At 43.2% G+C, this 144,179-nt stretch overlaps 1 protein-coding gene, 2 long non-coding RNA genes and 2 pseudogenes across 18 annotated transcripts; 3 read left to right on the forward strand and 2 right to left on the reverse strand.

Moving 5' to 3' along the window:
- Positions 1 to 13,628, forward strand: part of LOC125967801 (CUB and zona pellucida-like domain-containing protein 1) — a 17,285-nt pseudogene extending 3,657 nt beyond the window's left edge.
- A 1,034-nt stretch (positions 13,629 to 14,662) lies between these two features.
- ppfia1 (PTPRF interacting protein alpha 1) lies at positions 14,663 to 67,604 on the forward strand. Of its 16 annotated transcripts, none has more exons than XM_049719130.2 (32): positions 14,669 to 15,703; positions 17,747 to 18,016; positions 25,767 to 25,868; positions 27,024 to 27,188; positions 27,294 to 27,368; positions 28,613 to 28,714; positions 30,267 to 30,500; positions 33,825 to 33,971; positions 34,638 to 34,772; positions 38,111 to 38,194; positions 38,282 to 38,413; positions 39,428 to 39,490; positions 39,560 to 39,639; positions 39,765 to 39,915; positions 42,863 to 43,086; positions 43,180 to 43,414; positions 49,959 to 49,988; positions 53,543 to 53,667; positions 53,788 to 53,957; positions 54,576 to 54,669; positions 55,034 to 55,045; positions 55,933 to 56,014; positions 56,106 to 56,306; positions 56,508 to 56,570; positions 56,963 to 56,989; positions 58,783 to 58,958; positions 59,075 to 59,172; positions 60,897 to 61,072; positions 64,669 to 64,737; positions 64,809 to 64,974; positions 65,156 to 65,229; positions 65,427 to 67,604. In XM_049719130.2, the coding sequence occupies exons 2-31, from the start codon at positions 17,747 to 17,749 to the stop codon at positions 65,209 to 65,211; spliced, it is 3,744 nt and encodes a 1,247-aa protein (XP_049575087.1). In that variant the 5' UTR covers positions 14,669 to 15,703; the 3' UTR covers positions 65,212 to 65,229; positions 65,427 to 67,604. The 16 variants fall into 16 exon arrangements, 15 of the variants coding, with proteins under 15 accessions (XP_049575098.1, XP_049575095.1, XP_049575093.1 ...); XM_049719129.2 differs by having other exon boundaries at positions 65,449 to 67,604; XM_049719141.2 differs by lacking the exon at positions 65,156 to 65,229 and having other exon boundaries at positions 14,667 to 15,703; positions 39,867 to 39,915; positions 65,449 to 67,604.
- A 36,928-nt stretch (positions 67,605 to 104,532) lies between these two features.
- On the reverse strand, positions 104,533 to 109,108 carry LOC125967814 (uncharacterized). The gene is made up of 3 exons (XR_007480909.2): positions 108,960 to 109,108; positions 108,640 to 108,885; positions 104,533 to 108,560 (listed from the first exon to the last, which is right to left on the reverse strand). It is a non-coding gene; the product is annotated as an uncharacterized lncRNA (long non-coding RNA).
- Positions 109,109 to 119,144: 10,036 nt separating this feature from the next.
- On the reverse strand, positions 119,145 to 121,061 carry LOC137840249 (uncharacterized). Its single transcript, XR_011086777.1, has 2 exons — positions 120,947 to 121,061; positions 119,145 to 120,407 (listed from the first exon to the last, which is right to left on the reverse strand). It is a non-coding gene; the product is annotated as an uncharacterized lncRNA (long non-coding RNA).
- Positions 121,062 to 125,935: 4,874 nt separating this feature from the next.
- LOC125967802 (ATP-dependent RNA helicase DDX19B-like) lies at positions 125,936 to 133,338 on the forward strand (annotated as a pseudogene).
- The last annotated feature ends 10,841 nt before the right edge of the window (positions 133,339 to 144,179 follow it).

Raw genomic sequence — 144,179 nt, forward strand, 5'->3', positions numbered from 1 at the left:
ACCTGTGCATTAAACAGTTCCTTAAGGGTCATTAAGCTATTCTAGTTATGTCTTCTTTATTGATTTGTTGTGTAGGTATAATTATATGCTTAGAATGTTTCTTTTATTGATTTAATATGTGAATATACTTGTTTGCTTATGTACTTTATTCAATGAGGTTTGAGCATACCTGTTTTTGGAGCTAGGCAGGACTTTTTGTATTTCAACCCCATTTCTTCACTATCACATTGTGCATAATTATTGGGCAGCTTGTATTCCTCGGGCAAAATGGGGCAAAAACGAGATTTAACTGGCTCTGAAAGGTCAAAAATTGTAAATGGATGCAGCACTCTTGAAATTGATATTGGGGCGTGACCATAGATGTTCAGTGTACATCCATCCATCTTCTGTATCACTTGTCCCCCCGGGGATCACGGGCGTGCTGGACCTTATCCCAGCATTCATCGGGCACCAGGCAGTGGATACCCTGAACCGGTCGCCAGTCAATCGCAGGGCACACAGAGACAAGCAACCATCTGCACTCGGACTCATAGGCAATTTGGAGTGCTCAATAAGCCCACCGTGCATGTTTTTAAAGATGTGGGGAAAACTCACACAGGCACGGACAGAACACGCAAACTCCACACAGGTAGTTGGAATCGAACCCACACCCCAACTTTGAGGTGGACGTGCTAACCAGTGTACTACCATGCCACCTCAATAGAATAGAATACCGTATTTGCCGGTGTACAGGTCGACTCGGTGTATAAGTCGACCCCCTAAAAGTCGACGGAAATTTACGATTTTATGATATATCCTTTGTATAAGTCGAGCTCAATTGTTGCATTATATTAAACTTCAAAATTCAATATGCGAAATTTATTGACGAAATGTGTTCAAATTCCGGGAGGCCGTGCGCATGCGGCTGTTTATAAGCACGGCGGAGGAGATCGCGGAGCCTCATTCGACTTCCAGCGGCCAGCGAGCTCGCGCACGCCGCCCGGCACCAACGGGAGGCCGGAAATAGCTCCAAGCCGAGCGGATCGGCACTTTATAAGCACCGCGGAGGAGATCGCGGAGCCTCATTCGACTTCCAGCGGCTGGTGAGCTCGCGCACCCGCCCGGCACATCCGGGAGGCCGTGCGCACGCGCCAAGTGGCCGAAAATAGCCCCCGCCGAGCGGATCGGCTGTTTATAAGCACCGCGGAGGAGATCGCGGAGTCTCATTCGACTTCCAGCGGCCGGCGAGCTCGCGCACCCGCCTGGCACATCCAGGAGGCCGTGCGCACGCGCCAAGTGGCCGAAAATAGCCCCTGCCGAGCGGATCGGCTGTTTATAAGCACCGCGGAGGAGATCGCTGAGCCTCATTCGACTTCCAGCGGGCCGCGCACTCGCGCACGGCGCCCGGCACATCCGGGAGGCCGTGCGCACGCGCCGAGTGGCCGAAAATAGCCCCCGCCGAGCGGATCGGCTGTTTATAAGCACCGCGGAGGAGATCGCTGAGCCTCATTCGACTTCCAGCCGGCCGCGCACTCGCGCACGCCGCCCGGTTCAAATTTTCTAAGTGCAACGCACAATGAGATGCATGAGAAACGGCTTTGGTTACCATCACATTTGAAGCGATGAATACGAAGTTAAATTTTATGACTCGGTGTATAAGTCGAGGTCGATTTTTTTCGGTCGATTTTGGATCGAAAAAGGTCGACCAATACACCGGCAAATACGGTACTTCTTTATTTGTATAGCGCTTTCATAACTTGATGCTTGTTCTATAAAAACAAAGTAAAGCAGACACTTCACTTGTTTGTACTGTATGGGTTGTAGGAGAAACTGTTTTTAAGTGCAGTCTTAATATCTGCGTATTAATACATTAATATGTGTGAAGGATGTATATATACTACATCATAAGTGATGCCTTTATTAATTATGAATATGTATACTACAGTATAGTGTGCAACACGAAAATGAGCTTTCAAAGATCTGTACAACAAATGTACTGAAGCAAAATTCAATTGAAAGGAAGACTCCAGATATGAATTTTAATGCTACAAATCTAGACCTACTTCGAGATGATTACGAGAAAATGCTGAGAACTTCAATTTAGGTGACTCTTTGTTACTCAACACGGTGGAATAATGACAGATTACAGGCGAAGTCCAGTTCAATTTTATATTTAAAACAATAAATAATTTATCAGGCTCCATAACGTTCATACAATACAACTTCACTGATATGCAGCTCTGTTTGTTTAAATGTATTTTCACTGGCCACATTTCCTTGTAGCTGTAAATTGTCCACAAAGGGTAGCACCTAACCTAACAAATGTAACCTTGTATGCTGGTTCGCTGAAACCGGTTTTAGCCCTTTGTTATCAACCATACTGGACATACCTGTGAATTTGTTTTCTTATGGTCTATGGCAGGTCTGGTATCGTGCGTATATGTATAAATAGACCACAATTCTGGGGTAAGCTAGGAGTTTGGAACACCATGATGGCTTCGACATCAGTGCTCTTGCTGCAGCTGCTCTTGGTCTCATTGGTGTCTGCATCACACTACTTTGGAGGACTCAGCACCTACCGAGGCGGAATAAACTCCGATGGAACATTTACAGTGAGTGATTGAATAGAATTATGTGATCATCAAGAATTATGGTATTTTCCCAAGGAATGAGACATATTTGTCATGCACATTTATCATTGTGGTATTGTGTGTGTGTTTTTAATGATTGTATTTTCTCAATCCCACAGACATATCCTTTGTACTCTAAATACTTATATTGGTGAATTTTGTCATATCACTTGAACTTATACTTTATTTCATCTTCAAATGCAACGGCAATGACAAACACTTGATGACCGAGTTGGCTCATGAATAGCGAAAATCTGCGTAGAATTGACGTGCGCTGGAATGCATTGGAAAAAAATGCGAGAAAAAAATGAGAAAAATTAGAGAAAACAACACGCCCCCCCCCCCCCCCCCACACACACACACACAAAACCATTTTAAAAATATTGAAAAATCAATCAATAAAAAATGAAACACGCAAATCTGGAGTATGCGAGGCTCGACTGTATTTTTAAACTGTCATAAAACAGATTTTGTCAAACATGAAAACACTATCCCTTATTAAGACCCTTTTTCACAGGTCAATTTTAGCTTGAAGGGAACCTTTGATGGGTGTTAACCACTCTATAAGAATACATTGTTATTCCAATAACTGTGGATATGAGGTCAGTAGGCACAGAGTCGTACTTGACAACAGCACCAATTTACCGCAATATAACAGACAATGGTGTGAAGCAGAGACATTGATCACAAGGCGTGTCCGGTCAAACAAACCTTTCTCTATGCAGTAAGATTTTTCTTTATTGTGGTTATTTAAAATCTGCAAACATTGTCTAACATACAGTAATTCCAGTGCTCGCTTATATTGCATTATGCCATGCATATTTAGTAGAGTATCAGTATTTCAGGAGTTCTGTTTCCAAATCTCCCAGGTCAGCAAGCTGTTGCTGGATTCCATCAAAGAACCACATCAATAATTGGAGACTACTGACCACTGTGGATTTGGGGACAAGAGGTGACACAGGAAAGCCAAACAATTCACCAGTGACTGGCATGCTACCTTTTGTTCGGTAAAATCAAAGGAACAAAACACTCCAATTATGGAATATAAGGAAGGAAGTACTGTTTTGGTGTAAAATAAATGCCATGATTGCGAGAGTTGCATTACTGTTCCTGATTATCAATGAAAAGCTACATTAATAAAATTGCAATATAGTTTACATTTGCAGACCTGTGAAATGTTCAATGTGGCAAATGATGGATTATTTCATTTGTTTTCTGAAGAGTCCCTCAAAACTGCCCGAGGGCCTACAAGCTAATGGCCTTTGATGCAGATGGTGACACAGTACGATGCAGATATGGAAAAGTTGTGAATGTAGAATGCGGCTCATGCAGTAAACCTGTAGGATTTTCCTTGGATCAGGTTTGTTGAAAGTCTGATTGTAGCATGGAATTAAAATGTCCTTGTTTACTTGAAATTTATAAATTGTTTTCAAAATCCACCAGGACTCTTGCACTTTGTACTACAAGAGCGCCTTAAATGATTCCAGAGTTTATGGATTTGAGTAGGTGGTGGAGGACTTTCCACGACTGCCCATCACATTGTCCTACAGTGATGGCTCCCATTCCTCCAGGTCTCCACTGATGGCCAGGAAAAAGAGGCAAGTCAATCCATATGTCGGGAACTGGCAAACTTGGAGTTCTACAACTGCATGCCCTTGGTCAAGTTGGCCTCCAACAACCATGGTGGCAAAGCCAAACTACGACTACTTCTGCACCTTCTACAAGGTTTTTGGTCACGCCAGCACCACCCACCTGGTCAGGGTGGAAACCTACAACAAGACACCCATCGTGGCGACATCAAACAAGACCTGGTCAACCTCGAACAGTAGCAGTTGCAACACCATGGGTGTGGCATCATAACACACAGAATTTTGGAGCCACCACAAGACAGTAACCCCAACTCCATCTCTCAGCAAACTACCCTCTCAATTCTCATTACTGGGTAAGCATGGTCTTATTGTACTAAGAAAATATATGACCATGGTATAGTGAATCACTTGACTATATGATAATTTTATTGTGTTCCAGCTGTGGCAATGAACAATTTAACAGGCCTATTCTATAGAAAAATAATGCAACACTAACCAGAATGTCAGGTACTCTGCCTCACAACATTAAAATAAATTTCAGATTTTCAGTGGACCCCTCTATTCCTTCCTGTCAAGATGGACATTACATACCAAAGCTTGTATATCCAACACCCCAAAATGGACAACGTATTTATGCAGAGGTCAATAAAGAAGTGGAGATCAGAGTCAAAGCACAAGCTATATATGCACAGTAAGTGAAGAGCAATTGTTATGGTGGAAAAAAGCAACAACAAAAAAGGCAGGCAAGAGAAAAAGAAAGAGAAAATTTAAACCAAAAGTGAACAAAGAAATGCCAGAAACAGACAAAAGGCAACGACACACGACTGGATAACGACCCAGAGTGTACAAAATTGGGAACTAAAAGGGAACAAGAATACTCCAGATTACATGAAACAAAACTAAAGCAATCACACACAAACATAATACAAAAGGTCAACAACAACCCAAATCATGACAGTGTCATTATTCAAGCAGGTTCAGTCAATGACAGACATACAGACACCGTATGAGCCACACCAGTAGGACAAAAGCATTGAGTAGAGACCACCAATGGGAATTTCTCCAGCATTGATTAACAATGCCTTTTTTTAATGATCCAGGATACATGACATCATTATGAGTGGGCCAATGAATATCAATAAGCACAGAACCACACACGGCGAGTTTGTCATAAGGTGGACACCCAAGCCCGGTGATGAGGGTGGACATTTCCCACTCTGCTTTGCTGTTGAATCTGTCCAATCAAGGTCAGTCTTTGTTTGAAAGTTTTGCTTTAGAATTAGCAGCAATATGTTATAGCAACACATAAAAGCTGTGGTATGGTTTTTACCTTCTGGACCCGGATTTGACATTAATGCATTAAAAGTAAATGACTTTTTTTTGTCATTGTTTTGTTTATTATTTTATTCATCATAATACTGATTTCACCAATTCTATGCAGGTCCAGTTTATCTGTCTATCAATCTGAAATGACATGCGTTCTACTTGATGTTCAGAAGGAGACCGGTGAGTCAGGAATTAGTGCCGGTAGTTAGTTTTAAGCCCCTCCGTGAGTCGTCACCTTATCGTGGTGGAGGGGTTTGCGTGCCCTTATGATCCTAGGAGCCATGTTGTCGGGGGCTTCATGCCCCTGGTAGGGTCACCCATGGCAAACTGGTCCTAGGTGAGGGGCCAGACACAGCACGGCTCACAGAAGCCCCTTATGACGATTGAAATAAATGGACTTCGTTTTCCCTCGCCCGGACGCGGGTCACCGGGGCCTCCCTCTGGAGCCAGGCCTGGAGGCGGGGCTCGAAGCCGAGCGTCTGGTGGCCGGGCCTTCGCCCATGGGGCCCGGCCGGGCATAGCCCGAAAAGGAAACGTGGGTCCCCCTTCCCATGGGCTCACCACCTGTGGGAGGGGCCAAAGGGGTCGGGTGCAATGTGTGCTGGGCGGCAGCCAAAGGCAGGGACCTTGGCGGTCTGATCCCCGGCTGCAGAAGCTGGCTCTTGGGACATGGAATGTCACTTCTCTGGCTGGAAAGGAGCCCGAGCTGGTGTGCGAGGCAGAAAAATTCCGACTAGATATAGTCGGACTAGCCTCCACGCACAGTTTGGGTTCCGGTACAAGCCCTCTCGAGAGGGGCTGGACTCTCTTCCACTCTGGAGTTGCCCACGGTGAGAGGCGTCGAGCAGGTGTGGGTATACTTATTGCCCCCCGGCTGGGCGCCTGCACATTGGGGTTCACCCCGGTGAACGAGAGGGTAGCCTCCCTCCGCCTTCGGGTGGGGGGACGGGTCCTGACTGTTGTTTGTGTCTATGCACCAAACAGCAGCTCAGAGTACCCACCCTTCTTGGGGTCCCTGGAGGAAGTGCTGGAGAGCGCTCCTTCTGGGGACTCCATCGTTCTACTGGGTGACTTCAATGCTCACGTGGGCAATGACAGTGAGGCCTGGAAGGGCGTGATTGGGAGGAACGGCCCCCCCGATCTGAACCCGAGCGGTGTTCTATTGTTGGACTTCTGTGCTCGACATGGATTTTCAATAATGAACACCATGTTCAAGCATAAGGGTGTCCATGTGTGCACTTGGCACCAGGACACCCTAGGCCGCAGTTCGATGATCGACTTTGTAGTCGTGTCATCGGATTTGCGGCCGCATGTTTTGGACACTCGGGTGAAGAGAGGGGCGGAGCTGTCAACTGATCACCACCTGGTGGTGGGTTGGCTCCGATGGTGGGGGAAGATGCCGGTCCGACCTGGCAGACCCAAACGCTCTGTGAGGGTCTGCTGGGAACGTCTGGCAGAATCTCCTGTCAGGAAGAGTTTCAACTCCCACCTCCGGCAGAGCTTTTCCCACGTCCCGGGGGAGGCGGGGGACATTGAGTCTGAGTGGACCATGTTCCGCGCCTCCATTGTTGAGGCGGCCGACCGGAGCTGTGGCCGTAAGGTCGTTGGTGCCTGTCGTGGCGGCAATCCCCGAACCCGCTGGTGGACACCGGCGGTAAGGGATGCCGTCAAGCTGAAGAAGGAGTCCTATCGGGCCGTTTTGGCCTGCGGGACTCCGGAGGCAGCTGACAGGTACCGGATGGCCAAGCGGAACGCGGCTTCGGCGGTTGCTGAGGCAAAAACCCGGGCGTGGGAGGAGTTCGGTGAGGCCATGGAGAATGACTTTCGGACGGCTTCGAGGAAATTCTGGTCCACCATCCGGCGTCTCAGGAGGGGGAAGCAGTGCAACGTCAACACTGTTTACAGTGGGGATGGCGTGCTGCTGACCTCGACTCGGGACGTCGTGAGTCGGTGGGGAGAATACTTCGAAGACCTCCTCAATTCCACCTACACGCCTTCCATTGAGGAAGCAGGGCCTGGAGACTCTGAGGCGGATTCTCCAATCTCTGGGGTCGAAGTCACTGAGGTAGTTAAAAAACTCCTCGGTGGCAAGGCCCCGGGGGTGGATGAGATCCGCCCGGAGTTCTTAAAGGCTCTGGATGTTGTGGGGCTGTCATGGCTGACACGCCTCTACAACGTTGCGTGGACATCGGGGACAGTGCCTCTGGATTGGCAGACTGGGGTGGTGGTTCCCCTCTTTAAGAAGGGGGACCGGAGGGTGTGTTCCAATTACAGGGGAATCACACTCCTCAGCCTCCCTGGTAAGGTCTATTCAGGGGTGCTGGAGAGGAGGGTCCGTCGGGAGGTCGAACCTCGGATTCAGGAGGAGCAGTGTGGCTTTCGTCCTGGCCGTGGAACAGTGGACCAGCTCTACACCCTCGGCATGATCCTCGAGGGTGCATGGGAGTTCGCCCAACCAGTCCACATGTGTTTTGTGGACTTGGAGAAGGCGTTCGACCGTGTCCCTCGGGAGGTTCTGTGGAGGGTGCTTCGGGAGTACGGGGTGCCGAGCCAACTGATAAGGGCGGTTCGGTCCCTGTATCACCGATGCCAGAGTCTGGTCCGCATTTCCGGCAGTAAGTCGGATTCGTTCCCAGTGAGGGTTGGACTCCGCCAAGGCTGCCCTTTGTCACCGATTCTGTTCATAATTTTTATGGACAGAATTTCTAGGCGCAGCCGAGGCGTTGAGGGGGTCCGGTTTGGGGACCTCAGCATCGCGTCCCTGCTTTTTGCAGATGACGTGGTGCTGTTGGCTTCTTCAGGCCGTGATCTCCAGCTCTCGCTGGAACGGTTCGCAGCCGAGTGTGAAGCGGTCGGGATGAGGGTCAGCACCTCCAAATCCGAGTCCATGGTCCTCGATCGGAAAAGGGTGGAATGCCCTCTCCGGATCGGGGATGAGATCCTGCCCCAAGTGGAGGAGTTCAAGTATCTTGGAGTCTTGTTCACGAGTGAGGGGAGGATGGAGCGTGAGATCGACAGGCGGATCGGTGCAGCGTCGGCAGTAATGCGGACCCTGTACCGGTCCGTTGTGGTGAAGAGAGAGCTGAGCCAAAAGGCAAAGCTCTCAATTTACCGGTCGATTTACGCTCCTACCCTCACCTATGGTCACGAGCTATGGGTCGTGACCGAAAGAACGAGATCTCGGATACAAGCGGCCGAAATGAGTTTTCTCCGCAGGATGTCAGGGCTCTCCCTTAGAGATAGGGTGAGAAGCTCGGTCATCCGGGAGAGACTCGGAGTAGAGTCGCTACTCCTCCACGTTGAGAGGAGCCAGATGAGGTGGCTCGGGCATCTTATCAGGATGCCTCCTGGACGCCTCCCTGGGGAGGTGTTCCGGGCATGTCCCACCGGTAGGAGACCCCGGGGACGACCCAGGACGCGCTGGAGAGACTATGTCTCTCAGCTGGCCTGGGAACGCCTTGGGATCCCCCGGGATGAGCTGGATGAAGTGGCTGGGGAGAGGGAAGTCTGGGAGTCCCTCCTAAAGCTGCTGCCCCCGCGACCCGACCCCGGATAAGCGGAAGAAGATGGATGGATGGATGGAGTTAGTTTTAAGTAATGCTGTTGTCCAGAATAGATACATGAATTGAGGGGGAAAAAAAAGAAAAAAAAAGTTTCCAGCTTAAATTGTCATTTGGTTCAAAACGTATCTATTCCTTTTCAGTTAAAGCTAAGGTGACCTGCACTGAGTCCAGTATGACCGTAGCAGTTGAAAAATCTTCACTGCACGGGATCCATTTGGATCACGTACGTCTCAACGATCCCAGCAACATTGAGTGTAGTCTGGAAAGACATTCCAACAGCACGCATGTGGTTGCTGTCATCCCCCTTAACTCTTGTGGCACTCAGCTGGAGGTAACCGAGTGAAATCAACTGTATATAATACCCTCTTATGTTCTCCTAGTGAACTTTGTCTTTGATTTAAGAACTGAATCAGCAACATTTTCCTTTCAGGAGGATGATGAAGACCTAATTTTCAAAAATGAAATAACAACTGTGGACAATCTTCAAAATATCATCACCAGGAAACACAGGCTAGAAGTGGACTTCCACTGCCAGTATCGCAAGCGAGGAAATGAGTTTCAATGCACACAGAAAGACTATCACGGTTTGGGAAAAGGGTTTTGGCATGTTCACGTACCAGTTTGAGTTCTACCCAAATGACACATTCCAAACCATGATTAGTCCAACCTCATACCCTCTGGAGTATCAACTAGGAAGCAGGATTTACATGAGGATAAAGGCCTCCTCTTCACTCAATAACACAGAACTTTTTGTGGAGTCCTGCAGAGCTGCTCCATATGACAACCCGAACGTTCAGCCAACGTACTCTATCATTGAAAATGGGTAAACTTACAACTCTTTAGTTGCATGGTTGCCAGTGCAATCCAGGCTTTATTTCGAGTATTGTACTTGAAGGTTACTGAACGGAATTACATACAGTGTCGACAAGAAATAAATCGACAAATTTATGTCCAATGTAATGATGTCAGAATGTATGTCCATTTATGTGCTCTAATTAGATGTACAGAGGATCAAACAGTTCAGATCTACGCTCCTGTTCATGCACATGAATTCAGGTTCAGCATGGAGGCCTTCCATATATTCATTTAGATAATATTTTTAAAAACAAATAGATTTTTATGTTTTGTTATGTCAAAACAAAATTGGACTGCATGATCGTGTGAGTATCTATCTATCTATCTATCTATCTATCTATCTATCTATCTATCTATCTATCTATCTATCTATCTATCTATCTATCTATCTATCCATCCATCCATCCATCCATCCATCCTTCCGTCCGTCCGTCTGGCCCTACCTACCTACCTACCTACCTACCTACCTACCTACCTACCTACCTACCTACCTACCTACCTACCTACCTACCTACCTACCTACCTACCTACCGACCGACCGACCGACCCAACCAACCAACCAACCAACCAACCAACCAACCAACCAACCAACCAACCAACCAACCAACCAACCAACCAACCAACCAACCAACCAAACCAACCACGAATGGCTTGGGGTGATCAGCAACCACGAATGGCTTGGGGTGATCAGCAGAATGGCGCAGTGGCAGTGTGCTGGGCCCATAACCCAGAGGTTGATGGATCGAAACCATACTCTGCTATTTGGAACTTGTGCTTTTAAAAGCTTTGGAGCTTCTTTCAAGTCATGCTTTTGAGAAGAAATCTGTGATAGAGAGAGAGAGAGAGAGAGAGAGAGAGAGAGAGAGAGAGAGAGAAATATAATAACAATCCCACTTGTACTTTATTCAGGTGTACATCAGCTGTTCAGCCTTGATGTGTGAGGCGGGGAATCCGAACACCAGGTGCTCACATGGATACATCAATACTAAACGGACAGATGGTTACCAGCATCATGTAAAGAGAGAGGCTGTCATCCAGAGTGCCAACCATTTTGTTTCTCAAGGGCCATTGCGCCTTAAAAGGTCACCAGAAAGTAATGAAAGCACAGGTAGGATGATGTGAAATATGACTTCTTTTTTTTCAACAGCACATATACATTGTTTTTTTTGTCTAAAAAAATGTGTCTTTTTTTTCTCTCTAGCAATGAATTTGAATATGAACCTCGTATTCATCGTTGGATGTCTTCTAGCAGTTTTTTTCAAAGTCAAAGTCAGCTTTATTGTCAATTTCTCCACATGCCAAAGACACACAAAGAAACCGAAATTTCGTTCCCCCCTATCCCACGGTGACAAGACATGGCGCACAACAGACAAACAGTAAACAAGTATAACAAAAGCGTGCTGAATAAATAATGAATAAATAACACAACAATAAATAAATAAATAAATAGGAGGAGCAGAAAAAAAAAAAGGAGCAAGTGCGCGTACAGCAGACATTCCCGAAAGTAGCGCAACAGTGCCGCACGCTACGCAGAAGGGGGTAGCGAGTTCAGGGCCCTAACAGCCTGGAGAAAGAAGCTGTTGGCGAGTCTGGTGGTGCGGGAGCGCAGGCTCCTGTACCTCTTCCCAGAGGGCAGAAGGTCAAACAAAGAGTGAGCCGGGTGACTCACATCTCTGGCAATCGAGGTTGCCTTGCGGGCGACATGGGAGGTGTAAATGTCCTTCAGGGAGGGTAGCGAAGCACCAATAATCTTACCAGCCGTATTCACTATGCGCTGCAGGGCCTTCAAGTTCTGTTCAGTGCAGTTACCACCCCAGACAGCGATGCAACTGGTGAGGACGCTCTCAATGGTGCCACGGTAAAATGTAGACAGGACTGCCTGAGGAGCACATGCACGCCTGAGCTTCCGCAGGAAGTACAAGCGGCGCTGAGCTTTCTTTGCCAGTGACGAGGTGTTTTCGGACCAGGAGAGGTCCTCACTGATGTGCACCCCCAGGAACTTGGTGCAGCTCACCCTCTCCACCACAGCACCGTCGATGATCAGCGGCAGGTGTGTTGTGTGACCCTTCCGGAAGTCAACAATCATTTCCTTGGTCTTATTGACGTTCAGCAGGAGGTTGTTGTCCCTGCACCACGTGGTCAGAAGGTCAACTTCCGACCTGTACCGAGTCTCGTCGCCCTTCGTGATGAGACCCACCAGAGTCGTGTCGTCAGCAAACTTCACTATGCGGTTGTCGCTGTAGGTCGCAGTGCAGTCATGCGTCAGTAGGGTGAAGAGCAATGGACTGAGCACGCAGCCCTGGGGGGCTCCCGTGCTCAGCGTGATGCTGGCGGAGATTTTGTCGCCAACACGCACCACCTGAGGCCTCTGACAGAGGAAGTCCAGTATCCAGTTGCAGAGGGAGGTACTGAGGCCCAGCTCGTCGAGTTTGCAGATGAGTCGCTGCGGCACAATGGTGTTGAAGGCAGAGCTGAAGTCCACAAACAGCAACCTCACATATGAGTCCTTTCTCTCCAGGTGGGTGAGGGCCGAGTGGAGGGCAGAGCAGATGGCATCCTCAGAGGACCGCTTGGCACGGTACGCAAACTGGAAAGGGTCAATGGTGGGGGGATTGTTGGCATGATCAGCGCTGTTGCGATGTACAAAGGCAAAATGTCAAAGGCTAGGTATGAGCGTTTGCCAACTAATGAAAGCTAAACACCTCCAGACAGTATGTAAAAAAAACTACATTATTGACATACAAAATTGCATTTCGAGGTTGTTTGAACATCTAAATTTGGGTCTGCAAAATAATGGTTGGGGGTGCATATATTCAGACATATTTGTTATTGTTTAGAAAGTAAGTATAGTATCTAGTGGTGTTCTCATCAATCAGTCACCAGTCGCAATCGTCCAATTTCCGTGGACAAGAATGTGACTGGTATATGCCGATCAATGACTTTCATTGACAATCAAAAACAACGATCTCATCAAAAGGCTCCTTAAATGTCTCCCTCATCTTCTATAAATGTTCTCTCCCTTATTACAAAGACTCTTCCACTCCTCTCAACAGTAAAATATTCTCGTCTTTCTGTAAACCTCCATGTTGCATACTGAATATCTTTGTTCAATCCAAATAAGTCATTTTCCCCCTATGTTACAGACCAAATGAGTAAACTGAATTGTGTGTTGTCAAAATGAAATAACGTCCTGTTTGTCTATGTTAATGGATGGAAATTTGAAAGGAATTTTTTTTTTTACCCAATTCATCAATTAATTAAAAAATAATTCATATATTAATTGATTATTGAAATAATCATCAGGGAGTAGCTCTAAAATCAAAGAGCCAATCAATGTGATTAGAATTGATACCGGCCGATCTCACTTATGGACGATTGGCATTGCAATCGGCAGTATGAAAATCCTGATTGGAACACCCTAGTAGTGTAAAATCTTAATGATATTGAATTATGTAATTGAGTGTAACTGTGACAACAACCATAATTGCATGTATACGAGCTAAGTGTTGTGCTTGCTGAAAATATTCAGAGTAACTTACATGTTCTTTTTTTAAATCAATCTACATAGAAAAATACAATCATCCAGTGTTGGTGGTTTTTGTTTGTGATATTAAAAATTAGAGCAATAAATCTGTGGTGTGATTCTATCACAAAGGGAGGGTGAGTCAAGGAGAAATTTTCTGTATTTAAAGGAAGTTCATTGATACCCCTGCTTGACAATCAATTAAAAGACTGTCATACAATATCCAATATGTTCATTTTTGTTCAAATATGTATAAGGTGTGACCTTGAATAAATAAGAAGGAAGATGGAGCATCCACAGAAAATCAACAGAAGCAGGGGGAGGGGCGGGTGTAAATCACACACAGGAAGGCCAGAGCTTGGATACAAACAATTGACCTCATTTCAGTTGTATTTTATTTAATAGTTACAATAGTTACACGAAACTTTAGCGCAATAGCCCTGCTATTAGTTATCGGCAGTTACGTACCTAGTGTGACAAAATAACAAAGATACAAACGTATTTGGCCACTCACTCACTGCTTATGACTTTCAACAAATAATCACACTGGCACAAATGTTGGAATAATTATCAGTGGTAATGACAAACAAGATATTTAAAGTATACTTGGAATATGAAATAATAATCCGATTTCAAACGATAGAACGCAAACCTCAGCTATCAGATACGTACGTGCTCATCAAAGGGTTGAAACCTCCACAAAGATTTACCACAAGATGGCGCAATTGATTTATTGGCCGTTCAACCAAGAATGTAGGTCACGCAAATGATGTTTGAGTACAGTAGTACAGTATTTATACTAATAATAATCCCTCACATGTTTATGTCGGTGAAATCGAATTCGTTGTTTAGAATAAATGCATTTCAATGCTTCTTAATTGCAGCTACGGAAGAGTGGAAAAATTAATTTAAAAAGGGTGGAATAAAAATTGGGTCTGTATAATTTGGATATTGCAGTTGTATAATATTTGTATATACAGTAGGTCACATTGCACTATTAGGTTTAGCCTTACATTGCTGATAACAATTTGCAAATAATTAATTATGCCGACCAAGCTGTTACCGCTACTTGACTAATAAACAACCTGGTGAGGGTTGCTCGCACCGTTGAACAGCGTGCAAATATTTGAAATATTTGTGTTATTCTTATTTTTAATCTATTCTAGTGAGTTGCTGTTATGAAGCAGAGCGTGGCAGCTTTCCCCCTCCCCTGCTGTTGCCAAGCCGGGAAGGGCTCCCCTGCAGCGGACTACCAGGCTCGTGAAAGGAGCTTGCGACTGAAAGCCCACCATTGGCTGTCCCGACTGCCCAAGCTGGCAGGCAGTGCCGTCAGGGAAGGACTGGACTGACAGACGCTAACGTGGAAATACCAGAAACTAAGGATATAACATTGGAAACTCGAACAATGGGATTTTTATGCTAATTGTGGATTCCCCAGGTTGACGATAACTAATGTTCAAGCGTTGTCTGGAAGTTTCAGAGTTGATCCCGATGTGGTGACGCTACAGCTCAGAGTCGACGGGAAGCTAATGTTAGCCGATGCGCGAACGCTGCTTGCGCTATTAATTGTTTTTGTCAAATTTATCGTCTTAACTTGGCGTGTAAAACCGTATCCACACTTGAGACGATGTCAGGCACATAGACTCCAGAGATGTTGGCTTTTGGTCAACTTTTCGACAACTCGCCGTCGTCGTTATCTTGGCGAAGTTAGTCTTTCTAACTAGCGAGCGTTAGCCACCTAGCTGGCTAGTAGCTAACGTTGGCTAATTGTTGACTCTAAACGGATTTAAAGCCAAAGAATTTAGCTTTAAATTAAGCCAAGGCTAGTAAGCGCACAGCTGTTTCCACGTCAGCGTACTTGCTGTACGGTTTGCTGTCTACTTGTTTTAAAGTGATACATCCACCCGGAAGCGCTTTACTTTTTTAAAGTCGTTGTTGGTTTGAAACGCAAAGAAAACACTTCTAGATATGCAAATGACTGAATCAATCACCGGTTTACTTGCCTAATGCTAGTTAGCTCTGACCGAGTTAGCCGGCCGAAGTTGGAATCCTGCCCCCTGCTCAATGGGCTTGCTTTGAGGCCTTGTCTTCTGTGGAAACATATCCAAAGCCTTAATACAGTTTCCCAGCTTCTGAGTGGAGTTAATATTTTAATGTTCGGATTACTCTTCTTCACGAACTGATAAGAGCACCTGGACGTCGTTTACCTGGCAGTGGGAAATATTGTTGATTTTCAAGGTACAGTATTTGGCACTTGAATAATAAAGTCCAGTACAAAACAACTACAAACACTACATACGTTGTCGGGCTCTATCGTAACAATTTACAGTAGGTATGTGTGATAAGTGCGTTGTGTTACACAGGCAGACGTCTAACTTCTATACATGTATTGACGAGTAATTTTTTTTTTATCTATTAAAAGCATGCTAAAATGCAATGTATAAAAATGTGTTAAGTTGCAGAGATAACCAGAAATATTTCTTTAGTCAACTCATTTAAAGCCCATTGAATATCAAAGCTAGTCCTGCAGCTGGGTCTTGTACAGAGATAATGTTGACCAAGAATAAATTTTAAATATTGTTCCATTTATTTCTACTTGGTCTTTTGGTGTACATGCTGTCCATGATGCATTTGCACCGACCATCTGTCACTTCACACTACACAGATGCTTAACCCAAACCACCAACACATGAACTCATGACCAGTTTGACGCAGATATTCTGCAAAAATAGCAACTAGCGTAGGTCTGGCATTTATTTGCCTTTCACACAGAACACGGCATTCCACAACAGCTTCTGGGTGACATTTTTAAAAGTACTTTGAGTGCAGCAGTGTGAGGGAAATGGTTGTCAGCATGTAATGCCCTTGCACACAGGCACCATGCAGCCAGCCACTTTTGTTTTGTTTTTGTTCTCAGCAAAGTTGAAGGCTAGACAGAAGTGAAGGCATTTTGTAAAGGTTTCATTGTAAGTATATTTCATCTTTTAATCACATTTATCAGATTATGCAGTTAAACAACCAGGAGTCCATAAAAGGTAAACGCTTGTTGTTAGCATGTGAGGCCATCGAACTAGTGTTTTCTACTACTTTATTCCTGGTTCAATTTGTTCCTTTGTTGGAATGCAAAATCCAATTCACATGATTTCAGGCAGTTGTCTAGCAATCTGTCTGAGGGATGTGAACTTCCAGGTTTAGAGACTGGTTGTGATTCTTACTAAATTGTCATTGTAACCTTTAAACATGTACTTTAAAAAATGCAGTTTTCTTAGATTCCTATGGTTGAACAGGGGCTACTGTTGATCTTTGAACAGAACAACAGCTTATTGCTGCAACAATTTAACAGTAAGCACTTTCAGCTGATTTGTTTGTTGAATAAGATTTAGCAATATGCTTTGTTGACTCTTGAGTGTGTTGGCTGTCACAGCACATGCATTTTTGATATCATGACCATTGGCTGTCTTGAATCTGTGCAGTGTTTAGTAACATATTTCTTTCAGCCAAGACTTGATATCAAAATGACTTGCCTCCAATTCTAATATTGTCCAATAACTTGGGGAGTCAGATTCTTCTGTTTGCTTACATAGGTGTTTTCTGACATACATTTTGGTTACATATGAGGAAGAATAACTACTGTCTGTAATCTACTGAATCTTTCTAGCTGTGTTTTTCATACGGTGCGCTAAACAGGGCCCGACCGATCAGAATGTTTTGAGGCCGATGCCGATATTTGAAAGGGGGAAAAAAATTTGATTAATCGGGGGATTAATTCTAAGTATATACGTACATACCGAATATATTAACTTAGCATTTTTCATTACGTCCAACAAATATATGAATTAAAGATCAAATGTTTTACAGTACTTTGCCCTTCAGTATTAAATTTTGAAACAGAGAGAAATTTATGAACGAAACATATAAAAGAATCAGTAAATAAGAATATTAAACCTTTGGGAAATTATTTAACTAAAATGCAAATGAAACAATTTATAAATGAGTTAAGAAAAAAACTCTCGATTTGTACTTGTTGCTGCAAACCGGAGGGTAGGTTCTTGTACAGACAGATTCAGCCTACTATTGTAAATAGGCCTGGCTGTATCTGGTAGGTTACTGAAAGAACTCTACAGAACATATATAGCCTATAGTCAAACTAATTGTAGTCAACCATAGCCTCCTTTGCACTGCCTGTAAAAGCCAGCATTGATCTTTTATTGTTATGCTTCAGTATTGTTCTGATTTCTTTCCTGCTCATGTCCTAATGTCTCTTCCAATTCATGATTACAGATGATGTGTGAAGTGATGCCCACCATCAGTGAGACAGAAGGGCCTAATGGAGGAGGTGGCACAGGTCATCGAGGGTCCGGCTCCCCATTACAGTCGGACTCTGAAGGTCATTTTGAATCACTGATGGTGTCCATGTTAGAGGAGAGGGATCGTCTTCTTGAAACTCTGAGGGAGACCCAAGAAAATCTGAGTTTGGCCCAGGGTAAGCTGCATGAGGTCGGTCACGAAAGGGACTCCCTCCAGAGACAACTCAACACTGCTTTGCCACAGGTGAGAGAGAACAAGGACATAGTATGTCTTCTATCTTTTTCTTGCTGGTGATGAATTACCAAGCGTGCTGTACTGTAACTATGACTTATGGACTTTTATGGGGGGCCACATCCAGAATTTGTCTGTCAGAGTAATAGTTAAGTCCTTTTCCAAAAAAGTTCGAGCTTTAAGATATAGAAAAAAATCATTCTACATTTATCAGACCATGAGAAAGTTCACAATTTTGAGGGAATCACTTATTCAGTCAAATCGTTTGATTTTGAACAATTTGCAACTGTGTAGTTGCTGTAAAATGAAAACCATCCATGTCTAAATACAAGCTTAGGGTGGAGACTTATCATGCCGCGTGTGGTGTGCTCTGACTGATCTTGACCGCTCGGGAAGACGTCCCACCTCAAATAGTGGGGTATTCATTTTGGATTGTTTTGGCCCAACTTCACAACGTGTGTGTTGCTCCACAAGAACAAACGAGCATGCAGCCGATTGTCAGTAACATGCAGCCAATCAGAAAACGAGGTGGAGAGGAGGCATGGAAGCGCGGTGGGAAATCCAAAATGAAAACAGCCATGGCGCAACAGAAAGTCGGTGCTCACCCTGTCTCCACTCTTTTTTTTCTTTACACTCTTTTTCTGTTAAAAACGAATCACTACTTGATCCGCCACTTTTGTTTATTCCAGTATCACATTTAATCCTGGGATGTTTTGAGAGATATCCCATCTAAAAGGAATATTGATTGATGAAATCCCTTTGTGTGTGATGTGATTTTGCCGTGTTGCTGCTCACCACACATAGCACGTTAAAACTGTAACCGTTATATCTGTATTTTTCTTTTCCAGTTTCGCTCAGTTTGTATGTATATTATTTCATTTAAATATTTTAAGGATTAATGTGAACCGCCTCTCCCTGCAATTTAAATGCCGTCAATTCACCTGTGGTGTTTCGATAATAACTTCCCCAATTTCCACCTCTACACTGCAGGGGTGTCAAACTCATTTTTGTTGTGGGCCACATTGTTGTCAAAGTTTCCCTCGGAGGGCCATTATGACTGTCAACACCTTCTATATACATACAATATAGGCTACACAACAAACTGATGAATAACTAGTTTTGAAATCAGGGACTAGTAAATACTGTTTAAATAGTTTAAAAAGATGAATGGTGATAAAAATTACTAGCAATATCTTTGTTTTTAAAAAGTGAAGACAATTTTTAATTTACTAATGACACAAAGTTGATACAAAATTGGTCTTTGCGGGCCACATAAAATTATGTATCTGGCCCCCGGGCCTTAAGTTTGACACCCAAACTTTTTCCTGTGAGGGCCACATAACTTTTCCCTTCTCTGATGGCGGTTTGTAACAAAAAAAGTGTGACGATTGTCGTAAAATGTATTGTTTTCCAGAAAGCACAAGCAAATAACCCTTTCTGGATTCTTCACAGAACAAAAGTTGAGAAATAAATAATAACACTATTCATGAAATAAATAATAACCAAATAACCTTCTCTGGGTTCTTCACAGAAAAAAATCCAGGAAACAAACACTGTTTATGAAATAAATCATTACCAAATAACCCTCTCTGGGTTCTTCACAGAAAAAAAGTCCATGGAACATAAACTTTCTGTTGTGCCGTGCACAATCTTAACAGGTCTAAATTCAGTTCAGTTGACAGAGCAGAATCTCTTACTTAAATGAGCAGGTTTTCAAAATTCTTGTTTCCTTCCTTATAATCCTTTTCCAGTAGGCTTGTAGACATCGCTGTCTGCAGCTCTCTCTCTCTCATCAACTTGCCTGTGAAAACCACAAAGCAAGCAGGCTGAGAAAGAAAGTGTCAAAATCATTATTAATTACATTCATCCCAGATTTTAAAAAAGTGCTGCTGAAAAACAAAATAAAGCAATATTTCAACAGACAAAAAAAGGGTTTTCTGTATGCACAAAAAGGTGTACCAAAACTGCACGGATAACTATGGTGCAAAAACTGAAGTACGGACCGTACTGTGGGTTATCTGTATTGTTGCACCCCTAGTAATCATGTATGTTATTGAACATGACCAGAGTAGAACAGTGATAGAAATTTCTATAAATTCCAACCACAGTGGAGGGTGTGTAAATAGATTGGCAAAACGCACTGTAAACTCATGACAATTGTAACATACCCTTAGTGGTTCTCAAAACCCAAAGCTAAAGAATGAATGAGTTTGGAGAGTTGGAATTCCCTGAGTTATCAATATGACGCGCAAGAAGCGCGTTAAGGGAAGTTATTCTTTACAAAATGAATTTGTAGATCTTATTCAAACATTTCACAATTTAAAAAAAATACAGTTCACGCAAATTGTATTTGGTGACAGAAAAATGTGCAATAAGGATAGAATATAAGGAATAAAGTAATCTTTTATTTTTTTTTTAGTTTTGTCCTCTACAGTAATATCTACTAGTAAGTAATAGCCTGGCATCTATAGCACATTGTTAGCTGAGCGTGCAATGATTGGCTTTTGTGAATGCTGTGAAATTATTTTACATGTGTAATGTTGCTCAGAGGGAAAAACAAAACCTGCACTGCAAAATTGAATGCCATGGGCAGTTTTAACATATAATGATGGATGTTTGAAGCCTTGATGTTTCCATGCAGCAGTATCAGATGCCTTTCCATGGAGTAGCGTGACAAGTATGCGTACATGATCTTATTACCTGGCTTGACACTCTGATGCGTTAATGAATTGTTTAGAGCCAATGCAGTTATTCATAAGACAGATCAGTTTTCAGTCATCGCTGAGGAAAATTAACAGATATATTTTGCAATTGTGATTTATGGCTGGGTAACTTTGGTAACCTTACGATAGGATACGTACCCCGATACACAAGTCAAGATATATGTACAAAAGCACTTGGACTTGGAGTCTTTTTAAAGCATTCACCACAAAAAATGGCATAAACATAAATCATGTAAAATTATAATATGTAATATATAATATATAATAATATATGCAATAATGTGCGTTATGGACAGAATTGCATATCTTGATATTTTTGATAATGATGATAATATGGGTTCAGTGAAGTCTAAGCATTTTTTTTTTTAAAGATAAAGCAAAATATTAAGACAAAACGTGGCAAGTGCAGGTAAATGGACTGGCGAAGCACGGACTGCTCGTATATTTTACCCTTCGCATCCATTTTCTATCACTTATCCGGAATTGGGTCACGGGGGCAGCAGTTTCAGTAGGGAAGCCCAGACTATTAATAATTGTGACATTATAAATATGTTCATGTAATGTTCTATACAATACGTGTACTGATACCGTATAGTGTCTCACAACCATTTTCACAACTGGTGCTATCATAGAAACTATAATGATAATAATAATAGTATTAATAGTAATAGTAATAATAATAATAGTGGTAGTAGAAGTAGCAGTTAGTAGTTGTAGTCGATGTTTAGATAATTTGTGTTGTAACGAGTGATTTTTTTGGTTTCTTAATCCACCCCAATTAGAAAAATTTGAAGGATATGTTGAAATAATAACATAAAAAGGTATTTGGAATTACAAAGAACTGCGTACTGTGGTGACCCTCAATAGTTCAGAGACAGAGAAGTTACTTGTCTGCTGTGTTATGTCACACAAACAGAATACCGACTGAGACATTATTTTTACAGAGGATTGAGTCCGCTTGTTTTGTCACATAGAAAAATTTGGAGGATATGTTGAAATAATCACAAAAATATATTTTGAATTACAAATAGCTGTGTACTGTGGTTACCCACAATACTTCAGAGACGGAGAAGTTACTTGGTTGCTGTTATGTCACTTAAACAGAATACCGATTGAGACATTCTTTTTACAGAGGATTGAGTCAGCCTGCCTTGTCACTTAGAACTTTTGAAAATGCAATTTTTTTTCTTGTCAATTTACTGCAGCTTACGTCTTTACATTAATAGGCTTCGTCTAACTTTCAGGGATTTAAAAAAATTACGCCTATTTATCTTGACCAGGAAAATCAGTTGTGAAAACCGGGGCTAAAGGCTGAACGAGAGAGTGAATTTAGAATGTTAAAGGGCGCTGGTACTGGTACTACACAACCTTTGCTTGTGCTCTGGAATGTAGGAAGTGAGCTACACTGTAATTACTCAAAGGCCAGCCTCCTGTGGCGTATCATTGGCTGGCAGAAGGCAGATCTTGATAGGCAATAGCAGTCCCACACTCCTGAAAGAGAATATTGGCCAGTCTGAAGCTCAGGCTGAAGAAAAAAAAAGAATAATTTGGGGGATAAATGAAAAGACGGTTCCATTAGTTTCTAAAACTCTTGAATCTTGAATCTCTTGAATCTATTATCATGTTACCAGCCATCTAACATACAGTAGGGGAAATAAGTAGTTGACCCCTTGCTGATTTTGCAGGTTTTCCCACTTGCAAAGAATGCAACGATCTATAATTTTAATCATATGTACATTCTAACAGTGAAAGACGGAATCCCAAAGAAAATTCCAGAAAATCACATCATATGTATTTATAAAAATTGATAACCGTCTGATGAGGAAAAACAAGTATTTGAACCCCTGGACAAACAGCATTTTAATATTTTCTAGAAAACCCATTATTGGCCAGCACAGATGTCAAACGGTTTTTATAGTTGGTGACAAGCTTTGTGCACATTTCGGCAGGGATGTTGGCCCACTCCTCCCTGCAGACAGCCTCCAAATCATTCAGGTTCCGAGGTTGTCGCCTGGCAACTCGAATTTTAAGCTCCCTCCAAAGATTTTCAATTGGATTCAGGTCTGGAGACTGGCTAGGCCACTCCAGAACCTTGATGTGCTTCTTCTTCAGCCACTCTTTTGTTGCTTTGGCGGTGTGCTTAGGATCGTTGTCGTGCTGAAACACCCATCCTCGACCCATCTTCAGCTCTCTCACTGAGGGAAGGAGATGTTGGTCCAGAATTCTACGATACATGGCCCCGTCCATCCTCCCCTCAATACGATGGAGTTGTCCCGTCCCCTTGGCTGAAAAGCACCCCCAACGCATGATGTTGCCACCACCATGCTTGACGGTGGGGATGGTGTTCTTTGGGTTGTACTCGGTGTTCTTGGCCCTTCAAACACGACGAGTTGAGTTGAGGCCAAAAAGTTCTATTTTGGTCTCATCTGACCACATCACCCTATTCTAGGCCTCTTCTGAGTCGTCCAGGTGCTGAATGGCGAACTTCATGCGGGCCTGTGCATGTTTCTTCTTGAGCAGGGGGGACCTTGCGTGCGCGGCAAGATTTCAATCCATGACGGCGTAGTGTGTTACCAACCGTTTCTTTTGTAACTGTGGTCCCAGCTGCCTTCAGTTGATTCATCAGTTCCCCCCCCCCCCCCCCCCCCTCCCCTTGTGGTTTTGGGATGATTCCTCACCATTCGCATGTTCAGGGAGATCCCAAGAAGTGAGATCTTGTGTGGAGGCCCAGACCGAGGGAGGTTGGCGGTGGTGTGGTGCTTCTTCCATTTCCTGATAACCGCACCGACAGTTGATCTTTTCTCTCCAAGTTGCTTTCCGATTCTCTTGTAGCCCATCCCAGCCTTGTGCAGATCAACAATCTTGTCCCTGATGTCCGTAGAAAGCTCTTTGGTCTTGCCCATGGTGGTGATGTTGGATGCTGGTTGTTTGGGTGTTGACAGGTGTCTTTTATACAGGTAAAGAGGTGAGGCAGGTGTATTTGATGTAGATAATTGGTTGGGATTTGGGCTGTGTCTTAAAGAAAGACTAACTGGCTTGTAGGAGCCAGAATACTTGCTGTTTGTCCAGGGGTTCAAATACTTGTTTTTTCTCATCAGACGGTTATCAATTTTTATAAATTCATATGTGAATTTCTGGAATTTTGTTTGGGATTCTGTCTCTCACTGTTAGAATGTACATATGATTAAAATAGTAGATCGTTGCATTCTTAGTAAGTGGGCAAACCTGCAAAATCAGCAAGGGGTCAAATACTTATTTCCCCCACTGTAACTATTGCTACTATTTTCTTTATAAAGGACGGCTTTATAAAGGATGCTCCCATTCACTGAGGCGCTCACAACCCGCTGCACATTTTGGCAAGAGTGTGCTCTTGCCTATTTTCAGTGCCGCATGTAGAATTAGAAATACTGTTGGATGTGCTACTGTTGGGTCTCGAACCATAAATATGTATCAAGAGGTCACTGGCTTAAAACATGGAAACTGATTTGGTGCATGTGTTACGGGTTGACACTGGTGCCATGTAATGGTGATTGAATATTTGTATCGTCGTTTGTAATACATTCACATTTTGCTGTTGAAACAAATACGGCAGTGGTTCTTAACCTGGGTTCGATCGAACCCTAGGGTTCGGTGAGTCGGTCTCAGGGGTTCGACAGAGCCCCCACTGAGGAGGTTCCCACAAACCTGTTTTATCACTTCTGATTTGCCAGTATGTAATTTGTTGCGAGTTCATGCATTGTGTTGGTTTTGTTCTTTGAACAAGGTGATGTTCATGCACAGCTCATTGTCTGCATTAGTAAAAAACATCTATGTCTTGAATTAAAAAATAAATAAATTGACAAACGAGGAAAATAGTGGGGTTCGGTACCTCCAACAAGGCTAAGAACCACTGAAATAGGGTCAGAATGAGAACATGACATCAAAGTCTAATGGTTGGAATATCAAACGGGAAATATTAAATGAAATTTCATACAATCCAAAGGCTTAAATAATAAACAAATAGAAAATTACAAAGTACCAGTAGTGTAAAGAAATCTTAGAGTAAAAGTTTTTAATGTTCTGTTGTTCTAATATGTTTTTGTTATGTTATTTGAAGCATTCAAATGTGTATATTTGTAGTATTTTGTTGAACTATTGAAAATAAAACATTTTAAGTTGTTTAATGCTCAGCTATCCGCAGCCTCTCACTGAAGTTGTTTTTGCTGCTTGAGACAACTGTACATCAGCAAATCTGTGTGTACCAGTGCAAAACTTAGTAGAGCCCTGTTAACAGTTGCATTTGCACAACACTAGGTTACAGTTGGTGATTTTGGAATGTACAAACCAGCGAATTACACTTCTACATGTCTCAGTGAAGTACCGTAATGGCCACAATATAAGACGGTGTTTTTTGCATTGAAATAAGACTGAAAAAGTGGGGGTCGTCTTACATTCGGGGTCTAGACATTATACCCATTTTCAACACTAGATGGCGCCAGATATCTTTAAAGTGAATGCTGAACTTAACCCCCCAGGCCAAAGCGAACCCCTGTCACGAAGAATAAAAATAAAAATAGCGGTAGCACGAAGAAAAAAAACAAAAAAATAGCGGTAAGAAAGAAAAGAGAAGAAAATAAGAGAAGAGATAACAGAAAATGGAGAAACAGTAGGTTTATTTACATTTCAAAAACCAGAAGCCATTCATTTACAAATGTGATTGCACTTTAGTTTACATATTTAAATGTTCAGATATTAAGATGTGATAGACAGTTTTTGCATGATTTGAATGAGGCAAAATAACATGCTTTTTCTCTCGAATATACTGTTATAATCATTTGTTTAAGATGTACTGTAATTATTTTCTGTATAAAAATTAAATTTGGTGTTCAAAAAGTCTTTTTTCAAACTTGAGTCTTGTAAAAGAGGGGGTTGTCTTATAATCAGGGTTGTCTTATATTCGGGCCAATACAGTAAATGAGAAAACCCTGGCCTATCACGTTTAACGCTCCAAAGTGAGCTTGGTCGGAAGACATAGTAAAATTTTATTTGTTTTGTTGTAGGAGTTTGCAGCACTAACAAAAGAGGTGAATATGTGCCGGGAACAACTGCTGGAAAAGGAGGAAGAGATTGCAGAACTGAAAGCTGAGAGAAACAACACACGGGTTAGTTGAAATGTTATGCTTCAAAACGTGGTGGTTTGAATTCTTAAGAAATTAGAGATTGTCTTTACCATCTTCTACGTTAGACTAGGGCTGTACAACTAATTGAAATTCAATTAGGACGAAGATTATTAGACCTTACAATTTCAGAATTGGCATAATTGTAAAAATTGTTATTAATAAAACACGTAGATATAAAATTGCTATTTCTTTGTAATATGTTCTGTGCAGCTCAACTGGTCAACGCGTAGTGTTCTGATTAATGTTTTGTTTGTGGAACATGACTTAAACAGGCAAAATCCACCTGTTTTTATCTATCACAGGGGCCATTTTGCCACTGGCTATCGACTAAAAATTACATTTGCCATACAGGTGGCAGGTCTCGGGTCACAACCAATCATAGCTCAGCTTCACAAAACTGGTGAGTCACGATTGGTTGTGATCTGGCAACTGTGATGTCGTTTTCAGTCGACAGCGAGTGGCAAAATGGCTGCCCCCTGAGATACTAGATAAAAACGAGGGAATTTTGTTGCTTAATTCACATTCCACAAACAAAACATTAACCAGAACATTTTTGACTAGTTGGGCTGCACATACAACATATTGTATGAAAAATTTGGGGTTGACTTCCCCTTTAATATTTTTACATTAAAACAAGTCTGCACAATAAATGTTCTCCAAATCAGATGAGAGTATTTTTTTAATCAATTTAGCTCTGCCTATACTAAGTTCAAAATTTCTGTTTGAAATTGCCCCACTGAAAATTGTTCTTGACACGAAAATATAGCTTGCCACTTTAAACAATGTGAATTAAGAAATAACAGTTGATTACGTAAAAAACTATTATTAATTCTTAGTAGTCACATTTTTACTCGGGGCCCTGGGTTTAACCTGCACAAAAAATTGCTACTCAAAATTAAAATGTCTCTGCTTAAATGAAGTCAAAACTGCTCCACAAAAAATCTAAAAACAAAAATATGTAGAGCCTTCTGTCATAAAGTCAGCATCACATATGTTTTCAAATCACCTACAATGGAAACAATTGTGTTGTGAATTGTAGGCTACTTGCAATAATCGTGTTGGTAATTATTAGTGAAAATTTTACCTGTGTAATGCCTCGCAGTTTATCTCATTTTCTCATATTGGTTGTTTGTTCAGCTCCTCTTGGAGCATTTGGAGTGCCTGGTTTCTCGTCATGAGCGGAGTCTGAGGATGACAGTCGTGAAACGACAAGCTCAGTCTCCTGCTGGAGTCTCAAGTGAAGTGGAAGTCCTCAAAGCCCTTAAGTCACTTTTTGAACACCATAAAGCCCTTGATGAGAAGGTAGGACTTATTATGCCAAGTTTACTATGAAGTACCATTGTATGCATGTACTTTCAGACCGTTAAAATGTATGATTGCGTCAGAAATTTTTTCACTTTTTTTTAGGTAAGAGAGAGACTGCGAGTCGCCTTGGAAAGATGTAGTGCTTTGGAGGAACAGTTAACTCTGTCACACAAAGAGGTGAGAACATTTCTGTTTGTCAATACGCTTTAAATAATGAACTGCCGTTCTTTCCATCGTTATTTCATCAGTTCACAGAGAGCGAGCTTGCCTACAATTGGCTAGTCATAATATCGAGAAATGAACTGTCCCTACTGTGTGTGAAAAACACGAAGGTTATGTTCTGGGGCAACGTTGCCGCATCTGGCACAGGGTGTCTTGAATCTGTGCAGTCCACAATGTAATCTCAAGACTATCAATGCATACTAGAGAACATACATCTATGAAGAGTCTGCAATAGTCATAATTGTCCTGCTATCTGGAGAAAGCACCCATCAACCCTGAGACAACAGGGCAGTTTGCTCATAAAGAGTGCACCAAAACATCTGCTGAGAGGTGCAAGTCTGATTGAAAATTACAAAAAAGAATTGGTTGCAGTAATTGCCTCAAAAGTTGACATAATTTTTGTCAAGGCCTGAATTTGTTTTTAAAAGTAATTCTCTTCAACCACAATTCAAAAAATTTCTTTGGTTGATTTATTAATGCTTTTTTCCTTTAGTTTTTGTTCGTCTTTCATGAAAAAATGGCCACCAATAATTTTGTCCATGTGTATATATTGTGCAATTGTAATGCTCTTATTTTCATAAGATCAGTACAGTTATAGCCAGTAATCCAGTTGTACTGTGTCAAAAGACGGCAAGTATAAAATAATCATTGAAATTGTGTTTATCGTCCAGTACTGGTTCTGACAGGACCACCACAACTTGGCTCAAAGCTTAATGTCAGACCCTGGCTAAATACATAAAAACCCCAGTCAGCATGCAAACGCCCGATGACACACATTGTTTCGATAATGAAATATTGCTTTTACTGTACTTACTATGTCAGCTGCTCCCGGGACTTTTCTGTTTTAATTCCTTACTTATTATTCTATATCCATTCTGAATCTGAGAAATAGTAAGTGAATCTACCCCTCTGTGTGCACATCCCTTTAAAGACAAGTCTTGAAATCTCCCTGTTGAATGGGATTAAGATTGACAAAAACCCTAGAGGATGGTGAACTGTCCTAGATTTTATCTATGCTTTATGATGAAGCACTTAATGCTACAGTCATCTTTTGTTGCTGAGGCATGCCCTAAAAGCCCGGGGTAATATACTGCATGTATTTTTTTTGCATTACGCATGACAAATAGAAAAAAAGGTTCCCATGTTGTACTGCTTGTAAATCAATGACTTAATTCTGTGTTAACAAACTATCTCTGTAGTTGGCTTACCTCAGGGAGCAGGGCTGCCAGAAAAGGGGATTGGCTGATGGAACCAGTGAGGTCAACCACAACTCTGAAAATACACCAAGCACGAATGGGAAGGTGAGGTTACTTATTAGCTTTTGGTTGGCAAGCCTGTGAGAAAGCCGGTCTGCAACCTGCTTGGTTAATTTAATTAAAACATTGCGAGTTCAATTATTACAGCCAGAGGTGTCAATAGTATTTATGTTCGTTACTCAAGTAGAAATGCAAATATTGGGTTTTGAAAATACTTCATTTATACGATGGAGTTAATACTCATTTTTCACTAAATTAAAAGTTATAACAGTAATGTTTTTAAAACGTATTGTAAAAAGAATGCATACGAGTAAAAAAAATACAATGAAGCAGAAGTCATGGCAAACATTTTCTTTTCAATATGTTCTATGTGCTCTGACAGTCTAAACAGTGAACGTGTATTTCCTGGAAAGTAAGTTAAAAAAAAAATCCAGTGAAAAAAAAATCCAGTGATTTCATAAGACTGACGCTTTATCATCCATCCATTATCTGAACCGCTCATCCTCACAACGATCATAGGCGCGATGGGGCCTATCCCAGCTGACTTCAGGCAATAACAGGAGGACACCCTGAACTGGTTGCCAGCCAATCGCAGGGCACACATACGTTTTTAAAAGACAGATATTCTTTTATTTGAAAATGTATTAAACATACGCATTGCTGCCATTTTGTTCTAACTGAAATTGTTATGGGGTTTTTTTTTGTTCCAAATGGCTTCTCTAAAGTAGAATCTCACATTGCATTGTAGCCAATGGTCAAATCTGGGTCATTTACTGCACCAGATAGTGACAGTTAGTGATAAATGTAAATCAGTGATGATAGTAGTGATAAAGGTCCTTGCAGCAAATGCTGGATTGGTTAGCTCAAGTGCTTCTTGAGAGCCAGTTGCTCCTTTCATTATAAGTCATTGAATTCTCTAGCGATTTTGATGCAGGATGAGTTGTTAGAAACAGCAGGCATGCAGCTATATATGTGTGATGTGTCACTTTATGATTGGGGCTTTAACAATGAGACCATCACAGAAAAGGATGTTGGTATTGATGCCAACTACCGGTGGCTAGTGGTCGCCTGTCTGAATCATATGGGTTGTTTTTAAGTTGAAATAACTTACCTAAAATGTCAATGATCCCTTGGAATATACACTTGCCAACGGCAGATGCCACGACAGTCCTAACCATCAATTAATTTCCTGAACTGTTTATTGTGTTGGTCCAATTTTAAACTAATCTGTGGCATTCCATATGCTGGTTAGCGCAAAGCTAACCGGAGGTTGTGTCCTTGGCTGGCTCTAGCGGCAACAGCTCATCTTCCTCCTCGCTCGTAGAAATCATATCTTAGAAGGAAGCAGGTTTTTACCCCAGCTGTCATTTCCCACACAACAGATGACGAGCCCTCTAATTGGTTAACATGTAAACAAAATAGGCGCTCCGGTGATGTCATACATGCACCAGAGTCTTCAAAATTCTGAATCAAGATCCCATATGCCATGTCCAATCGAACAAGTGAACAAAGCACAACTCATTTGCTTTATGATGGATGGACGGACGGACGGAAAATAGACTTCTAATATTATATTGTATTATTTATATAACCACAGCGGTCATCTGATGGATCACTCAGTCAGGAAGATGAGTCTGGTTCTGGTTTTGGCAAGGTTGGTGAACTCCAGGGTGTTGTGGACCGTCAAACCGCTGATCTGGGCCAGATGAAGGAGCGCATGGCTGCGATGGCATCTCGAATCAGTGAGCTGGAGGAAGATGTGGACACTGCGAGAAAAGACCTCATCAAATCTGAAGACATGAATACACGATTACAGAGAGACCTCAGAGAAGTAAGTGCAATGTTGTAGTGGCAGTTTTAATCCTTAGTTTTCAGTGGGGACGGGACAAGACACAAACCCCACGAGACGAGATGACTCATGAGATTGAGTCCACGAGACAGAGACAAAATGGAATTTTACAAAAATTTCATCTCATATACAGCAGCCTGCTGCTCGACAGCTAGCCATTATGTCCACAATTACTGTATTTTCCGGACTATTAAGTTGCATTTTTATTTTCATAGTTTGGCCGGGGGTGCGTCTTATAATCAGGAGCGACTCATATGTGAAATTATTAACACATTATTACTTGATCATTAACACATTACTGTAATTTTCGGACTAAAAGTCCCTCCGGAATATAGGTCGCATTAGCCATAAAATGCCCAATAACGTGAAAAAAAACATAAGTCGCTCCGGAGTATAAGTCGCATTTTGGGGGGGAAATTTATTTGACAAAATCCAACACCAAGAACAGACATGAACGAGCAACAACAGGCTAAACGATAGGTATGTTAACGTGACATAAACACAAACGAAGACCTGAGAACAGGCCTGACGGAACATTCAGAGTTATTAAAAAAAAAATTACACAAATAACACGTTAATAAAACCATCTGTGTCACTCCAATTCATTAAATTCATCGATCGTCCTTCGTCAACAATGCGTGCGCGCTGCTGACGGCGCTTGCACTTTAACATATTCCACAGGCCCATATAACGATATATAAATTAGATATCAAATAACTATTACATAAGCAATAATGTTATCAAATCATCTGTGTCACTCCAAATCATTAAATCCATCCATCGTCCTTTGTCAACAATGGATGCGCGCGGCTGACGGTGCTGCACTTCAAAATATTCCACTGGCCCATATAACGATATATAAATTAGATATCAAATAAGTATTATATAAGCAATAGTATTATCAAACCATCTGTGCACTCTAAATCATTAAATCCATCGATCAAATTCCTCGTCCTTTATGTCAACAACGCCGCGCGTGAGCAGCTGACGTCAGCCTCGTTGTTATTCCACAGATCTACTATATAACTATATTGTAGTGTTAACAAAGTTCAAGGAATGACGTGGGTTTGGTAAACGGCTCTTTATTTAACAAAACAAACCTCCAGGCATGTGGCGGCGTGGACTTCCAGCCACGGAAGTGGAAGAGAGCTCCATAGAATAGGACTGGGCGTGTGTAAAAGCCATGACCGAGCCCTATCCACCGTCCCCGGACAGCCACCCGGCCGAGTGCCGGCCCCAGACTTCCATCCACGGAGGTGAAAGAGAGCTCCATAGAATAGGACCGGGCGTGCGTAAAAGCCATGACCGAGCCCCATCCACCGTCCCCGGACAGCCACCCGGCCGATCGCCGGCCCCAGACTTCCATCCACGGAGGTGAAAGAGAGCTCCATAGAATAGGACCGGGCGTGCGTAAAAACCATAATAGTTTTTTATACCTTCTGTGTAACTCCAAATCCTTAAATCCTTCAAACTCTTCGTCCTCCGTGTCACTTAGAAACAAAGCCGCTAATGATGCCGGTAGTACGTGGGGCCCTTCGTCATCCCGTGATCAATCTTTGTCCTTTTTGTAAACAACCGCCGCGCTGCTGACGTCACTTGAAATTCAAATTACAGTAATCCCTTGCTACATCGCGGTTCGTTTATCGCGGGTTCCCTTTTTTTTGTTTGGGAAAATTTTTGAAAAAAACCCACATAAATCGCTCCTTATTATAAGTCGCCCCCCACCCAAACTATGAAAAAAAAAAACGCGACTTATAGTTAAAAAATTACGGTACTTACTTACTATAGTATAGTTCATCACTCCACATGTTATTTTCACTTTGAACCGCATGAGGGCGCACTAGGCCTGTGGAATAATTGGAGCCGCAACTCACAATGAGTCTGACCTCAGCGCCAAGTCAGCAGCGGTGTTGTTTATAAGTGACACAGAGGATGAATATTTTGATGGATTTAATGATTTGGAGTGACACGGATGGTTCAATAAAATTGTTATTTATGTTGTAGTTATTTGATATATAGTTTATATATAGTTATGTAGGCCTGTGGAATAACTGGAACCGCAACTGGCGATAAGTCCGACGTTAGCGTTGCATGTACTTCCGGAGTCAGCAGTGGCGTTTTTTTTTTTTTTTTAAGTGACACAGAGGACAAAGATTTTGATGGTTTTAATGATTTGGAGTAACACAGATGGTTCGACAAAATTGTTATTTATGTTATAGTTATTTAATATATAGTTTGTATATAGTTATATAGGCCTGTGGAATAACTAGAACTGCAACTGATGATGAGTCCGACGTCACCGCCGCATGCACATCCGGAGTCAGCAGCAGCGTTGTTTATAAGTGACACAAAGGACGAAGATTTTGAGATTTCAATGTATTTAATGATTTGGAGTGACACGAATGGTTTGATAAACGTGTTATTTATGTCATAGTTATTTGAATAACTGTTAATGTTACGTCAGGTACGTTCTCAGTTCCTCGTTTGTGTTTATGTAATGTTAGCATACCGTATCATTTAGCCTGTTATTGCCTATTCATGTCTGTTCTTTGGGTTGGATTTTGTCAAAAAGTTCCCCCAAAAATGCCACTTGTACTCCGGTGCGACTTGTATGTTTTTTTCTTTCTTCTTTATTATACATTTTATGGCTAGTGCGACTTGTACTCCGGAGCGACCTTTAGTCTGGAGAATACGGTAGTTTGTGTGTTGCCACGTCAAAATGTCAAAATATTGTTGCTGTTAAGTTTAGGTGAAAAATAATACACTAACACGTACAGCAAAACGTGATACATAGGCGCCTTTAAGACCAACCTGACCAGCAAGATAAATTGTGTGCCGCATATGTGGTTCAAAACCAGCCGCTTTTGTATCACCGCATATTGCAACCGTCGTCAGTCACAACAGTGACTCCGTGATTCGGCAGAGAAAGTTCCAAATTGGTGATAGCTCCCTTTCAGACATCTGCTATATTCACCCTGGTGCGCTCATAAAGCGTGTAAGCCAAAAAAAACAGCTAAAAGAAAATAGATCTAGTGCTGCGCAAGGACGTGAAATTTATTGGCGAAACCTTGTTCCATCCTTAGAATATACTGTTCATAGTTGGCAAATATTTTATTATTACCATACCTTTTTGCGATTCAAAAGTTTGTCCTTGGCAGTTTTATCTGTGTTAACATTGCAAATTAGACTTGTTTCATAGGTTTGTCATCACAAGTCCACTGAAAATGACAGAGATCAAGGTTATATTTTCGTTTTATCATTAAAAATACTGGCAATAATGCATGTAATTGTGCATGTTGTGTGTAGTCTATGGCTCAGAAAGATGATATGGAAGAGAGGATCACCACTCTAGAGAAGCGCTACCTGGCAGCTCAGCGGGAGGCTACGTCCGTCCACGACCTCAATGACAAGCTGGAGAATGAAGTCGCTAACAGGGAGTCCCTGTTTAGACAAGTGAGTGAGTCAACCATGTTGGTTTAGTCTGGTGCATTTTAACTGAGCTCTTTTCTCAATGCCAAGAAAGTCTGTGTTTTTTTTGTTAACATCTTCATCATTTTGAAATGAAACAAAAGTATTCGGCACTCGTATCTCTTGGAGACTTGCACAGTTTTTATACATCAATGGTCCAGCAAACCCAGCGAGCCGTTATGCTGATGGTCTGACATGCATGATGTAGTTCGTTACAAGCCTCGAACTGTGTTTTGTTTCCATGGTTTTTTTCTTCGTTTGTCGGTGTCAGGTTGGATCCCGTCGGTGGTTGGATTTAATGTTAACTTTAAAGTCGTGTTATTAGAGTTGATAATTCATTATGTCAGTTAAAGATTGCGCAAGAGAGACCTGATACTCAAGCGCATCAATAACATTCAGAAATTAAACAAACATTTGGTCAGTAAGCTTGATTGGGAATAATCCTTACCGTCATCCTTTCTTTTGAAAACTCTGGTTTTCTGTCACACTAAGAATGAACTCAAAATGTCAACTTTGCACACCAACATTACTGGTTTTCAGTCAAGTTCGTTTTTTGTTGTTTGTTTTTGGTTAGAATATAAAGCCACTAGCTTGGATTTACCGACGAAGCTTCTCAACTTTATCGCTGTGATGTTTTTCCTTCTTACACAGACTGAAGACAGAAACCGGCAGCTTCAAGAGAAACTGGAACTAGCAGAGCAGAAGCTGCTGCAGACTATCCGCAAAGCAGAGACTCTGCCAGAGGTGGAAGCCGAGCTAGCACAACGGGTAGCTGCCCTCACAAAGGTACTGCCATCTGGCCCTGTCGCTTAGAATTTCTCTCTTATTTGCTGAATTTTACATGTATTTAATTATTTGCCGTGCATGTCTACTGCTACACTTTCAAAGGGCCCATTTAATTTTTGACAAAAAATATATGGTAGAACCTTTAGGTAGGAACTTTCTGTGGAATGTGGATGAGCAACCATTGTTTTGTGGTCTAAACATTGGAGACTTGTTTCCAATAAATACTGTTACATTATTTTCTTATGGTTATGATATTTTCTAGGGCCCAATCAATTACTCGTCCCACAGTTTGACTCTTCAAATATCAGCCAAAATAATTGGCCAAATGGCCAATGTTTGCAGAATTATTATTTTTTTTTCTGTACATTAATTCAGCAGTTCCAGCAGTTGTAACTCCAGTCTCAATATTTATTACACATAAATTGAAATCAGAACTTGTATCCTTGAATATATACAGTGAAATTTGTTGATATGGTCATTCTATTAACCAGTCATTCAAAACAAAACCATTTTATTTTCTGCAAGTAAAGTTCAGGTGAGCAACGTAAGTTGTATAATTTTTGTATAATTGTTGCCCATTGAAATGAATTATTGGAGAGATATTTTGTGCGTTACTTTTATTTATTATTTTCTTAATAAGGCGATTCATGTTTTTTTTTCTGCCAAAAATCGGCATCTACCACATGAATTTATATTGGCCTTCATATTTTATTTGTCATGGACAGTAGGTATCCTGAATTTAGAGAGAAAGTAATGTCTAGAATATTGTCATCAGTCTGTGCTAAATTAGCAGCTATTTCATCAAATTGTGCTTAAAATTTCTACATTTTACTCTTGCTGTAACATTTCATTTTTTTGTGGTTTTCATGCCTTTTCCTTCATCACTTCCTTCTTATACCCTTAGTGCGTTCCATGCGGCTTTAAAGGCTCTAAGACTCAAAAGGTAGAACACCTTTTTCAGAAGGGCAAAATCTATTTCTGGATCCATGCACTCAACATTTTTTTTTCTGTTACTGAATTTAACCAGGCAAATTTCTATAGCCATACAATAACTAATCTGTAGAAATACCGTACTGTGAAAAAGTATTTGCCTTTCTCAAATCCTTACTTTTTTTGCATAGTTTCACACTTTGTTTTAAGATCATCAAACAAATGAAAAATCAGACAATGATAATCCAAGTGAACATAAAATGCAATTTCAAATGGTGATTTACTTCGTCAAAAAAATATATTCAAAGCTATCTGGTCCTGTGTGTAAAAAATATCCCTCTCCCCCTATCAAATTATATATTAACTAGGGCTAAGTTTATTTTCATGCTGCACATCCAGCCCTGATTTCCTCCAGACCTGTTCAATCAAGAAATCACTGGAGTAGAACGTGTCTGACAAAATGAAGTCAACTAAAAGATCTCAAAAATCTTCAACAAAATGCCACAATCCCCAAAAATTCAAGAGCAGATGAGAAACAAAGTAATTGACCTCTGTCAGTCTGAAAAAACATTGCAAAGCCATTCCTAAAGTTTCGGACTCAGTGAACCACAGTGAGGGTTCTTATCCACAAATAGAGAAAAGACAAATCAGTGGTGTCCAGCCAGCCTACAAATATTGCACAAGGCACCCAGGACAACATCTAAACAACTGCAGTCTTCCCTTGCCTTAGTTAAGTGAGGTCAGTGTTCATGACTCAACAATAAGGAAAAGACTTCTCCTAAAAGACATTCATGCCAGAGTTCCAAGGCAAAACCCACTGCTGACCAAAAAGAGCAGAGGCTTGTCTTACTTTGGAACAACAATTAAAAAAAAATAAAAATAAAAATATGACTGAAAAAGGTTTGAAAGGAAACGCTATGCACCGGGAAAAAGAAAGTAACTTTTTGTCTTATTTAAATGTAACACCATTTTAGAAAAAGAACATCACACATTATAACGTACCAATGTAACATGGTAATGGTACTTAAGGACCTGGACGACTTGGTGTGATCGGAACCAGAGATTTTGCTGTTTACCATAAAGTCCTCAGGCAGAATGTTCAGCCATTAAGTTCCAACATCAAGCAGAAGTGCACTTGGGTTCTTCACCACGACAATGATCCAAAATGTGTCAGCAAGTCACTTCTGAATGGTTTACAGAAAAAAACAAAAGGTTGTAGTGTGGCCTAGTCAAAGTCCAGTTGAGTCTGACTGGAATGCTTTAGCATGACCTTAAAAAGACATTCATGAACAGAAACCCCCCAGTGTTGTTGAATTAAAGCAATTGTTTATGAAAGCGTGGGTCAACATACCTCCACAGAGATATGAAAGAGTCATTGCCATGCTTCATTTCAGTTGTTACTGCTGATATTAGGATTAGGAGGAAAGCACTTAGTAACAAAATGCCAGTTAGCTTTGAATGTTTTCCCCTTTAATACATACAGTGCATTTACTAACTAAAACTTATTTTTGTAATTTTTACTTTTATTTTGTTAAGTTTTTATTTTGTTTTCATTGTTTACTTGAGGATATATTTGTCTTAACGCCTCATTTGTTTGATACTAAACATGAAAGTGGCTAAATTATGCAAATATATATACCTATGTATATAATTTGCAATGAAGGCAAATACTTTTTTATGGCACTGTACAAACAGTATTACTATAGAGCCCAAAAACTAAAGGACTAACAAAAAGGCATTGAATTTTCGAAAAAGTGCTTGGTTAGGTGACGTATCAGACTAGATTTAAAATGTTCTTATGTAGCTGAAGTTCAAGCCCTAATTTGCCCTTCTTGTCTGTAGTGCTGTTCTATGTACTTGAGTGCACTGCGGCTGGTACCGCCATGCTTTTTCTCAAACACACAACACTGCTAACACAAACAGGAAGTGCCAGTTGGATTGCTTATAGACCAAAGATGCTTCCCAAAGACATGGCAAAAGAAACCGAAAGGGCCTGCCACATATGAAAGCGAGATTTGAAAGCATTTGAAACGTCACTACAGATGCTTTGATAGCGCCAATGTATATCATTTCTATACATATAGATGTCGTCTTAATACGTGATGAAATGAGCAGTATTTCTACTTTTTGTGTTTTTTGTTAGCTTTGCCTTGTTGTGCATCGTCACTGCTGGTAGCTCTTGTTTATGTAGAAACACACCGGATGCTAGATCTTTTTTGTCTGTGGAAGTAGATGGCTTCATCCCTTTGAAGGATTTCCGCTTTGTTCCTTAACCTTCTCAAGGATGACTGCAAGAGAAACGGATGCCTCTAGCTGTAGAGCCATTACTTCGGAGAAAATTGAATATGGAGAGCCACTGAGCAAGCAAAGTATTAAGAGTACTTTTGTTGTTGTGTTGTCTTGCTCAGGCAGAGGAACGACACGGTAATGTGGAAGAGAGATTGAGGCAGCTGGAGTCCCAGTTGGAGGAGAAGCACCAGGAACTGCTCAGGGTAAGAAAGGAGCAAACTGAAAGTTATTAAATTGGACCAATCTCCAGTTGAATTTATAAACATTTGCATTTTTTCCTTCTCTTTCAGGCAAGGCAAAGAGAGAAGATGAATGAGGAGCACAACAAGCGCCTCTCTGAGACAGTGGACAAGCTCCTGTCTGAGTCCAACGAGAGACTCCAGCTTCACCTTAAAGAGAGGATGTCTGCTCTAGAGGACAAGGTACTTGTCCATTTGTATTGTCAATTCTCATTTAGTCATAGCCTAATTCCAGTGCACCAGTTTATGTCCTAGCCTAACTCCAGTGCACCAATTTATGTACTGAAGAAGAATCATCTTCATTTGTTATACACACACGCAAACACATACACACACCGCACGCAAGGTGGGGCCCGTTTACGACACACATCATTTTAAATATTTACTGCACATGTTAACAGCCATCTAACTTAACTAGAGCTATTTGCTTTATAAAGGATGGCTTCCCATTGAAGTATGCTGGCCAGGAGTGCAACTACCACAATGTGACTCGTTCATGGTTCTTGGGCAAATTCTGCAGCGAGGACCAGCTGCTGCTGCCCAAGTGAATGAACACCCTTTTAAAAAAAAAAAAAAAACTTTGCGTTGTTTTGCACAAAACAAAGGAAGTTGAGTGATATTAAATTTACCCCAACCTCCTTTATTGGTCCAGTTTATAACTCCATCCATCCATCCATTATGTGTACCGCTTGTCCCCACGGGGGTCGTGGGTGTTCTGGAGCCGTCATCGGGCTGTAAGCAGGGACACCCGGTTGCCAGCCAACTGCAGGGCACACAGAAACGAACAATCATCCACACTCACACCTAGGGGCATTTTGGACTGCTCAATCGGCCTGCCAAGCATGTTTTTGGGATGGGGGAAGAAACCGGTGTTCTCGGGGAAACCTCACTCAGGCACAGGGAGAACATGCAAACTCCACACAAGGAGGGCCCGGAGGTGGAATCGAACACGCACTCTTTGAACTGTGAGGCAGAACTGTGAGGCAGACCAGTGCTCCACCGTGCCGCCACTTTATAACTCCAAATGGGTTAACTGAATGAATAATTTTAACGAATGGATTCTAGAGACTCACAGGAGTGAAAATCATTGCTGTTCCTATTGCAGTTGCGCTGTGCAGCCCACATTACTTTTTGGTACGTAGCTACAAGTCATGAAACACATCAGTCATTCTGTGTCCTAATTTTCTGTCTCTTCAGAACGCGCTCATAAGGGAACTTGAGCACACTAAGAAACTGATTGAGGAGTCTCACCATGAAAAGGTAAAATACTATCCCTTTAAAGTTAAAAGGTTTCGGTCTCTTAAGAGTTCATCATGTCCTGTATTATAGGAGCAGCTTTTGATTCAGATTGAAACGTTGAGGGCCGAAAATGAGCAGGGCAGGAGCAGAAGCAACTCGTTATTACATGGGTAAGTGTGTTTGTGTTCAACCTCTCTCTGTGATCTCTGATTTTTGTGAGTAAAAGTGACCATTGAACATTGATAAACACAATAATATTAATATAATCTTACACTGTTCTGGTGTGTTATGCTAGTCGATCGCAGCTGGGAAGCACCCCAGACTTCAGGTATCCGGTGTCTGCTTCCTCAATGATGGACAGTAACTCAGACCATTATGGTGGTGCTCTTGTGTTAAGGCGGCCCCAAAAAGGAAGAGTAGCAGCCCTTAGAGATGAACCATCCAAGGTGAGCTGTCCTATTTGATGAACATTTTGAATAATTTGATATATGATGAAACACTTTGATTGATTGATTGCTTGATCGCTCCATCGATTGAACATATAAACACATTACAAGATGAAACATGATGAAGAATGTTACACTCACTCTTTGTTAAATGATGTGTACCGCTTTTAAAGTTCCTGTGAATTGATGTAAATGTATTCATTGGACACAGCAAATTGAAGAATGTGTTAACAAGCCCTATAATATGCCAATTACTACTGAACATGTAATCAGGCTTCGAAATGTTGAGGGAAATATGTACTAAGATACATGTGTTTGCATTTAGGGAATTATTGTTCTGGGTGAAAATTAATACGATATAATACACTATGTAATTTTTGTTGTGTGGTTACTCTGCCTCTGCTTACTGCCAGTGGGTTCGTTCCATTGTGCTAATTACATACAACCCGGAAGGAGAAAAATAATCAACAACACGCCGTTGTGTAGTCAAAAGTAAAAAAACTGCCTCTTGTTTTTTCTCATTGTAATTTCTACAATATCATCCATTTAAAATACAACAAAAAAATAATTGGGGTCCATGACCAAACGACGTTAGACAGAAAATCACGTAGAATCAAAGCGTGTAAAATCGAAGCTTAGGTGTAATTTCTCGAGGGCTTCTTTTCTATTTCCAACTGAATGCATCTAAACAAAACAATATGAAAGCGCACTGTAGCACTTAGGCTGTCAAATCAGCGCCGGTAGAACGTTTCGCACAGGTCGGACATTTTAGCAGGACACCGGTACCTATACCAAAATGTTGGTATCATGACAGCCCTTCAAATAACACTTTTTTTTTTTTTTTTTTTTTTCAATCATAGCTAACTAGCAAAGTAGTGTGTTTAGTGCAGTGGTTCGCAAATATTTTTTGCAGTGCCCCACTTTTGGAGGTAAAATGATTTTGAGCTCCCCCTCTGTCACATACAATTATTATTTTTTTTAAACTACACGTCTGTGTGCGTGGATGACAACATACTGTGAGTTGCTTCTAGCGGACTCCTCCAACAGGGAGTCACAAGTTCACAGGTCTACAGGCAATTTGGTGACCAACGGTGGTTGTGTTGGCTGCTAAATGCCATGTTGGGTGAGAGTTAAACAATTGTAAATAATTAACCACAAAACCCACAACCTTCTTGCTTTCATGTCTCCGAGCCTATTGCTCCTTTTATGTCTCAGTCCTGCAAGGAAGGTAGTTGTGGTTTATGTCTCTCTGTCCCAAACACCACAATGATATTGTTGTCCCACATTGGTTTTATTTTGGCCCGCCTCACAGTTTGAAAACCACTGCTGTAATGGAAGAAATGGGCCAATTATTTATTACTGAGTAACTGAGTTACATCATGGGGATGTCCGACTAATCTCAGGGTCTCTCTGTGTGTGACTGGGCCCCATCTATCCAACTATCCAGACAATTTAGCAAGTGAAAAACGAGTTTAAGGCTTATTTCAACCATTCAGTTCTAAATTGTTCCGTCTTTCCACATGTTTTCAGTGCTTAATTTCAAATTTATTTGATATATTGATCATCAAATTAATTAAATGACTTTGTGGGGTCTTGATGAACAAAGGTTTTTTTTTCTGAAATACAGTGGAGCCTCGGTTTTCGACCACAATCCGTTCCAAAAGGCTGTTCGAGAAGTGAATCGTTGGAATTCTGATTCATGTTTTCCCATTACAAATAATGGAAAATAATTTAATCCGTTCTAAGCAAAACAAAAAACACCTTTTCTAAGCATTTTTTCATTTACGCATTTTTGTTCGATCGCGCAACTGCAGCGCACCGCCGAACGTGCATCCGTAGCGCGTCGGCGACCGCACAACTGCACCGCGCTGGTCGCACTATTGTGACAGAGCCGTCGCTGAAATTTAGAAAATATTTTTAAAGTCCTGATTTGCTTTCCAAAATTTAAGTGGACCTCAGTGCGCAGAGAGCTTAATTTGGTCCGATCGCGCAACCGCAGCACGCCGGGCGCTCACTGTTGCATTGCTTTAGGAGCGTCTTTGTGTTTTAGGATGGCTTTACTGCTCCCACTTGCTTCCTTTGGACTCATGATTAGAGTTGATGCAATCCTCAGAGTAACGAGAATGTATAACGAACGGAGTCGGTTGGCGTGCGGGTCCTCTCGGCTCATCTCGCGAGGTTCGACAACCGAATTTCGTCTGACATCCAAAGCAATAAAATCTCGAATTTTTTGTTCGAATACCGATTTGTTCGAGAACCAAGACGTTGGAAAACCGAGGCTCCACTGTATTAACATTTACTGAGGATGTTTTGATTTCCATCCATCCATCCATCCATTTTCTGAACCGCTTAGTCCCCACGGGGGTCGCGGGCGTGCTGGAGCCTATCCCAGCCGTCATCGGGCAGTAGGCGGGGGACACCCTGAACTGGTGCACACAGAGACAGACAACCAATCGCACTCACACTCACACCTAGGGACAATTTGGAGTCTTCAATCGGCCTACCAAGCATGTTTTTGGAATGTGGGAGGAAACCGGAGTGCCCGGAGAAAACCCACGCGGGCCCGGGAGAACATTGAAACTCCACACAGGGAGGGCCTGTGGTGGAATCGAACCCGCACCCTCCTAACTGTGAGGCGGACGTGCTACCCAGTGCGTCACCGAGCCGCCTATGTTTTGATTTGTTTATTTGAATTATTTTGGGGTACTACGCACTGTATCCTACTTAATGTCCTTTCTATTGTGTGGTTGAAGTTGGTTTTAAAAATCTGCTTTGTCTTTTTGTTTGCTTGCCTTTGGACTTCAGCGTCAAGTAAGTCACCATAAAGGAGCAAAAAATATATACTGACGTCCACTTGTCTATTGTTTATTAACAACTAATTAAGTATCCAGGTGGCTTCTAAATCTCTTCTGTCATTCTTGTTTACAATATTTGTTTTTCAATTCAGGTGCAGACTCTTAATGAACAGGAGTGGGAGCGTGTCCAACAGGCCAATGTACTTGCTAATGTGGCCCAGGCTTTCGAGAGTGATATGGATGCCTCGGACCTGGAGGAGGATCGAGAGACTATCTTCAGCTCTGTCGATCTTTTGTCCCCTGGTGGTCAGGCAGATGCACAGACTCTGGCCTTAATGCTGCAGGAGCAACTTGATGCGATCAACAATGAAATCAGGTACTCCAGCCAAGGCAGAAACAACCACCACAAATTTGATTATTGTGTTGCCGTGTAATTTACAAACATTTCACTGCTTTTTTATTCTTTTAGAATGATTCAAGAAGAGAAGGAAAACACAGCCATCCGAGCTGAGGAAATTGAGTACAGGGTGGGCAGTGGTGACAGCCTTGGAGGACGTTTCCGTTCAATAAGCTCCTTACAGCCTTCACTATCTGCCGGCTCTCCTATGGGCAGCAACTCTCCTCCAGGCTCTGGCCACTCCACACCAAGACGTATTCCTCACAGCCCCCATAGAGAATTAGACCGGATGGGTGTCATGACCCTGGTAAGACTTCTCTTGATTTTTTTTTCTTTTTTTTAACATGTAATTCTAAAGATTTAACAGCTGTGGGGTTTAACCAAAATATTAATTACAGCAATTATAATTCATTTGGAGCCCCCCATTATCATATGTATCAATTTTTAATTTATATTGTTAGCGCCCTTGGCTTTACTCAATGCTGGGCATCTGGCATATATACATGTACTGTACTTTGATTGATTAATCACAGCATTTGAACCCCTGAAATTATATTTTTGAAATGTGTATTTTTGCATCGATGAGGAAGTAACAACATGAAAATGGTTGACTGACTTGTGATGCGACATGGTGTGCTGAACTAACAGGCTTTTTCAGTTTATTAGAAATCTGCCGATGCACCAGTATTTCTTCAATTAATGGCCTCGAGTAGACTCCTTGTCTCAATTCATGGCTGGGTGCATCCACTTGATCAAATAAACATTCATCGTTTATCTGATCCTCACGAGAGACTCGTGTTGTCGTGATACCAACATTTTTACTTTGATACTGTAGGCGCATAAAATTCTTCTATTTTTTTACTGAAATAATATACCTCAGAAAACACTTGAAACGCTAAAATAGCAGTAAAATAATTGTTGACAGCAAAACAACTTAGAATTGTTTTAATTTTTATTAATTAAAGCAATTACTGTAAGGATAATCATTAGACTATGTTTTACACAATAAAACATATTACAAACATTTCAACATTTTGGAACAATTGAAGAAAAAACTTTCAACATAAAACTGCCAATAATATCATATATACCCAGGACAGTACAAAAGTTGTACAGAGCTGGAATGCTGAAAATTCTATCAATGTTCAAATCGTTGTGAACCTGACTTTACATACTGTGTTTTCAGTTTCTAACAATACAGTATTTACGTATAATTCCTCATTGGATATTGTTAGGTTAGGGATTTTAGTTATTGATCTGACTCCAAATTGCGATCAACACTTAACACATAAATTGCTATGTCCTAATCCACACACTGGTGCACCTAACAATTTTGCGAGTTTGTTCTGCCAAAGAGAAGACCAGTAGATCAATCAGACCAAATTTACCAATTGTTTATTCCTGACAAAGCGCACTAATACAGGCCTGGGTCCCGGGTCCCTCACACTAAAACTCGTGCGTTTTTGTGACTACCAAAAGACGACACATTCTTCCGGGTTGCCCAGTTTTAAAGAAACACAATATGAATATTAAAGCATGCAAAATATTGTGAGATGATTGGTCGATGGCCATCTCCTCCCCATGTCGGTGTTATCGCTGAGGTCAGGTGGTTGGATTTCCCCGCAAAGCCCGACCACATATACGTGCTGTTGTTCTCGTTTCTCACCGACCTTGAGGTGTTCTCGTCCGGTACTCCCTGTCTGGGCCTATTCCACAACACTTCAAAGAAAACAAGTTCATGCAGTTTCCCTGCACATTCTTCGCCACCCACCAATCCACACGAGCACTCCAATACTACATATTATATTAATATAATTATAAGTTAAACACTTAAAAATATGTTTGCAAACTGCCGAAAGCACATTTCCCTTTAATATGGATAGATAAGCGCGTAGTCTCCGTTGCCAAAACGCACAGAGAGTCTTGACGCGAGTGAATGAGAGCGAGCAAGGATGGCTGGCTCAAAGTGCACGCACCCTCCTAAGTCCATAAAAAAAAAATAATAATAATGCAGGTTAAGTTAGACGGCCATTATCGTGGCAGAGAACGGATAGGTATTTTACATGGGAAGAATTTCACCTGACACCAGGCTTCCGACTTGTGCGTAATGACCGAATCGCTGCATGCCAGCCCTATCTTAACAGAGAGAAACAGAGTTGGAGCACCTAGTCTCTATTTTTTTAACCACGTACTAGTACTACAGTAGGGCAAAAAAGTATTTAGCCACCAGATCAGAGATGGCTGTAATTTTCATCATAGGTACACTTCAACTATAAGAGACAGAAAGGGGGGAATGAATCCAGGAAATCACATTGTAGGATTTTTAATGAAATAATTGGTAAATTCTTCGGGAAAATAAGTACCGTAATTTTCGGATTAAAAGTCGCTCCGGAATATAGGTCGCATTAGCCATAAAATGCACAATAACGTGAAAAAAAACATATATAAGTCGCTCCGGAGCACAAGTCGCATTTTGGGGGGAAATTTATTTGACAAAATCCAACACCAAGAACAGACATGAACCAGCAACAACAGGCTAAACAATAGGTATGCTAACGTAACATAAACACAAACAAAGAGCTGAGAACGGGCCTGACGTAACATTCAGAGTGATTAAAAAAAAACTATTACATAAATAACACGTTTATAAAACCATCTGTGTCACTCCAATTCATCAAATCCATCGATCGTCCTTTGTCAACAATGGGTGCGCGCTGCTGACGGCGCTTGCACTTCAAAATATTCCACAGGCCCATATAATGATATATAAATTAGATATCAAATAACTTATATAAGCAATAATATTATCAAATCATCAGTGCACTCTAAATCATTAAATCCATCGATCAAATTCCTCGTCCTTTGTCAATAACACCGCGCGTGCACCCTGACGTCAGCCTTGTCGTTATTCCACAGATCTAGTATATAACTATATTGTAGCGTTAACAAAGTACAAGGAAAGACGTGGGTTTGGTAAACGGCTCTTTATTTAACAAAACAAACTTCCAGGCCTGTGGCGGCATGGACTTCCAGCCACAGAGGTGGAAGAGAGATCCATAGAATAGGACCGGGCGTGCGTAAAAGCCATGACCGAGCGCCATCCACCGTTCCCGATCAGCCACCCGGCCGAGCGCCGGCCCCAGACTTCTATCCACGGAGGTGAAAAAGAGCTCAGTAGAGTAGGACCGGAGTGCGTAAAAGCCATAATAGTTTTTCAAACCTTCTGTGTAACTCCAAATCCTTCAAACACTTTGTCCTCCGTGTCACTTACAAACAAAGCCGCTAATGATGCCGGTAGTACGTGGGGCCCTTCGTCATCTTGATGAATCTCTGTCCTTTTTGTAAACAACCGGCGCGTCGCACTGCTGACGTCACTTGAAATTACAGTAATCCCTCGCTACATCGCAGTTCGTTTATCGCGATTTTACTTTTTTTTTTTTTGAAAAAAAAACACATAAGTCGCTCCTTATTATGAGTTGCGCCCCCCTCCCCCCCCCCAAACTATGAAAAAAAACGCGACTTATAGTCCGAAGATTACGGTATTTGGTCACCTACAAACAACCCTGATTTCAGGTGCTCACTGTCCTCCAATCGTTACCTACATTAGTGGCACCTGTTTGAACTCATCAGTATAAAAGACACCAAACTCTGCAATGGCCAAGACCAGAGAGCTGTCAAAGGACACCAGAAAAAAAATTGTAGACCTGCACCAGCCAGGGAAGACTAAATCTGCAATAGGCAAGCAGCTCGGTGCGAAAAAATCTACTGTGGGTGCAATTATTAGAAAATGGAAGACATACAAGACCACTGATAATCTCCCTCAATCTGGGGCTCCACACAAGATATCACCCTGTGGGGTCAAAATGATCACAAGAACGGTGCAAAAAAATCCCAGATACACACGGGGGAACCTAGTGAATAACCTGCAGAGAGCTGGGACCAAAGACTACCTTCAGTAACACACTATGTCACCAGGGACTCAAATCCTGCAGTGCCAGACGTGTCCCCCTGCTTAAGCCTTTACATGTCCAGACCTGTCTGAAGTTTCCTAGAGAGCATTTGATCCAGAAGAGGATTGGGAGAATGTGATATGGTCTGATGAAACTAAAATAGAACTCTCTGGTAACAACAACTCAACTCGTCGTGTTTGGAGGAGAAAAATGCAGAGTTGCATTCAAAGAACACCATTCCTACTGTGAAGCATGGGGGTGGAAACATCATGCTTTGGGGCTGTTTTTCTGCAAGGGGACCAGGACGACTGATCCATGTAAAGGAAAGAATGAATGGGGTCATGTGTCGTGAGATTTTGAGTGAAAACCTCCTTCATCATCAAGGGCATTGAAGATGAAGAGTGGCTGAGTCTTTCAGCATGACAATGATCCCAAACACACCGCCCGGGCAACTAAGGAGTGGCTTCGTAAGAAGCATTTCAAGGTCTTGGAGTGGCCTCGCCAGTCTCCAGATCTCAACCCCATAGAAAATCTTTGGAGGGAGGTGAAAGTCCGTGTTGCCCAGCGACAACCCCAAAACGTCACTGCTCAAGAGGAGATCTGCATGGAGGAATAGTCCAAAATACCAGCAACAGTGTGTGAAAACCTTGTGAAGACTTACATTAAACGTTTGACCTCTGTCATTTCCAACAAATGGTATATAACAAAGTATTGATATTAACTTTTGTTATTGACCAAATACTTATTTTCCGCCATAGTTTGCAAATAAATTCTTTAAAAATAAGACAATGTGATTTTCTGTATTTTTTTTAATTTTGTCTCATAGTTGAAGTGTATTTAGGATGAAAATTACAGGCAGCTCATCTTTTAAGTTGGAGGACTTGCACTATTGGTGGCTTTACTTTTTTGCCCCACTGTATATTTGAAAATGGCGTCATACTACATCATAGATTTCTATTTGTGTTTATTGTTCGCTTTTTTGTTTTGCTTATCCAAAGTGTCCCTTCATTTCTCCTATGAGTGTATACTAACATGCCGTGTGTATGCAAGTGTATAACATGTGACTGCCCCCTCCCCAAACTGTAGCATTATTGCGTTGATCCCTACATCATCCAGAGCTCCCTCTCCCAGCAGACAGTAACTTGCCTACCTTTTGGAGCAACTGGCTTCATTGCTCATCCTCAAGTCTATAGCTATGTACCATATTCTCAGGTATCCCGCAAATCTCTTTGTTTCCCTTCTATTCTATGACAGGTGCAGTCTAGCTATAATTTGAAACAACTTTTTATTTTTTTGGGCTCATGTATCCTCATTTCAAGCATCGTAACACCTCTGACATTACTGCCCAAATTGGAAAATCCCCAGCTGGATTTCAACCATGTTTCAGTGCTGTTTGTAATGAACAGCAATCGGGCAATAAGGCATAAAAAATACTGGCCTTTATGAGCAGTGTTAAAATTAGGAATATGGCAACACCAAAGAACTGACACTTACCCAGTATATGAATCATATCAACCTTTAGGCAAGCTTACCTTGGTGTATTTACTTTAAGTTTTTAATTAATTAATTAATTAATTAATTAATTTAATTAATTAATACAATAAAATCTACTTAATATTTTAAATTTGACATTTTCCAGGCTTTATACTGTGTGTTCTGTTCAAGCCATGCCTTCTGGAAGGATTTAACTTGACTCATAAAAAAACGTGCACAGTTCCGCAAAAAGATCAATGATGATCACTCAATTTAAGTGGCTAAAACTCAAAATATTGACTATTAGATATTAAAGTACATGCAAGGACATGTTGCTTTCATTGTATTTATTGATGAAAATTTGTACTGTCCCAATTGAGTTAATCAGTGAACTATAGGTGATCCTAAACAGTGAAATACGGCCAGTATTTGCACCATCAAGCCGCTGCTCATGTAGAACTCCGTGACCCTTACTCAGTTTTGCAGTTCCTTCGTTTTTGTAACATTCCGAGTCAATCCTTTATTTAGTGTGAAGGGAGAAGTCATGTATAGAGAAAAAAGACTTGAGGTCTGGTCTTTGTGCTTTAGTGGCTTTTGATAACTCTTAAGGAATATTTTCCAGCAATGTATACTGAGTGCTTGTGCAGTTTTGAATGCGCTGTATTTAAACCAAGAGCTATCAGAGCAACATTATAACTGATCAGATTTACTTTTCTGTTCACCCCACAATTTCTGCTTCCTGTTTCCCATTTATAGCTCACTAATTTCTTCCATGCCCTGACCTCACAATGTCCGTAGAGAAAAGGAAATGAATGATTCGGTATTTTGCTCTTGGGGCAAAACAAACTTCCATAGAAATGTGGCAGGCTGATGGTTTATTTGCTCTGCTAATGCCAGGCCTCTGTGGAATGCAGAGGGGAGGGAGTGCTGCCCCCATTCAAGGCAAACAATGGAAAGAGTTGACTTCTCAGGCATGTACATCTGTAAGAAGCTTTTGGCCATGTGTAATATCACGTATAGTAGCCTTCTAGCCATCCATTTCTTAAATGTATTTTATCTTATTAGTTTTTAAGTATGTGAAAGTTTAATCCACCAAAAATTGTTTGCCTGATAGGCATTTGAGCTTGGCTGCACCTATCCAATTGGTTTGACTCTCTGCAACTCCCAGCTTGGTTGTTTGCTGGGTTGCTATTCTTTACTCACTTGTGTTGTGTGCTTGACCGCTCCAAGAACTTGTGACTTTACAATTTATAATATCAGTCATTGACTGTCCACTTTACATGTGTTTGGTTTGTCAACAAAAACAGTTACTGCTACCAATATGTTCCTCTTGGTTTGTTTGTGCATGGCTTGATTCCACTGGTGTTCGGTCTTACTTCTTACTAACTGCTTTTCTCCTGTCTCTCTCTTTTTTTTACCATGCTTCAGCCTAGTGACCTGCGCAAGCACCGCAGGAAGGTAAACTAGAGGCCTGCTTCACTGAATGTGTCAGCTTTCAGTACCTTCACTCACCTCTTGTCCCAAATGTGTTTAGCTTTTGTTTCTCCCATTCTTCTGCAGTGATGTACAGTGGACCCCACATATTTGTTTTGGGGCATTTTCTTTTCAAGCGGATCTAAAGCAATCATCGTCATTTTTACTTACTTTCCAACATATTACGAACCAAAACAGTAACTTTACTGAATCGTAATTATTTCTAATTGTTAGTGCAGAAAGTATAACTTACCGTATTTTCCGGACTATAAGTCGCTCCTGAGTACAAGTCGCACCAGCCATAAAATGCATAATAAAGAAGAAAAAAACATAAGTCGCACCGGAGTACAAGTCGTATTTGGGGGGGTCTTTATTTGACAAAATCCAACACCAATAACGGACATGAATAGGCAACAACAGGCTAAACGATACGGTATGCTAACGATACATAAACAAACAAGGAACTGAGAACGTGCCTGACGTAACATATTAACAGTTATTCAAATAACTATAACAGAAATAACACGTTTATCAAACCATCCATGTCACTCCAAATCATTAAATCCATCGAAGTCTTCATCCTCTGTGTAAACAACGCCGCTGCTGACTCCGGAAGTGCATGCGGCGCTGATGTCAGACTCATCGTCGGTTGCGGTTCCAAATATTCCACAGGCCTATATAACGATATATAAACTATATATCAAATAACTACAACATAATTAACAATTTTATCGAACTATCCGTGTCACTCCAAATCATTAAATCCATTGAAATATTTGTCCTCCATGTCACTTATAAACAACGCCGCTGCTGACTTTGGAAGTACATGCGGCGCTGAGGTTTGACTCATTGTCAGTTGCGGTTCTAATAATTCCACAGGCCTAGTGCGCCCTCGTGGTTTAAAGTGAAAATAACACGTGACTCAGAACAGCACTTGCCCTCTGAAGACCACTCCCCCCCCCACACGAGCAGCCCCTGCGCCTCTCTGCCGACGGTGTGAGGAGGGCGCTTGCCGCTATTGACACCCGTAAGGCGGCGGGCCCTGACAACATCCCGGGTCGAGCGCTGAAGGACTGCGCTGGGGAGCTGTCGGGTGTCTTCACGGACATCTTTAACGTTTCCCTGCAGCAGGCCATCGTCCCCTCGTGTTTCAAGGCTGCCACCATCGTTCCTGTGCCGAAGAAACCTGCACCGTCCTGCTTCAATGACTACCGCCCTGTGGCACTGACGCCCATCATCATGAAGTGCTTTGAGCGGCTGGTCATGGAGCACATCAAGTCCGTTCTCCCCCCCACCATTGACCCTTTCCAGTTTGCGTACCGTGCCAAGCGGTCCTCTGAGGATGCCATCTGCTCTGCCCTCCACTCGGCCCTCACCCATCTGGAGAGAAAGGACTCGTATGTGAGGTTGCTGTTTGTGGACTTCAGCTCTGCCTTCAACACCATTGTGCCGCAGCGACTCATCTGCAAACTCGACAAGCTGGGCCTCAGTACCTCCCTCTGCAACTGGATACTGGACTTCCTCTGTCAGAGGCCTCAGGTGGTGCGTGTTGGCGACAAAATCTCCGCCAGCATCACGCTGAGCACGGGGGCCCCCCAGGGCTGCGTGCTCAGTCCATTACTCTTCACCCTGCTGACGCATGACTGCACTGCGACCTACAGCGACAACCGCATAGTGAAGTTTGCTGACGACACGACTCTGGTGGGTCTCATCACGAAGGGCGACGAGACTCGGTACAGGTCGGAAGTTGACCTTCTGACCACGTGGTGCAGGGACAACAACCTCCTGCTGAACGTTAATAAGACCAAGGAAATCATTGTTGACTTCCGGAAGGGTCACACAACACACCTGCCGCTGATCATCGACGGTGCTGTGGTGGAGAGGGTGAGCTGCACCAAGTTCCTGGGGGTGCACATCAGTGAGGACCTCTCCTGGTCCGCAAACACCTCGTCACTGGCAAAGAAAGCTCAGCGCCGCCTGTACTTCCTGCGGAAGCTCAGGCGTGCATGTGCTCCTCAGGCAGTCCTGTCTACATTCTACCGTGGCACTATTGAGAGCGTCATCACCAGTTGCATCGCTGTCTGGGGTGATAACTGCACTGAACAGAACTTGAAGGCCCTGCAGCGCATAGTGAATACGGCTGGTAAGATTATTGGTGCTTCGCTCCCCTCCCTGAAGGACATTTACACCTCCCATCTCGCCCGCAAGGCAACCTCGATTGCCAGAGATGTGAGTCACCCGGCTCACTCTTTGTTTGACCTTCTGCCCTCTGGGAAGAGGTACAGGAGCCTGCGCTCCCGCACCACCAGACTTGCCAACAGCTTCTTTCCCCAGGCTGTTAGGGCCCTGAACTCGCTACCCCCTTCTGCGTAGCGTGTGGCACTGTTGCGCTATTTTCGGGAATGTCTGCTGTACGCGCACTTGCTCCTTTTTTTTCTGCTCCTCTTATTTATTTATTTATTGTTGTGTTATTTATTCATTATTTATTCAGCACGCTTTTGTTATACTTGTTACTTGTTTGTCTGTTGTGAGCCATGTCTTGTCACCGTGGGATAGGGGGGAACGAAATTTCGGTTTCTTTGTGTGTCTTTGGCATGTGGAGAAATTGACAATAAAGCTGACTTTGACTTTGACTTTGACTTTGAAGTGATCATCATAGTAAGTGTGTGTATGTGTTAATGATCAAATAATAATGTGTTAATAATTTCACATATAAGTCGCTCCTGATTATAAGTCGCATCTTCGGCCAAACTATCAAAAAAAACTCCGACTTATAGTCCGGAAAATACAGTAATGTCCTGCTTTGGAATGAAGACATGGAAATTTAATATTTTTCAAAATTCTGATTCGTCGATTAATGGACAAAATAATGGACTGATTAATCGATTATTCCAATTATTGTCAATTGCAACCCTAGTGCATTATGTATCTGCGTGCTTAGCTTTAAGATATTTACTATGCTGTATTTTGAAGCATACAGCAATATTTGAACATGGTTGAGAGTGTTCAATAGGATTTGAAATGGTTTGGGGACTATATGATAGTTTGTTTATTTATTTTTACTAATGTAGGCTATTCAATCACTTTTAGGCGAGGGTCAGTTATTCAAACCTATTAATGATCAGGCTCGTTTCTTATTTCCTACAAATAGTGGTGGTCTACTAGATATATTTGTCATCTAATATGTCATCCAGACGCATTTGTCAAAAGAAAATAATCAACATGTCTGTTTGCATTCAGTAGTGTATTTTTTTTCTACCATGAGTCATTTTTGTCAACGCATGGATTGGTCAAAGGAAACAAATAGCACCTTATTAACTTATCTTTCAAAAAGATGTATGAGTGATTTGATCTAAAATTATATTTTTTCATTTGTAGTAAACAGTACATTTTAGGAAAATGCAACTTATGCACATATTTATATAAAATTTTTAGGTGACTAAGTTTCCTTATTTTTTTGTACGATGTTCTGTTTAATGGCCTTGATACGGCGAAATCTGAGTGCTGGATGTCATCCATTGTTTTTCTACTGTGTGCAGTCAGCTCAGGATGACAAAACCACTATTCAGTGTGAGACATCACCCCCCACCACTCCTCGCTCTATGCGCCTAAACAGGGAAGCAGGTTATGCTGCCAGCCACGAGGACATAAGAGACATTCGAGGGTAAGCCTTCTCCTTGTCACTTAAAACAAATGTTATATCCATGGCTTGACATAAAATAAGGAAATCAAGTGGTATTTATCCCCAAATGCTTGGTAAAAGTTTTTTTTATTTGGTTTACAGTCTTGGCATACAAGATGGGCAGGGTAGCAACCCCAGCAGCAGTAACAGCAGCCAGGACTCTCTGAACAAGGCAGCCAAGAAAAAAAGCATTAAGTCTTCCATTGGACGCCTTTTTGGGAAGAAGGAGAAAGGCCGGCCGAGTCTTCCTGGAAAGGACTCTCCCAGTCAAGGTGAGGTACTACTGTGGGTAACTGATGAAATTCTTGCTTTTGGTTATATCACTGCAGTTTAGCACACACACGCACACGCACACACACACACTCCAATAAAATAATGGCTGTAAACATGAAGTCTCCATGTACTGAGTAGCACATGATGTGCTACAGCATCAGAAGCACTCAACATGTATTCTCAAAAATTCTCAGGAGGAAATTGTGCTGCACACTGTATGTCTACTTTATCTTCATAGATATAAAAAATGACCAAAAAAAGTACCAGGATAACCCTTTTAGTAGTGACTGGAGACATTGCACGTCCACATTTGACTCCATAGTGATAATACAGGATTGGGATGCATTTTAAATACGTATGTAGTTCGTTTTAAATGTCACAAACACCTTGGTTTTGAATAGGGGTATATTTAGGTTATTAAATCGACTGTACATAGATCAATTGTCCATCAAGCCGCTGGTAAACTAGAGCCTATTCCAGATGATTTTAGGCTAAAGGCAGGGCACATCCTAGACTGGTTCTCATAAATAATTTCCATCACATTAAACTGGACAGGGTAGATTTAAACAATGTTTAAAGGTTCTGACCAGCATTTAACATTTTGTTATTGTTCTTAGGTGGCACTCCTGAAGCAGAGAACTCACCTAAGGACGGCTTGGGAATGGGCACCCTGGGAGGCCCTGCAGAAAAAAACAGAAAACTGCAGAAGAAGTAGGTGTCACTCAATAAAGAACTACATGTAATAGTGTTCATTGTAGCCTTGTGCAACTAGGCTTGCACTCATGCTACATTTCCATGCTGGTTCACATATGCACGCACACACTGCTTGCTCACCTGGCTCCCTCCTGCTCACTCACGTCATCAGTTTATTATTATTATATGCAATACTTTCCATTCCACACAGGCTTTTCTGTAGCAGTCATCTCCCACCCCGTGTTGTCTTTCTTTTATTATTTCTTTAGCTTGATCTCCAAACAGCCATGACTAAGTAGCTTTTAAGTATCACTTCATGTTTTTTTGTTATTTTGCCAATCTGCCTCTTTTTTTTATCCTCCTCTTCTCATTCTCTATGTAGTCCAAAGACAGGGTAAGTTGATTCATAATTGCTTTTTCTTCACATAGTATTTGGGTCCTCATTGCTGCTGTCCTTCTGAATGTTTGATCTCTTTTCCGTACTGCTCTTTTACCTGTCGTGAATGTGTATGCTGATTTTGACTTCAGTATTTTGCTCCAAAGCATGAAGTTGTGCGCAAGAGGAAAATGGTTTCTAAATACTTTTCTTTATAAACATGCAGCAGAATGCATAATCTGCCAGGTGCTGAAAATGCCTTTTGTAGGAAACTCTCCTAAGAACATATTTTTACTTATTTTGTTTGGCCGTGTGCATGTTTAACAATGAACTGCGCCATCTGGTGGCCGACTCTAAATTCAGCAATAATGACGACGCCTTTCCACACAGTTTGAATGAATTCCCGCTCAGAACCCTCCAATATGCCTTCTAGTTTTCTCAATACTTGACAACGGTATTGCTATTGATAGTAAACCAAGGCTGTGCATGATTGTAAAGGTATTACTCTCCTTAATACCTCTCTGAATGCATGCTGTGCCACTTTTCTATTTAAGAGGAAGTGTCTTAGAACTGTTATTTTAATTATAGTAGTATAAGTACGTACCCAAAGTAAACAGTCGCTGACTACCAATTGTCTTTCAGATACTTAACTAAAGACCAATCTGATTGAACCTGCATAGTCAGGACATTGAAAGGGCTTAAGAGGTTTTGACACACTTCTGGTTTTCAAAGACATCAGTGGTTTTTCATGTTTTTCCAGATGAGAATGTCCTGTTTTCTTGCACTGCTTTTGTCTTTGTTTTTGCTTGCTATGATACTGAATGTGCATGGGTGGGACGCGGTTGTGTGCTTAAATTGGGTTTAATTCAATTGACTGTATTGTTTTAAATAATATTTTGTGTCAGGCATGAACTGTTAGATGAGGCGCGCAGGCAGGGCCTGCCTTTTGCCCAATGGGATGGACCAACTGTTGTCGTTTGGCTTGAGGTACAGCATTGATCTGGAAAATTATTAGAACACCTGTATTGGGTTTTTTTTGTGCGATGAGTTTCTGACCTATCTTTTGTCCTTTGGCCAGCTGTGGGTGGGCATGCCTGCTTGGTATGTAGCTGCCTGTCGTGCAAACGTAAAGAGTGGAGCCATTATGTCAGCACTTTCCGACACTGAAATCCAGAGGGAGATTGGCATCAGCAACCCTTTGCATCGTCTGAAACTTCGTCTTGCCATCCAGGAAATCATGTCGCTCACCAGTCCTTCTGCCCCTCCCACCTCAAGAACGGTATTTGTCTCATACATAATTGACACACTGTTTCGCACACATTTCTTTATCTGACTTAGAATAGTACTCTCACGGGTTAACATTTTAAGCATTTTTTTTTTGTAACAACCAACGCTTCCTGGTCTTTTCTCTTCCGTCCTGCACCACTGTCCTTTCTCTGCACACTTCACTCACTTGTGATGGGGGGTGTCAAATGATCAGACGACAGGAAACGTTTGGGTCACACATGAAGAAATGGAAAGTTTGGCAGCCACACCTCCTACGGTTAGTCTTTTCAGATTGGCTGAACACTGGTTTGTTTTTCATAGCATTGGCTGACTATTGGGCCTGTTCCAAGTTGGTCGAATATCACTATCTGCAAATTGATGAGAATCTTCCAGCTTCATTGGAATTAAAAATGAAAAATAATCATTATTAACCACTTGGAACACTGTCTTATTCAAGTAGTCTTTCCCAAGTTTTCCTGGAATGCATTTTTGGTGGCATATAGTAGTGTGGCGTGACGTGTATGTCTGCTCAGAATGAGTTTTGTCATTTTCCTTCACTTTGATTTTTACAATAAATTTTACTTTCAACTCTTCTAACCCAGCACTGCAGACTCACTAACGCAGCCTTTCTTTTCTCGTCACCATGCTCACTAACCATGCTAACACCAGGAGGACGACGAAAGTAGCTGGGCCCAGGTTTGAACGTATACATGTCACCCTTTCAATTTCTCCTCGCTCAAGAACTTTAGCCTGTCACAATCAGAACCAAAATTGCGATCCTCTTAATACACTAAACTGTCTCTCTTTATCCCTTCCAATACCCAACAAAATGTGTGCCTCCAATCCAGACAGCCATCCAACAGCCATATGAGCTCACAGTGATATAAAACCTAATAATAATATTATTTTAAGGTCATTTAGAACATTAGTCTAGGTTGAGGATGATTTTCTTCAGTGAGCCTTCTCCAACTGTGTGTCATGTGACTACTTTTTCCAGTGACCAAAGTGAGCAAAACTTAAGCAACCACTAATATTATGTAGTTCTGTCCAGTTGCCGCAACTGAAAGAGCGCAAGAAACGCAACTATTATGACTAATAACCCTGAAATTGCAAACCCTCCAAGATCGTTGATTTCAGCAGTTTGGGAGCGTTTTGGCTACCTCGCTGGTGGTCGCAACATTGTGGTGGAATAATTATGAATAAGGGATGTTTTTCAGCAGACCTCAAAATCCTGGGACAACTCATCTTTTAGCAAGGCAACGACACTAAATCCAAGCTAAGATATCAAATGAGTGGCCCGCACTTGAATCTAATTTGACATCATAGATCAGTAATGGGTGTGTGCTGACTCATTCCAGCCAAATCAAGGAAGTTTGTGAAGAATGGGTAAAATTGCCAAGAGCTTGTAGTACTTTCTCATATTCAAAAAGACTTGCAGTCATGCTGCCAAGGTACATCAACAATATCAACATTATTGAGCAAAAACAGTGAACGGAGTTATTTTAGTTATTTGTTAGTTTATTTTTCACATGTATTTATTTGTCTATGAATTTATTTGTGTATGTATTTATTTATTTATTGTTGCAACGAGTTCCTAAACATTTTCATTGTTATTGGGGGTTGTTTTGATTGTTTTTTTTGTTTTTTTGTTTTTTCGTGGGAATGGGTGGGGAGGCTTTTGTATTGTTTGGGAATGAGGTGAAACATTTAATAATGTGGAAAAGTGGATTGTTGCAAATACTTTTCGACAATGACTTTACAATATTACATGCCATTTAAAACTAACATTACAGTGATTGTGTTTGTACATGCACATAACATACACACAAGTAGCTGTCTACTTGAGTATTTTTACACCACCTCCCCCGGCCCTCTTTTTTCATGAAAAACACTTTTTGACAGTATATCCCAGAGGAGTTTCAGGCGGTCAAACTAATGTTTTTTTTTTTAATAATTGATCTTAACTATTTGGGTGGGGGTCCACTGTACAATGATTACTGGCAATAACAAATATAGATCTAAACTGCAAATATTAAAACATAGGAGAAAAAAAGTTAATTCTGATACCTATACTCCTGTATTGATTAGCCCTAATAATGCTGCTGATATTATTAACTATAACAATAATTATGATAATATTAATCAAGGGCTCTTTTTTGTACAAAATTTAATAGGCTTCTGAACTTGCATTAAGGGACAATCCTTGTGGCAGATCATGAAAAAGAATTAGCTTAAACATTTCCTCTTGTATTTCATACAAATTTTCATTTTATGTATGCTACGTTTTCAGTGTTTTGTATTTTAATTTACAAAGTTAGTGTTGCCCCCATATTTAAAAATGTTTCTTTGTCTAATTCTATCTGTTTCTCTCTCTCTCTCTCTCTCTCTCTCTCTCTCTCTCTCTCTCTCTCTCTCTCTCTCTCTCTCTCTCTCTCTCTCTCTCTCTCTCTCTCTCTCTCTGTCTCACTCTCTCTCATATTTTATTATAGACATTGGCATATGGAGACATGAATCATGAATGGATTGGTAATGAGTGGTTACCCAGCTTGGGTCTACCACAGTACCGCTCATATTTCATGGAGTCCCTGGTGGACGCCCGCATGCTCGATCACCTGACCAAGAAAGACCTCCGGGGACAGCTGAAGATGGTTGACAGTTTCCACAGGTAATGAATGCACATATGGCGAGCAATTGTCTAGTTTTAATCCAGCCTTCTATACACATTGGTATAGAAAATGGCTGCCAATAACTGATCAACAATGGTCAATTTCTTGTCAATAGGAACAGTTTTCAGTGCGGAGTAATGTGCTTAAGGAGGCTCAACTATGACCGGAAAGAGCTGGAGAGGAGAAGGGAAGAGTGTCAGCTGGAGTTCAATGGTAACAAAAGCAGTATTAAATACAGTGCCTTGCGAAAGTATTCGCCCCCCTTGAACCTTTCAACATTTCGCCACATTTCAGGCTTCAAACATAAAGATATAAAATTTTAATTTTTTGTCAAGAATCAACAACAAGTGGGACACAATCGTGAAGTGGAACGAAATTTATTGGATAATTTAAACTTTTTTAACAAATAAAAAACTGAAAAGTGGGGCGTGCAATATTATTCGGCCCCTTTACTTTCAGTGCAGCAAACTCACTCCAGAAGTTCAGTGAGGATCTTTGAATGATCCAATGTTGTCCTAAATGACTGATGATGATAAATAGAATGCTCCTGTGTGTAATCAAGTCTCCGTATAAATGCACCTGCTCTTTGATAGTCTCAGGGTTCTGTTTAAAGCGCAGAGAGAACCATGAAGACAAAGGAACACACCAGGCAGGTCCGAGATACTGTTGTGGAGAAGTTTAAAGCCGGATTTGGATACAAAAAAGATTTCCCAAGCTTTAAACATCTCAAGGAGCACTGTGCAAGCAATTATATTGAAATGGAAGGAATATCAGACCACTGCAAATCTACCAAGACCCGGCCGTCCCTCCAAACTTTCATCTCAAACAAGGAGAAGACTGATCAGAGATGCAGCCAAGAGGCCCATGATCACTCTGGATGAACTGCAGATAACTACAGCTGAGGTGGGAGAGTCTGTCCATAGGACAACAATCAGTCGTGCACTGCACAAATCTGGCCTTTATGGAAGAGTGGCAAGAAGAAAGCCATTTCTCAAAGATATCCATAAAAAGTCATTTAAAGTTTGCCATAAGCCACCTGGGAGACGCACCAAACGTGGAAGAAGGTGCTCTGGTCAGGTGAATCCAAAATCAAACTTTTTGGCCACAATGCAAAACGATATGTTTGGCGTAAAAGCAACACAGCTCATCACCCTGAACACACCATCCCCACTGTCAAACATGGTGGTGGCAGCATCATGGTTTGGGCCTGCTTTTCTTCAGCAGGGACAGGGAAGATGGCTAAAATTGATGGGAAGATGGATGGAGCCAAATACAGGACCATTCTGGAAGAAAACCTGTTGGAGTCTTCAAAAGACCTGAGACTGGGACGGAGATTTATCTTCCAACAGGACAATGATCCAAAACATAAAGCCAAATCTACAATGGAATGGTTCACAAATAGACGTATCCAGGTGTTACAATGGCTAAGTCAAAGTCCAGACCTGAATCCAATCGAGAATCTGTGGAAAGAGCTGAAGACTGCTGTTCACAAACGCTCTCCATCCAACCTCACTGAGCTCAAGCTGTTTTGCAAGGAAGAACGGGCAAGAATTCCAGTCTCTCGATGTGCAAAACTGATAAGAGACATACCCCAAGCGACTTGCAGCTGTAATTGCAGCAAAAGGTGGCGCTACAAAGTATTAGCGCAAGGGGGCCGAATAATATTGCACGCCCCACTTTTCAGTTTTTTATTTGTTAAAAAAGTTTAAATTCTCCAATAAATTTCGTTCCACTTCACGATTGTGTCCCACTTGTTGTTGATTCTTGACAAAAAATTAAAATTTTATATCTTTATGTTTGAAGCCTGGAATGTGGCGAAATGTTGAAAGGTTCAAGGGGGCCGAATACTTTCGCAAGGCACTGTTCGTGTGCATTCAATACTTGACAGAATTATGCAAAAAGAGAGTACATAGAAAGTTGCCTATTCCTGTTTCCAGATGTGCTGGTGTGGAGTAATGAGCGTTTGATAAATTGGATTCAGGCTATTGGGCTGAAAGAGTACAGTGCCAATCTTTATGAAAGTGGTGTTCATGGGGCTCTGCTTTCTCTGGATGAAACCTTTGATCACAACACCCTGGCACTCTTGCTGCAGATTCCCACACAAAACACTCAGGTACAGTAGCATACCACCACTGTACTACCCAGATCTTGAAACCAGCAAAAGAATAGCCATATAAATCATTATTATTATTACTATTAATATTATTATTACGCATCTGACCAGTGCTGTATACGTTGCTCAAGGCCACTACTTCAAAACATGCAAGTCCACCTACAGCTAAGCCTCGATTTTATGTAGACTTTGGGGTACAGAATTTGAGAATCGCGTTAACCCCAAAAGCATGTTATTTAGAAAGTCTTGCAAGTGTAATAAAATTAGAGCCATGCATACAAGTGTAGCGGGAAATTGTAGTAGGGAAATACCTACTGATACACATGGTTGCATTTGAGGGATAACATAATTGTGCTGGGTGAAAATGATTACGATATAATTATTAAAAACTTATTATATTACCAATTGGGGTAGTGATCATGTAGGACGTCCTATCCTATTACCATAAGCAGTCATAAAAATCAAATGGCCTTTACCGATCAGCGTCTCTGTGGTCGCACAATGGAGTGCCGGAGCCTCGGCGACTCGCTAGCATTCGCCCGCCCGCCGCGACAGCATCTTTTGTCACATCTCAAGGCAAAATTAGTTAAGCTGTGAGTACGGAAATCTGCTTGCCTCTACACTGGCAGCAGTGATGACATCTTATTTTTGGCAGCATTTTGGCGCTACTTTCGTCACATCATTTCCACTTGTTAACTTAACTCACGCGGAGTACTAAGTGTTTTTACACCGCCACAATGTGAATTTGCGATTGGGCTTTCATCACTTGTAGATGAGTTATTTAGATAGATACTAGATCTAAGGCAGTGGTTCTTAACCTGGGTTCGATCGAACCCTAGGGGTTCGGTGAGTCAGTCTCAGGGGTTCGACAGAGGAGGTCCGAACAAACCTGTTTTATCGTGTAGCTCCTGATTTGCCAGTATGTAATTTGTTGCGAGTTCATGCATTGTGTTGGCTTTGTTCTTTGAACAAGGTGATGTTCATGCACAGCTCATTTTGTGCATTAGTAAAGAACGTCTATGTCTTGAATTTAAAGAAAGAAATGTTTCACTAACGAGGGGTTCGGTGAATGCGCATATGAAACTAGTGGGGTTCGGTACCTCCAACAAGGTTAGGAACCACTGATCTAGGGCATGGGTGTCAAACTCATTTTTTTCGCGGGCCGCATTGTAGTCATAACTTCTTTCGGAGTGCCATTATGACTGTCAACCCAAATAAATCTATGAGCACCTCATATTATATACAGTAAAAGCTGCAAAACAAACTGACAAATAACTTGTTTTCATATCAGACGAGTATAAACTAGTCCAATATTTTAAAAAATAAGATATTAAAAGTGAAGACAATTTGCTATTCTAGTAATGACACACGCATTTGATGCACTATTTGTCTTCGCGGGCCACATAAAATGATGTGGCGGGCTGTATCTGGCCCCCGGGCCTTGCATTTGACACCTGTGATCTAGGGCCTCCTCAGCAAATGTTTTCGCCAGCATGGCTAAAGTTTTGGGCGAAAAAGACGAGGATCGTGCTAGGGAAATAGACAAGTCGAACGGGATCAAGAACTGCTTCAGATGGGCATGGCCCAAGAGCAGCGCCATCTTACAACTCGGAACACAGTCCGTAACCACATGTCTGATGGAACATATCCGTAAAGTAGATGTCCCGGGGAAGGTTTTGTGTATTCTCTGTCAAGATATGATCAGCTATGGAGGTAGCAGCGCTCGGAACATTAAGGAGCACATCGAAACAAAAACACACAAAGGTACTTTTTTTTTTTTTTTTTTTACAAGGATGTGGGTTTAGAAAGTAACATGTTCTTACATGTAAGCTAATGTTAGGCTATTGTCATATTGTTAAAGAATAAATCTTCCATGATGGATGGATGGATGGATGGATGGATGGATGGATGGATGGATGGATGGATGGATGGATGGATGGATGGATGGATGGATGGATGGATGGATGGATGGATGGATGGATGGATGGATGGATGGATGGATGGATGGATGGATGGATGGATGGATGGATGGATGGATGGATGGATGGATGGATGGATGGATGGATGGATGGATGGATGGATATCATCGGCCCCCCCCAGACACCTGGCTACTTTTCAGTATTTGTTCACATTTGCCATTCTCATCCCTGTTAAATACAATATTCATGTCGTTGGAGCGAATACTGTACCATTTTAAACTGATAGTAAAGTTGGATATCAGTAAAACGTTGGGAGCTAAACTGGGCCGCCCTGAGCCCTGAAATTCTAGGACTAAAAATGAATACCACTGTGGTCCTGCATCTCACTTATTGAATTAAAAATGCTTAGTTCATCTGCAGTCCTGCAGGTGGCGGCAATGTATTGTAATGAGTGCCTACTGCCGCTGCTGTTTTTTGTGGGTCTTGTGAATCCAGACAACCCTGTTGGGATACAAAAATTTAAAACTACAATCCTTTTTCAGGAACTGATTCTAAATTAAATATTTCCTAATCCTCTATGTATTTTATACAAGATCTGACGGAACAAGCCCACCTTGTGTCATTTGCACTTTCTAGTGGTAATCTCGCTCTGTGTACACCAATACATTTGCAGGCGGTCCAGCACATTCCCAATCAGCAGAGATGAACCAACTCTGTTTAAAAATAAACTCTTAATATAAAAGAACCCGTGACTTTCAGGAAACACATTATAATGTCCTCTGCAAGTTTATTATTGTTAACAAAGCTAAAGTAACTCAACATAAACGTTAACTAATCTTTTAATTCATGAATTGAGATTAAATGCGGGTCAAAATTATAATTAAAACAACAATTTATGTTTATAACATTGAATAATAACATTAAATTATAGTGAGAATCCTTTTTAATTTCATATATGCACTTCTGGGTAGAATTTAAATGTACCTATACGTTTCTGTATCTATGTATGGGCTGCACAGATGAAGCCAGCGTAACAGTCGTATAGGAATTGTATCTTTCTTTAATAGTCTTAAAAATACTCCATATAAAAAAACGCTAAAGTAAAACAAAGCAATTTTGAAAAAATAAAAACTATCAAACCCACTTTTAAACTTAATTTAAAAAAAGTCAGAATGAAATGAAAAAACAAACTTTTTAAAACTACCTTAATTAAAAAAAAAAGGCAAAATGAAATAAAAAAACTAACTTAAAATATATATAGTGTTGAGCTATATATTGTCATATTTATGAATTACAGGTGAAGTTCAGAAACAGGTGGAATGTTTTTCTGCAACTTCGTTATGAATTACAACGCATTGTAAAATCTGTATGTCGTAAGCTTTTATCTGTCAATCTAAAAATTAACAAACGAAAAGCTCTCAAAAACCCTGATCTGCTGTGACATTTAGGCACACATAGAACCATCCCTGATTAAAATTGTCTGTTGGCCAGTGCAATGTAATTGCTACATTACTATGTAAATAATGTGGCTATTCAAACATGTCAGGTGAACATTTGAGCTGTGACTCTGAGTTGATATTGTGCAGCATGGTGATGGGTGAATGTCTGGTATTTACTATGTTTGAAAGAAAAAAAGATACTGCCACTAATTTCTCTTCTCTCCCAATGCTCTTATAGGCACGAGCAACTCTTGAGCGGGAGTACAACCGTTTGCTGGCCATTGGTACCGACAGAAGGATGGAAGAGGTGATGAACATATGTTTGCTGCATGATGAAAGAAGCCAACTTTTCCCCTCTTGAAATCTTCTATGTTCTAGGATGAGGACAAGAACTTCCGGCGAGCTCCCTCATGGCGAAAGAAGTTCAGGCCCAAAGACATGAGGGGGATGCCTTTGGGTGCATCAGACACTCTGCCTGCCAACTTCAGAGTGACCAGCAACGCATCATCTGCCTCCACCCAGCCAAAAAGGAGCCCAATGGACGGTACGTTAAAGTTGTCAATGCATGCGTTTGAGCTTGAAATGCCTTGTTAGTGTGCCATGATAAGCTTTGAGAATGTCTTACTTTGAATTCTTCTTGAATGGCTTGTCTGCTGTGCGCAGTATGTGATGCTGTGATTAACGGCATGTCTTTGCATGTGATTTTTGCCAATATGCACACACAGGAAGTCAGTCTATACAGAGGCTGGACACTGCTACTGTCAGGACCTACTCTTGTTAACATAAACCTCACACAACGGTAAGATCTCAAAATGCAGGCATCTCAAGAAGCAGACCTCTTTGCAAGCAGAGCGTAGCTTTGTTGAACTTTTCAGCTTTAGTGATGCACTTTCACACCTTTTCTTCTTTTTCTTTCTCTCCCATCCAACCCTGTCCTCTGTCCTGCTTCCTTCCACCTATGTGTCTGCTCATCTCCCTTTTTCCCCCACATCTCAGTTTATCCTCATTATTTCTATAGGTAACCGCTGGTCAGAAGATGAAGGGGAATTCCCTGCTTTCAAGACCAGGATGATGAACTAACAGATTTTTACTAAACATATGACACAGTATCACAGGGAAAGATCTCTCACCAATCTCAGTGTCCCTAGAGGAAACTGTGTAGATGTCCACATTTTTCATATTTATGTAAACCAATGGGACATTTATATGATTTTAGAACATAATGTAATCGTTTTGCCTCAATCCCTTTCAACTTTTTACATTTCTTTACTGTGCTCATCAGCTCTCAGATGTAGGTAACTGAATGTTTCAAATGTCTGGAGTTTGTATATTTCTACCAACAGAAGTTTTATCTAATCTTTTTATAATCTTCATTTGACCAGATGTATGTTTTTTCCTTGTTGATTTGAAATATAATCAATGGTTAAGTGACTTGTGATATAATTTAATTCTATATCGTTACCCACTCTTTTAACTGTTAAAAGGTTTCTTGCCTATTATGTTTGACAATGTAAATGCAGCTGTTATGTAGGTTAATGTATGTGTGTGTGTGTGTGTGTGTGTGTGTGTGTGTGTGTGTGTGTGTGTGTGTGGGGTGTGTGTGTGTGTGTGTGTGTGTGTGTGTGTGTGTGTGTGTGTGTGTGTGTGTGTGTGTGTGTGTGTGTGTGTGTGTGTGTGTGTGTGTGTGTGTGTGTGTGTGTGTGTGTGTGTGTGTGTGTGTGTGTGTGTGTGTGTGTGTGTGTGTGTGTGTGTGTGTGAGAATATCAAACTGCTGGAGACCATTTTGCAAACTGCTCAACACTGTGACCATCACCATTCAAATAACTGCTGCTGGTAAGCCAGGTGATGAGAACACTTATCACGTGTAACCCAGGACCTCTCAACGCACGCACACTCACACACACACACACCAAATGTTTTAAATTCAAGAAACTAAAGCCATACATCAGTTACAGGAAAATAAAGCGAGGGCCACTTTAAATGCGAGTGAAAGTTAAATGCAATGTTCTTTGTGTTTCGCCTTGCATGCAAGGACACTCCCTTTCCCGTCCCTGACAACTTTGCCTGTCCTTTAACCCCTCAACTATGGAGAGACCTATCTGCACAGGAGGGGGTTTAACATACAGAAGAACTGAAAAGACTATATGGCTGAGCGGACCAATTTCACTGAAGCCTCTGTTAATCCCTACTGCAAGTAGACAGGCTCAAACTAGTAATGGGAAAATGAAGCATAAAATTTGCTTCTTAAACCAGTTGTATTATTTGTAACTGCTCTAGTAAGCACTGTTGATGTGAAGAAACGGGGTCAGTGTACTTTCAGCACAGTGTCGAACAGAAAGTGTCATCTCTGGGGCTTAACACAACTGGTTCACAAACGGTCTTGAAGCGTCGTTTTCCCATCACTAGTTTGAATCTTAAAAAAACACTTTTTACAAAGACGTTATATGAAGCCTTATTGTTTATTGATTAGACCGTCTTCTGCGTTCTTATTTATTATTATTCATTTTTGTTCTCTTCACTATCATAGCTTAAGCTGTAGTTTTTTTCTCCTATAGGTCTTGTCTGCTTTCACAACAATGGTTTCACATTAATCTCCATGACAAATTGAAAGAAACCAGCTTTCTTTAACACTTAGTGTAGTCTCTCAATTCCAAATTCTGTTTTCATTTTTGTAATTTCTCTCATGCCCTGTGGAAATCATGTTGCTATTATTAGTCCTGTTGAATTGTCTGATAATGTAACAATGTACAGTCTGAGTACTTATAAACTATTTTTATCACAGTATTATTTATTGCTTACTTTCAATAAAATACTGAAACAGATTTTCTTTTTCAGATAGACAAAAACCTTAACTTGAAACATGTATTTCAGCTTGGCATTGACATGAGCAAAAACGTAAGGGTTTATCTGTAAGACCTTAGCCCCAACCCCCTCTCATGTTCTCAAGAAAACAGTGGGGGTTACATTTTGTTTATCGAGTAGAACACCATAGTATTTTAAGTCTCACAACCAAGTTTCATTCTTCCTTGGTCCACGCAATGCTCTGTAACAAATGGCCCTTCTATTGAACGAACTGCAATCAACACAAACCTTTTCATACTATATACTACAATAAACATGGCTATACGACACAAAGCAATGTACACCTCTTTTAATAAAATGTGCTTTTAATAACTATGTCACTCATTTAAAACTTGGGGGGAGACAACAAGTCATGTGTTAAAATGTAATTGTCCGGGGCATTTTTGGAGGACTTGCAACGGGAAATAGCAACCAGGTTCCTGTAACTGATTGTTGATCAATTGCTGAACATGATCAGTGTAGATTAAAATGTCAAGAAGACACCAACAGTTATGTTGGTAGTGTTGAGATGAAACAAATGAGCTATAAAGAGCAGTTGATGTAAATCATTTCTTCAGTAAAAAAAAAATCATTTTGGTTGCCGATTGATAATTATCAATCGGCAACCAAAATGAATTTTTTTTTACGGAACACATAAAAGACAGCAAATACCTGACTGCATATATTTTAGCTGAGTTAAAAAAAAAGACAATATCTAAACTTAGTTATATGACCCCACAGATAGATTAAAGCTAGATTAGCTTGTTAGCTGCTACAATCAAAATTTTGAAAATTAGAAGCAATATATGCATTACATCTGTCGTTGCCAAGATATGTTTCAGCTCCAATCAGAACCACTTTGTTTTCTTTCTGCACCATACAATCAGGGCTGGCACTTAGCATAGGCAAATCTGGCGTCGCCTGGGGCATCAACTGCTGGAGAGGGCGCCAAATTGTTGTTTAAAAAAAAAAACGCTTGTTATTGAGACACACATTTTTAATTAGATGCATCACGATTCAAACATGGATGAATCAGAATCGATCCATAAATGTCCAGTTTTATGATTTAAATAATATCCAATATTTGCGTAGGCTTGATTGTGTGAACATGACCTCACAAACCAAGCAAACGCTTCATGTTAGCAACTGAGAACTCCTCACATGGTTGACGTGAATAGTGGTATTAAAAAAAAAAAGGAAAAGCACACTGAAACAAAATTGTTTTAGTGTATCATTGTCAGTTTTAATCTGTATGCAGTCAAGATGATTTAGTTTATGTTCACATGCAGCTTTGTTTAGTGCTTCATCTTTTACACACAAAAATAATCAATTTTCTGAACCGATTAATACTCGGATCGCAGGTCTACTGGAGCCTATCCCAGTGGCTTTTGGACGGTAGGCGGGGTACACCCTGAACTAGTCGCCAGCCAATCACAGGGAACACAGACAAAACAATCCTCACTCACACCTACGGGCAATTTGGAGTGGTCAATCAGCCTATGCATGTTTTTGGAATGTGGGAGGTAACCAGAGCACCCGAAGAAAACCCACGTAGGCATGGGGATAACATGCAAACTCCACAATGGAAAGCCGGAATCAAACCCGCACCTCTGAACTGTGAGACGGACGTGCTAACCAGTGCCCCCACCATCTGTTCGACATTAATACTGCATTAGGCTCCACCTTTTGCCATGCCTAATTCTTACATGGTGTGTCCAGAATTTACGTCTGCTTTTTTTTTTTAATGCATACACCTGACGTTTGACTTCTACAACGTATTTGGCAGCAGTAAGCAAGCAGAATTAAGTTGCTGATGTATGACGTTTGACATTTTTCTTTTCCTCACAGAAATAATCAAATGAACTCTTTAAATCCTTTCACTGTGTTCTATATTTACATTTTATTCATTTGGCTTTTTTTTATATTTTTAAATACAAAGCAGGCATAAAGTTAAGCAAAAGCATCTATTAAAAATAGAGGTATATGATTTGAGTTATAGCCCACTTATAAAGATTTGTATCAATTTAAAAGGTTGGTTAGTTAGTACATTAAGAAACCAAAAGAAGCTTCTGGTCCTCTCTATTGCGCTTTTCTATGTAATAGGCAACCACCACAGCCGACACTACCACAGACAAGTATGCACTACCAAGTACCAGAGTGCTGATGTTGGTGCTCTCCTTGATTTCCATCCATACTCTGCATAATTTGGTCCCGCCAGAAACTGGTAGAAGACATGAATGCAGATGTTGGATCATTCTGTAATAAGCTAGGAACAAAAGTGGGTTCTACAATATATGTTGGCACCGGGCATAGGAGCATCACTCTTTTTCATATTATCTACATAGTCCATGTTGTCATTCTTTCTCACATCCACTTGAATAATCTCAGCTTTCTTCATCTCACTGTTATTGTGGTGTACAGTTCCACTGGGAACTGCCTTACTGACAAACTGAAAAGGACACTGAGTCAGGGTCTGGGTGGAGGTCTGCATGCCCACTGCTCGTCTGCGCCTGCGAAACTGCTCGTTCAGACAACCCATGGCACATCTGGAGAGGGGATCGTTCACGTCGCACATGAGGACCTTGCAGGTGATGTAGACCTGTAAGAAGGTGGGGGGGTTGAGCATATTTGGGCATAAGAAGTTTCCGCTGGACAGTGACAATATGACACAGATCTCTTTAATGCAGTACAGTTATGTTCTATGCTAGGGTTGACAAAGTATGTCCCACAGGTCGTATACAGTCTGCTCAAATTTTCAATCCAACACACTGAGCTTTTACATTGTCAAAAGTCCTGGAATGTGTGTTGCATTAAATCAGTTTTCCCTAAAACTGGTTGTTACTATGTGTTTTTATCCAGTTCTCAGTTATATTAGCTGATTGATATATCATAAATATTGTTATAAAAACAATCTATGAAACATACACATTTATCATTTTAAATGTATTTTTTAACAACTACCGTATTGCCCCGAATATAAGGCGAACCTGATTATAAGCCGACACCTTCTTTTTCAAGACTCAAGTTTGAAAAAATACTTTTTGAACACCAAATTTAATTTTTATACAGAAAATAATTACAGTACATCTTAAATGATTATAACAATGTTTGAGAGAAAAAGCATGTTATTTTGCCTCATTCAAATCATGCAAAAACTGTCCATCACATCTTAATATCTGAACATTTAAATATGTAAAATAAAGTGCAATCACATTTGTAAATGAATGGCTTCTGGTTTTTGAAATGTAAATAAACCAATTGTAAACGAATGGCTTCTGGTTTTGAAATGTAAATAAACCAATCTACTGTGATAAAACAACAAAATTGCAATAAATGCATTAACCATAAACGTGAAGTCTAACTAACTGTAGTCTTGAAACAAATCTGAATAAGGAAAAACATTGCAATAAAATAATGCAAACTGGTTTAAACTTGAGAGTAGCTGAGATCTCTTCAGTGATCTTCAAGGAGTGTTGCTGTGATCGTGTGCGTATTTGCCAAAAAGTGAGTATAGACATTTAAGTGTTACTTCTGTTTACTGTTGTGCTGTTTGTCTGATCCCAGATTGTTTTGTGTGTGCGCCGTTTGGTTGGTAGCTTCGGCGCGCTCCTTTAATTTTTCTTCGCATCATACGAGTAGCCGTTACGTAGCTCCACGGTGGCTAACGGTTGCCACCAAGTGTGTTTTCTTGTCTCGATGATTTATGTTTGGTGTGTTGTCTCGAGCAGTGTTTCCCAACCTTTTTTGAACGAATCGTTCACTCACGAGCCAACACTAACAGCAACACACACATAAATTGAGTATGTGCCGATGCCACAACATGAAATCTCAAAATTCTCCGATTTGCCACGCATGCACGATTAGCCTTGCGGAAACTGACCTGTGGTTTGGTAATCCTGTTACAATTCGCTCGGTATTTAATGTTGGACAATTTCCCACGGAACATCTCTCACGTGACACCGGTGTGCCGCGGCACACTGGTTGGGAAACACTGGTCTCGAGTACTTCATTTATGTTTATTTAGTATGGCGGAACCGTTACGTGCAATTATGTGATGTGTGCCGTCTATTAGTGTTGTGTGACTTCAGAAGTCGCGCGTTGACTTGCTGTATTTCTGTCTGTTGCAGAACCACACACACTCACCCACACAAACACACATAACCCCACCACACATAAAACACATCCCACACACATTTTACACACTTCATACCATAATCACACACAAGAATCACATTCACACACCCAAAGACTCACCCATGAAAACTACATACACCTGCTCTCATATCCTTATGACAAAACGTGTGCCTTTGCCAATTTGCCTGTATGCCCTTATGATCCAGTAAAGCAGTCAAAACCAAACCACGTTTTCCCTCCTGTGTTCTGATCGACACCTGGGGGTGAAAAGAGCATAGACATCCCAGCCCCCAGACCACCCCATACAGTCCTCAGACTCCCCAACATAGCCAATGGCTTATTATTCTGTCTTGTTTCAATATTTTATTTTTATTGCTAAAGTTAACATAGTATTTGTAACTACAATGTATTTGTTCACAGCATTGTACAAATGTCAATCACTCTTTGGCACACTCTGTACTGGGAATCCCAAGTACACTTTCCACTCGCTCAGGGACATTGGATACCAAGCACGGATACCTATTTCAAGTGACTTTCACCGCAAGCACAACATCCCAGACGAGATTGCGAGACCGCCGAGGTCTCCGTGGATTGTTGTCGGGTCTGGGAGGCGACGCAGGCGAAGAAGAGAGAGGAAGCAAAAGCGAGGCCGTCGGTCTGGCCTAATGCTAAGGCTACGTAAACAACCGCACAAGCCGCCTCTCCCGAGCCTGTTTCTCTCCAACGCCAGATCCCTGCTGTATAAAATGGATGACCTGGATCTACAGCTCACGGGAAACCACTACGTCCGGGACTGTTGTGTGATTATTATAACCGAAACCTGGCTGGGCCCGGATATCCCCGATGCTAGCATGCAGCTAGCAAGCCGCTCCCTGCTACGCGCGGACAGAACATTGGACTCCGGTAAACGCAGAGGTGGGGGGCTTTGTATGTATGTGCACGATGCAACAATGCGACCATTGTAGGCAGCCACTGCTGTCCGGACTTCGAGTACATGGCAGTCAGGTGCCGGCCTTTTTTTCCTGCCGAGGGAGCTAGCTGTTGTTATTGTCATTGCTGTTTACATTCCACCCGACGCTGACGTAAGCACGGCACTCTCTCTCCTGCTGAGAGCTGTGAGTGAACAACAACGGGCTCACCCTGATGGCTTCCACATTGTAGCGGGGGATTTTAACAAGGCCAACTTAAAGACTGTACTGCCGAATTTCCACCAGCACGTAAAGTGTGCTTCACGGGGTGAGAACACCCTGGACCATGTCTACACCAACATCAAACATGCATACAGAGTAAAGGGAAATGTGCTTTCGGCAGTTTGCAAACATATTTTTAAGGTTGTGTTAAACTTATAATCATATTAATATAATATCAAGTATTGGAGTGCTCGTGTGGATTGGTGGGTGGCGAAGAATGTGCAGGCAAACTGTGCTTCATCTTTTACACACAAAAATAATCAATTTTCTGAACCGATTAATACTCGGATCGCAGGTCTACTGGAGCCTATCCCAGTGGCTTTTGGACGGTAGGCGGGGTACACCCTGAACTAGTCGCCAGCCAATCACAGGGAACACAGACAAAACAATCCTCACTCACACCTACGGGCAATTTGGAGTGGTCAATCAGCCTATGCATGTTTTTGGAATGTGGGAGGTAACCAGAGCACCCGAAGAAAACCCACGTAGGCATGGGGATAACATGCAAACTCCACAATGGAAAGCCGGAATCAAACCCGCACCTCTGAACTGTGAGACGGACGTGCTAACCAGTGCCCCCACCATCTGTTCGACATTAATACTGCATTAGGCTCCACCTTTTGCCATGCCTAATTCTTACATGGTGTGTCCAGAATTTACGTCTGCTTTTTTTTTTTAATGCATACACCTGACGTTTGACTTCTACAACGTATTTGGCAGCAGTAAGCAAGCAGAATTAAGTTGCTGATGTATGACGTTTGACATTTTTCTTTTCCTCACAGAAATAATCAAATGAACTCTTTAAATCCTTTCACTGTGTTCTATATTTACATTTTATTCATTTGGCTTTTTTTTATATTTTTAAATACAAAGCAGGCATAAAGTTAAGCAAAAGCATCTATTAAAAATAGAGGTATATGATTTGAGTTATAGCCCACTTATAAAGATTTGTATCAATTTAAAAGGTTGGTTAGTTAGTACATTAAGAAACCAAAAGAAGCTTCTGGTCCTCTCTATTGCGCTTTTCTATGTAATAGGCAACCACCACAGCCGACACTACCACAGACAAGTATGCACTACCAAGTACCAGAGTGCTGATGTTGGTGCTCTCCTTGATTTCCATCCATACTCTGCATAATTTGGTCCCGCCAGAAACTGGTAGAAGACATGAATGCAGATGTTGGATCATTCTGTAATAAGCTAGGAACAAAAGTGGGTTCTACAATATATGTTGGCACCGGGCATAGGAGCATCACTCTTTTTCATATTATCTACATAGTCCATGTTGTCATTCTTTCTCACATCCACTTGAATAATCTCAGCTTTCTTCATCTCACTGTTATTGTGGTGTACAGTTCCACTGGGAACTGCCTTACTGACAAACTGAAAAGGACACTGAGTCAGGGTCTGGGTGGAGGTCTGCATGCCCACTGCTCGTCTGCGCCTGCGAAACTGCTCGTTCAGACAACCCATGGCACATCTGGAGAGGGGATCGTTCACGTCGCACATGAGGACCTTGCAGGTGATGTAGACCTGTAAGAAGGTGGGGGGGTTGAGCATATTTGGGCATAAGAAGTTTCCGCTGGACAGTGACAATATGACACAGATCTCTTTAATGCAGTACAGTTATGTTCTATGCTAGGGTTGACAAAGTATGTCCCACAGGTCGTATACAGTCTGCTCAAATTTTCAATCCAACACACTGAGCTTTTACATTGTCAAAAGTCCTGGAATGTGTGTTGCATTAAATCAGTTTTCCCTAAAACTGGTTGTTACTATGTGTTTTTATCCAGTTCTCAGTTATATTAGCTGATTGATATATCATAAATATTGTTATAAAAACAATCTATGAAACATACACATTTATCATTTTAAATGTATTTTTTAACAACTACCGTATTGCCCCGAATATAAGGCGAACCTGATTATAAGCCGACACCTTCTTTTTCAAGACTCAAGTTTGAAAAAATACTTTTTGAACACCAAATTTAATTTTTATACAGAAAATAATTACAGTACATCTTAAATGATTATAACAATGTTTGAGAGAAAAAGCATGTTATTTTGCCTCATTCAAATCATGCAAAAACTGTCCATCACATCTTAATATCTGAACATTTAAATATGTAAAATAAAGTGCAATCACATTTGTAAATGAATGGCTTCTGGTTTTTGAAATGTAAATAAACCAATTGTAAACGAATGGCTTCTGGTTTTGAAATGTAAATAAACCAATCTACTGTGATAAAACAACAAAATTGCAATAAATGCATTAACCATAAACGTGAAGTCTAACTAACTGTAGTCTTGAAACAAATCTGAATAAGGAAAAACATTGCAATAAAATAATGCAAACTGGTTTAAACTTGAGAGTAGCTGAGATCTCTTCAGTGATCTTCAAGGAGTGTTGCTGTGATCGTGTGCGTATTTGCCAAAAAGTGAGTATAGACATTTAAGTGTTACTTCTGTTTACTGTTGTGCTGTTTGTCTGATCCCAGATTGTTTTGTGTGTGCGCCGTTTGGTTGGTAGCTTCGGCGCGCTCCTTTAATTTTTCTTCGCATCATACGAGTAGCCGTTACGTAGCTCCACGGTGGCTAACGGTTGCCACCAAGTGTGTTTTCTTGTCTCGATGATTTATGTTTGGTGTGTTGTCTCGAGCAGTGTTTCCCAACCTTTTTTGAACGAATCGTTCACTCACGAGCCAACACTAACAGCAACACACACATAAATTGAGTATGTGCCGATGCCACAACATGAAATCTCAAAATTCTCCGATTTGCCACGCATGCACGATTAGCCTTGCGGAAACTGACCTGTGGTTTGGTAATCCTGTTACAATTCGCTCGGTATTTAATGTTGGACAATTTCCCACGGAACATCTCTCACGTGACACCGGTGTGCCGCGGCACACTGGTTGGGAAACACTGGTCTCGAGTACTTCATTTATGTTTATTTAGTATGGCGGAACCGTTACGTGCAATTATGTGATGTGTGCCGTCTATTAGTGTTGTGTGACTTCAGAAGTCGCGCGTTGACTTGCTGTATTTCTGTCTGTTGCAGAACCACACACACTCACCCACACAAACACACATAACCCCACCACACATAAAACACATCCCACACACATTTTACACACTTCATACCATAATCACACACAAGAATCACATTCACACACCCAAAGACTCACCCATGAAAACTACATACACCTGCTCTCATATCCTTATGACAAAACGTGTGCCTTTGCCAATTTGCCTGTATGCCCTTATGATCCAGTAAAGCAGTCAAAACCAAACCACGTTTTCCCTCCTGTGTTCTGATCGACACCTGGGGGTGAAAAGAGCATAGACATCCCAGCCCCCAGACCACCCCATACAGTCCTCAGACTCCCCAACATAGCCAATGGCTTATTATTCTGTCTTGTTTCAATATTTTATTTTTATTGCTAAAGTTAACATAGTATTTGTAACTACAATGTATTTGTTCACAGCATTGTACAAATGTCAATCACTCTTTGGCACACTCTGTACTGGGAATCCCAAGTACACTTTCCACTCGCTCAGGGACATTGGATACCAAGCACGGATACCTATTTCAAGTGACTTTCACCGCAAGCACAACATCCCAGACGAGATTGCGAGACCGCCGAGGTCTCCGTGGATTGTTGTCGGGTCTGGGAGGCGACGCAGGCGAAGAAGAGAGAGGAAGCAAAAGCGAGGCCGTCGGTCTGGCCTAATGCTAAGGCTACGTAAACAACCGCACAAGCCGCCTCTCCCGAGCCTGTTTCTCTCCAACGCCAGATCCCTGCTGTATAAAATGGATGACCTGGATCTACAGCTCACGGGAAACCACTACGTCCGGGACTGTTGTGTGATTATTATAACCGAAACCTGGCTGGGCCCGGATATCCCCGATGCTAGCATGCAGCTAGCAAGCCGCTCCCTGCTACGCGCGGACAGAACATTGGACTCCGGTAAACGCAGAGGTGGGGGGCTTTGTATGTATGTGCACGATGCAACAATGCGACCATTGTAGGCAGCCACTGCTGTCCGGACTTCGAGTACATGGCAGTCAGGTGCCGGCCTTTTTTTCCTGCCGAGGGAGCTAGCTGTTGTTATTGTCATTGCTGTTTACATTCCACCCGACGCTGACGTAAGCACGGCACTCTCTCTCCTGCTGAGAGCTGTGAGTGAACAACAACGGGCTCACCCTGATGGCTTCCACATTGTAGCGGGGGATTTTAACAAGGCCAACTTAAAGACTGTACTGCCGAATTTCCACCAGCACGTAAAGTGTGCTTCACGGGGTGAGAACACCCTGGACCATGTCTACACCAACATCAAACATGCATACAGAGTAAAGGGAAATGTGCTTTCGGCAGTTTGCAAACATATTTTTAAGGTTGTGTTAAACTTATAATCATATTAATATAATATCAAGTATTGGAGTGCTCGTGTGGATTGGTGGGTGGCGAAGAATGTGCAGGCAAACTGCATGAACTTGTTTTCGTTGAAGTGTTGTGCATAGGCCCAGACAGGGAGTACCGGATGAGATCACCTCAAGGTCGTTGAAGAATGAGAACAACAGCACGTCTATGTTGCCCAGCTTCGCGGGGAAATCCAACCACCTGACCTCAGCGATAACGCCGACACGGGGAGGAGATGGCCATCGACCAATCATCTCACAATATTTTGCATGCTTTAATATTCATATTGTGTTTCTTTAAAACTGGGCAACCCGGAAGAATGTGTCGTCTTTTGGTGGTCACAAAAACGCACGAGTTTTAGTGTGAGGGACCCGGGACCCAGGCCTGTATTAGTGCGCTTTGTCAGGAATAAACAATTGGTAAATTTGGTCTGATTGATCTACTGTTCTTCTCTTTGACAGAACGAACTCGCAAAATTGTTAGGTGCGCCAGTGTGTGGATTAGGACATAGCAATTTTTGTGTTAATATTTGATCGCAATTTGGAGTCAGATCAATAACTAGAATCCGTAACCTAACAATTTCTTGGTGACCGCGGACGTGATGTCAAGAGAAGGGTAATTGACAACTCGTGGTCTTTAGCCAAGACACCGGACAGTGTCAGGGACACTGTCTCCCGGTCGGCGAACCGTTTGGAATAAGCGCACAACGTTGAGCTGGTACGACGTCTCCTCAAACCCTGAGCTCATCACCGATAAGGTAAGCAGAATACCTGTTACTATAAGTCGAAATGCTGCAAATTGAAAGAGGAAATTTAAGAGGAGACTGTCGTTCAGATCAAATAAGGTGTGCATGAAGTTAAGATACATACGGTGAATAAGTTTGGAACTTACGTGTGTAACGTGTACGGTAAAGTCAGGGACTTACGCGTACTAAGGATAGGTCAGGGACCTAGTGCTTCGTTGTGGCGGACAAGGGTGCGGTGACGATCGTATTCAAATAGCTGGGGTTAATAAAGAGATCCCCGAGGGGAAGTGAGGCCTCCTCAAAAAATATCCGGTGGTAACAGTTCCTCCTGTGAGAGATCAGACCGCTAAAACATCCAAAATGAACCAAATTGGGGGGAGAGAGTGTGTGCGCGCAGAGGATCCTCATGAGTGGGTGTGTACATGAGTGTGTGTGAAGATGTGTGTTCTATGGAAGAATGGTGTGTTTAAGTTAAGTTGGTTAGAGAAACTAAGATGAGCAAGGTGTGGCAGTAGAGAAAATAAGGTGTGTGACAGAAAGTTACTAGAACGGTGGCTTGATAGGATGAGAATAAGAGACAACAAATGTTGTGTAGAAGACATTGAAAGATGTCGAATGTGAACATGATGAAGGGCACAACAGCAAAGTTGGCCTGCCCTTTGAGAGGTTGAGACTGATGGGCGAGAATGCACTCGCGCGTAGTCGCGGGTCTGGGCTGTACGCGTGGGCCTGTGCTATGCTCGTGTGGGCGGTGGGCCGGCATCATGATTGTTGCAGGAAATGGCCAGCCTGTAACCAGTCAACATTGATGCCGTGACCCCCCTCGCACGGGGGGTGCTATAGCCCGGGCGGGGCAGGGACAGTGTGAGTTTCTCAGTGAATGTTTGAAGCAGTGAGATTGAGCGGTTGTGTGCGCGCTCGGTGTGTGCGTTTATGTGCACATCCTGTGTGGGTGCAGGCATGTGAGGAGGAAGACGGCATGGATCAGAGAATGTTCAAGAAAGGGGGGCTAACTCGTAAATAATGAGGAGCTATTGGGAGTAACCTGTTTGTCCTTTCTTTAAGGTTAGGTTAGGTTAGCAACACGAGCGATTTAGAGGTTCAAAAGAAAGACAGTTAAAAGAAAATAACATTTTTAATTTGGACAATTGCAGGCTAACAAGAGCATGAGAAAGAAGGGTAGAGAAAGCGGTGAAAATAGACAAGGAAAGAAATTAATACAAGGGCATTTATCCATCTTTGCATGATGTGACACACCCGAGTGCCCCGACACTCGGAGTGAGCTATGTTGGACCGCCGCCGTACGGCGACCCCGGAGTAATGGCTCCGGTGGTGACGCTGGGTGGCAGGATGGTAGTGGATGTCGAGGGCGAAGGCGAAAGGGCGGATCAGAGTATTGTACAGTTGATTGAACAAGCAGTAAATAAAGAGAGGCGACGAGCCCTCAACCGTCCAATGTGACGAAAGGAGAAAGCTGGCATAGACTTACTGCCGAGAATGAGGAGCTAAAAAAGAAAATTGATCAAGCCGATGAGCAGCGTAGACAGGAAGCGCAGATGTTAAAATGGGCAACAGAGAGAGAGAGAGACACGGAGAAAATATAATTTGCGGAGTGGTCAGGGACAGATGACACAGGCCGAGGTGCAGAAAAATGAATTGATGTGTCCGCTGGTGACCACATCGGGCGGTCAGCACTACGAGCCCATGGTGCTCCGTGATGTGACCGCGATGATGGAAAATATGCCCCCACTTCACAGAGGAGGCAAGGTGTGGCTAAACAAATTTTTGGCTCTGATGAGTGGCCAGAGCTGTACACTCGGTGACATGCGCCAGATGTTGGCAGGAGCATGCTCCCTGGTGCAACTGCAGGCGATTGAGGAAGCAGCAGGCACAGCGAGACTGGGGAGGGAGGTGCCCTTGCCACAAGTAGCAGCGCCCCTGTTTGAAAACATTCAATTGACTTTCCCACAACCCACCGATCTGGCCCCCACTATGTTTCCTTATGATGTGAAAATGTCACCTGCACAACATTATGTAACGTGTGGAGAGTTGGATTGAAACTACAGGTCGCCATCCGGCTCTCACGCACGAGGCAGAGGTGCTCTTCCGAACGGCGCTGCTGGATGGACTTCCGCCAGATGTGAAGAAGCAGCTAATGTCAGATCCTGACATTCTGGTTTGTGCCGAAGAACGATTTAAACGTCATCTTTTGCATCACTGCAGAATGTTCACTGAGTCACAAGCTAAAGTTGAAAACGAGACAGACGCATTATCTAAACAGTTGTTGAAATTACAGTTGGCAAAATGCATGGTGAAGCTAAACAGTCTAAATCACAGAAAAAGGAAATGCAAATGTCACAGGCTCATCAGGTGGTGGGGCGCGGAAGTGGCCAGTTCCGGGGCGGATACAGAGGCCGGGGAGGGAGTGCACCTGCTTACCCGGGGAGGGCAGCATACAAGCCCCATTCGCCCAACGCATGTTTCATCTGCGGCGAAACCGACCACTGGGCAAAAGAATGCCCACAGTATCGACCGCGCGGAGCCACCCACCCACAAACGCACAGAGGTCAGTACTACCAACATGATGATCTCTGGTGTGGACAATTTGAATAGGGCTGCCCGGGGAGCCAGGAAAGCAGTAGCCCGGCGGAGCCAATGCTTCATGTGACAGTGGAAGGAAAAACCTGTGAAGATGCTGGTGGACACAGGAGCAACTTATTCATCAATAAACACTGCCCTTCCTGTATCCTCACTGTCAAAGAAAACAACAACTTTAGTCGGCTTCTCGGGACAACCACGTACTCTGCCTTTTACCAAACCACTTGAAACTGTGATCACCCGGACAGGGTGTAGACTGTGGTACAAATACATCCATTCCACAGACACTCCGATCAATTTGATGGGAAGGGACTTGCTGTCAGCCGTTCAAGCCAGAATTCTGTGTGGGCCAGAGGGAGTGATTATTCAATTTCCAGATGGCATCAGCATCCAGTGCTCACAGCAGCTACAACAACATGGTCAGTGGCTGATGGCGCCCCTACCGGCAGAAGCAGAAACTGCAACCATCTACTGGGCCAGGCTGGACCCAGAGACCCCTGCTGGTGGCGGTGTGTTCTCGACCTACCTACTGTGGAAGCCCTGGATCTGCTCACTGGCGCCACACCACCCACCTGTTGATCCTTTGCATTGCACTCTATATTATGACCGAAAAAGTGATGATGTATATCGGGATTTGTTTGAAGAAATTGAAGGGCACATGTGGGATTTAACTTCATCGTGCATTTTGATTGGTAAAGAGGGAGTCGCAGCGGCAACTGAATTGACATATGAAGAAATGCAGTGGTTCAAAATGACAGAGAAAGGGGTGCCACACATTTCGCTGGCTCTTGCCCCAGGACACGAGGCCAGACAATTGGGCTCAATGGTCAAGCAGTTGTTGCAACAGACCGATTGGCGGAAAACTCACATTCCTAATTTGTACTGGTCTGAGTCTCAGAATGCATACCAAATTAAACAACCCATGGCAGACACACGATTGCTGGAGATGATGTTGGTGTCCCGCACACACGGTAGGGAGTTAACTGATCATGAGGACGCTGAAGTAATGCTGGCGGCCTTGCCCGACACACTGTGGTCCCAGGGTTCATTTGATGTCGGGTTTTGTCATTCGGTGGCCCCTATTGATCTCCAAATGGATGAGATGCAGCCTATCAAAGGGCCTCAATATCGTTGGCCGAAAGAGGCGGACCAAGGCATGGAAGACACTCTGTGTGGCCTCTGGGACGCAGGGGTGTTGGAAGTGTCCGACGGCCAAATCGCACGCCTTGCTGTGGCGTTACCAAACTGGGTGGAGCTTGGGTCAAGGTGGACAGGAGCTGCATTGTGCACTGAGTTTGACAGAACTGAGGAGATTTGATAAAAATTGAATAATGCGTAGAGCTACAGAGAAAAGCATCATAGTCAGAGATTGAACAGATTTGGATAAAACAAATAGGCTAAAACGGTAAGAAACAAGAGCGAGATCTGATATTTTGGCTCGTCAGGCTTAAGAAGTAGAAGTCGAGTTAGATACATTTTAGAATAGGACATTTGGACTAAATTGGATTCGGTCAAGAAGAACAGGGGCATTTTGGCATTTTAACAGGGATTGACAGCAAGGGAGATTGAGGATAGAAGATCTGGACAGCAATGACGTAAATTATATTAAAAACTGCCCATTCTAGGGAGAGGGCTTGGCGCTCCCTGTGTGGAGCTGCAGCTTTGCAGAGGGGGGCAGACCGCGCGAGGGAGTGGAAATAGGTGACGATTTAAGGAAGCAGGGAGAGGTGCTGGATGGTGTGACAGGCAGGATTTTTAGGAAGAGAAAAAGGGGGGAGTTAGACTCGCCAAGAGGGGCAATAAAGAGAAGCAGACTGACAAACATATTTGAGCTAGACAACAGGAAAAAGGGGGAGAGCCAAATGATGATGTAAAAATCCAGAGGGAATAGTCGGACCCATCTTTATTGAATTTAATTAGGATAATTAATAGAGATCGAGTTTGTAGGAGCAATCTGAGGTTATGGAGGCTCCCCTGACACGCGGGTCCCACAGTCGTCTCCCCCCAGATAGACATATATGACAATTTGCGATGAATCTGATGGGCGAGTTTATGGAAAATTGAATTGGAGATTTTACAATAGGTCATGTTGACAAGTATGTCCAAATGTGAAGAGTTACTATTAGGAGTCAATGTTTGCCTGCACACTAACATACTAACTTTGCTTAGTGTGGGAGGAGTGCTGAGTGATAGAGACGGATGTGTGTGTCTGCGAGTGTGTGGATGGGTGCGTGCGCATGTGATCATCTATGACTGTGTGTGCGCAGTATGATTGGCCAGAGAGGTCTGAAGTTGGGGTGATGTGTTTGCAATTGAGGATAAAATTCCTCTCACCTGAAGGGGTGGTACAGACTGGAGGGTCTGGAACTGGTAAGTGATGAGTTCTGACCGGAACCATGGCTCAATGATCAATCAGGGGCACCATCGACAACAAAACGGTGTGATGGAGAAGGCCCATTTCAGTGATATGGTCAGACAAGACAGAACTAGTATCGAACAGCAAGACTTCGGACGATTTGACGTGTGACGACTTTGAGCTCACCCGACGGGGTGACGGACTAGGTGGACAGTGACCAATTGTTTGACGCTTGAACGTGTTTGCGACAATAGCACGCTCTGCTTTGTTTTTCTGTGTGACTTGATTTTTTTTTTTTTTTGCAGCATCAGCCACCAGCCAAGGAGCGGATTGCACGTTGCTTGCGTAACTTGTTTTCATTCTTGCAGGTTGTCGATTGCATTCGTGGAAAGTTTGTGTTGGATTTACAAGAATATGTTAACCCTTGCCCTTTTGGTTTTTATGATGAACTTGTTGATGACGTGGTTTTCAGGACATGATCCACGGGCGCCAGGATTCATTTTATGACTGTTTTTATTTTGATACTTGATGTCTGTTTTTGTGTGTACAAATGTCCGCTGTCAGCCGGGCTATAAGCTCACTGACAGCAGTGCGATGATTTTTGTTTGTGTTGCTGAGTGTGTGTGGTTGGATAGTCAAGTTTCAAGGACTTGGGGTGATGGTCCCGGGGCCCAGATGGTAACTAGAGGTTCCGCAGGCCTGGCTACAATGAGTGTGGTGATGAGAGTGCACACATGGACACCCTTATGTTTGAACATGGTGTTCATTATTGAAAATCCGTGTCGAGCACAGAAGTCCAACAATAGAACACCGCTCGGGTTCAGATCAGGGGGGCCGTTCCTCCCAATCACGCCCTTCCAGGTCTCACTGTCATTGCCCACGTGAGCATTGAAGTCACCCAGTAGAACGATGGAGTCCCCAGAAGGAGCGCTCTCCAGCACTTCCTCCAGGGACCCCAAGAAGGGTGGGTACTCTGAGCTGCCGTTTGGTGCATAGACACAAACAACAGTCAGGACCCGTCCCCCCACCCGAAGGCGGAGGGAGGCTACCCTCTTGTTCACCGGGGTGAACCCCAATGTGCAGGCGCCCAGCCGCGGGGCAATAAGTATACCCACACCTGCTCGACGCCTCTCACCGTGGGCAACTCCAGAGTGGAAGAGAGTCCAGCCCCTCTCGAGAGGGCTTGTACCGGAACCCAAACTGTGCGTGGAGGCTAGTCCGACTATATCTAGTCGGAATCTTTCTGCCTCGCACACCAGCTCGGGCTCCTTTCCAGCCAGAGAGGTGACATTCCATGTCCCAAGAGCCAGCTTCTGCAGCCGGGGATCAGACCGCCAAGGTCCCTGCCTTTGGCTGCCGCCCAGCTCACATTGCACCCGACCCCTTCTCCTTCGTCCTCTCCACATTCAGGATCAGGCTGTTGTCTCTGCACCAGCCCACCAGCTGCTCCACCTCCTTTCTGTAGTCCAGGTCGTTGTTGTCTCTGATGAGGCCCACCACCGTTGTGTCGTCTGTAAACTTCACGATGTGACTGGTGTAGAACCTGGGGACGCAGTCGTGTGTCATTAGTGTGAACAGCAGGGGGCTCAGGACGCAGCCCTGAGGGGAGCCTGTCCTGAGGGTGATGACACGGGAGGTGTTCAGTCCGACCCGGACTGACTGAGGTCTGTTGGTGAGGAAGTCTAGCAGCCAGTTGCGAAGGGGGGTGCTGAAGCCCAGGTGTTCCAGTTTTCCTACCAGATGCTGTGGGATGATGGTGTTAAACGCTGAACTGAAGTCCAGGAACAGCATCCGCACATGGGTGTTCTTCTCCTCCAGGTGAGCCAGGCTCAGGTGAAGAGTGGAGGAGATGGCATTGTCAGTGGAGCGGTTCTGCCGGTAGGCAAACTGGAACGGGTCGAATGTTGGGGGGAGTCTGGAGACGATGTGTTCTTCAAGCAGCCTTTCGAAGCACTTCATCATGATGGGAGTCAGTGCAACAGGCCGGTAGTCATTAAATGAGGTGATTTGAGGTTTCTTCGGCACCGGAATGATGGAGGCAGTCTTGAAGCATGCTGGCACTGTGGCTTGGCCCAGCGAGGTGTTAAAAATGTCTGTGATGACACCAGCCAGCTGACCTGCACATTCCCTGAACACCCGCCCGGGTATGTTGTCGGGGCCTGGGGCCTTACGTGGGTTGACTCTCCTCAGAGTCTTCAACACGTCGGCTGAGTCAAGGCAGAGTGCCTCCTCTTCCTGATGGGGAATAGTTTTAACTGCTGGAGTGCTGTTTAGTGCCTCAAACCTCCCAAAGAAGTTATTTAGTCCATTTAGGAAGTCAGTATTAACTTCACCCACCGGTAGTCTGTAGTCTGTAATCGCCCATATGCCTTGCCACATACTCCTGGTGTTGTTGGCGTCATGGAAAAGATCCAGAATTTTCCGACTGTGGCTCCGCTTCGCTAACCTGATGGCACGGTTCAAGTTGGCTCTCGCTGTCCTCAGTACCTCCTTGTCGTCAGACTTGAAGGCTGAGTTCCGTGCTCGTAGCGTTTGACGTACCTCCTCAGTCATCCAGGTCATTTTCAAGATGTGCTATACCACCCACAAATGCATTTGTACCACATTCTTCTCACTAATAAGCCTCTTGTATATAAGTTAAAATTACAGTTAAAACAGTTATGCATCTGATTTTTCCAATGTTCATGTAATGTCTTCTTTTAATAAATAATCAACTATAATGTAATTTAGCTTTGAGTTAGTTGTAAATTGAAAGCGTGACTAATTACGTTGTAGATTATTGATATTTGTTTTTTTTTCCTGCAGAGCTCCGTGACCTGTGGTTCTGCGACGCCCCGTGGACCTGTAGTTCTGCGACGCTCCGTGGACCTGTAGTTCTGCGACGCTCCGGGGACCTGTGGCTGACCCCCTGTACCCTCTCTTGTGGCTGCTCTAACTTTTGTCATCTGTCTTCCTTCTATCTCACATCCTTGAGAACTTGACATGCTGAGGAAAGGAAGGCGATCCCAGGAGAGAATATTTCAATGCACCAGGCTTTGATGTCTATTCATATGCAAATGAGTTAGGGGTCATAAAATTTTATGACCTTTTTATGACTTATGGTATCATAAATCACCCTCTTTTGAATTGTGGCGGGGTTGGGGGCATCAAGATGGCGCCAGTCGTGACGGCGCCATCTTTGACTGTCGCCATTTTGGTTTGCTGGCGCCATTTTTAAGATGTGGATATGTATGGGCATGTATTTTTATGAATCAAGACAGGTGCATCACCTGAGCTAGCTTTGCTAACAGCCCTCTGAGCTACCTTTGCTTCCGGCCCGTACGTGTGAGATTGAAGGGAGCCTTTTTGTTGAGAAGCCGAAGGGGAGGGGGTGTTTGTGTCAGAGTGGGGGGTCACGAGAGGGAGGGGGTGTTTGTGACAGAGGCGGCATTACAGGTGCCAAAAGTTATCTGAAAGAGAAAAAATCAAGGTGTTGTCGCATATAATTTGAGAAACAATAGCTCAGCCAAAGTTATCTGAAAGCGAGAGACGCATGTAATTTGGCAAACATTACTTTAGAGGATCAAGGGTTTTTTTTGTTGAAAAAATCATTGAAGTGTCGTTAGCATGCTGCCACAGGTATCTGAAAGATAAAAAAAAGCAAGGTGTTGATGCATAATTTGACAAACAATAGTGGAGTCGGCATTACTGGGGCCAAGTGGAACCGTTTAACTTTGGAGGGAGACAGATGAAGGCCTCTGTTTTTATGAAGGTTGTCTAAGTTTAAAACATATCCTGATTTAAAAAAAAAACACGTGATACACAGAGGTGTGGTTTGAGGAGGGGGCTGGACCTGTTGTCCATATATTACGCCAGAGTATTGTGCTGCTAGTTCATAGAAAAGAGCTAAGCTAAAGCTGTGGTGTTAAACTGCAAACCTGAAGCTCAAATCATGATAGCAGAAACGGCGGTCAGTATCCATCTTTGCCGTAAAGGCCCTGATGGTTTGCTCGATGCCCCACACGAGCAGCCCCTGCGCCTCTCTGCCGACGGTGTGAGGAGGGCGCTTGCCGCTATTGACACCCGTAAGGCGGCGGGCCCTGACAACATCCCGGGTCGAGCGCTGAAGGACTGCGCTGGGGAGCTGTCGGGTGTCTTCACGGACATCTTTAACGTTTCCCTGCAGCAGGCCATCGTCCCCTCGTGTTTCAAGGCTGCCACCATCGTTCCTGTGCCGAAGAAACCTGCACCGTCCTGCTTCAATGACTACCGCCCTGTGGCACTGACGCCCATCATCATGAAGTGCTTTGAGCGGCTGGTCATGGAGCACATCAAGTCCGTTCTCCCCCCCACCATTGACCCTTTCCAGTTTGCGTACCGTGCCAAGCGGTCCTCTGAGGATGCCATCTGCTCTGCCCTCCACTCGGCCCTCACCCATCTGGAGAGAAAGGACTCATATGTGAGGTTGCTGTTTGTGGACTTCAGCTCTGCCTTCAACACCATTGTGCCGCAGCGACTCATCTGCAAACTCGACGAGCTGGGCCTCAGTACCTCCCTCTGCAACTGGATACTGGACTTCCTCTGTCAGAGGCCTCAGGTGGTGCGTGTTGGCGACAAAATCTCCGCCAGCATCACGCTGAGCACGGGGGCCCCCGAGGGCTGCGTGCTCAGTCCATTACTCTTCACCCTGCTGACGCATGACTGCACTGCGACCTACAGCGACAACCGCATAGTGAAGTTTGCTGACGACACGACTCTGGTGGGTCTCATCACAAAGGGCGACGAGACTCGGTACAGGTCGGAGGTTGACCTTCTGACCACGTGGTGCAGGGACAACAACCTCCTGCTGAACGTTAATAAGACTAAGGAAATCATTGTTGACTTCCGGAAGGGTCACACAACACACCTGCCGCTGATCATCGATGGTGCTGTGGTGGAGAGGGTGAGCTGCACCAAGTTCCTGGGGGTGCACATCAGTGAGGACCTCTCCTGGTCCGCAAACACCTCGTTACTGGCAAAGAAAGCTCAGCGCCGCCTGTACTTCCTGCGGAAGTTCAGGCGTGCATGTGCTCCTCAGGCAGTCCTGTCTACATTCTACCGTGGCACTATTGAGAGCGTCATCACCAGTTGCATCGCTGTCTGGGGTGGTAACTGCACTGAACAGAACTTGAAGGCCCTGCAGCGCATAGTGAATACGGCTGGTAAGATTATTGGTGCTTCGCTCCCCTCCCTGAAGGACATTTACTCCTCCCATCTCGCCCGCAAGGCAACCTCGATTGCCAGAGATGTGAGTCACCCGGCTCACTCTTTGTTTGACCTTCTGCCCTCTGGGAAGAGGTACAGGAGCCTGCGCTCCCGCACCACCAGACTTGCCAACAGCTTCTTTCCCCAGGCTGTTAGGGCCCTGAACTCGCTACCCCCTTCTGCGTAGCGTGTGGCACTGTTGCGCTATTTTCGGGAATGTCTGCTGTACGCGCACTTGCTCCTTTTTTTTCTGCTCCTCTTATTTATTTATTTATTGTTGTGTTATTTATTCATTATTTATTCAGCACGCTTTTGTTATACTTATTTGTTTGTCTGTTGTGAGCCATGTCTTGTCACCGTGGGATAGGGGGGAATGAAATTTCGGTTTCTTTGTGTGTCTTTGGCAGGTGGAGAAATTGACAATAAAGCTGACTTTGACTTTGACTAGGAAGAAACAAATGTATCTAAGGCGTATGCAACAAAGGCCTACAGAAAAACTTGAGCGGAGCTGGCATCTAACACCAGAGACTCTATGGGGATTTAATTTTTTTTACGAGACTGGTGAGTTGTCTTTCTTTATGAGAAACCAAGAGAGCTCTGGATCAAACAACAGCAACTATGAGCAGGCCGGTGCGTATGGTACGTTGAACTCAAATGACTGGGGTGTTTTAAATCAACTCCTGCCAAAGGTCTTGTCTGAATTTCTCAATGAATACAACTTGGATTTCAAAAATCACAGCCGGCGGGAGATGTTTTTTCCGGCTTAAAGTTTCTCCTCAAACTGTTGATGGGACAGAAGATGGAGAGCTAATCGATCTAATGTATCTAAAACTAGAAGTGTTTAACAGCGAATGTGGAGTTTTCCAGACAATTTTGAATATACCATTAACAGTGTGGTATGAAAAGATGCAAGCATATGGGGAGAGTATTACGGGGCTTTTTCTATCAAGACGTGTCTGGACAAACGTCGTCGGAGTGAAACGTAAACTGACTTTAGATTAACCCTTACTAAAAATTAAGTTTAAACTACCCCCTTCTCAACACACTAGACTGTTCCTCCTTGCCCCCCTATTTTTCTCACCTGCAGTCACAGAAAGGTGGGGTTATAGTCATTAGCATAACTATCTAAATTGTATAAGAGTGGGCTTGCAGACGTCTCTTTCACACACGCACGCACAAGAGAAAGAAGATGGCCCAAAAAATGCTTGCCAGAAGACTTTTACCACGTTTTGTACCTATGGGCAATGAGCCGGGCATCACGTTCTGGTCCACCCCTGACAACTCTGATGCAGAGTCAGATGGTGCTGACAATGGGAACACAGCTTTCGTAGCGTCGCCACGACCGACCGCGGCTGCTGAACAACTGGAACCAACACCAGCGGGGCCTGAGACATGGGCGGAAAGGTTTGAGATTCTTCCACTACCTACACCCGACCCGAGCGAATGCATGTCGCCGATCTGCCTCGACGATCTGCAACCCGATTCTCTCTATGGAGCTTTGCCATCAACGTTTGACGTGTTTGAAACCCCTGAAACCTCGGGGCAGCAACAGCAGGAGGAGCAGCATGAACCGTGGTCCTCGTCACGAGCCATTGAATTGTTTGATGACGCCTGCGCACGCTATCCTGAAAATGGCATGGATTTGCCATGCTTGTCTGCTGCCGACATTAGAGTCTTACTCAGAGAGACAAAAGCGGAGGTACCCGGTGATTTTGAGGAGGCTGACGACACGATCGTTGACAATGACACTCCGATGGTCCTTGAGTTTGGGGCCGTTCCTCCGATGACCTCGACGCCTGTGAGAATCAACACACAGCAGGACGCAGAGTATAATATAATATAACGATAGAGCCTCTTAAATGGTTGGTGATTGAAGACTACACACGCCTGAAGCTGATGGTGGTTCATCTTTTGTATGATGCCTTAATGAAGCATGCTAAATCTAAGTGTGACGGATGTGCTCTTGATGATCTTAGCCAGATGCACCATACGTGCCTGTATGTTGAGGATCGAAACTTTTATTTCTACGCGAATTACGAAGCAGTGACGGCTGAGCTGTGCAATGCTGACTTCCTCCACACGTTGTCGACAATGTTTTTCTATTTTAAAACCTCTGCATCGCTTATAAACATTCGCAATTCTGTTTCTGCCATTCTACATGACCTAGCTCATGAGAGCAAGATCTTCACACGGCTCCGTGCGATAAAAACAGAAGCGCGTGACACTGTTCTGAGTAGCAACGAAGTCGCTCTATTATTTAGAACGTTTGGAAAAACACAATGGGAGGTTTTGTGAAAAAAATGTGGAGCCAATTGATGACTTTCCTAACAGCACTTTTAGATTTAACAGGGGGGCAGCTAAAGAAGTTTAAAACTCTAATAGGGTCCAAAGTAACACCATCTATGTTATCTTCATTCATGCGTTATGTTAAACCTTAGAATTTATAGAAAAACATTTTTTTTACCATGTTTTATACTTGTTTCTGTTTATTAGTAATGTTTTTTAAGAACTAGTTTGATTTTTTTCTGTAATAAACTATTGTGACCGGAAAAGTGACTGTTTCTCTGTGTTTATTCATGTCACGGTCGGGTGTGGAGCATGGAGCAGGACGACCAAGTGCAGCTTGGACCAGGGTTTATTGAAGCAACTCAAAATACAGACTCGGTAAACTGACATGACTTAAACAATAACTTGACTGACTGACCGGGACGTGGAACAAGAAGACAGCAGGACATGACGGCACCAAGACAGGACGACAACACCGAACGACAGCAACCAAAACCAAAACCAACCAATACCAATGATCCGACAGGGAGAGAGGGGCAGACAGGACTTTTATACACGACAGGTAACGAGAGACAGGTGGGAACAATCACACTGATCATGGGCACACAGGAGGGGAGGGGCGAGCACACAGACAGAAACCAAGACAGACACATAGTGGAGCAGTTGGGGGCGAGACGTGACAGAACCCCCCCACAAGGGACGTCTCCCGACGTCCCAAAAAAAAAAAAAAAACTAGGGGAACCGAACCGCGCCGCACTCGGGCGGCGACTTGGGGAACCGAACCGCGCCGCACTCGGGCGGCGACTTGGGGAACCGAACCGCGCCGCACTCGGGCGGCGACTTGGGGAACCGAACCGCGCCGCACTCGGGCGGCGACTTGGGGAACCGAACCGCACCGCACTCGGGCGGCGACTTGGGGAACCGAACCGCACCGCACTCGGGCGGCGACTTGGGGAACCGAACCGCACCGCACTCGGGCGGCGACTTGGGGGAACCGAACCGCACTCTGGCGGCGACTTTGGGGGACAGATCCGCACTCTGGCGGCGACTGCGGGGACAGATCTGCACTCTGGCGGCGACTGCGGGGACAGATCCGCACTCTGGCGGCGACTGCGGGGACAGATCCGCACTCTGGCGGCGACTGCGGGGACAGATCCGCACTCTGGCGGCGACTGCGGGGACAGATCCGCACTCTGGCGGTGACTTCGGGGACAGATCCGCACTCGGGCGGTGACTGCGGGGACAGAGCCGCACTCGGGCGGTGACCTAGGGGACAGAGCCGCACTCTGGCGGTGACCTAGGGGACAGAGCCGCACTCTGGCGGTGACTTCGGGAACAGAACCGCGCGCGGGCAGCGACTTGGAAACACAACCGCACACGGGCGGCGACTTGGGGAAACAGAACCGCACTCCGCGGAAACTCGGGGAAACACAACCGCACTGGGGCGGCGACTTGGGAAGTTTGTACCGCGATCGGCGGCCACTCACAAAGTCCGTACAGTGATCGGCGACATTCGGAAGGCGGGGCTCTGCGCGGCGGCAAGAGCCATCACGCGCCGCAGCAGTGGGAGTGGAGCCAGGGACGATCGCGGGTCCGACGCAGCTGGCTTGGATGTCTGGCGACGTTCGCGGGTCCTGCGACGCTGGGGTGGAGCCCGATGGCGGCCGTGAGTCTGATGACGCCGGGAGGCACTCCAACGGCGGCCGTGGGTCCGGCGTCGCGGCACCAGAGTCCAATCGCGGCCGCAAAGCCGCTGGCGCCAGAAGCACTCTGATGGCGGCCGCGGGTCCGGCGTCGCGGCAGCGAAGTCCGACGACGGTCGCAGAGGCGATGGTGCCGGGAGGAACTCCGATGGCGGCCGTGAGTCCGGCGTCGCTGGAGCAAGATCCGACGGCAGCTGCAAGCCCATGGCGCTGGAACAAGCTCGGACGACGATCGGGCGTCGCAGCGGGAGCTGGTGGTGGAGGGGGGTCCAAGCGCTGGTCGTTGTGATGGTCGGATCATTCTGTCACGGTCGGGTGTGGAGCATGGAGCAGGACGACCAAGTGCAGCTTGGACCAGGGTTTATTGAAGCAACTCAAAATACAGACTCGGTAAACTGACATGACTTAAACAATAACTTGACTGACTGACCAGGACGTGGAACAAGAAGACAGCAGGACATGACGGCACCAAGACAGGACGACAACACCGAACGACAGCAACCAAAACCAAAACCAACCAATACCAATGATCCGACAGGGAGAGAGGGGCAGACAGGACTTTTATACACGACAGGTAACGAGAGGCAGGTGGGAACAATCACACTGAGGGGCGAGCACACAGACAGAAACCAAGACAGACACATAGTGGAGCAGTTGGGGGCGAGACGTGACAATTCAATGGTGAGAGATGTCTTCAGAGACTCTATTATTGTGCTAAGAATCCAGCTAGTTTTGGGGGAGAGACACGCCTACACAGAGGAAAAAAGCCAAATCGAAAGCGAAAGTCTGCCCAAAGCAGCAGTGCGTTCGGACCTCTCATCTCGCGCGTTTACTAACTTCTCGACTTAATTCCCCGCTAAAAATTTGAAATAATGCCCACTAAAAAGGGGCTCGTGATGGACGCGCTGGAAGACCTGTCCAAGGAAAACTTCAAAAGGTTTGTTAAGGCTCTGGTGAACCGCCGCGGTAACATAAAGGTGGCGAAAAACAAGGTGCAAGATAAGAACTTTATGGACGTAACCGAGGTGCTGGTGTGCACTTTCACCGAGGACAAAGCTCCAGCCGTGGTCTCCGAATTGCTCATCTCCATTAAGTGCGCCGACGAGGCCGAAAAGCGCGGTAAATAATCGGTGTGAGTCAGTGTGCGTGTGTGAGGACAAAGGGGGCAGCTAAAGAAGTTTAAAACTCTAATAGGGTCCAAAGTAACACCATCTATGTTATCTTCATTCATGCGTTATGTCAAACCTTAGGATTTATAGAAAAACATTTTTTTTACCATGTGTTTACTTTTACCATGTTTTATACTTGTTTCTGTTTATTAGTAATGTTTTTTTAAGAAGTAGTTTGATTTTTTCTGTAATACACTATTCTGACCGGAAAAGTGACTGTTTCTCTGTGTTTATTCAATTCAAAATCGCAAGATATCATACCTGTTTGTTTTATTAACAGTGTCACAATCTGATATCCATCAGAACTTACCTAACAATGGGTGGCGATAGGTGTCTTCAGAGACTCTATTATTGTGCTAAGAATCCAGCTAGTTTTGGGGGAGAGAGACGTCTACACAAAGCAGCGGTTATTACCTGTAAAAACACTAACATTAGAAAAGTGAAAGCTTTTTTATCCGATCAGGACGCGTACACTTTACACAAACCAGCCAGAATAACTTTTCCTAGAAATAAAGTTTTTGTTCGAGGTCCTATGAGACAATTCCAAGCAGATTTATGCGATATGCAATCACTAGCACGCTATAACGATGGATATAAATATTTACTAACCGTAATCGATATCTTCTCAAAACGTGCATATGTACGCGTTTTGAAAGCTAAAACAGGTACACAGGTCACCAAAGCATTTGAAGATATCCTATCAGTTAGCGGTTCACCATTACGCCTTCAAACAGATAAAGGGGCGGAGTTTTTTAACAAACATTTCCAGAAATTAATGAGAAAGTACAATATTACACATTTTTCCACCTTCTCAGACACTAAAGCGCAAACAATCGAAAGGTTCAACAAAACGTTGAAAACACGAATGTGGAGGTATTTCACAGCTAAGAACACACAACGATACGTGGATGTAATTCAGGATTTTATTGTCAGTTATAACGACAGTTTTCACAGCAGTATAAAAATGACACCGAACGCTGTAAACGAAGGGAATAAGGATACCGTTTTCACCAACCTGTACGCCAAAAATCCTTTCCGACGGGGGTACAAGTTCCGGTTCGCATCGGGTGAAACTGTGAGAATTTCCAAAATAAAAGGCAATTTTGAAAAAGGTTATTTACAAAGTTACACGGATGAAATTTTCAGAATAAGACAACGTCTCCACCGTGTTCCTCCCGTCTATAAAATATCGGACTTGGATGGTATGCCTGTAGAAGGTAGCTTTTACGAAGCGGAATTACAAAAAGTAAAAATAAAAAAAAATAAAAAAAATTCGCATACAGAAAATTCTTAAATCACGTACTGTGTCAGGTAAACGCGAGTCCCTCGTCCACTGGGTGGGCTGGCCAGCCAAATTCGACAGTTGGGTACCCACAAAGAGTATTAAAAACATCTGACGATCTCTAAAACGGCCATTCTGTGGAAATTACAAGATGGGTGAACACCAGAGAGAATTCTACGTCACATTAGCGTCAAATGCTAGTATACATTTATTTAGCCCAAACACCCTCACATAATTTAAAACCGAACTGGCTCAACATATCGATTTAAAAGGTTCGTGGGAGGTCGGTTTATGTGAGATTTCATACATCAACTCAATACCCACCATTCCTGAGAAAAAACGGAATTTATATCTAAAACAACCTAAAAATCCGCCCCCTAGAGGTGATACGTTTCAAGATGACTCAGAAACTCGACATATGCTTAAAACAAAAGGAGGTGTTTATCAGAATCATGACTCGTTAGCTTTGGACATTCAAACTCTATTAACTAAAGCGAGTAACAAAAAGATTGACGTCCGATTTGATCAGCACAAACAGAGGTTCATGTTTTCGGGCGAAGAAGGATTGAGAATTATGTTCAAGAGCCCCCTGGCGTACATTGTCGGAATGAATCCCGAGCATTGGCTGTCACTCAAACCAGAAGGCGTAAACGCACAACATCCTGCCGACAGACGGGCTGGATCATATTTTATGTTCATCTACACAGACGTCATACATCATCAGACAGTTGGTGACGCGTACGCTCCGATGCTTAGAACTTTGCCTCTTGAAGGTAGTAACTATGGTGACATTGAAAACAAAACTTTTAACCCGGTATACTATTTAGATGTGTGCAGAAGCCACATTGAAACCATTTCAGTTTACCTGCGAACAGACCAGAACAACCCGATAGATTTCGAATACGGGAAGGTCATTCTCACTCTGCATTTTAGATCCAAATAATAATAAATTTAAAAAATAATAATAATAAAATAAAATAAAATGACGTCATCGTCAATGCATCCTGATTTGTATCGTTTTGTTGATTATTATGAAACACAAGTGGGGGGGCTCGTTTCAAGCTGGTTTTGCAGGGTCGCCAGTTCAATACGGGCGTGGCCTAGGGTCTATTTTTGCAAAATTATTCCGTTTTGTGATGCCTATGTTCAAAAACGGGTTTAACTTGGCGAAGCCGCATCTTCAAGCCGCCGCTAAAAACATAGCAACGGATGTAGCGGGGCGCGTCATTCAAAGAATCCACCAGAAACAAGGCCCCGAGCAAGAAGGTTCCGGACTAGCTGTATTGTCACGTGGGGGGCTGCAACCTGGTGGGCGGAGAAAAAGGAGCGTTAAAAGAAAAAGGCGCTCGACCGGTCTCAGGCCAGTTGTCAGGAAAAAGCGGAGAAGACGCAAGACAGATATTTTCTCTTAAAAAATGGCCCTTCTACATTTTAAAAGTCAAGAGGCGACGCTATCAAGTCTTGACCTCTTTAGTGCGCCCCTGACGCAATTCTCCATAGAAGATAGCTCATATGTCGAATTTCAACCGTTATCAGCAATCGTGGACCAAGGACCAATAGAATTTTTTATACCGGGGGACGGCTCAAAATATTTAGATTTATCCGACACTTTACTACATCTCCGTGCAAAGGTGACGCGTAGAGATGGGACAAATATTCCACCGCAGGAGCAAGTCGGCATCGTGAATTTCCCTATAAACACAATTTTTAATCAATTAGATATTTCGTTGGGTGGACGGTTAATGCGTGCCACACACGCCTACAGATCCATCATCGAGCTGCTGTTAAACTTTTTAAACGATTCTTTGGAGTCACAATTCACAGCAGGAATGTTCGCAAAAGACACTAGGGGGCGTATGGACTCCGTTGCTTTCGAAGAGGGCGTGGCTAACGCCGGTTTTGTGCGCGCACAACAGATTGCCGGCTCACGTGAATTTCATCTCATGGGACCGCTTCATGGAGATATTTTCTTTTCCGAACGCCATCTATTGAATAATGTGGATCTGCGTCTCAAGTTAACTAGAGCTTCTGATGATTTCTGTCTCATGAGCGCTCCAGACAGCGATTCGTGTCTCAAAATACTCGGAGCGTCCTTATTTGTGAAAAAAGTATCAATCTCACCGGCTGTAGCAATAGGTCACGCCGCCGCATTACAGAAAGGTAACGCACTTTATCCGCTGACTCGCGTGAACATGAAGACCTTCAGCATACCACAAAACTCAAGAATTTGTCATCAGGATAATCTATTCCTCGGACATATCCCCAAGCAAATTGTAATAGCGCTCGTAGACCACAACAGTTTCATGGGACGGAGAGATTTAAACCCGTTTAATTTTTTGCATTATAACAGAGTATTTAGCTCTCAGCCACGAAGGTCGACAAATACCTGCCAAAGCTTTTCAGCCCAATTTCGAAGCTGGGATATGTACACGTGAATTTCATAATTTATACACAGCAACGGGGCGTTTTCTGAAAGATCTACCTCTCTGTATAGATCAACAGGATTTTAGTCAGGGCTACTCGCTTTTTGTTTTCAATTTAAGTCAGGTAGATGATTGCGGCGCGTTAACACCGATCAATAGCGGGGTGCTGAGACTCGATTTGCGTTTCAGAACACCGTTACCACACACAGCGACCCTCATTGTATACGTGGCTTATGATTCGCTTATAGAGATTAATGCTAAGAGGGAAGTATTGATGGACTATTATTACGCTATGAACGGTCGTGAATTGGACATGATTATGACCCGGATGCAGAGAACCTTATTTGGAGGCGTTTTCGCATCGGATGAGTTAGCTGACGTCAGAGACACGCCTCCAAAATATTACATCGTCAACACGCATCCAAGACATTTACCCGTAGAGCACCGGCTCGCTTTGACTTTAGAAGCGAACGGTTCGGCCACATTCTTTGATCCTTTTGGTCTGCCACCAGACAGCCCGTACTACCCGGCGAGTATATACAGATTTTTGAAGAAGCATTCTAAACGGGTCGAATATCAGAACGGGCAGTTGCAACACGAGCTCACAGACACCTGTGGTCAACATTGTGTGTATTATTTAAGCCAACGCGGATGGGGGCTCACCTATCGTGAAGTGCTGACTCATTACAATTCCGATCCTCTCCATAACGACGCCATGGTTAGTGAGTTTGTCAAAAAATGTCGAAGACCAGACCGGATGTGCGGCGGGCAAACATCATGTTCAATTGCATACATTTAAAAAATGTCATTGTCTGAAACCATGTTAATGTTTTATACAATCTCTTTTATTCAATAAACATTGTTAAAGAGAGTTACAGAGTCATGCGTTTTTTTTCTCACTAACAACAATAGAGTATCATCTAATAACTAACCCATTTTACTACCTGCGATGTCCTCTTTCTTTTTGTTTTATTCATCATGCTTACATCTTCTACATAAGAAACATCCCCATCTTCACCTGTAGCGTATTTTAAACGTTTAAAATCTGCGCGAGCCAAGGGGTTGGAGATGCTTGTTTCCGGTAAGTTTAACCGGGCTAGCGTCCGAAGAAATTCACTCCATCCTACCGGTTTCTCGTTGATTTTTTTCCCACTCGCACACAAATGTCTCAACAGATCGCTCATATGGGAGCCTTTGATAGTTTTTCCTCTAAAAACAAATTCACTTAACGGCGTCCAACTTACATCTTCTGCCGACAGTCTTTTCAGCATATAGTTGGCATTGCGTCGGAAACGTGGACCTATGGCGTCCAGAATATACTCATAGCGTCTACCTGTCACATCAATTGTGGTCTCATCAGCGGTCTTTATTTCACCCCTCTCATTGGCTTCGTTGCGAATCGTAATAGGAATTTGCTCGGAGTCTTTTTGTTTGACCAACCCCAAGTAACGCTGCATTAAGGTCTGATAAATTTTGATCTTTTCATATTGATTTAAATTTTTATTATCCAAAACCTGTTTCATCTCTTCATCCAAAGAATGCTCTGCTGTATCACGGATGGTCGGAGCGGGTCGATTCAGCCTCTCGAGCTGATAAGGTGAAATCAGGAACATTTTCTGAGCCGTTTTCAAACTCATTTTATGCTTTGTTCATAAAGCCACTAATGACACTTCCGAGAACAGGTGCAAAAGCGGCCAGTAACGGCAATATAAAACCACCTTTCTGAACTAACACAGCTCTTTTCTTCTTCAAAGTATTTTTCTTATCAGCCAAAAAGCGGATATTTTTCTTTTGCTTTTTAAGTCTCTTGTAAAGTTTTGATTTTAAGGGTACATGTCCTTTAAGAAGATTTAGAGCAATCTCACATAATGCTTTCACCAAACTACTGGGGCCTCTGAGTAGCAAATGCTTACGTTTGGCCGGTTTGGATGTAAACAGAGATTTGAGTAACGGTGCGTTTGTTTTTAAAAGCTTCGTCATCGTTTTATTGTTTGGGTATATAAACGACAGGCCACTGGTTATGTAGTACACCTGTACGTAGTCTATATTGTTCTGGGCATGAAGGTGTCAAATCTACCAGTAAATACCCATGCGGCTCTCTTGTAGCATCTTCAAAGCATTCCAGGAAAAACTTCCGGTTGCTGGGAGAAATTTGATTCGCCAGGACACTCACCTGCAGTTTATCGCGGGGGTTTTTGAACAAAATCAAATAATTACTGTTTAAACTAATAGTACGGCTAAATTTGCCCTGATGGAATACATTCTGCGTTAGCATTATAACGCTTAAATTTTTATGATGTCTATATTGGGTGAATATTCGGACCACTTCAGGGTTATCCGAAGCTTGGAAGATGACGTCATCCAAAATCAGTAGATGGTGCTGCTGTGGCGGGAACAGCTTCTCGTCATCAAAAGATTCAGGCAGCCCCTTGATAAAAACAATGTCTTTATTCAGGTTTTTGAGCTCATCGTACATTGGCTGATATGAAGTATAAACCCAGACAATATTATCAGGTTTTTTTCTCAGAACATGTTCAGGATTTTGCAATACATTTTTTACAAAGAAAGTCTTGTCACAACCTGAAGGCCCTGCTACTAGAGATGAAAAAGGAAGTTCTAATCTGGGGTCGAATTCAATCTGATTAAAAGCCATTTCCACACACAGACACACATCTGGATATCAGTAGCCAAACGGTTCAGTGGTGCCTCGCTCTAGCAGCCTTCTTTTATCGTACACCACACGAAGCCGCTTGGAAAATGACATGTTTCTGAGATGAAACCCTCTCTTATCGCGAACGATATTATGTTGGGGAGCGTATAGCACATCTGAGGTTGCACCTGCTGTATCGATTACCTTCGATTACCCTTGAACCAAACTGAGCATGCTATCGAGATTGATGCTCTGACCGCTTTCGTGACTTTGTGTGATACCCTTTACCTTCATGACCGTCTGAGATGACCCTCGTGTTTTATAAGCGTATGTTTTGGGGCCGGCTGAGACAAATTCTAAAATGCTGTCGTTCGAAAGCTCATCTGTCAAATCACCCAGATAATCCCCTAGAGGGAGAACACTTTCACCTGGCTTCACAGTGTACACGAGGCTGTCTGTATCGGTGTAAAGGACAAGCGCGACAACCAGTACGGGACAAGCGCTGTGCATCTACAGGCTTGTAAAGCAACTGCTTTGCTGCTTCCGGCGGCTTCCGGGTTGTTCTGACAGATCGTCGCTCTTCGGACACAAAGTATGGCAGCGGACCAAGAGGTATGTACGGCTTCGTGCACCAACTGCACCCTTCTCTTAGAGAGGTTGTCTCTGCTAGAGGGACGTGTCCGCCAGTTAGAGCAGAATAGTGCGATAACAGTAGTTGCGGCGGACACAGACGCGGGCTGTAGTCAGCCCGCTAGCCCGGTTAGCATTAGCCCCAAGCGGCTTGCTAATCGCGATGAGCCAGGTAAGACGCATAGCCGTCCAAAGTCATCTCGGTCTGCTGGCCCTCGCACTTTGGTCATAGGCGACTCCATTACCCGCAACATTACGCTTAAAAATCCAGCCACGGTAATGTATTCCTGGGGGCAGAGCACCCGACATAGAAGCTAATCTTAGGGAGCTGACTCGCAATAGGCCTAGTCAACAGCGTAGTTCCAACAACACTAGCTACTCGGACATAGTGATACACGTCGGCTCCAATGATGTTAGGATGAGACAGTCAGAGATCACAAAGAAAAACATAGCGAGGACTTGTGATCTTGCCAGAAAGATGAGTCGGCATCGAGTATTTGTCTCTGGCCCCCTGCCTGGGAGAGGCACTGATGAGAGGTTTAGTAGATTAGTCTCCCTTAATCGATGGATGACTGGGTTCTGTAAAAAGCAGGGACTGTATTTTATAGATAACTGGTCCTCCTTCTGGGGCCGCCCCGACCTGCTGAGGAAGGACGGCCTTCACCCTAACCGTGAAGGCGCCTTCACTCTTTCTAGGAATATAGATTACTGTTTGAGCCACTCATGACAGGTCACTTTAGAGCAGGTCAGGGCACAGGTGATTAGACCTCCTGTGAGGATGGGTTTGGAGTCTGTTAAGTTAAAGTTAACTAGCGCTAGGCTAGACTTTCAGCATACACATAGCTCCTCGTGTAGACTAGAGTGCGACAGTTTAAATAGTGCTGCAGTACACATAAACACACTTTCTACTGGGGTAGTAGACAAATCCAATCACTCCGTCCCGACCGGTCTTGCTGATGAAACGGTGCCTGTTTTAGATAACTTCACATGTGTAACAAATACTCATCATCAAATTCCCACGGTCGTTTCATCCCACCGCCCTAATAAACTTTTGAGAGGTGATATTAGGCCTAGAGAACACAATTTTACTCGCATCCCGTTTAAAAATCCTTCGATAGATACGCACCCTGATCAACCAATTACACTTAAATTCGGTTTTATGAATATTAGATCACTTCATACGAAAGCAGTTCTCGTTAATGACCTTATCACGGAACATAATCTAAACGTTTTTGGTCTTTGCGAGACCTGGTTAAAACCTAATGAACTGCTGCCACTTAACGAGGCCTCGCCTCCAAATTTTGTGAGCTCGCATGTGGCTCGTCCTCGAAAAAAGGGTGGGGGTGTCGCCCTCATCTCAAATTCTGAGCTTAGATTTAGGCCTCGCTCAATTCACGTATTTAAAACATTTGAAGTTCTCATTGTGCGATCCACTGCGTTACCGTCATTCTATCTTGTTGTTATTTACCGCCCACCCGGGGCTTACTCTGGCTTCCTGGATGAATTTTCAGAAGTTGTGGCTGATCTAGTGACAAATGCAGATAATATAGTTATCATGGGTGATTTCAACATCCACATGAATTCACCGTCGGAACCACTGACTTCGGCATTTCAAACTTTAATCGATACGTTTGGTTTTACGCAAGCTGTACAGGCAGCAACGCATAAGAATGGAAATACCTTAGATCTGGTATTATCCCGAGGACTAGCAACCTCAAATATAACAGTACTGCCATACACTACTGTTCTGTCTGATCATTTTTTAATAAAATTTGAAATTTTAGTTCCTTGTCAAAGACAAGAGAGCAATCAGAATTATAGCAGCCGTAATTTAAACTCCATGACTGCAACTGCGCTATCTGAGTTACTGTCGCCGGCAACCGCCATGTTTCCCGCGTACAGTGGCTCTATCGATAATCTTACAAATGAATTCAATGCGACATTATTAAAAGCCATCGACTCTGTGGCACCGCTACGTCTGAAAACTCGCCGTAGATGGCCAACTCCGTGGTTCACAGATGAAACACGTACGTTTAAACAATTATGTAGAAAGCATGAGCGCAGATGGCGTTTAACCAAACTTGAGGTTTTCCATCAGGCATGGAAGGACAGCCTCCTGAAATATAAAGATGCGCTTATTTTAGCAAAAACTCGTTATTTTTCGCAAGTCATTAATCTTAATAAAAATAATCCTAAATACTTATTTGATACAGTGGCAAAGCTAACTCTGCGCCAGCCGACCCCCGATAGCTCCTTCCACTCAGCTGACGAGTTTATGAAATTTTTTGCTCAAAAGATTGAGTCCATTAGGGACGAGATCAAGAATACCATGCCAATCGCTCCGCCGGTTACTAGCGCTGGGGATCATGCAATAACCCTCTCAAATTTTAAAAGCGTGTCCCTTGAAATGCTTACAAAATTGGTTAGTACGGCTAAACAAACAACATGTTTACTCGACCCGCTTCCAGCCAAACTACTTAAAGAATTATTTCCAATTTTAGGACCGTCCATCTTAAATATAATCAATCTGTCTGTTTCCTCTGGGATAGTGCCAATGGCCTTTAAAACCGCTATTATTAAACCACTACTTAAGCGAGCAAATCTTGACCCGGACTGTCTCAGTAATTATAGGCCAGTTTCAAACCTCCCATTCATAGCAAAACTTCTCGAAAAAGTAGTAGCACAGCAGCTTATTGATTACATGGTCGATAATAATCGATATGACTCTTTTCAGTCTGGTTTTAGAGCCAATCATTCTACAGAGACAGCACTTGCTAAAGTGACTAATGATCTCCTCATAGCTATGGATTCAAATACGGCGTCTGTATTGTTACTACTTGATCTTAGTGCTGCCTTTGACACTGTAGACTTCGATATTTTATTAGGGCGTCTTAAAAGTTGTGTTGGTATCTCAGGGTCAGCACTAAGCTGGTTCAATTCCTATCTATCAGGCAGGACGCACCGAGTGGTCCATGGTAATACGTCCTCTGAGCTTTATAATGTTACTTGTGGTGTCCCACAGGGATCGGTACTCGGACCGATTTTATTTAATATTTATATGATTCCGCTTGGGGGCATAATACGTAAATATAATATTAGTTTTCAATGCTACGCGGATGACACCCAATTATATATGCCGTTATCGATGACAGATCCACAGGACTGCTGTAATCTCGAGGCGTGCCTTGCGGAGATTAAGCAATGGATGTCTCTCAATTTCCTTCGTCTTAACCCGGATAAAACTGAGATGTTGATAATTGGTCCTACTCGTTATCAACATTTATTTAAGCAAACCACTATAACTATAGATAACCGTACTATCACTCAGAGTGATACAGCAACTAATCTCGGGGTAATATTTGACCAAACGCTCTCCTTTCAAAAACACATTAAGAATATAACCAGGATTGCGTTTTTTCACCTTCGTAATATTGCTAAGATTCGTCCTATCCTCTCGACTGGGGATGCGGAAACTATTATACATGCGTTCGTCACGTCGCGCCTGGACTACTGTAATGTATTGTTCTCTGGTCTTCCTAAATCCAGTATTAAAAGTCTACAGTTAGTCCAAAATGCCGCTGCGAGGCTGCTCTCACGGTCAAGAAAATTTGATCACATTACCCCAATATTAGCCGAATTACATTGGCTCCCGGTCCATTTAAGATGTGACTTCAAGGTTCTTCTACTAACCTATAAAGCACTGCATGGCTTAGCGCCTTCATATCTCGTCGACCTAGTCGTTCCTTATGTTCCGTCTCGTAACCTTCGTTCGCAAAACGCTAGTCTTTTAGTTATACCGAGGGCCAAGAAAATGTCTGCAGGGTCTAGAGCATTCTCTATTCGGGCTCCAGAGCTTTGGAATGCCCTACCAATGGATATTAGAACTACTACCTCAGTAGAAACATTTAAGACACGTTTAAAGACACATTTCTATGAGATGGCCTTTAACTAACTTGTGATGGCCGATTTGGCCGGAGTTTGTTCTGTTCTCTCTGCCCACCTCCTCCCCGGCTGGGGAGGGGGTTAGGTGGCTCGAAAGCGGTTAGCGGCTGGCTGGATTCTCGGGGACCAGTTCGGGATGGGGGAGCTGCGGCTCGGCCCCCTTGAGGACACTGCCAGGACAATCGAGGACACCTCCGACATCCATTTTTTTTTTCATTGATTTTCATATCATGTATTACTTGTGTACTCTCTGCATCCATTATAACCTGGTGATCCTGAAAGGGGGATCCTTCCATCTGTGGTCCCTTCTCAAGGTTTCTCATTTTCCCCTGGTAGGGGTTTTTTGAGTTTTTCCTTGCCCTTTTGGGAGCTTATGATCAGGGGATGCGTTGAGAATAATTGTCAATTTTGGCTATGTGAAGCCCTTTGAGACTGTTTGTGATTTAGGGCTATACAAATAAACTTGACTTGACTTGACTTGACTTGACTTGACTTAAAGGACACGCCTCTGTAAAATTTCTAAAAAGCTGTACATTTTTAGGCGTGCATAGGCTGTTGTGAAACACGCTGCAGCCACGTTTGATGTTTTTGAGGCGGGGATCTCATTGTTTATGTTGATACAATACTGCACAATTGAGAGCTTCTCATTGATAAAATGGAAGAATTTCACATTGTACAGACCTGAAAACAAAAGTTCAAAAAAATCCTCTGATTTTGTCACAATTTTTGTGTTTGTCATGTTGTCACGTTGCGCGAGTTTTCCCCACAGATTGTTAAGACAGAGTTTTGACACTTGCCTTTTGCCAGGGTTTACAGCAATTTTGGAAGGGTCGAGTTGGATACCCTGATGAATGGCATACCCTTCTATGTATCTTTCTCTGTCAGCCTGGTTGACCACGTGAGCCGGATAACCTGAAGATTCTTGTTTACCTTTTAAAAATGTTCGCATGTAATCACGGAAAATTGTGTCGCTCGTTCTTGTGTAATGCCACACTTCTGTAATTTCTGCAACCGTGTACCCGAGATCAAGTGCCTTAACAAATTCAGGGGTTGTCCAAACACCTGTTAACGATCTTTGCTCATCACTATGTGTACAAGCCGTCTGCTGGTTGTTACACTCGGCGCATGTGCGGCACAGTGTGAAGACGAGTTTACCTTTAGCTGTTTTGAACGGTAGAACAGGAAAATACAAACCACGGGGTGGGTTGACTGTGGCGCTGATGAAACCGAAATACGACCTAGGGTCTTTAAAATCACTGTGGATAATCGTTGGATGACCGATGGGGTAGGTACCTGTACTGTTGATAAAAGGATATAATGATGTCACATCAACATACAACACACGCTCGTTCGGCCCTGCCGTGTATCTTAAAACGAATGCGTTTGTTCGGCCCCCAAAAAGAGCCTGCCTCGGTTTGAGCGGTGTAGGAAATTTGTTTTTTTTTAAGGAATTCCTTCACCTCTATGTCCATCTTTTTCATTTGCAACCAATCATGCTCCCACATAATTACAAGGTACACATCCTGTCTAAGCTGTAGATCCTGAATTTTCTTTTGTGTTTTATCAAACCTCTCCTGAAAAGGGCGTTTGGTTGTCGGGCATATTTTAGAGAGGTCGAAGCATTCTGCGCAGCCGTGGTGATAACAACCAAAATACTCAAACACTATTTTTACGCCCCCGATTTCACAATAACCATCTACAAAGCAGTTGTCTATCCTAACTTCACCACCGTTCAATGCATGTCTAATTTGGATATTTTGGCTGTGCATGATCCATTGCATGTACTGAATAGAATCGTGCGAGAAAGCTTTGTGCTGACGCATATAGTTGTCTGATGGTGTAATGGCTACTGTTTGAGGGGTTAGAAAATTAGCTCGAAAAACTTTCATGCACGCCGACGCAATTGTTACCGCATTGAATGGATCTGTTCCGGTGGCCTCAAAAAACTCACTCCTGAATTTTTCACACCCTTGCATTAGGAGATCAACATCATTCTCGCAGTAGGCTATTGCCTGTTTAGCAAAATCAAACACATTGCTAGCTTCTTTGGCATACCACTCGTCAAACTTTGATCGTTGGGAGGGTGACATTCGCTCGGTGCCGTAGTACGTGGGGTCAGGGTGAGACCCTACATAGTTTAGATGCTCTAAAGAGCTGAATTTGTGTGGGAAGTAACCCTTTGATTTGTCTTCAAACCCCAGGGCCTTAGGCATTGCGCTCATGAGAGAGAGTCTATGAATCGAGATTTTGTGTCTAAATCGACAAATGATAGAACTTTACTCCCTTGCATCAGAATGTCAAGTTTGAGACCTAATTCAAGCATTCTCCTTATCAGTATGTATGAATCAAAACCTCTCGCATTATGTGCAACAAACATAGTTTGTTTAAACCGTGGCCTTCGGAAAAATCTAAGAAATTCATCAACACAATCTGTGCCATACCAATGCTTCGCCAGTCTATTTGATTTGCAACAGATGAGAAAAGGTTTGTGTAAACCGTCTGAATCTACATAAGTTTCGAAATCGTAGTAGACTACATTTTTGCACGGTGGTTGAGGTTTGATGGGCTGAATGTAGCACATGTGGGGGTTCAACAAGGCGTCATCTTGATTTAAGATCTCATCACACACTGTGCATTTTTTAACGGGGCAACGATGTTTAGCACCGGTACCATCAGCTTTCACATAATAGTGAAGACCACACTCCAAGCATTTTTTGTATGAAGTGCAGTTGCTCACACGATTCATTGATCGAGACTCTTTATGTTTGGTAAAGCATTCCTCATTACGACAAGATTTGTTACAGTCGGGGCAGATGACAGGTTTAAACCGTCGCTGTTTACAACATGGATCAAGACAAACGCCACAGTGTCCTTCACACTGGTGCTGTTGCCAATTCTCATGGCCTTTGTAACAAAGCCTGCAAAAGAATGCATGGCCAACAAATGCCTCAATCGCTTTCACGCCGTAATAATGACCCTCAAGGTTTAAGAAAAATAAGGTATCGTTATCTGTTTTGGGGTAACGCGTGTCGAAAAAGGTCATGGGCCGGCAGTCCTCTTTTCGATACATTACAGTTATTTTCCGTTTGAGGACTTTCTCAAATTTATGGACATCGCCCAGATTCACAGGTGTTTGACAATGCAATCCTACACTCTCATGTAAGAGCCGTGCTTGTCTTGTGGCCTGTTTTGTTGTAAGTGTGTCATTTAGCAGATAGGTTAGTGAGAGAGCAAAACACAAATTATTGTCTTTATTACGAGGTATGTGTAGGTGTCGTTTTTTCAACCTCAAAATCTCTCTGTTGGTAGTGTTCAACAGCCTGCGACGCATTCCACCACGCAATGGAGTGACTATTTGTACAATGAGCTCTAAGCCCTCATCAGCCAGAAGCTCTGTATTTGATTGGGCTAAACGTTCAAGCATGTTTGATAGATTATCTCTGATAGAGTTTATATCACTAGTTTGCTGGTAGATGTGAGCTCTATCGTTACCACCCACTAGCTCTATCTGAATTACATCACCTGTTTGCGCCCTGCTAGCTACCTCTTGCATGACATCATCTATTTTATCTTCAATCTGGAGGTAGAAGGTTGCAAAATCATTAATGTTCTGTTGCGATGGTATATTTAGCTCTCGCCTTACCTCTACATTATTGAAATGCGGCCTATTGATTACAACAGAACCGCCGCGTTGATCAGCTAATACAAAACCGCTGTTAGATTGCTGGGGCGTGTGTTGAAATGTTGGTGTGTTGTCATCAATAACGTCTATTTTGTGATCAATTATAACAGAGCAGTTGTTAGGCTGAAATATCGGCGGAACGTCGTCAGTAGCAACCGGTGATGAATCGACAGTGTTAGCGGTCGACGGGTCAACCAGAGGCTGCGTATTTAGATTTTGGATAATGTTTAGCAACTGGACAGGAATGTCAGGACTGATACGCCCGTTGTTGCCATTAGCTTGGTTGTTTAATTCTGCTATCATGTTTAGCAATTGTGACGGGATTTGTGTCGGACTCTGTCCACCTTCATTCATACTTTGATTGTTCAATTCATCCATGACAGCTTGTAAATGGGTGAGAATAGCAGGACTGTCTGGTCTCTCCCCCTCTGACAAAGCCGTGCTCACATTGTTGAGCAAATCTGTTATTTGACTCGTACACATATTGTTAACGTTTGATAAATCTAGCTCTGGTGTGTCACTTCTTTGGCTTGTCCCGCTAAATGACGGCAAATCTATTTCACCAATGTTTGCTAAGAAATCTGACTCCGTTGACGTAAGGTTTGGATGATCCATTATATTTTCTTTTACAAAACACAACAGAAACAACACAAACCTATTTTGATTCGGCTAAATCTGTAAGAGCATGTATAATCTTAAAACATTCTTGTAACCGTCTTTTGTAGATACAGTTACCACGGCAGTTTACAGGCCCCCTGCTGGTTGAGTGGCGCGTGTTGTAGAAGGGCTGCCCCCTCCTCCTCCTCCTCGTCCTCTCTCTCTCTCTCTGAGCCCCCGTGTCACGACGCTCACCTGTAAGTTAATCCTTTATAATACCGAAAATAGCATGTCGGACTATAGCATACAAAGAGGGAAAAAATATAAGGAATACCTCCAACTTTGTTTGTCGCCTCTTGATGATGATGGTTTAAACCCTTGTAAGTAGACAGAGCTTCAACTAGTTCTGAGTCCGTCGCTGATTCCGGCTGAGCGGTGCGGGTTGAGAGTGGATTGGTTTCAACAGTAACACGTGACTCTGATGTTGCTGGTCGCGCTGACGTTTCGACTGCTCCAATATGGTGGTCGAAGGCGGCTTGTGTCGGCCGAACGCTTTTCCTAGTGGCCGCGGCCACGAGATCTGTTGCATACATAAAATAAAATCAGCAACTAATACCCTCTATATTAACTATCTTAGATGCGCGATTGACTCACCGTAGTCTGATTGTGTTAGGTAAACGTCGCTAAAATCGTCGTCAAAAGATGCGTGGACATCGGCAAAAACGATGTTGTCTGCAAATATTATATAAACATTACATTTTGTTTTATAAAATAACCTCAGTGTATTATTATTATTATCGCGAGAAAGGTATTAAAATGACTTACCTTTAACCATTCTCGAAACAGCTTTTTGACGCGCTTCGACTCCGTTGGTCAGAGCTATGGCTTGTCTTGTCTTCTCCAAAATGATGCTCGTCCACACCAAACTTTAAATTCGGCGGGGATAAGACCATGCCTATGGGCTCACGTGTCGCGGGGAATCAGATAACTCTGGCCGTATCAAAGGGTCTACCACATATCCTTGACCCCAGTAATGCCGACTCCACTATTGTTTGTCAAATTATGCATCAACACCTTGCTTTTTTTTATCTTTCAGATACCTGTGGCAGCATGCTAACGACACTTCAATGATTTTCTCAACAAAAACCCCCCTTGATCCTCTAAAGTAATGTTTGCCAAATTACATGCGTCTCTCGCTTTCAGATAACTTTGGCTGAGCTATTGTTTCTCAAATTATATGCGACAACACCTTGATTTTTTCTCTTTCAGATAACTTTTGGCACCTGTAATGCCGCCTCTGTCACAAACACCCCCTCCCTCTCGTGACCCCCCACTCTGACACAAACACCCCCTCTCCTTCGGCTTCTCAACAAAAAGGCTACCTTCAATCTCACACGTACGGGCCGGAAGCAAAGGTAGCTCAGAGGGCTGTTAGCAAAGCTAGCTCAGGTGCTGCACCTGTCTTGATTCATAAAAATACATGCCCATACATATCCACATCTTAAAAATGGCGCCAGCAAACCAAAATGGCGACAGTCAAAGATGGCGCCGTCACAACTGGCGCCATCTTGATGCCCCCAACCCCGCCACAATTCAAAAGAGGGTGATTTATGATACCATAAGTCATAAAAAGGTCATAAAATTTTATGACCCCCAACTCATTTGCATATGAATAGACATCAAAGCCTGGTGCATTGAAATATTCTCTCCCAGGCTGTAAAGTTGAGCTGGGAGCGACGTGCCAAACGTCGATGCTCCCCTTCACCAGTTACATGCAGTGATCCAACCTTACCTATCCGGCATAATGACAACGAATGTGCAACTACTGCACTTTTTGAAACTCCTGACACATGTGCCAATACTGCACTTTTTGAAACTGAACGTGGCCTTGAGCCTCATTTTGAAACTGAACGTGGTCATGATCCACACTTTGAAACTGATGAACGTGGCCATAATCTACTTTGTCAAACTGCTGAACCTGCCCTTGATGCACATTTTGAGATTGATCACCACTGTGCCAATATTGCACAATTTGAGACTGATTCCTGTGAAACTGGGCCTGACGTTCCCGCTGCAGCCATGGCTTCTGTGCAACCTCATTTCGTAACGTATGTGTTGGCATCTCACAGTCAAGCTCATCCGACATATGGAGAATTCAGAAACAGTCAATGTGTGGCTAACTCTGTTACATTTCTGGCTTTCTTGCAGGAGCTCAATCACCTGACCAGCTCTGACCTTGATGCTGTTCTTAATGTTGGCAATGAACTGTATACATGTACTGTTGCAGCATTGAAAGCCCAAGGACGCTTCTTCGACAGATTTCTGACGGCTGATGAACTTCCAGGGATTGTACGTGGTTTTTCAAAGCAGCATGTCTTAATAAAGAGTCAATCAATGGGTGGTTTGTTCACCTCTTTCTACGGAGATGAGCTGTTTCTGAACCTTCGTGACAGACTCCAGTGCTTGACCTCAGAGGTCAATTATGCTCTTCTGATTATGCGGCTAACGTGCATTGCTGTTTTCCGAGACCACCAAGGCGGGTATGGATTTTTTGATCCCCACTCTAGAGGACGAGATGACCTCCATGCTGACAATGGCACAGCGGTCATGATGCTCTTCACATGTGTGTCCGACCTGATCGATAAGTTGACGAAGGTTTATACAAGCTTGAGATGCTTTGGTAATGAGCCGTATGAGCTTGTACCGGTCTGCTTTGAACCTGTTGAAGTTCCCTTAAGTAACCATGAGAAAGCGCCATGTACACAGTTACCTCCCGTGATGAACATCGATGACGCTGCGGCAGGCAGACCTGTTGCTGAGATTGTCTCATGTGTTGAAACGGGCGAGACTACAGCGTGTGCTGGTGAATGTCACTACCAAGAATTTCTCGATAACGACAGTGAAGTGTTTTTACCAACAACAGGTAAACAGCTGTGAAATGTGTCAAAAAATCCGAAATCTAGTAGGAGAAAGTTCCAACGACAAATGAAAGCACAGGAAAAGTTAAAAGAAAAATCTGAAGTGAGACGTAAAAAACAGGAACTAAAGAGAATTAAAAAGAACTCCAAACAGAAGGAAAAGTACAGTCAAAATGCAGAAATAAGACAAATAAAACATTGTTATATTACAACCCGTTATGAACAAGACAAGGGTTTTTGTTCCACACAAAAATCCTATTTTACACAACGTTGTCAGACGGATCATGAGTTTAAGAAGAAAAACCGTTCCTGTTTCTCACGTCGTTATAGGACAGATGAGTGTTTTACGATGAGACGATGCGCTTACATTACAAAACGTTACCGTGACGATGTTGGGTTTAAGAACAGACAGCGTTTTTACGTCACAGAACGTTACTGTGACGATGTTGGGTTTAAGAACAGACGGCGTTCTTACGTCACAGAACGTTACCGTGACGATGTTGGGTTTAAGAACAGACAGCGTTCTTATGTCACAGAACGTTACCATGACGATGTTGGGTTTCGAAACAGGCAGCGCTATTACATTACACGCCGTTATTTAAACAACCCTGAATTCTGATTCAAACATCAGGAAATCATGAGGCGCATAATGAAAACAAAATCTGATTCACTGAGGACTAAAACAATACGCAGAGTAAGTATGATTTTACAAAAATACAAAATCATAAACCCCTCCGTGAGTCGTCACCTTACCGTGTTGGAGGGGTTTGCGTGCCCCTATGATCCTAGGAGCCATGTTGTCGGGGGCTTCATGCCCCTGGTAGGGTCACCCATGGCAAACAGGTCCTAGGTGAAGGGCCAGACAAAGCACAGCTCACAGAAGCCCCTTATGACGAGTAAAATAAATGGACTTCGTTTTCCCTCGCCCGGACGCGGATCACCGGGGCCCCCCTCTGGAGCCAGGCCTGGAGGCGGGGCTCGAAGGCGAGCGTCTGGTGGCAGGGCCTTCGTCCATGGGGCCCGGCCGGGCACAGCCCGAAAAGGAAACGTGGTTCCCCCTTCCCATGGGCTCACCACCTGTGGGAGGGGCCAAAGAGGTCGGGTGCAGTGTGAGCTGGGCGGCGGCCAAAGGCAGGGACCTTGGCGGTCTGATCCCCGGCTGCAGAAGCTGGCTCTTGGGACATGGAATGTCACCTCTCTGGCTGGAAAGGAGCCTGAGCTGGTGTGCGAGGCAGAAAAATTCCAACTAGATATAGTCGGACTAGCCTCCACGCACAGTTTGGCTTCCGGTACAAGCCCTCTCGAGAGGGGCTGGACTCTCTTCCACTCTGGAGTTGCCCACGGTGAGAGGCGTCGAGCAGGTGTGGGTATACTTATTGCCCCCCGGCTGGGCGCCTGCACATTGGGGTTCACCCCGGTGAACGAGAGGGTAGCCTCCCTTCACCTTCGGGTGGGGGGACGGGTCCTGACTGTTGTTTGTGTCTATGCACCAAACGGCAGCTCAGAGTACCCACCCTTCTTGGAGTCCCTGGAGGAAGTGCTGGAGAGCGCTCCTTCTGGGGACTCCATCGTTCTACTGGGTGACTTCAATGCTCACGTGGGCAATGACAGTGAGACCTGCAAGGGCGTGATTGGGAGGAACGGCCCCCCTGATCTGAACCCGAGCGGTGTTCTATTATTGGACTTCTGTGCTCGACACGGATTTTCAATAATGAACACCATGTTCAAACATAAGGGTGTCCATGTGTGCACTTGGCACCAGGACGCCCTAGGCCGCAGCTCGATGATCGACTTTGTAGTCATGTCATCGGATTTGCGGCCGCATGTTTTGGACACTCGGGTAAAGAGAGGGGCGGAGCTGTTAACTGATCACCACCTGGTGGTGGGTTGGCTCCGATGGTGGGGGAAGATGCCGGTCGGACCTGGCAGACCCAAACGCTCTGTGAGGGTCTGCTGGGAACGTCTGGCAGAAGCTCCTGTCAGGAAGAGCTTCAACTCCCACCTCCGGCAGGGCTTTTCCCACGTCCCAGGGGAGGCGGGGGACATTGAGTCTGAGTAGACCATGTTCCGCGCCTCCATTGTTGAGGCGGCTGACCGAAGCTGTGGCCGTAAGGTCGTTGGTGCCTGTCGTGGCGGCAATCCCCAAACCCGCTGGTGGACACCGGCGGTAAAGGATGCCGTCAAGCTGAAGAAGGAGTCCTATCGGGCCGTTTTGGCCTGCGGGACTCCGGAGGCAGCTGACAGGTACCGGATGGCCAAGCGGAACGCGGCTTCGACGGTTGCTGAGGCAAAAACCCGGGCGTGGGAGGAGTTTGGTGAGGCCATGGAAAATGACTTCCGGACAGCTTCGAGGAAATTCTGGTCCACCATCCGGCGTCTCAGGAGGAGGAAGCAGTGCAACGTCAACACTGTTTACAGTGGGGATGGCGTGCTGCTGACCTCGACTCGGGACGTCGTGAGTCGGTGGGGAGAATACTTCGAAGACCTCCTCAATTCCACCAACACGCCTTCTATTGAGGAAGCAGGGCCTGGAGACTCTGAGGCGGATTCTCCAATCTCTGGGGTCAAAGTCACCGAGGTAGTTAAAAAACTCCTCGGTGGCAAGGCCCCAGGGGTGGATGAGATCCGCCCGGAGTTCTTAAAGGCTCTGGATGTTGTGGAGCTGTCATGGCTGACACGCCTCTACAACATTGCGTGGACATCGGGGACAGTGCCTCTGAATTGGCAGACTGGGGTGGTGGTTCCCCCTCTTTAAGAAGGGGGACCGGAGGGTGTGTTCCAATTACAGGGGAATCACACTCCTCAGCCTCCCGGGTAAGGTCTATTCAGGGGTGCTGGAGAGGAGGGTCCGTTGGGAGGTCGAACCTCGGATTCAGGAGGAGCAGTGTGGCTTTCGTCCTGGCCGTGGAACAGTGGACCAGCTCTACACCCTCGGCAGGATCCTCGAGGGTGCATGGGAGTTCGCCCAACCAGTCCACATGTGTTTTGTGGACTTGGAGAAGGCGTTCGACCGTGTCCCTCGAGAGGTTCTGTGGAGGGTGCTTCGGGAGTACGGGGTGCTGAGCCAACTGATAAGGGCGGTTCGGTCCCTGTATCACCGATGCCAGAGTCTGGTCCGCATTTCCGGCAGTAAGTCGGATTCGTTCCCAGTGAGGGTTGGACTCCGCCAAGGCTGCCCTTTGTCATCGATTCTGTTCATAATTTTTATGGACAGAATTTCTAGGCGCAGCCGAGGCGTTGAGGGGGTCCGGTTTGGGGACCTCAGCATCGCGTCTCTGCTTTTTGCAGATGACGTGGTGCTGTTGGCTTCTTTAGGCCGTGATCTCCAGCTCTCGCTGGAACGGTTCGCAGCCGAGTGTGAAGCGGTCGGGATGAGGGTCAGCACCTCCAAATCCGAGTCCATGGTCCTCGAACGGAAAAGGGTGGAATGCCCTCTCCGGATCAGGGATGAGATCCTGCCCCAAGTGGAGGAGTTCAAGTATCTTGGAGTCTTGTTCACGAGTGAGGGGAGGATGGAGCGCGAGATCGACAGGCGGATCGGTGCAGCGTCGGCAGTAATGCGGACCCTGTACCGGTCCGTTGTGGTAAAGAGAGAGCTAAGCCAAAAGGCAAAGCTCTCAATTTACCGGTTGATTTACGCTCCTACCCTCACCTATGGTCACGAGCTATGGGTCGTGACCGAAAGAACGAGATCCCGGATACAAGCGGCCGAAATGAGAACGCAGGATGTCCAGGCTCTCCCTTAGAGATAGGGTGAGAAGCTCGGTCATCCGGGAGAGACTCGGAGTAGAGTCGCTACTCCTCCACGTTGAGAGGAGCCAGATGAGGTGGCTCGGGCATCTTATCAGGATGCCTCCTGGACGCCTCCCTGGGGAGGTGTTCCGGGCATGTCCCACCGGTAGGAGACCCCGGGGACGACCCAGGACGCGCTGGAGAGACTATGTCTCTCAGCTGGCCTGGGAACGCCTTGGGATCCCCCGGGATGAGCTGGATGAAGTGGTTGGGGAGAGGGAAGTCTGGGAGTCCCTCCTAAAGCTGCTTCCCCCGCGACACGACCCCGGATAAGCGGAAGAAGATGGATGGATGGATGGACAAAGTCAGAAATGACTGTGTGATTATGAAAGCTGTTGAGCTATTCAAAGCCCAAATTAAGAATGGCCCCACATTTGTCTGCACTGTTTGCCACAGAGCATTGTTTCCGAACCAAGTACGCCCTTGTCAACGTAGCTTTTATAAGAAAAACAGACATGTTGTAGCAAGTTGTCTCATGGGACAATTTGTCCATATTTGTGATGATGGGCCTCGTGCAGCGTACCAGCTGAAAGAAAACTGGAGTGGATATGTCACACTTGCTTTAGTCACCTCAAAGATGGTAAAATGTCTCAATCTCACACTCTCTGATATTCCAAAGGAACTGTGTGGATTGAACATACTGGAGAGACACCTCATTTCAAAATGCATATCATTTGCCAAAATCGTACCTCTTCCCAAAGGTCAACAACGAGCCATTCGTGGAAATGTGGTGTGCGTGCCATTGGAAGTACAAGAGACGGTCAATGTCTTGCAGAGACTAAGAAGTAAGTCACAGATGTTGAGAGTGAAACTGAAGAGACAGCTTTGCTACAAAGGCCATCAGTTTTTTCAAACTGTTACTTGGTCCAAGCTAATGAGTGCTCTGATGAAACCACAGTACAGAAACATAACTATTCGCGACGATGCGGACCTTTGCGAACCAACCCTCACTGATGAGAGCAGCTCCGATGAAGCGGAAATGAGCGACAGTGAGTAGAATGAGGAAGCTCTGGAGGAGATATACAGATTTGAGAGTGATGCTCTGTGTGGGATGAACAGTGACTCACAAGATAACAACAGTGATAACAAACAGCAGCAATAAAATGCGGAAGACCAAATGGTGGAGTGATACTTGAATCGTGTCTCCAACCAAATGATGTGTCAGAGGAAATTATGAGTTTTACAGAGGGCATTTACTGTGTTGCTCCTGCGGAAAGAAACAACCCAGTAAGCTTTTTCAAGACTCCCAAACTTGAGGCCATGGCTTTTCCAGTGCAGTTTCCCACTGGTCAAAACACCCTTGATGAAGAGAGAGCAATAAAACTCACACCAAGTAAATACTTCAAAATGTGTCTGTGTTGTGTGGATGAACGTTTTGCTCGAGATACAAACTAATTGTTCTTTGCCGTGACTGAAATTTACCAGGCAACATCGAGCGTGACAATACAGCTACGCAAAGGTAAGCCTTTTACCAGGGATGGTCGAAGGATAAACAACGCCATGCTTCAGGACAAACGTGAAGTTGAGAAATTGGTGCGCAGCAAAGATGCTGTCCGATTCATGAGACCACTGAGAGGTACGCCAGCCTATTGGGAGAGAACCACCAAAGATCTTTTTGCTATGATCCGACAGCTGGGCACACCCACGTTCTTTTGCACATTTTCTGCTGCCGAAATGCGTTGGGAAGAGGTCATTACTGCCATCAAAGCGCAACAAGGTGAAGTAGTGAATTTCGCCCAACTTGACTGGGCAACCAAGTGAAAAATTCTACGCAGCAATCCTGAGACGACGATGCGCATGTTTGGCAAACGTGTGGAAGCTCTGTTCAGAGATTTGATCCTCTCTCCGGCGCAACCGATTTGTGAGGTCGTCGACTACTTTTACCAATTAGAGTTTCAACACAGAGGAAGTCCTCACATTCATTGCCTCATATGGGTTCAAGGTGCCCCTGTATTTGAGGAAGCCTCAGATGGAGCCATCTGTCATTTTGTGTCTCGCTACATCTCTGCTGAGCTGCCGGACCCACAGAATTAACCGAAATTGTACAAAAAGGTCACAGAGGTTCAGATGCACGGCAAAGGTCACTCCAAAACGTGTGTCAAACACCAAGGGGCAAATTGCCGCTTTGGATTCCCCAAACAACCGTGCGATGAAACAATGATTGTCAGACCTGCGCTCGTCGACGACGACAATCGAGATCAACACAAGGAGAATCGGTTGGCGGCAAATGCCAAGCTTGTTCCCGTGCTAAGTCTGCTGAATGAGCCTGAAACGTCATCCTTGACTTTGCCTCAGCTACTGGCTAAATGTAAGCCCACCGGTGACGAGTACATGAACTGTTTGCACATGACGGCCTCGCCGAGTTCTGTCGTGCTTAAGCGAGAACCAAAAGACTGCTGGATCAACAACTACAACCGCCAATGGCTTCTTGCCTGGGATGGAAACCTGGACATTCAATACATCCTGAATGCCTACTCTTGCATCGCATACATCTGCAGCTACATCAGCAAAGCTGAACACGGTTTGAGCCAATATCTGAAATCGGTTATTGAAAACTCCCGCAGCGAAAATGTCAACGAGAGCGATGAAATGAAGCAGATTAGCAAACGTACTCCAAGAAAAGAGGAGTGCTCAGGAATGTGTCGCACGCGCATGCGGCTTGCATATGAAACAGTTCTCCCGCAGTGTGGTATTTGTACAAACGAGTGACAATGCGCTGAAAATGAGTTATCCTCTCTCACTCCTTGAGGGCAAAACGCAGGAATCTCATGAAGTGTGGATGACTGGCCTGCCAGACAAATACAAATGCAGACCTCAGAGAAATTTGAAGTAATGTGCTTGGCTGATTTTGCATCAACGTGCAGAATTGTTTATAGCAACCAAGTCAAAGGTAAGAATGTTTTGCCTCTGCTGAACGACATGGGGTTTGTCCAGAAAAGAACAGAAAAACATGCAGTCATCAAATACTGCAAATACTCAGAACAAAAGAATCCGGAGGAATATTACTGCGCCTTGCTCAAGCTGTACCTGCCTCATCGTGCTGATTGCCAGTTAAAATCTGAACGCTGTCCCACATATCAGTTGTTTCATGATCATGCCTGTGTACAGTTACCATATAACAACTCTGTGGAGCGTGTGTGCGAAATTGTCAAAAGGAACAGAGAAAGGTATGAGAAACACACTCGAGACATTGACAATGCCACCCAAGAGGTGGAGGACAGTGGGCTCGTCATAAACGAATGGTGCCACCTGGCTCCCGAGAGTGAGTTGCAAAGACTCGAATGCGTTGAGGAAATTAACACAAGAGAGGACCCAAACGACAACGTAGAGGAAAATGTCCCGGACTATAATGTCAGGAAGTATAATGCGAGGAAGATTCACAGAGAGATTAGCAGATAAGAGAGGCATGGAGGGAAGAAGGGAAGAGAAAGAGAGAGCGAGTTCTCAATGATGAAATGAATGCCAGGGAGAAACCGTTCAGACCCACCAGATTGTTTCTATAGCAACCACATCCCCAGTCTCTCACTCTCTCCATTTCTCTCTCTACCTAGTTGCTCAGTTGCCACTTCACGTCCATGCTGAGGAATCAATGGCTGAGATCGAGCTTCATTTTGGTGCAGTGTTGTTTTCATGCACAAAGAAAGAGCTTCATCTCATTGCATTTCCACTTTTGTGCTTTCAGTTTACACTTTACACTCACCTGTGCTGCATCATACCGAATGTTGTTTAATATGAATATATTGTCCTCTCCATAAGGTGACCAAGTATTAAAAACATCCTTCTGTGTGATAAGATGTACTTTTATACCTGCTGCTGTAAACCACAGCAAGAATAACATTGACAGTGACATTACCAATGACAGGAACAGGAACCAAAAAGACATCATGACATGAACACACAACATAAATCTAACACCGAACAACCACAACCAATGATCCGACAGGGAGTGAGGGGCAGACAGGACTTATATACACGACAGGTAACGAGAGGCAGGTGGGAATAATCACACTGATCATGGGCACACAGGAGGGGAGGGGCAAGCACACAGACAGAAACCAAGACAACAGACACAGTGGAGCAGTTGGGGACGAGACGTGACAGTTCATCAATTAAAGAGACTTGCAACCGCTGAAATCAATGTTTTTTATTCTCTCTCTCTCTTGGACCCTGCATCACTTTAATAGAAACAAAGTCATTTATAATACAACAACAATACAATACAAATTATTATTGCTGCAGACAGACTGCAATATAAGCTCTGGGTATCACGTGTTTTTATATTAATGCACATCGATAAAGCACCATGAATCTGCGAATAGCAAGCTGACATCTTCCGAACAAACACACACAGGCGCACACACGCGCGCGCGCACTAGTCTTGAATATCCAAAGTGGGATGGTCAACAAAAGGGAAACGCTTGAGGGCCCCCCAGCTAATTTATTACTTGGAGATTATTTTCAAAACAGAACAAAATGATGGACCATCTCGCTTTGGCAGAGTGGGTCTCCACAGGGCCCTCGGGGGCAGGATGACATGTAACTGAGCACGGCGCATTAATAAAAGATGCTGACCCAGATGGAAATCGGCCATTGGTTCATTAATTTGTCCTACATGTGTGACTGGCCCGCACCCAAAATCAGAGTGTGACTGTTCAATAAGCCTGAGAGTAGAGCGCTCATCACGATACTATCAGGTCATGGTGACATTTGTAAGCTTTCTTTCTCCAAATTGACTTGATGCTTTCAAAATAGGAAATACAGTACAGGCTGATTTCATTTACACTTAAATGAGTGACATGTAAAATCATTTCTGCTTTTCTCTTTGCAAAATGGTGTTTTTTGTTGTCGTTGTTTCTTTAACTCCACCTGCAGTGTGACCACTCAGATGAAAACTTTCAGCAAGGCACGAGTTCCCACAGGTATGATATATAACATTATAAAGCTGACTTATGCGCTCTGGTTCACTGCTTGAGGCCACCACTGGATCACGTGGGAGCAAACATAGTACATATATCGGCAATTCTTTGAGCATGAATGAGCTGAGGGTGTTTTGTATCAACATCGCACTGAGCTCCTCTACATTATGGATATGCAATTTGACTGCCCGGCATCAATAAATTATTAAGGAATTGAAAATTGTTCAGCCGGGGCTCGAGAGCCTTGGAGCTCTTTGGCCCTGATAAAATGAATGAGCATGGACGATTGATGATCATCAATAGAAGTGAACTCCAAACTACACTGAGTCAACGGAAAGTCCATCTAATCTCGTTTCACGTTTTACAAAAGGGCTCCGGGCTGTTTTGTCCCTATTGTGCTTTACGTAACAATCCAGCTGTTTCCTCAACGAGTTGGTGGAACGAAGTCTCCCTTGAAGCAAACAGGAACACTGATCCTAGGAAAAAAAATTCAACATTGAAATAAAGTCACTCAAACATTTAACAATAAAGGGCATATACAAAGAACTGCAGTGGAAAACTTCAATTGTAAAATGCTGAGCATTAATATTCATTTTCATCTCAACAGGATCAGTCTGCAAGGTGGCTTTGTTCTTTTCCTGTCAGTCACCAAGATCAAGTAAAAAATATCCAGCATGATTTTGGATGGGGCGGTCTGTGTGGGCTGAAACAAACATGTGAATTGACATGTTTTGTTTTCATTTTGATATTTTTTGTCATGGATTCTTGTCCTTTCTAAACATCCTGTTCTGATCACTATTTTATTTTCTTATTCATTTCATTGCTATTTTGATCGAGATGGTAGACCAACATGTACACAAAAGCTAAATCTCACAGGCCAAAGCAGTAAAGCTGTTACGTCTCGTCCCCAACTGCTCCACTATGTGTCTGTTGTCTTGGTTTCTGTCTGAGTGCTCGCCCCTCCCCTCTTGTGTGCCCATAATCAGTGTGATTATTCCCACATGCCTCTCGTTACCTGTTGTGTATATAAGTCCTGTCTGCCCCTCACTCCCTGTAGGATCATTGGTTGTGGTTGTTCGGTGTTGGAGTTACGTTGTGTGTTCTTGTCATGAGGTCTTTTTTGGTTCCTGTTGTCGTCCGGTCTTACTGTCGTCATGTCCTGATGTTGTCTGGTCTCACGTCCCCGTCATTCATTCATGTTATTGTGGTTACGTCGTGTCAGTTTGCCTTTTTTGAGTTCACCAATAAACCCTGGTCCAAGCTGCACTTGGTCGTCCTGCTCCATGCCCCACCCCTGACCGTGACAAAAGCTGCTTCATCCCGATTGAAATTCCATTGTGATGTCCACTCTGCACCATCAGCCTCTGTGGCTCTAAGCCTGAGGAATACCAACCAGTAGTCAGGCCCCTCCTTGCATTTTCTCATGCATTCTCATTCCACGACTCTGTCCAAACGCTGTATTTTCGCACCCATTGATGCATCCATGCCATGTTTATCGGCAACCTGTGAAATAATGCATTGAAAAATGATATGCACAATAACATAATTCACAAATCATCTAACTCATTACAAATATTTTGTAATGTGCAATTATTCAGTTCTGATGTTTAAATAGTCACACCCAACACCTGCCGCTGACCATCGACGGTGCTGTGGTGGAGAGGGTGAGCAGCACCAAATTCCTGGGGGTGCACATCAATGAGGACCTCTCCTGGTCCGCCAACACCGCGTCACTGGCGAAGAAAGCTCAGCGCCGCCTGTACTTCCTGCGGAAATTCAGGTGAGCAAGTGCTCCTCCGGCCTTCTTGACTACATTCTACCGTGGCACCATTGAGAGCGTCCTCACCAGTTGTATCGCTGTCTGGGGTGGTAGCTGCACTGAATACAACATAAAGGCCCTGCAGCGCATTGTGAACACGGCTGGTAAGATTATTGGTGCTTCACTCCCCTCCCTGAAGGGCATTTACACCTCCCGTCTCGCCCGCAAGGCGACCACGATTGTGAGTGATGTGAGTCACCCCGCTCACTCTTTGTTTTATCTTCTGCCCTCTGGGAAGAGGTACAGGAGCCTGCGGTCCCGCACCGCCAGACTCACCCACAGCTTCATTCTCCAGGCTGTTAGGATCCTGAACTCTCTTCCCCCTTCTGCGTCGCGTCCTGTACTTATTTGTTGTGTTATTTGTTTATTTATTATTTATTCATCACTCTTATTTATTCATTGTTTGTGCCTTGTTTTATTTTTTTATGTTGTTTACTTGTATGTACATTGTGAACTATGTCTTGTCACCGTGGGATAGTGGGAACGTAATTTCGATCTCTTTGTGTGTCTTGGCATGTGATGAAATTGACAATATAGCAGACTTTGACTTTGACTTAATTATTATTATGTGGGGACAAGCAGTACAGAAAATGGATGGATGGATGATTATGATATAAGTATTAGCATATATAGTAAAGTTACATTGGTACTGCCTTGACAGTGTCCATGAAAACATTATCAAACAATAACATTTAATTAGTAATTAGTGTAAATGGAAAATACTATCGTCTTAAAATTTTATATTAGCTCTAACAGGGTAATCTTTGAACCTAGACATAATTTTGAATTTTGACACTTTTGTTTTGTAAAATCATAGCAATCATTTTCACAGTATTCCTTTTTATGTTTGAGGGAAATCCTGCTAGGAACCTTTAATGCGGAGGAACTGTTTCCATGCACTTCATTTCCACTCAGTAGACGTTGCTGTTGTACAAGGCTCTCAGTCGGTATCGGCACGCCATTGTGACTGTGAAGTACTGGATTCTACTTTTCTCTCACACACAGTCTGAGACATTTCCACAGTTTTAGTTTTTAAAATAACGACAGAGGGAAAACAACGATGGCTTCTAACTCTTGGGCCCAGGCTGTTGACGAACAGGAAGCGGGCGCCGAATCAGTAAATGTAAATGTGCTAGTTCACGTTGAGTTAGCCTTGAAGATGTTTTAGTCATAGGCCTAGCGCTGTAAAATATGAATGAATGCTTTATTTGTTTAACGCCAGACATTGTTTCAACACAAATCTGCGTGTATTGCCGTGCCTTCGGATAGTTGCTTAGTTTAAATGCAAGCGCTAAAACAGGGGTCACCAACCTTTTTGAAACCAAGAGCTACTTCTTGGGCACTGATTAATGTGAAGGGCTACCAGTTTGATACACACTTAAATAATTTGCCAGAAATAGCCAATTTGCTCAATTTACCTTTAACTCTGTTATTATTAATAATTAATGATATTTATCTTTGTGAAAACACTGATCATGTTAATGATTTCTCACAACAAATATATAGAAACAGATAAATATCAATATGCAACACTTTATTTTTATATTTTTCAAACATTTGAAAATGATCACTTCTACAACAGTATTATGAAATCACAATATCCCATTTTAACTAGCTAGCCACTAACATTTTTTAACAATTACTTTGCACCATGTTTGTACAAATAATAACTCATGTAAAATACAAAAATCAACTCTCAAATTTTTAAATAAATCATGTCACACTTTGAACTGGACAGCAAATCTGTTATCTGTTTCTATGTCAATTAGTGGGAAGCCTGGCATTGCATGCTGTTAACCAGTGTGTTGTACTCTGGTGTGTAACTTGACACTGCAACTCTGAGTGAGTCTTGCAGATGTGCATCAGTGAGGCGTGTTCTGTGTTTGTTTTTGATGAAGTTCATGTCAGAAAAGGCTGATTCACAAAGATAAGTTGAACCAAACAGGCTTGCAACCTTCATAGCTGCTGCGCATACACCACTGTACTTTTCTGTGTCAAGAAGGCACCAAAAGTTTGGTGCAGCCTGATGGGCTTTGAGGTGGAGGTCATTTTGCAGTGTTACAATTTCAATCTCCACCTGTTCAGCATCCAGGCTGAATGTTGCACTTAACTGCTCAGCAATACATGATATGTCCACGTTCATGAAAGGGTTAGAAATGAACGACACACATGGCTCAAGCTGATCCAGGTCACAAAACCTGTTCTCAAACTCTTGACCAACTCTGTTTATGACCTGAGAGTACTTTTCTGCAACTTTGTCAAAAGCCTCAGATGCAGAAGCATTGTCTTTCAGCACCATCTGCACAGAGGGAAAGTGCAGCACTTTTTTTCTCTGTAAATGCACAGAGAAAAGGCTCATCTTAGCTTTAAATGCATTTAAAGCACTTATCATATCGGCGACAGTCTTACCTTTGCCTTGCAGCTCACAGTTCAAACTGTTCAGTTTCCCAGTAATGTCCGTTAAAAATGCAAGGTCAAGTATCCACTCAGTGTCCTCCAGCAGCACGGTGTCCTCACCCCTGGACTGCATGAACTCTTTGATTTCACCCAAAAGTGACAAAAAACGTTGCAAAATTCGTCCCCTGCTGAGCCATCGGATTTCTGTGTGCAGTAACAGGTCACCATATTCAGCTGACAGGTCCTCCAAAAGTACCTTGAATGTTCTGTGCTGTTTAGCTCTGGAGCGGATGCTGTTTATGATCTTCACGACGGGAGTCATTACGTGCTCAAAGCAGATCACTTTTGCACATAAGGCCCGCTGGTGTATGATGCAGTGGTACTGCAGAAAGTTTGGGAACTCTGGGTCAGCTTTACAGTGAGCAACGAATCCTGTGTGTCGGCCAATCATAGCAGGAGCTCCATCCGTAGTCACTGATACCAGCTTTTCCAGCGGCACCTTTTCTTCCACCAAAAACTCCTTTACTGCGTCATAAATGTCAACTCCTCTCGTAGTTGTCTTCAGGGGCAGTAGTGTCAGAAGTTCTTCTTTTGTGGAGAAATCATCAAACACCATCCGGATAAAGACCATCAGCTGAGCCGTACTGCTGCCGTCCACCGACTCGTCACACTGGATGCTGAACCACCGGCACCTCACCAGATCACGGTCCAGCTGGTCGGCCAAGTTCCCAGACATCATCGACACTCTTCTTACGATTGTAGTTGCCCCGAGTTGAACATTGGAGAGACTGGAGAGTACATCGGTTCCATACTTCTCGTCTTCAAGCACAGTTTTAGCAATTATCATCATTACTTCTTTGACAACATCCCCGTCTGTAAATGCCTTCTTTTTCTTAATCAAGAATTGCGTAGCTCTAAACGAGGCTTCGGTTGCTTTTTGGGAGTTTTTAACCGGTCTAGTGAAAAAAGACTGCCGTTTGCACAAAGCAGCCTTTAACTCACGGGCTTTCTCTGCTCGCAGTGCGCTGCCCGGTGGGTAGTTAGTGTGGTAACTTGTGTGACATGTAGTGAAATGTCTCTCCACATTGTGCCGCTTTGCTACCGCCACAGTTGCCCCGCAAATGAGACACACGCAGGATCCTTTCACAGTGGTAAAAAAAAACTCTCCCTCCCATTCGTCGTGAAAATGATATGTTTTCTTTCTTTTTTCTGCCATTTTTTGGGGTAACTCTTCTCCTCAGTTTCGTTGCGTCTGCTAGCTTGTTTGTATGAGCGCAACAAACGCTATGAACTATACTAGGTCAGAGTTCATTTATATTAAACACAAAAAACATTTTAAATTTTAAGTGTTTTTATATATATGTTGTCATTTGTAAGTTACATGCAAGTCTGATTTAAACAACAATAGCAAAAAAAATAAATAAATAAAAAATAGAGGCAGCTCACTGGTAAGTGCTGCTATTTGATCTATTTTTAGAACAGGCCTGCGGGCGACCTGGTGCCCGCGGGCACCGCGTTGGTGACCCCTGCGCTAAAATGCCCCAAATTAGCCGGTAAATAATTGCTGCGTGCCTTGTGCATTGCTGGCTTTGGCAGAAGCTACCATCCATTGAGACAGCTTTAACTGGCTGGCAATGAATGATGCAAGAGGTTCCTAAATAGCTTAATCTGATTAAGTAGAAGCATTGGCTTCTAGATTTGTGCTTTCCAAGTTACTGCCGTTAACATGTTTTTCTAGTCAACTGTGGTAAACTGTTTTTCTACAGATTGGAAACCTTCAACTAAAGGATGCACCTGGAGAAAACGGTATGTTTGCAAAGTGATGAGACTAATTTCAAGCATGAAAAGGCTATGAAGTAATTTTGCTAAGGAACATCTGTATCATCAGCAGGCAGTACTGTTGTAAAGTCAGAAGCGGGAGATAAGACTCCAGGAAAGACGACAGATGAAGATGAACGAGGTGAGCTGATGTGATTATGTATTCCCATACAGTAATTGAATTGTTTTGTCACCCCAAACGCTCCTCACAACAATTGTGCTGACAAAATTATGGACCGAATAGACATGATAGAGCAAAAGGGTAGAACATCAAAGTAAAAAGCTGTGATCCAATAGAGCAAAGGTTGGATCAAAGTGAAAAGCTTTGATCGAATGATGCTGTTTGTATTCTAAACCAAAAATAAAAATATGTGGTATGTTATAATTTTCAACACTTGCTAGAAATACCCCAGAGAAGACATAGAAAAAATAAGTCATGCCAAGAAATTATTGTATGCTTCCACATACATACTCCTTGCAACGTGTTCACATACTTGTCATTACTTTTTGGTGCAATTAATGAATTTACGTCGGTTCGAAAATTGGTTCATAAGTAGATGCAAAGCAAATTGCGCGGGTCCGGATTGTATCTCAAAAAGGGGGGCTGCTGGTGCGTCGGTTCAGAAGTCGAAAATTGGCACGTAAGTAGATGCAAAAAATCCGCGCAGCTTCCGTTCGTATCTCAAAATGTCTAAGTATAGGCGTTTGTAAGTAGAGGTACTGCTGTATATGCAAGTTTATCATGGTTGCTTTTACTCGTATGCTTTGCATGGTCCTTCAGATCACTAACAATTCCTCCCATCTTAAAAACGCAATTTCTACTCTTTTTTTCCACGGATGACAAAGCGGCCCAGTCATTGTTGAACAAGTTAATCAGAAGTAATCTTGTCAACACCACAAATCAAGTTGAAGTTCTTCAGAAGGATCCCAACTCTCCACTGTACTCTGTAAAGTCCTTTGAGGAGTTGCGACTGTAAATGTATCATTCTTTCACTTATTCATAATCCCTCTTGTGTGTTCTGACAGTGATTTGGTGCATCTTGTCATAAATGAAGAATGAGCTCATGTCTGTGGATGTTATCCAATAAAAGACACAGAATTGTATTCCTGCCAAACTTGATCAGTAGACCAAAAATATTTTTTCTCATATGTGCAGTAAACCACAGCTCCTTCAGGGTGTCTATGGCATAGGTTTTAACCGGCCCTCCAAAATCCAGGAGACCGCCTTACCTATGATGCTCGCTGAACCGTGAGTATGCTGTACATTGACTGTGATGTGCTACTTTTCTGAACTAAATATATTATGCGACTGAAGTCAGTTTGTTTTGATTTTTCTGTTTAGTCCACAGAATCTCATCGCCCAGTCTGTCAGGAACAGGAAAAACCGCTGCCTTTGTGCTTGCCATGTTCAGCCACTTCAATCCAGACAACAAAGATCCCCAGGTTATTTTTTTTAATTTTTATCAGTGATCCAAATGACTGCAGATGGGTTTATCCTTAGTCCTTCTGTGACCTGCGAGTTAGATTTCTAAATCTCTTTTTCCTTTTCCATCAGTGCCTGTGTTTGTCACCCACCTATGAACTGCCAAAGTCATTGAGCAGATGGACAAAAACTATCCTGAAGTCAAACTAGTTTACGCCATACGAGGAAATAGGCGTAAGTTCACATCGAGTGCCATGTTGACGTTCTCGTCTGGTACTCGGCGTGTTTTTGTGTTGACAAAGTTTCTTTGAAAATTTTTCAGTGCAGCGAGGCGTGAAGCTTCAGGAACAGATAGTCATCGGCACGCCCGGCACCATGCTGGACTGGTGCAGCAAATTGAAGTTCATTGATCCCGAGAAGATTCGGGTGTTTGTGCTGGATGAGGCTGATGCAGGTATGGGCAAACTACGGCCCGCGGGCCACATCCGGCCCACGGGACCGTTTAATCTGGCCCGCCAACCCTAAATAAATTGTATTATTAAACGGTTTTTTTTTTTCCGGTCATTTTGCCTGCAACGACTGAACCACTCGCCTGCGCATTTACTTCCGGAAGCCGTGTCAGAAAGCTCGGTGCACACTCACAAGTGCGTGTACGTACTCAGTAGTACGGAAATGGCGCACTCGCGCTCTATTTGTATCAGTGCCGAAATTAAAGCGTGGGCTGTGACGACAGCATTCTTGTAATTTGCGCGCCGAGCTTTCGGATACAGTTTTACGCTAAAGCCACCCACAAACCTTCCCCTGGAATCCTTCCATTAAAATGAGTCGCCCATGGAAAAGCAAGGTGGACACTGAGTGCCGAGTGTTTAAAAAGAGTGGCCAATTTGGCTCGACGTACGCGACGTGACGTTCAGCCACATGAACATCAACATCAACCCGTCACAGATCTAGGTAAACGGACCAACACCTCGGATCTCTCCTAAGAATTGCCACAACAAATTTTACTCCAGACTATGACACACTATCAAAAAATGGGAGATCAACAACACTGTTCCCATTGAAAATGAAGGGGAGGCTTTCAAGTTTGTTGTAAAAAAAAGCATTTTGAATATGATCTGTACAAATAGCAGGGATTGAAACTAGCGACCATTCTCATTTTCAAACAATGCAGGATGCTCAAGGACATTGATGCGCCACCTGTTTGTGACTAATCTTAACCTGTAAAGTTCTTAAGGCTTACTTTAAGGAAGTGTTTCCCGTTTCCTCACCTCTGTTACCAGGTGTTTGTGAGTTAAAACTCTGCTCTCATTTTCAGATACCCCTCACCGTGTTGCCGTTTTGATTACTTTATTTGGATGTATGCTTTCACCGATTCTTCAAGATGATATATTTGGTCAGAATGTTTGCCGTTTGATGTGATCTCATAAGATAAACATCTTTCATTAATCTGACCTGCAGGCACTGAAGTGATGGAGACTGTTATTCATAACAACAGTGTCGTATTTTATGACAATCACTGATAGCAGTTTTTTAGGGATTTTTTTTTTTTTCTAATGCTGTTAATAAATGCATTTGTTTTCAAAAAACCTTTTTGGAATATCCATGCTTTACTACCTACTAAAAGCCAAAACCTTTTATGCAATGACCTTTACAGGTCGTTTATATTACTTCACACAAACACTACATCCATCTGCTCCTGGTTCGGCCCCCCGGTCAAAATTTAGAACCCAATTCGGCCCGCAAGTCAAAAAGTTTGCCCACCCCTGGGCTGATGTCATGATCGCAACGCAGGGTCACAAAGACCAGAGTATTCGCATCCAGAGGTAAACATGAATATTAATAAAAATGTTTCCTGACAATAAAAGATGCACATGAAAATTTAAATTTTACTGTAGGTGCTCAGACAAGGCAATAATAGCCTGACTAAATGAAGGTCCTATAAGGGAGGACCAAGATGGCACCAAAGCAATCTTTGTTTAAAACTTATCAAGTAATGGCAAATAGGTTCCTCCACAAAAATCTGCAATTAAGAGTGTTTACGAAAGCCGAACCATGAAAATGCGGGAGTCCACTTTGTGTCTATGTTCGGATTTTGAGTTTCCACTGAAGGATGCTAGGATTTTAATTTGTTCATTGCTACACAGGATGCTGCCCAAAAACTGCCAGATGTTGCTGTTCTCAGCTACGTTTGAGGAGACCGTGTGAGACTTCGCCAGGCGCATCGTGCCCGACCCAAATATCATCAAATTGAAAAGAGAAGAGGAGACGCTGGATACTATCAAGCAGTACTATGTGTTGTGCAACAGCAAGGAGGAAAGGTTTGAAGCCCTGTGCAACATCTATGGTGCCATCACCATAGCCCAGGCTATGATTTTCTGCCATGTGAGGCACTTCCCTTTCCCCAGCACTTTCCGATTGATAGATTATAAATTGAATCACATTTTCCTGGGAAATGTTCCAGAGTTTATAAAGAACTTCACAAGACTGGCGTCGTTTTCCACATGAAGCATAAATTAGTTATGTTCCTTGAGTGTCTGGCTGGTATATGAACTGGTGACTCTGCTTACCTTCATGCGATCCAGACAAGGAAGACCGACCGCAGGCTGGCTGGCGGGAGAGCTTTCCAAAGAGAACCACCAGGTAGCGCTGCTTAGCGGGGAGATACAAGTAGAGCAGAGGGCAGCTGTTATTGAACGCTTCAGAAATGGAAAGGAGAAGGTGCTTGTCACCACAAATGTCTGCCAGAGGTGAGGAACCCATGCAGACCAAGTTGAACATATCTATTTTATAAATATGTATGTATTGTTGGATTTTGTCCACAATTTAGGGAGCGCGTTACTTGCGCCTCACGGCAAAAGCCATTGCCAATCACCTGTTATCCAATTTACTCACTGCGTGCTCGTTTGATTTCTTCAGATTTAGGAAAATGCTAAGACACTGAAGCACAAATTAGACTTACACAGGTTGGTTGAGTTCAATCACAATTCTTGTTCAGAAAGCTCTGTTTTCAGGAAAGTACAATATGGCGCTAGGCCCTTCAAGAGCAGAACGTCTCCATTCAGAAAAGGCAACGTTCAAGGTTCTTTGGTCAGCTTATATTCAGTTGCACATGCCAGTGTGGGCCGAGTGTGATGGGCGATGAGTCTTTGGGGCGGGGCAAGTTCGCAGGAGAGTCTGATTCCATGGGAGTGGGTGCTAGTTCGGTGAGAGCTGGTTCCGTGGGGTTGGGTGCTGATTATGGGCGATTCGATGTGTAGGGGCTGTTGTTTTCCTTTCCGTCTTTCAGCCTTGACGATCATCTTTGGCTGGGCTGTCTCCCTCTGGCACCTGCTGGTTTTATCTCCAAGTGACCTTCCTGTAAACATTCTCCTCCATTCTTGCACATACACTGTTCCAACTCATCCATTCATCATTCTTTCAATTTTGTCAATTTGTACAGAATTATGTGAGCTTTTAGCTGTGACATCATCTACGTGTTTATTAATGTTCCCTGACTGTGCAAAGTTTGTACTCACCACTTACCATGTTTTTGTTTGTTTGTTCTTTTGATCTCCATGTACTTGCTTACGTCATCATATTCTTAGTTTAATCATGCTTTCAACCATATCTTTTCTTTGTTAGGCAAAATATTTCCCTCTGTCCAGAACGTTCAGTAGTAATCGAAAACTGGCGTCTCGCATTAGTCAAAACATAAGATACAATCAGTACTGAACATTTTTAGACGACTTTGGCAGTGTCCGTGATTTAGAAAATCATCAGGCATGCATTAACGGTTCCTTAAGGGTCATTAAGCTATTCAGGCAATATATCAAAAAACATTTGTTATTTCAAAGTGCTCAGAAATATATATCAGATCATAAAGTTATAAAAACCTTTCTCATTACCACTTATCAAAAATGTCTAGTTATGTCTTTATTGATTTGGTGTGTAGGTATAATTATATGCTTAAAATGTTTCTTTTATTGATTTAATATGTGAATATACTTGTCTGCTTATGTACTTTATTCAATGAGGTTTGAGCACATCTGTTTTTGTAGCTAGGCAGGACTTTTTGTATTTTGACCCCATTCCTTCACTATAGTAATAAAAAATACAACACAAAAATACATTAAATTGGACATATGTCACAAAATTAAGGCAGTGATGTGACGGCCTGGCCGTAGAAGTAATACAGGGCGTCGATGCTCTTTTCACAATTTAAGTAATTTATTACAAAAGCAAATAAATGACTAAAATAATTATGAAATATGTAGATATTTAACAATTATTTAGTCTTCCACTTCTCCCTATCAATTGCTTTTGTAATATTGTTTTAACATGTATTCTGACTGTCAACACCCTGTATGCTATTAGAGAAGATACCGTATGTATTCTTCATACATTAAAAATATTAACGTCAATTTCCCCTATCACCTCTCGCCTTGTTTTTTTTCTTTCTGTACTTGCTGTCCAACAGGAATTGATGTGGAGCAGGTATCGGTGGTGATCAATTTTGACCTGCCTGTAGACCAGGACGGTAACCCAGACAACGAGACATACCTGCATAGGATTGGTCGCACGGGTCGGTTCGGCAAAAGGGGGCTGGCCATCAACATGGTGAACAGCAGAATGAGTATGAACATTCTCAACAAGATCCAGGAGCATTTTAGTAAGTATTTATCCTTGCCATTATCTATTGTATTGGCCAGGATCTATGTAATATATATAAATATATATATGTACATTTTTATTCGTCCACTGGCAGAAAAAACACTCGCTGGTTTTCTCTTTTCCAGATAAGAAAATTGAAAAACTCGACACACGATCTGGATGAAATCGAGAAAATCGCCAACCGAAAGACAAGTGTGCTGAGCGCTCTGCAAAGACTGTATCCTTCTTTATGCTGGCTTTTTAAATTTGTATTTTATTTTAAGCCATTAGGGTGGAGTGTGGGGGGGCAAAACCACATATACTGCACGTTTACATACACTTCAGTCTGTGGAACATACCCTATTTCACTCTTTTTACTATAATAAAATTTTATTTTGTAACGCTGAAAAAGAGACTCGCCTTGTACACGTTTAACTGTCAAGTAACTCCTAAAACCCCATTTGACTCTGCTGTTCATACATATATGAACATTTTTCATGAATGTATCCTCTTTAGGTCATTACAACATTGACAGTGTGTGGAAAGGGTGAAGTTGGGTATACTGCTGCTCTGAATGCAGGGGCGTCATTTTGGGTGATGACTGATGGATGGATTTTAGGGTCTATGCAAATTTAGAGTATACTCACATGACAGAAATGAAATTAACCTCAACTTATCTTCAGGGTGCGTAGCCAAATGCCAAAATGGAGATGACCTACCAATAACTCCTCAACATTTTAGATCATTCTGGAGTAAGGCCCACTCACACGTCCTTCACAATTTTATTTATAGAGTATTAAGACTGCTCAGCTTTAACATGTAGTTGTTCGTTTTAAACATGTCACATGATTCTTAGTTTTTTTTTAAAGATTCGAACCATTAAGGTTCGATGTGATTTTGTCTCACAATCTCCTCAGTCAGGGTTGGACTTGTGCGCCATTCTTCTTCATCATCCAAACTACAAAGTTCTCAATGATTGTGAGTGAGATACTAAATACACAAAGCCTTCCTCAAGTGCATTATGTATTCATATGCTTTTGTTATTGGTAATCCAAAATATTGGACTTCACATGCTGAATGACACTTGAAATTTGTATCTAATGAACTCTTAAACCAAATGCTGAATTGACTTGAGGACCTATGCCAATCAGATTTACTGTGTTAAAAAACATGGTCGCATAGCATAATAGAGGACGTGTACTTGTCTACACATTTAAAATCTACGGGGACAAATAAATTGTGTGACTGATTTAGTGTCACTTCTGAGAAGTGCAAAAACACATTCCTCATGAGGTTCAACTTTGACTGTCGCAGCTTTAGAGAGAGAGAGAGAAAAGATTGGCTGTATCTATCAGTGACTGAACATGTGAGGTCAGATTGAACCTTCAACAAACCTCATTTGGTTCCCACTGGCACTGTCAACACTGGTGGCGGTGGTCCGCTTTTATTCATTCCTGTTTGCAGGAAATACATGCAGCCAAATTTAAGGCTTGAGTACTAAATATCCACATGGATCATCTGTGAAAACAAAACCGTGTGTGCAGTTTCATTTGGATGTAGCGTATTAATGGTGGGCATGTGTGTGTGGTATGCCGCAGTCTGTTTAGATGCGTGCACAGCAGCAACACTCCCCATGTTGTAAACCTTGTTTGATATTAGAAGATACCTTTGTGTTCATGGACACACAGGAAGTAGTCTTAAGAGTAATGTGTTTAGAACAAGATAGGCTCAACTGTTTGTGTGGTCAAGCGGGAGCGGAATCAGTAAATGTAAATGTGCTAGTTCACAAACAACAAAAAACAATTCAACAATAGCCATTTGGGGAAAGATATACACATTTACCGTAGTCCTTCCAAAGGGGTAGGGCTGCTATTTTATGAAATCAATTTCTGTCATCATGTAGACTAATTAAACCATATATAAGTGCTGTAGTAATTATGTCTCTGCTGATCAGTTATTTTTATTTTATTTTTTTTTCAGAATGGAAAACCTATGGACCCTACACCAGTTGCCGGCGGCGCTCACGGCCAAAGTAGTGGCCTTAAAAACAATGACAAAGTACTCTCGATGGGTTTTAAAAGAGGATGGGACAGTGGAGGCTGGGGCCTCTCACTGCAACACAGTGGTGGCCCTCTGTGACGGCCACCAACTGTGTAAATTAATTTTGTTTCCTAATTTAGCCTCCCACGTCTCTGTCGGAAGTACATTCCGTTTATAAATTTTGGCCGGGGAAGAGAGGAAGGGGTCCTCCTCTCCCGGCACAACACCTCCATCTACGTGGCCGGGAGGATGGAGGTGACGGCCCATTTGGAGGAGAAGGGGACAGCTCTCCTGTACCCTTCAAGTATCACCAGAGCATTGAAGGACATTTGCCATAAGGAGGGTGTCCTCTTTACAACAGATGGCATTGTCTCTGCTGTAAGATCGATCTCTCTCTTTTCGTTCCCTCTCCTTCATGAAGTATTGATGTTTAATCTGTCTTTCTTTTTTAGATCCGCCCCATCAGGGTGGTGTTTACACGCGGGATGCCGGTCCCATTGGGCATTTTTTATTTAAAAAAAGTAAACTGATTGTGTGTGTATGTGTATAAATATATTTATACATTATAAATATATTTATAATATATATATATTATATATATATTTGATTTCACCTGAGTAAGGTCCCTTAGGGCATCATGTTGCCTTAGTAATTGTAGCCTAGATCTACATTTCAACAGCTAGTACTACTTGGACATTTTCATTTTAGGATCAAAGAGAAATTAAGGTCCTCACATGGCGCGAAACCAACTTTTTCCATGTCAGACTTGGACAGCGGCTGTCCATGACACACATGCTGACATCGTGTTCTGGTGGCATGGAGCTCCACTCCACAGAAAGTACTCTGATAAAGGTACCTAAAGCAAGCAGTTTTTTCCCGTGTATAAACAAAGATATTCTAAATTGAATCAATACTGTTATTTACTTGAGATAAACTGCTATCAGTGGCTCATCATCATCAAGGCTGAAGTTAGATTCATGCTTTAGGAGTTTTCTCAAAATCTGGATCACCAACTTTATATATAAGATTTTGTCGCAGATACAGCCCTATCAGGAAAATATACAATTTCACTTGCTTCCTTGAGTGTATAAAATCATTGTGGTTGTGATCATGAAATTAATCAAATTGTTTTAGGTTTTAAGTTTTTTATCTATCTATCTATCTATCTATCTATCTATCTATCTATCTATCTATCTATCTATCTATCTATCTATCTATCTATCTATCTATCTATCTATCTATCTATCTATTTTCTCGTGGTGTTTTAACCACATAAATTGTCATGAAATTTCTTTACGCAAATTTCTTTGTTACTTGTTTGTTGTTCTGTTTAAAATGTTTCATTATTAAAGTTTGAAGTTAAATGCACAAAATAGTCAGTTTATTTTTTTATTAAATTGAATAATTTAATGTAAAGTATGATAATATATTTCACCACTTAGTTATATTTAGTTGTCCGTGTATAAATTGTGTGTTGCGTCATTCATTATATTAAATGTATTAGTTGTATCAATTCAATAAATGCTTTCATTTTTTTTCTTCCCATATTTTTCCAACTATTTTTTATCAGGGCTGTGGACTCGGTCGAATTTTTGCACCGAGTCCGGCTGTCATTTTTTCTGTTAATTCATGTGACTGCTTAGTCTTTATTCAAGGCTAATTTAGATCAAAATCTACCAAAACGAACGCAACTGCTTTCACACTGGCTGGTTCGGCTCATATAGGATCCCTTGCTGAGAGCGCGGACGTAAAAGTGAGGCGACGTTCCAATCGGACGTCGGATCGATAACATTTTCCCTGCCCTACCGGAGTTCTGCTAGTTCATAACGTACATCACTCATGGCGTAGTCATAAATGTACGGTTGACAATTTAACCGATAGAAATGGATACATTGGAACATAACCTACACTCTAATATATTATTTGACATGGTATTAAATGCGTGGCTTTACAAAAATAGTCATTGAAGCCCACCCTTAGCCCTGAGTGCCATTGGCATGAGGCAAAACGCTTGAAAACACACACTCTCGCCCAATTAAATAACCATTCTGAAACACAGGACATGTAAGATAATATTTTTCAATCATTAATTCCACCATTATAGCTCAGACATTTATCTAAACACAAATAGTTAGTGACGACCCCACAACTATCGAAACACATCAATGATTCAAGATGGCGGCGCGTGCACACGCAGCGGCCACTCTCTGTCCCGTTCGTTGTTTTGTGAGTGTTTACTGAGTGTTTGTCCGGCAGTTTTGTGTGTGTTCGTCTCGTGTGATACGTCGTGCTACTAGTGCGGCGGGCATGTTCTGCTCAACATCGGCAGAAGTGGGTTTTATGGCGTTCTAGACTTTGGTGCGGAGAGATTAAGGGCGCTCGGACTGCTTCGTCATGGAGCGACGCCGGACTAGCCTGCTCTTCCTCCCCCGGTTGGACTGCGTCGTGAGGTCGGACTGCTCCGTCCTGGAGCATTGTTGGGATGCGTCGGCAGCGGGTCTGCGAGGCAACGGAAGAGGGGCCAGCGCGGAGACGTCGGGCCAGGCTTGCGGCCAACCCAGCTCGCAGAGCCGTGCCTTCCATTCTCCTGGCGTACGTTCGTTCGCGGGACGACAAGATGGGTTGCGTTCGCCTGATAGGATCCACGAACCGGACAGTGCGTGCCTGCTGTGTGCTCGTGTTCACAGTGGCCTGGTTGACTGTCATCTTTCCGGACTCTGCTGTGCATCGGGAGCGGCTAGCGTGCTATCACTCTTATTGTTCATTTTCTTGTTTTATTTTTCCTGTGTTGTTTACTTGTATGTGCGTTCTGAACTCTGTCTTGTCACCCTGGGATAGTGAGAAACGTAATTTCGATCTGTTTGTGTGTCTTGACATGCGGAGCGATTGACAATAAAGGAGACTTTGACTTTGATATAAGCTGGGTGACATAATCGTCCTTGACATTGGTACATAATGTAAACATTAGCCTAAGTGCAACTCAACGTGGCTGCGTTGATCGTAAGCAGGGCTGTGGACAATATTCCTACGCGCATTCTCAGCAGCATGATGAAAATAAAATTGAACGTATTTTTTTTATTGTCGGACTCGGTGGACTCGGTCAAAATCAGCACCGAGTCCGGCAAAAATTACCGAGTCCGACCGAGTCCGAGTCCACAGCCCTGTTTTTTTTTTTTTTATTAATTATGATAAATTATTATTGACAATTCCTACACCAAAATACAACTTATTCGGACATATTTAGTTTTCCTTTCATGGGTTGGCTTGATAACCACATAAGCTAAAACAAAACCAGAAAAAAAAGTACCTAAGTCTTTACAAAACTTTGCTAAATGTGCAATATGTTGGGTGATAAGCAGTACATTCCCTATCTGTTGATTCTGTCTCTCAGCACCTGGTGGATGTTGAAAATCATTACCAGCAAAGTCATCCGCGTATTTAGGTGACCCAGTTTGTTATATATTTCTATTGCAAATACCGTAATTTCCGGTGTATTAGCCGCACCGGCGTATAAACCGCACCAGCTAAAATTCGGGAATTTTGTAATTTTTTTCTTACATAAGCCGCTCCGGACTATAAGCCGCACGTGCACACACGTTTTTTACAACGAAAGACAGTACACAGAAAACGTTTTAATAACATACTTTAACATGTCTTTCTAAACATTGCCTGTGACGCAGCAGTAGTACCACAGCAACACGGAAGTGTGCACGCGAGTTATTAACAAAGAAATACTGGACACAGAAAGCTTTTTTAAAGTTTTAATAACATACCTTAACATATCTTTCCAAACACTGCCTGTGACGCGGCAGTAATACCGCAGCAACACGGAAGTAACACAGCACTAATAGGGTTTGATTAAACCCAACACAATGTCATCAACATCAACTGCCTTTAGCTTAAAAGCGGCATCATATGCATTTCTTATGTCGCCCATACTGACGGTTTGTGTATAAAAGCTTCCTTTTAGTAATGTCCGTCTTGTTCGGGTTCTGCGTCATGCGCAAAATGTTGTAAACACAAACTTGCACGTTTTCTTCGGCGCATTATCTCTTCTTCGTCTGTCTCGCTCTTGCTTCCTGCTAGAGCGCCCCCTGGAGGCCCTGGAGCTCCAGAGTAGACGGGACCACGAAATAAAGAAAAGGGTGACGCAACACAATGTCATCAACATCGACTGCCTTTAGCTTAAAAGCGGCATCATATGCATTTCTTTTGTCCCCCATAATGACGGTTTGTGTATAAAAGCTTCCTTTCAGTAGTATCCGTCTTGATCTCGTTCTGTCTCTTCTTTGTGTGAATTATGCGGCACTATTCGCCTGGCGGATGGACATGCGATCAACACACCACTTTTCTCCCCAGTGACCATATATAAAAGCAGGTGTCCACTTTGTAACATGAGATATTTACAAAGAAAGATGATACACAGAAAGATTTTTTTACAGTAATTTTTAATTACCGTAAATATATGCATCTTTCCAAAATGTGCACGGCAGTGACACAGCAGCAACCAGGCAGTACAACAACAGTAAAACTGTAGTAACACATCTGGTTAAAAAAAATAACCGATCTAACAGAAAAGTCATTGATCGCTTACTGTAAATAATTGTCTTTTTCCAAAAAGTGCCTGTAACACGGCAGCAACAGCAGTAACACCGCTGGTTAAAAAAATAACCAGCCTACCAGAAAAGTCATTGAACGCCATCTTCATCTTCCTCCTGTACACTACAACCACTGAAGTCGTCTTCTTTAGTGTTGGACTTGAACAGGCTCAGGATGACTTCGTCAGACACTTTCACACCGTCACTTTTGTCTCGAGGCGAAGATGTGCTCGTGCCGTTCTCTTCATCACGCAGCAGTCCGGCCTTTCTAAATCCGTTGGTGATCGTGGATTTTTTCACACAGTTGTCCGTGCCCTGATTGACAGGCCCTTTCGTCTCATAAATCTGAGACACCACGATGGTCCACCTGTAAAATCTTCAATCTTCTTTTCGGTGGCGATTGTTTTGGCTTTCAGTCGGATCTGCACGGTGGAAACACCCCGGCCGTCTGCTCTCTGTGTGTTCACCCAGTCTTCAAGAATGTTTTCAACTTTGGGCCATCTGCTTTTTTCACCTCTGAAAGCTTTGGTCGTCTTTTTGCATTGTGTCAGTTCTTCACGCTGCCGTCTCCAACGTCTCACCATCGATTCATTGATGCCAAGCTTACGTGCCAAGCTATTTCCCTCTTTGACAGCCAAATTGATTGCTTTTAACGTAAAAGCTGCATCAAATGCATTTCTTCGTGTGTTTTCCATGATGAGGGTGTGTGCGCGTGATGCGCGAAATGTTCAAAACACTAACTAGCACGTCTTCTTCGGCGCATTATCGCTCTTGCTTCCTGCGAGAGCGCCCCCTGGAGGCCGTAAAAATCCATACGTATGCCGCGCCGCCATTTAAGCCTCAGGGTTCAAAGTAACCTTCTGAATAAAATGCATTAAAATTTCACGTTCATTACAACTTGTTTTTGGTGAGCAAAATGTCAGAAGAATTGAATTTAAATGCTGATTGATTGGGTTTTAATACAATGCAGATGGTCCAAACAGCGCCACTGCTTTGTGTAACCTGAGTCACATGGCAGAGTAAGAGAAAGGGTTTAGAGCCCTTTGACGCAGGTCACCTAGCGTGCATTCCTACTAAAGCTCATAATAGTCACAAGCAACACAGCCAGAATAAGCAGCAGCCATAGTAGTGTTTCAAATTAGTATTTTTGTTGTTGTTTTTTTCTTCAAGATACCGCACAACAGTGGTCCACAGCCTTTTTACGAGTGTAAATTTGTGACTTTTAAATCCCCATTCATTCTTAATGGCGATTTCAACACGAGCCATTTTCCTGCGTGGGTTCGAATTTTACAGTGGGCGGAATTTATTTTTGAAAAAAGTAGAATAGCAATAGTGCGAAGGTCTTCGCCTTCACACGCAATTTCTCCAGGAATTGCAAATTCTAGTTATTATTGTGTGAAGGCAAAGCCTTCACACATTGTTATTCTACTTTATTGTGTGAAGGCGAAGTTGATAACATTTACCGTTTTTGTGTAATTAGCAGATTTGTGACTTTTAAATCCCCATTCATTCTTAATGGCGATTTCAACACGAGCCATTTTCCCGCGTGGGTTCGAATTTCCCATTTATTGTATAATAATTTAATTTCCTTTATATTCTTCCCGCTTATCATTTTTATCATTTATCATTTGTAACTTTTGTCATTTTCCCATTTATTTTATAATAATTTAATTTCCTTTTTATTCTTCCCGCTTATCATTATTAACACTTATCATTTGTAGCTCTCGTCATTTTCCCATTTATTTTTTTCATCATTTATTATCGATTATTTCCCTTTTTTTCCCACTTATCATTTTTCCTATTTATTTTATTTATCATCATTTGTCATTATTTCCCTTTTTATTTTTCCTATTAATTTCATTCATCATCATTTATCATCATTTATTTCCCTTTTTATTTTTCCTGCTCATCATTTTAACACATCATTTTACCTATGTACTTTATTCATCATCATTTATCATCATTAATTTCCCTTTTTCCTGTCTTTCATTTCGAAAAAAGTAGAATAACAATAGTGCGAAGGTCTTCGCCTTGACACGCAATTTCTCCAGGAATTGCAATTCTAGTTATTGTGTGAAGGCGAAGCCTTCACACATTGTTATTCTACTTTATTATTATTATTATTCAACTTATTCCTCCCACTTTTTTGGCACCTAACTAGTCCTACATGCTTCAACCGATTCATCCCGTTCAAACTTTCACACATTCCAAAAATTCATGGCATGCTTGCTACCTGCTAACTTTCCCATTTATTTTATAATAATTTAATTTCCTTTATATTTTTCCCGCTTATTATTTATAACGCTTATCATTTGTAACTTTTGTCATTTTCCCATTTATTTTATAATAATTTAATTTCCTTTATATTCTTCCCGATTATCATTTTTAACGTTTATCATTTGTAACTTTTGTCATTTTCCCATTTATTTTATAATAATTTAATTTCCTTTTTATTCTTCCCGCTTATTATTAACGTTTATCATTTGTAACTCTCGTCATTTTCCCATTTATTTTATTAATCATTTATCATCCCATTTATGTCCCTCGAGAGGTTCTGTGGAGGGTGCTTCGGGAGTACGGGGTGCTGAGCCAACTGATAAGGGCGGTTCGGTCCCTGTATCACCGATGTCAGAGTCTGGTCCGCATTTCCGGCAGTAAGTCGGATTCGTTCCCAGTGAGGGTTGGACTCCGCCAAGGCTGCCCTTTGTCATTGATTCTGTTCATAATTTTTATGGACAGAATTTCTAGGCGCAGCCGAGGCGTTGAGGGGGTCCGGTTTGGGTGGAATGCCCTCTCCGGATCAGGGATGAGATCCTGCCCCAAGTGGAGGAGTTCAAGTATCTTGGAATCTTGTTCACGAGTGAGGGGAGGATGGAGCGCGAGATCGACATGGCGGATCGGTGCAGCGTCGGCAGTAATGCGGACCCTGTACCGGTCCGTTGTGGTAAAGAGAGAGCTAAGCCAAAAGGCAAAGCTCTCAATTTACCGGTCGATTTACGCTCCTACCCTCACCTATGGTCACGAGCTATGGGTCGTGACCGAAAGAACGAGATCCTGGATACAAGCGGCCGAAATGAGTTTTCTCCGCAGGATGTCCAGGCTCTCCCTTAGAGATAGGGTGAGAAGCTCGGTCATCCGGGAGAGACTCGGAGTAGAGTTGCTATTCCTCCATGTTGAGAGGAGCCAGATGAGGTGGCTCGGGCATCTTATCAGGATGCCTCCTGGACGCCTCCCTGGGGAGGTGTTCCGGGCATGTCCCACCGGTAGGAGACCCCGGGGACGACCCAGGACGCGCTGGAGAGACTATGTCTCTGGGAACGCCTTGGGATCCCCCGGGATGAGCTGGATGAAGTGGCTGGGGAGAGGGAAGTCTGGGAGTCCCTCCTAAATCTGCTGCCCCCGCGACCCGACCCCGGATAAGCGGAAGAAGATGGATGGATGGACAAAGTCAGAAATGACTGTGTGATTATGAAAGCTGTTGAGCTATTCAAAGCCCAAATTAAGAATGGCCCCACATTTGTCTGCACTGTTTGCCACAGAGCATTGTTTCCGAACCAAGTACGCCCTTGTCAACGTAGCTTTTATAAGAAAAACAGACATGTTGTAGCAAGTTGTCTCATGGGACAATTTGTCCATATTTGTGATGATGGGCCTCGTGCAGCGTACCAGCTGAAAGAAAACTGGAGTGGATATGTCACACTTGCTTTAGTCACCTCAAAGATGGTAAAATGTCTCAATCTCACACTCTCTGATATTCCAAAGGAACTGTGTGGATTGAACATACTGGAGAGACACCTCATTTCAAAATGCATATCATTTGCCAAAATCGTACCTCTTCCCAAAGGTCAACAACGAGCCATTCGTGGAAATGTGGTGTGCGTGCCATTGGAAGTACAAGAGACGGTCAATGTCTTGCAGAGACTAAGAAGTAAGTCACAGATGTTGAGAGTGAAACTGAAGAGACAGCTTTGCTACAAAGGCCATCAGTTTTTTCAAACTGTCACTTGGTCCAAGCTAATGAGTGCTCTGATGAAACCACAGTACAGAAACATAACTATTCGCGACGATGCGGACCTTTGCGACCCAACCCTCACTGATGATGAGAGCAGCTCCGATGAAGCGGAAATGAGCGACAGTGAGTAGAATGAGGAAGCTCTGGAGGAGATATACAGATTTGAGAGCGATCCTCTGTGTGGGATGAACAGTGACTCACAAGATGACAACAGTGATAACAAACAGCAGCAAGAAAATGCGGAAGACCAAATGGTGGAGTGATACTTGAATCGTGTCTCCAACCAAATGATGTGTCAGAGGAAATTATGAGTTTTACAAAGGGCATTTACTGTGTTGCTCCTGCGGAAAGAAACAACCCAGTAAGCTTTTTCAAGACTCCCAAACTTGAGGCCATGGCTTTTCCAGTGCAGTTTCCCACTGGTCAAAACACCCTTGATGAAGAGAGAGCAATAAAACTCACACCAAGTAAATACTTCAAAATGTGTCTGTGTTGTGTGGATGAACGTTTTGCTCGAGATACAAACTAATTGTTCTTTGCCCAGTTTGTGACTGAAATTTACCAGGCAACATCGAGCGTGACAATACAGCTACGCAAAGGTAAGCCTTTTACCAGGGATGGTCGAAGGATAAACAACGCCATGCTTCAGGACAAACGTGAAGTTGAGAAATTGGTGCGCAGCAAAGATGCTGTCCGATTCATGAGACCACTGAGAGGTACGCCGGCCTATTGGGAGAGAACCACCAAAGATCTTTTTGCTATGATCCGACAGCTGGGCACACCCACGTTCTTTTGCACATTTTCTGCTGCCGAAATGCGTTGGGAAGAGGTCATTACTGCCATCAAAGCGCAACAAGGTGAAGTAGTGAATTTCGCCCAACTTGACTGGGCAACCAAGTGTAAAATTCTACGCAGCAATCCTGAGACGACGATGTGCACGTTTGACAAACGTGTGGAAGCTCTGTTCAGAGATTTGATCCTCTCTCCGGCGCAACCGATTGGTGAGGTCGTCGACTACTTTTACCAATTAGAGTTTCAACACAGAGGAAGTCCTCACATTCATTGCCTCATATGGGTTCAAGGTGCCCCTGTATTTGAGGAAACCTCAGATGGAGCCATCTGTCATTTTGTGTCTCGCTACATCTCGGCTGAGCTGCCGGACCCACAGAAGGAACCGAAATTGTACAAAAAGGTCACAGAGGTCCAGATGCACGGCAAAGGTCACTCCAAAACGTGTGTCAAACACCAAGGGGCAAATTGCCGCTTTGGATTCCCCAAACAACCGTGCGATGAAACAATGATTGTCAGACCTGCGCTCGTCGACGACGACAATCGAGATCAACACAAGGAGAATCGGTTGGCGGCAAATGCCAAGCTTGTTCCCGTGCTAAGTCTGCTGAATGAGCCTGAAACGTCATCCTTGACTTTGCCTCAGCTACTGGCTAAATGTAAGCCCACCGGTGACGAGTACATGAACTGTTTGCACATGACGGCCTCGCCGAGTTCTGTCGT

Source organism: Syngnathus scovelli, chromosome 4, assembly GCF_024217435.2.
Source record: "Syngnathus scovelli strain Florida chromosome 4, RoL_Ssco_1.2, whole genome shotgun sequence".
Classification (NCBI taxonomy): Eukaryota; Metazoa; Chordata; class Actinopteri; order Syngnathiformes; family Syngnathidae; genus Syngnathus; species Syngnathus scovelli.

Coding starts and splice junctions, on each gene's coding strand:
- ppfia1 (XM_049719128.2), top strand. CDS start 17,747: ATGATGTGTGAAGTGATGCCCACCATCAGTGAGACAGAAGGGCCTAAT. Junction 25,869..27,023: donor CTGAGAGAAACAACACACGG/GTTAGTTGAAAT, acceptor TTGTTTGTTCAG/CTCCTCTTGGAGCATTTGGA. Junction 28,715..30,266: donor CACCAAGCACGAATGGGAAG/GTGAGGTTACTT, acceptor ATATAACCACAG/CGGTCATCTGATGGATCACT.